Source organism: Miscanthus floridulus, chromosome 6 (assembly GCF_019320115.1).
Source record: "Miscanthus floridulus cultivar M001 chromosome 6, ASM1932011v1, whole genome shotgun sequence".
In the NCBI taxonomy this organism is placed as follows: Eukaryota; Viridiplantae; Streptophyta; class Magnoliopsida; order Poales; family Poaceae; genus Miscanthus; species Miscanthus floridulus.
Genome location: NC_089585.1, coordinates 139095502 through 139238531, shown reverse-complemented (window position 1 = coordinate 139238531; position 143030 = coordinate 139095502). Strand labels below are relative to the sequence as shown.

The 143030-nt window shown below is 45.7% G+C and overlaps 7 protein-coding genes across 15 annotated transcripts in view; 2 read left to right on the top strand and 5 right to left on the bottom strand.

Annotated features, from left to right (window-relative positions):
- LOC136459878 (cytokinin dehydrogenase 4) overlaps positions 1 to 2078 on the bottom strand; it is a 2869-nt gene extending 791 nt beyond the window's left edge. Inside the window, exons 1-5 of the mRNA XM_066459730.1 lie at positions 1092 to 2078; positions 870 to 997; positions 515 to 775; positions 173 to 435; positions 1 to 79 (exon numbers count right to left, since the gene is read on the bottom strand). The exon at positions 1 to 79 is cut by the window's left edge and continues 791 nt beyond it. Of these exons, the coding sequence (XP_066315827.1) occupies positions 1 to 79; positions 173 to 435; positions 515 to 775; positions 870 to 997; positions 1092 to 1683 (1323 nt within the window). The 5' untranslated portion in view covers positions 1684 to 2078. The remainder of the gene's footprint in view (positions 80 to 172; positions 436 to 514; positions 776 to 869; positions 998 to 1091) is intronic.
- Positions 2079 to 41509: 39431 nt separating this feature from the next.
- On the bottom strand, positions 41510 to 53502 carry LOC136459877 (S-formylglutathione hydrolase-like). 3 transcript variants are annotated; one of them, XM_066459727.1, is made up of 7 exons: positions 53245 to 53502; positions 53026 to 53143; positions 51073 to 51120; positions 43306 to 43502; positions 43099 to 43197; positions 42963 to 43028; positions 41510 to 41970 (listed from the first exon to the last, which is right to left on the bottom strand). In XM_066459727.1, the coding sequence occupies exons 1-7, from the start codon at positions 53383 to 53385 to the stop codon at positions 41785 to 41787; spliced, it is 855 nt and encodes a 284-aa protein (XP_066315824.1). In that variant the 5' UTR covers positions 53386 to 53502; the 3' UTR covers positions 41510 to 41784. The 3 variants fall into 3 exon arrangements, with proteins under 3 accessions (XP_066315824.1, XP_066315825.1, XP_066315826.1); XM_066459728.1 differs by having other exon boundaries at positions 41510 to 41940; XM_066459729.1 differs by having other exon boundaries at positions 43417 to 43502.
- A 1948-nt stretch (positions 53503 to 55450) lies between these two features.
- LOC136459876 (probable glycerol-3-phosphate dehydrogenase [NAD(+)] 1, cytosolic) lies at positions 55451 to 59337 on the bottom strand. Of its 2 annotated transcripts, none has more exons than XM_066459725.1 (6): positions 58948 to 59337; positions 57929 to 58820; positions 56946 to 57167; positions 56222 to 56469; positions 55926 to 56065; positions 55451 to 55790 (listed from the first exon to the last, which is right to left on the bottom strand). In XM_066459725.1, the coding sequence occupies exons 2-6, from the start codon at positions 58569 to 58571 to the stop codon at positions 55667 to 55669; spliced, it is 1377 nt and encodes a 458-aa protein (XP_066315822.1). In that variant the 5' UTR covers positions 58572 to 58820; positions 58948 to 59337; the 3' UTR covers positions 55451 to 55666. The 2 variants fall into 2 exon arrangements, with proteins under 2 accessions (XP_066315822.1, XP_066315823.1); XM_066459726.1 differs by having other exon boundaries at positions 58966 to 59337.
- A 16795-nt stretch (positions 59338 to 76132) lies between these two features.
- Positions 76133 to 77525, top strand: LOC136461346 (uncharacterized). Its single transcript, XM_066460681.1, has 5 exons — positions 76133 to 76503; positions 76589 to 76658; positions 76732 to 76809; positions 76883 to 76956; positions 77028 to 77525. The coding sequence occupies exons 4-5, from the start codon at positions 76900 to 76902 to the stop codon at positions 77523 to 77525; spliced, it is 555 nt and encodes a 184-aa protein (XP_066316778.1). The 5' UTR covers positions 76133 to 76503; positions 76589 to 76658; positions 76732 to 76809; positions 76883 to 76899.
- Positions 77526 to 85010: 7485 nt separating this feature from the next.
- On the top strand, positions 85011 to 87152 carry LOC136459875 (acetylserotonin O-methyltransferase 3-like). 3 transcript variants are annotated; one of them, XM_066459723.1, is made up of 4 exons: positions 85011 to 85184; positions 85290 to 85402; positions 85574 to 86375; positions 86456 to 87152. In XM_066459723.1, exons 2-4 carry the CDS (start codon positions 85356 to 85358, stop codon positions 86846 to 86848), a joined length of 1242 nt encoding a protein of 413 aa, XP_066315820.1. In that variant the 5' UTR covers positions 85011 to 85184; positions 85290 to 85355; the 3' UTR covers positions 86849 to 87152. The 3 variants fall into 3 exon arrangements, with proteins under 3 accessions (XP_066315820.1, XP_066315821.1, XP_066315818.1); XM_066459724.1 differs by having other exon boundaries at positions 85285 to 85402; XM_066459721.1 differs by having other exon boundaries at positions 85275 to 85402.
- Positions 87153 to 87810: 658 nt separating this feature from the next.
- Positions 87811 to 92180, bottom strand: LOC136459874 (uncharacterized). 3 transcript variants are annotated; one of them, XM_066459718.1, is made up of 7 exons: positions 92053 to 92180; positions 89636 to 90994; positions 89279 to 89548; positions 89021 to 89101; positions 88685 to 88793; positions 88524 to 88590; positions 87811 to 88413 (listed from the first exon to the last, which is right to left on the bottom strand). In XM_066459718.1, the coding sequence occupies exons 2-7, from the start codon at positions 90950 to 90952 to the stop codon at positions 88395 to 88397; spliced, it is 1863 nt and encodes a 620-aa protein (XP_066315815.1). In that variant the 5' UTR covers positions 90953 to 90994; positions 92053 to 92180; the 3' UTR covers positions 87811 to 88394. The 3 variants fall into 3 exon arrangements, with proteins under 3 accessions (XP_066315815.1, XP_066315816.1, XP_066315817.1); XM_066459719.1 differs by having other exon boundaries at positions 89636 to 91008; positions 92053 to 92172; XM_066459720.1 differs by lacking the exon at positions 92053 to 92180 and adding an exon at positions 91240 to 91258 and having other exon boundaries at positions 89636 to 91008.
- A 388-nt stretch (positions 92181 to 92568) lies between these two features.
- On the bottom strand, positions 92569 to 95131 carry LOC136459872 (uncharacterized). Of its 2 annotated transcripts, none has more exons than XM_066459716.1 (3): positions 94939 to 95131; positions 93284 to 93529; positions 92569 to 93088 (listed from the first exon to the last, which is right to left on the bottom strand). In XM_066459716.1, exons 1-3 carry the CDS (start codon positions 95106 to 95108, stop codon positions 93031 to 93033), a joined length of 474 nt encoding a protein of 157 aa, XP_066315813.1. In that variant the 5' UTR covers positions 95109 to 95131; the 3' UTR covers positions 92569 to 93030. The 2 variants fall into 2 exon arrangements, with proteins under 2 accessions (XP_066315813.1, XP_066315814.1); XM_066459717.1 differs by having other exon boundaries at positions 93284 to 93514.
- Positions 95132 to 143030: the final 47899 nt, after the last annotated feature.

Sequence of the window (143030 nt, the reverse complement as noted above, 5' to 3'; positions counted from 1 at the left end):
AGACGGTGCTGAAGAAAGGAGCCCCACTAGGTAGAAAATTTCCTCATCTGGTATGACTACTGACGTTCTGTTGTCCCACCTGCATCAAAATGAATAGACCAATTGAGCTACCTTAACCGCAACTAGATTTAACTTATTTATGACAGTAAATTTTGCAAGTGAAGCAAGTTACTTTGATTTGTTCACTGGATAAAGCAGTATGGGACCATTGTTGCTCTCTTTCAGGATCTTGCCAAAGACTTCCTCAGCAAATCTGCTGATTGAGCTCCTCGGTATTAGAAGATTCAACCAAGGGTGTGGAACTTCCCAGAGGCCTTGTGCCCTCAGCTTCAACTCAGAGGTGTGCACCCTGTCCAAGAACTCCAGGTACGTGACATCCGTGTGGAATAGAGTAGACTGTATGAATCTAAGTCGAGATAGCAGCACAGTAACTTCCTGTAAACGTAAATTTACAGTTATTATCATTGGAGTCTAATGTCGACGTCTTGTTGCAAACTGAAATACACAGGCTCACCTGTTCCATGATATCAGCGTCGTCACTATTGAAGTTCTTGGTTAGCTCGAGGCAGTATAGTACTCTTCCATCAGACTGAAAATGGCTTGCTTGGACTGGGTCTTGTGGCTTGAAGGACGCCCTCCAGTTGTTGAGGATGCCTGTCCTGTTTATGATGACAAAACCTTCAATGTAGTCAAAGGAGTTCTCTGCCATGATCAACATCTCCTGGTCCTCGGTGAAGCTTTCAAAATCCGAGTAAAGAACTCTTATCCACCTCACCTGTCATTGTATATATCCATTTAGTAAATGACTGCATGTTGTACTGAGATAAATGAGCGATTCATTTTACTGAATCGCTTGTCTGATGACTTACCATCTTTGGAGCAGGCTCAAGTGCAATCCTTGCTCTGGTGATGATCCCAAACTGACCAAGACCTCCAAGAGCACCATAGAAGAGATCAGAGTTATCCTCGGGTGAGCAGGTAACGACATCTCCTCTTCCTGCATTTGGTTGTTACGATTACGATCAGCAACTGTTTTTATCTTTCGTAATGTGCACCTAGCTAGTTCAATGCTTTGTGAGTTCGTTTGAGACCTGTCACAATCTCCAGTTGATTGACATTGCTGACCTGCGGTCCGTGGCGGAACGCCTGCCCGCTGACCCCCGCATTAGACAACGTGCCACCGACCGTGAGATGGAGATAGTCCGTCCACGACTTGGGTGCCAGGCCGTGCTTGAGCGTCTCACGCAGCACGTTGATCCAGAGCTCTCCGCCAGGAGCATCGACAAACGGTGACACACCACCGTGGACCTGGAGCCTAGCACCCTGGAGCGACTCCATCCTGACCACGATCCCCTGGGCCGCCTGGGACTGACCCATGAGGGAGTGCCCATGCCCGCGTGCCGCGACGGTGAGTGGCGATCCCTCGCCCACGGAGAAGACGTGCCTCACGGTGGTGGCGATATCGGAGACCGAGCCGGGGTGGAGCACGGCGGCTGGCAGGAAGCTGCACTGGTTGCCGAAGTCCCGCGCCATGGCGGAGACGTCATGGAAGCTGAAATGGCCGTCGAGGCGCAGTGCGCCAAGGGACGAGAGCACGTCCTCGTCGGGGACGTGCATGGTCAGCCTGGCGAGCGCCAGCAGGACCAGCAGCTTGAAGCAGTGCACCAGTGATGGCGGCTTCATGGTGGCCGGCCGGCTAGCTCCTCAATTTATAATTCGACAAACCAACAAAAAGGATGGGAGTTCGGCAGGTTGGCGCTGGGCAGTTGGGAAGCTTGGAATCAGAAGGCAGAGAGAGAGAAGAGGGTGGTTCCTGGTGCCTGGTGGCGGGCGCGTTTCTTGAGGTGCAACGAGGTAAGAGGAGGAAGACGGAGGGGGGAGGGGGTTGAAGAAGGCGGTGGCTGTCCATGCAGGGAAGGGAGGGGACCTCTCTATATAGGAGCTTGCCTTGCAAGGAGTGTGGTGGTGTGGTGCGGCGGTCAGCTAGTCAGGGTGTGGTGCGGCGGTCAGCTAGTCAGTCCTGGGCGCTAGCTGTTTGGTAAAAACCGTATGGCGACTGTCTGCCTGCCTGCCTGCCGGCTTGCTTGCTTGCCGGTTGCAAATTCAAGCGCAGACATGTGCTAGTGGTGCATTGCGGAAGTTTCTTTTTAGAGCATGCTGTTCTCGCTTTGTAGCTCCTATCTTAAGCAACGGGGGAACATGGGTTGGCTAGTTAACAGGCTAACCCATCTCATATACGAGTAGAAAAGAAAAGAAAGGGGCCGGATCGGATCCTCTGTTCCAGTATCAGTGGGCTCAGCCTATGCTATTGCTATGCCTATCACCGGCTCTCTCCCAGACAGTCACATGGCTTGCATGCGTCTGTCCCTGGCCAAGCCCACAGAGGACATCTCTATGTTTTGGTCGCTGGTCATATGCTGTTGGGTTGGAGCTAATACTAATCTGCCTCTGTTTCTGTGAAGGAGACTTCCTTGCCTCACTGCCCTGCCCTCTTCTTCTTCTTCTTCTTAATAAAACATCACATGCATAAACAAAGATGGGTTCGATCTTTTGGTTAGCCTAATCGTATGGACATGGATTACTTGGGATATTTTTTTCTTTGCTCTCTCATAGTAACACGCGCGCGCGCGCACACACAGAGACACACTTGATTGATAATTGAAGATGACCAGGAGCTTTCAGATGATAAACACTTGCCCAATTTTTTTCCCCATTCCATGGTGACCCGGCCCGCCGGCCGTCGTTGTTGAGCTTGAGCTTGTCCGTCTGGGAATTGATTGACGGGTTGGAGAGCAGCTAGCAGACACCAGGGGTCCTCACAAGTTAGTTTCTGGAAATCTAATAGCATCCGGGTGATGGCAACATGGGCACACACATGCACAACCACTTCTGTGGTAAGACTTGGACCGTCGCATTTGCTGCCGCCTCTCCCCTTCCTCTGCTTATGTTTGTATGTGGAAGACGAGGAGGCGGGCTACGTATATACATGCGTACGCGGCACAGCAAGCCCGTGTCTATTCTGTGTGGACGCCTCCGAGTCCAGAGATCGACGATGCTGACACCGATCGAGGAAGGGAAGGCGTAGCGTACTGGAGGCGAACGCACGCAGCGGCGGATCAGAGCAAGTCGAGCAGCAGCAGATTGCTACGTATTGCTAGCTGGTCAAGTCAGAACACTTGTGACTTGTAGAAACCGACACGATGGACACCGGCAGACGGTAACGCATCGGGATGCGACCAAGTGGTCTGGTCCGGTCCGGCACGGCGGATCACTAGGCTGGAGCACGAAGCAAGCAAAGGGGACGGACGGAGAGGATCCCATGCGTCCTCGTCGGGGTGGAGGGGAGGCCACTTTGACCGTCCATCCTGTGCGCCCGCATGCATGATGCCTCTGCATTTGCCTGGTAGGCAGACTCCACAACGGAGATTCTTCTCCTCTCTCCCTCTTCCTCTTCCTCTTCCGTGCCAAACTAACAACCTAAAGTGCCTTGTATTAACACTAAACACTTGTATAATATTATTAAAAATTTAGAGCGCTCCTGTTTTAAAAATCTAGACGGCCCTTATACATGCTGGAACCGCGTGTTTGGGAAACAAAACCACTTGAGCAGCTTTTGCAATGTATGTGTAGAAGTTGTTTTTTCGAAGGATATTCAAACATGTTAGGAACTATTCTGGTAACGGTTAAATTTATTCTTGTAATAAGTCTAAAAAGTTAAAGGGAAAATTGCAGAGAGAGAGAACATATATACCTGCAAGGTAGGAGATTTTCAAATACCCATCCCAAGAAACTTTGTTATTGCTATTAGACCGTATGTAAAAAGGAAAAGTAGTGGGTATATATATTAAACACACATGTTTAGTGCTCGCCACGGGCTACCTTCCAGAACGCGGCCTGGCCTTCAAGCTGGGGCCAACCACTACACCAACAATGGATGGATGGCGCCACCATTGATTCATTGTGTTGGCAAATGACAACCTTTAAGCGTTTGACCTTGACGGCGCCCGTCCGTTGCAATGCACCGTTGTGTCAATGCGGTCCACACAATTCATCGTCAACAGTCACACATATGTATGCTAGCTGGAAAGCCAAATGCATACTGTCAGCCTGTTCGCTTGTTGGTTTCAGCCAGTGCTTATCAGCCAGCCAACAGTGTTTTCCTCTCATAACAAACCAGCACCAGCCGAGTTTATCAGTCCAGAAACCAACTAGCAAACAGGGTGTGTGTTTTGAGCCTACGTGGAATTAATAGAAAGATATATACATGGATTTGGCTACTGTTCCTTTTATTATTATTTTTCTCATCCTTCCTTTTGTCTTGGTATTACTTTAGTTGATGGCCAATTTCTGATCAGCTTAAGGAAAGACGATAATAATATGGTGCTTGCGAAGATGATGCAGTGGTAGCACAAGGGCCCTCCATTTGCCGCGCCCAACACGGTAGTTATGGAAGAGCCAACCGATTGAGATGGTACCAATGATAGACGGCATTGTGCACAGGTGTCGTTGTACTGACTGCCCAAGCTGATGTGTGAGCAAGACAAACACTGCCAGCGTTGTGAGAGATGCTCATGCATGCATGGCATGGCATGGGAGACCGGACCTGGGGAAGCAGGGAGGCGGCCGGAGAGCGATCGCCGGTGCGGCCCGGCCTTGAGATCGCGCGGAAGTGGACTCCCCACGTGGCCTTCCTGACATTTTCGCCGGTGGCTTTCGGCCCGCGGGACCCAGTGCACAAAACTCACAGCCTGTGGGGGCATGGCCCACCCTGCTGTTTGGTTCTAGGATCTTGTGTGCTTTTATCATCTTCTCTCGGTCTTATCTGCACGAGGATGGCAGTTGGCGGGTAAACAAACTCAGTTGATATTCAGTCAGTTCGCTTGGTCGTAAATAATCATAAATTTTCAGTTAAAACATTATTTTTTTACAATTATATATGATCGTTTGAGTCCTAGCCAAGCTGATAGTGGTAACGTAGCACACGTTCACTCTTGCCCTTGGAATCCAAGTCATGAGTTTGGTAGATCGTTAGCTGTACTAGTGTAGTGAACCAAATCTAGCAAAAAAAACTCACCAAAGGATTTGTCGTCACAGGATTCTACAATAGCGTTGTCAAACTAGTAGGTGTACGTCATCCAATTGCTGATGTGTTTTGGGAAAAAAATGTTGACATGTTTCAAAACTATGTTGCTATGATTTTGGAAACTTTTGAACGAGATTAAAACTCCGTGCTATTTTTGCAGGTATTGTTTAACCGAGCTCGGGAAACCATTCCCAAGTTTTTAGAAATGCTAAGAGGGTGGATTTTCATCAGATACAACCTCGATCATCAGAAGATAGCAATTCTGCAGTGACATGGCTTTCACCTTCACCACAGTTGGGCTTTAGGAAAAAAAAAACAAAATATATGATTACAACCAGTGGCGGATGCACGATGCGGGATAAGGGGAGCTAAAACAATGGAGATGTTGATTTGCATGAAGATTTAATGGTGAAATCAAGCTTTTGCTACAGTGATTAGGCTTGAAATCAAGCCATTAGGGGGGCTGGAGCCCCCCCAGCCCCCCCTTTGGATCCGCCGCTGATTACAACTAGTGAACTTGACTTGTATAGATATTTACAGATAGTATGCTGACCTATGTTGGCATTTTTTTTTCCAGATGCGTGCTGTGTCTGGTCTGGAAAATAGTCGTGCATCACAAGCTCGTCCAAAGCACCATGTACGTGCTTTCTTTCTTTGTCATCTCAATTGTGTGCCAACGTGAACATATGTACATCAGTCGCTACCCATGGGGGCGGCAACCTCCTTTATTTTCCAACTCCTTTTGACCGGTTTTCATTGGATCAATAGTGCCAGATGCATGCGTAGGAGATGGAGTGTGATGGCAGAGAGCGACTGAATTGAACGTTCACTGAACCAACATATGAGAATAATCCATGGATCTAGCTAGTGCGTTGGTCTATATGACCAAACTATGAAAACAGTGACAGGTATGAAAACTATATTGTCTTTTGTATGTGGATGCATTCCCATGTGGAATAGATGTAGCATATATGCATGCTCAAATAATAGTACAGTAAGGACTGTGTTATATATATCTTATATAAGGCTTGTTTACAACAAAGGAATATAAAACAGAGGAATTGAAAAAAACAAAGGAAAGTGATATAGGCATCCTAGCAAAACAGAGGAAAGAAAAAACATAGGAATACGATGTGATAGAGTGTTTGGAACGCAGAAAATCGAAACACAGGAAAAGGCAGATGAGGAGCAATACTTAGCACAAACAAAGAATCAAACTACAAAGTAGTACTAGTCATCTGGCTCTTTTCTGATGGTAATGCACCCCATCCGTGTGTTTAATGGTGTGCTCACCTCGGACTTCGCAAAGGAAGCAGAAACCAGAGATCGGACTAGAGTTTTGTTTTCCTGTGAAATCGTGAAGGAGGCACGGTGTTCCGGAGGAAAGGAAAGATTGTTTTCCTTTGTTCCAAACGCGCTCGTTTCCCTTTCTACAAAAATCCTTTGATCCAAACAGCTCCACAAGGGGATTTTTTTTAATTTTAACCATTTTTTAAATATAATTTTAAATCTAACACTGTCGTTTTTTTAAAACTAACACTTTTGGCCGCACCTATTGCCCTGGCGCGGCCAAATGCCTGTGCCGCGCCATGCATGGTGCAGCGACACAGGGCTGACGTGGCGTGGGCTGGCCTGGGGCGCCGATGATGTGGCGGGTCTTGCCGCGCCACCAACCCTGGCGCGGCAGTGCCGCGCCCTGTTGCGTGGCGCGGCTGGACCAAACATACTGCACGAGCAGCCACACCACCTGGCCGCTGCGCCTGCCGCCAGCCCGGGCTACCTGGATGGTAGAATCGAAATGTGTCGCGCCCGTATTTTGTTGAGTTTTTTTTCACGGCCGAATAGAGAATTTGATAAGCCAATGATTAGTTTTTCGTCTTTCATAATACGGTTATGCACCATTTTAACTAATCAATTACAAAAAATTGCCACCGGTGTCCAGATACGCCGGGACTGTCGGTTCCCGAACGCAGGGTACTTAATCTCGCTGGCAGTGCTGCCGCGACTCAAAGAAACAAATAAGAAGCAAGTTGACAAGCTGCCACATAACATATTCATTGTTTTCACATAAGTTTGACATAACATAACCAAATAACCCCGCAAGTTTCGGATTTCAATATTCGTTTGACCTAACAAACTAAGACCCAGGAGTGTATGGATCCCTCGGACGCCTCTGTCTCTTCGGATTTGTTGGCAACACATTAGGAGTGTAGCCAACATCGGCATGGTTGCGTCGACGGTGCGTACGGCTCGTACCCTGTAGGTATATGATACGCACGATTACTTATAATTCGTTATGATTGTTAGTTTATGGAGCTTACGTATTGAAACAAACTATCTTTGTTAGTACCTGTGAGGCTCCTTGGGTGCCAAACGGGACACCACCTAGCTGAGACATGCTGATCTCGTCCTGCGGCCATTCGTCCCACTGGCCGTGCTGTCCGCGGAAGCCCGGGGGTTCGTCATCGTCGTCATCGTCCTCCTCCTCGTCCTCGGTTGCAGGGTCCTTCCCAGCGCTATGATGTGGTGGTGTACGCACCGCGTAAGTGGCACCCTGCGTCATCGGCTGAGAAGAGCCGGCTGGTGTCCTCAAAGAGGCTGAAGACGTGCCACCCGATCGCGCGGGGAGTGGCGGTTCCTCATAAGAAGTGTCCATGCAGCTCAACTTCTAAACTAACTTCCTGTAGCTCTTCTTCACCTTTTGCATAAATAGACGTTAAAGTTAGTTCATTACCCAAATGCATATACACTAAAGAAATATTTTTGAAACGGACAAGTTTATGTTTACCTCCATAAAAGCCACGAGAATGCCTAGCCCCTGCCCTCTAGACTCGTGAAGCCGGAACGCTGCTTCGTTGGATAGCCTTGACAATTGTGTCGCCTGGGTAAAGAAACGCGGTTGGACAGTTTTAGTACACATACTTAATACCAAAAGGATAACAAATTGTACCATTCAAGTATCTTACCACGTATCTTTGAAGCGGGGCTCTCTGTAGCTGTGTGTCCTCCCTAGTGGTAATGTCGTACACATCTTCGATGACATCTTCCTCCAAATCCTCGTCAATCGCCACGTCAGTGTACGGGGGCTTGATATGTGTCCTCGTAGACTTGTGAAGCCACCGCAGGTACTCGTCGAAGGTGTGCTAGTCGTGTGGATGACCCGCAAGGACCGCATGTGGTACCCTGGTCTGCCACAAATGGATGTACGAGCTGTGTGTCACGCGCCAATCCTTGGTCTTGTACCTCTTCCTGCGGTCAAATCTGCAACAAAATGATATTAGTTGTACCAAACACACCTCTGAATTGTAGCATTGTTATTAATCGATAACGCACCCGTGCAATACTTGATTGGTGGAGTAAAGCGGTGGTGGGCAGCCTGTCATTCTTCCAAACTGTTTGTAGACCCGGATGGGCAAGTGAATCTCGACCACATGGAAGAAAATAAGAGAGACATCGCAGCGATACTCGTGTGACTCGTCCCTAGTGACATGACTTAGATAGTCCTAGAGCTCCGGAGAATTCCAAGGACACCAAAACATCTAAAATTTCGTAATTGTGTTAGGTTGTGATATAGTGTACATCGAAGAAGACACTGCTACAATAGTATAGAGAGTGTAACCTGGTGCTGTGTCAGGACGTCGAGACCATCCGTATACTCCCTGTACTTGCGCCACACATTCCCTCTAACTAACTGTGCTTCCATCCAGATATATAGAGCTGTAGGGAGTGTATCATGCCCGTTCCATTACTGCATTGAACATGATAATGAATTAGCAACAAATAATCTCATCATATCTAATTGCCTGGAAGAATATAATGAACCAAAGTACTTACCGGTAAACCATTATTAAGGGGCCTCTCAACAGGCAATCGTTCCCAACACCAAACCTGGAGTAGGTAGGAGCAACCCCCAAGGTTCGCATGTTCTAAGGTGCGACGGCAGGTAACACATAGCTGTCGATACATCCATGCCAGGACTGCGCTGCCCCAGCTGTACCCCGCTATGTTCTCCCACGGTTGGTGAAGTATGTCAAGGAAGATCTAGCTGATGGTGTTGCCTGAGGTATTTGGGAAGAGGAAAGCACCACAAAAGTGCCAGAGCCACACTCGAGCGAACCTATCGATCTGTGCCTCCTCAGCTTGTGGGTCCAAGTACTCAAAGCGCTCTGTGATCTAGGACGACGAAACACCGGAACTTTTCCTGTAATTGATCAAAGAAAATGAGACCCGATGCCAGCTATAAAGCAATGCAAGTATTAAATAGGCTTGAATTACTCACTTATTTTTCTTGGAAGCATCGTCGTCTGGTGGAAAAAAAACCAGTAAACTGAGCCACCAGCCTCTTCCAGTGATCGTTGTTAACTATCCCTATCACTGGAAGTCCCCCCAACCAAAGGCCTAAAATAGCCTTCACGTCCTGCAACGTCAAGGTCATCTCACCACAAGGTAGGTGGAACGTGTGGGTCTCAGGCCTCCACCTGTTATAAGAATAGAACGACTGTTAGTTGCCTCCAATTTGTTACAAGAAAGTTTACATACAAAGAATACACTCGCACCTGTCTACAACTGTAGTAAGTAGTGCTGGGTCAAGGGGCGGAAGACCGTGGTTGATAACACGGACAAGCTCGAGGAAGCCGGCACGCCATATGTACGGCGTATAACGCTCGTCCCACTGATGCGCCCTGGTGTGAGTGCGGGGCCTCAAAGGAGGCAAGGACACCTCTGCGTCGTTGTCACTCAAGACGTGTGCTCAGTGCTGGTCGTCGTACTCCACCTCCAGAATGTGGTACAACGGGTGCTGCGTGGGAGGGGCCATCCTGTTACAAATTGATAAATAAAGCGTTAGAGTATTCAAATTAACAAAATTCAAGTTAACATTAGTAAGTTCACAAACAAATCACAAACAAATTCACTAACCTAACTAGCCTAAATCTCTAAACCCAAAATCCTAACTATACTAGATAATAAATACATAATCAATCCATATAAAACTTTGGTTCTAAAATTACAAGTAATCTCTCCGTCTCAAAATAAATACACATCTTGCTTCTCGAGTAGTCAAATATGTTTAAGTTTGATCAAAACTAAAAAAACGGTATCAATATTTCTATCTCCTAATAAGTTTATTACGAAAGTATACTCCATGCTTAATGTAATAGTACCTATTATGTATCATAAATATTAGTACGCTATTATATAAATTTGGTCAAAGACATTAATAGTCAATGAAAATAGCCTCGATGCCCCTACATGCTCCTAAAAATGTTAGCACTAGCAGACCATCATCAACTCTTTTGCTTCTGCGCCAGCCGCTCGAGGATTGCGAGGGCACGTGGGGGTACCGTAGGGATACAAAAAATACTAACTATACTAGATAATAATAAAAAAATATGAAATCGAGAGTGAGGTACCTTAGGGGCGGGCGGCCTTGACGCGCCGGCGTTCGTGGCGCGGACGGCTAGGGCGCGACGCGGGTGGGGCGAGGCGAGGCCGGGCCGTGCGGGAGCGGGCGGGGCGAGGCGAGGCCGGGCGGGCGCAGGCGCGGGCGGCCGCAGGCAGGGCGCTGGCGGCGGCGGCGGCGTTCGGGCGGGGCGGACAGGGGTGCGTGCGCGCTCGCACGCGGTATATATCTGGTTCTGCCGCGTCACGGATCAGGGCGCGGCACTGCCGCGCTAGGGTCGGTGGCGCGGCAAGACCCGCCACGTCATCGGCCCCCAAGCCGGCCCATGCCACGTCAGCCCTGTGCCGCGCCACCATGCATGGCGCGGCACAGGCATTTGGCCGCGCCAGGGCAAAAGCGCGGCTAAAAGTGTTAGTTTTAAAAAACCCGACAGTGTTAGATTTAAAATTATATTCAAAAAAGGGTTAAAATTAAAAAAAAAATCCACAAGGGCGGGTATGACTGTGTGTACTATATGTAATCTAAGGATTAGAGACCATGCAGCGCAGTGCCACCACTATAACTTCTTGCGTGCAATTGCAACGCAGTGCAGTGCATGCTGTAGTCAAAAGCTAGATGCCATGAGAACCAACCCTAAAAGGTGGTCTAACCATCTAAGACAGCAACAACTAGCGCTGCACTTGACATGATTTTTTACTACTTTAGCCAGCAGCCAAACCACCAGATAATTGTCCGGTGTTTAGGTAGACAGCAGTTAACACCCACTGTTGTTCACTTTGTTCTGTCATCATATTGCCGGCATCTTTGAACATTGTATTGCTAACTTTTTACGTCAACTGCAAAGTAAACAACTGAGATAAAAGACAATATAGCAAATAAAATCAATATTGGAACTATCGATCAAATCAACTAAAAATGTCGCCATTGTCCACAAGACATACTTATGCGGTAACCAGACAAATAATGAAACAAGGATATGTACTTATGCACCAGCTTATCAGAAAAAAAGAGAGAAGGGCTTTAAAGTGATAAACGCTTACTTGGTACTTACAATAAAAATCCAGTGCTTCTCCTGAATCACGTACGTTCGCTCGTAAATAAGTGATACATTGTGGGAGAGTATTTTGTGTGTTTTTTTTTCTTCCTTCAGTCGGTAAATAGTATTTGAAAATGGACCCTTTAGTGTTTGAAAATAGATAATGATACATCCCGTACGTCCGGATAGATAAACGCTTCGTCCAAATACCGTCCTGTCTCATCCCCGCCGCGCCCGTGTCATCACGTCGTGCCCACGTCACCGCACCGCACACTGTCTCCGCCGCGCCCTCATCTCCCGCATCACCCCTTCCCCCGCTGCGCCCTGTCTTCCGCCACGCTCGGTCTCTGCCGCACCCTGTCCTACGCCGTGCTTCTCTCCCATCCTAATGTCTCATCTCCTCTGCAAAAAACCGTCCTACCCTTACAACAACATATGCAGTATACACTTGAAACATATCTGTATAGTCATTGCAACATATGCAACATTCAGATCTACTTTTGCAACATCCAGATGAAACACTTGTAACAGCGTCTGAAAACAACTGAAACATTTGGAAAATACACTTGCAACATACGTGTATAGCCATTGCAACATATACAACATCCAGATCTGTTTTTACAACATCCAGATAAAATACTTGCAACATATGTTCGAAACATATGAAACACTTCAAACATACGCTTGCAATATGCGCTTTCAGTGCAACATCTACTTGTTGCTTGGACGAATGGAGGCTCATCGACGCGGAGGTCGTCTTGCGGAGCTCATCGGCAACATGGATCTCGCCGTCGCAGAGCTCGCTGGCAAGACAGAGCTCGGTGGCGGTGGCACATGCAGACCTCAGCGGCGGCTCATGGAGGTCACCGGTGTAGAGCTCGCTGGCAACGCAGAGCTAGGCAGCGATGCATAGAGGGCGGGTGTGGGGGCAACGGCGGCGACAACTACAACGCAGAGGGCAGGGTAGGGGCCGCGGTGCCGAGGGAGTGGCACTACAGAAAGACTAGCACACACAGTTCGACCAAAAAATAAGCATGTGACCAAATCTTGTGTGGGTCCCGTCGATCTATGCGGGTCCTATATCTTAGAAATCTCCTTTTATTGGTTCTTCCTTATTTATATAGTATATAGTAACCTAAAGAGACTTGCACGCACGCTCTATTTTGTTAGCAAGCGGATGCTAGCCAGTGCTAGACAACAATATCATTGTGCATGGGAGCGACAAGTTGATGCTTTTACACTACTGATGAATCTACCAAAATTGCCTAACTATGTAGACCTAAAGATGATATATAATAGCGTAATAACTCTAGTCGTAGCAGTTGTGTGCAAGCATAGTGCACATCAAAATACGTGGAAGTAGCTATGAATATGTACTTCATCTAGTCATAGATGAATGACATTTTGAGGTTGTACAAAGTTCATTATTCCAAACTTTGACTGTATATGTTACTTATTATGTATCAACTTTTAATGTTTGAAGTGATATGAGTAGTTTTTTTAAAAAATAGTTTTCTTAAAATTAGTACATTGGATACATTTTATAGATAATATTATAAGGCAAAGTAGGAGTCAAAGTTTTGAGTCATGGACTTTAGACCAGCCTCCTCCCTGGTGGCTCACGCCCATACCACCCTTGCGCGGCGCCCCTTTCCCTAGCCCGCCTTGATGCGCTGTCGTCCAGGCTCGGCCTTGCTCAGCCTTGCCTGCACAGCCCAAAAAATGAGAAGAGAAGACGCGCATGAGAGAGGAAACGAAGCACACACTGAGAAAGAGCCAATGTGTGAAAATGTCCTCATATGGCTAGAGGGGTGAATAGCATATTTAAAACTCTATAAATTGACTAGAGCAATTGATTAGTACAACAAACAGCGTAATGTAATTTTGCTCTAACTATACAAGGGTTGCAAGCCACCTATCCCAATAATTCTAGCTGCTATGATCACTAGGCACACAACAAGACTAAGTTGTTACTCACTGAGAGCTCTCAACAAGCCTACACTAAAGAGCCCCACCAGATGAAAAAAACTACAAAGCAAGCTCTCAATTTTAGCTACACTAAAGAGCTTACTACAACTAATTTGCGGGAAAGCAATGAGTGAGTAGGGTGATTATACCGCCGCGTCGAGGAATGAACCAATCACAATATCAAGATGACCAATCACCGGGAGAAATCCAATCACACAAGAGACACAAGATTTTTCTCCCGAGGTTCACGTGCTTGCCGGCACGCTAGTCCCCGTTGTGTCGACCAACGCTTGGTGGTTCGGCAGCTAATAGGTATCACACACCTAGCCCACCACAAGGGGCACCGCAAGAACCTATCCACAAATGAGGTAACTCAATGACACGAGCAATTTATTAGAGCTACCTTGTGGCTCTTCGCCGGGAAAAGTGCAAGACCCCTTACAATCACCGGAGCCGGCCACAAACAATCACCAACACGTGCCGAAGCTCCTCTGCTGCTCCAAGCCGTCTAGGTGGCGGCAACCACCAAGACAAACAAGAAATTCGCAGCCACAACGATCCCCAAGTACCACTAGATGCAATCACTCATGCAAATGCACTTGGAATCACTCAATCTCACTTTGGATTAGCAATCAAGCAACAGAGATGAGTGGGAGGGAGTATGCTCAGCTCACAAGGATGTCAAAGATGTCAAAAGGCCAAGAGAAAAGCCTTGGAGCCAGCCAAGGTCTATTTATGGACCCCAACAAAAAATCCAACCATTGCTCTCCTCGGGTTGACCGGACTCCGCGACCTGACTCACCCAGTGTCCGGTCAGGTGTGTCCGGTCGCAGCCACTAGCCACTCACAACACGCCACCTCACCCAGCATTTGAATCCAACCGTTGGCGCCTTTGACCCAGCGCGCGCACAGACGATCGGACGTGCTCCTTCACCTGGCCGGACTCACTGCGACTCAGAGTTTGGTCGAGTCCAGAGAGGTTCCACAGCGCCGCAAACTTGACTGGACGTGTCAGGTCCAGAGTGACCTGTTGCGCCCCTACGTCCGGTCCACATGGCGCCTCTTCACTGCTCGCCCTCGAGGCTAACGCCAACATACGTCAGCACGCACCTGACGCGAGCCCTGCGTGTCTGTTCGCGCCAACACGTCGCCTATCAACAAGTGACCGGACGCGCCGATCAAGCCAGGCCCAGCGTCTGGTCGTTCTTCTCCACTCTCGGCCAGTTAGCGCTTACTCGCTATAATTGACCGGACTCGCCAGCCAGTGTCCGGTCAGGACGTGGCCAGCGTCCGGTCACAGTGCAGCTCCTCCTTTTCTTTTTCTAAGTCTACAACCACTTCGCCCTTGCTTTCAACTTGCTAACCACAAAGTGTAGAACTTGTGTGCACATGTGTTAGCATTTTTAAAACATTTTACAAGGGTTAGAAGATAGCACACTAGGTCCCTAAATGCAATGCATGAATCATGCCACCTAGTGGCACTCGATAACCGCTTGACCAAAGATTCCCCTCTTAATAGTACGGCTATCGATCCTAAATACACTTACACCCTCTATGGTGGCTTAAGTGCCAAAACAAAATCATACCTTATACCTTTGCCTTGATCTCCTCGGATTTTATTTTTCTCTTTCTTCTTTTCCAAGTTGAGTATTTGATCATCATCACCTCATGTCCATCTTCAACTCCATGGACCTCTTGCTTGCTCTGTCACTTGGATTACACCAACCTAGCTCATATCACATCTCATGACAAAGGTTAGTGCTATGTTTCATCAATTAGCCAAAGCCAAACTAGGGCTTTCAATGTGGTAACTCAAATTTCTGGGGACAAGAAGATGACGATATGTAAGGGAATATTCCTTTCTGGGACGGTTTCATCAAACACTAGAGGAAGTCCCATCCCTTCTTGAACCATACGCAGATGATCTCTTTGAATGATGATGAGACAACCATTAGCACTACACCACAGCCCCAGAATGGCGATGCACCATTGGTCTCTATAGGTGGATACAACGACGCACTATCGGTCGGTATAGATCTATGCCGACGCTTAACTGCTGCCGCTGAAAGTGGCGTCGGGATAGGGTTATAGCGACCGACATACTTTTAGCGACCGATAGTCTGACGAAATGCTGAAGCAATACCGACCAACAGGCTGATGGCATATAGTAGTTTTACCGTCCAACAGCTCAAGGCTAAAGGGATTTATACCAACCAACAATTCAACACATAGATCGCATGACGCAAAAATACATTATTAATCTCACATTAACCAAATTACAGTATTCTTTTAGACATGAAACATACAAGGTCACATTCAACATGAGACACAAAATCGAGTTACAAGGTCACTATAGTAAAATCAGTTATTGCTTTGAACACACAGGGGCAACTTGAATTGAACCACCAGGGCAACTTCGAATTATAAGTCATTACAACTTTCTTGGAGAGTCAAAGCATCTCAAGTTTGACCAAAATTATAGAGAGAAATACAAAGATTTATGACATCAAATAGATATTACCATGAAAATATCATTAATGAAGAATTTAATGATACTTATTTGGTATCATAAATGTTATAATTTTATTATATAAATTTGGTCAAACCTTGAGATACTTTAACTCTCTAATAAGAAAGTTAGAATGACTTATAATTTGGGATAGAGGGAGTATATCTCATTCCTTAGGTACACAAGGTAACCTAATCTCTTCCATGAAGGCGCAAGTTGCAATTATAACTTGAGTGGCTAGCTAGTTTAATTATTTGACATCACGCCATCATGTGCATGCAACTTGCGCATCCAGGGAAAGTGGTCGCTGTACACCAACCCTTTCCTACGTAACATGCATTTGTTATCATACGAGTTTATACTTGTCTAGAGATGTAGTTTATTTCAATGTTTCATTATTTGAAGCAAACACTTTGTAACAAATAGTACTCGTCAAAATTAGGTTTGGAAAAAAAAAACCATGTCCCAAAACATCACTTATTAGTGTGACTCGTCGAGAGACAGGAGAGAGCAGGACGGTGTTCTCGCACAGTCCAGTCTACCAACTATGTGAAAGCTACAAAGCAGACCCGCCAAAGTAACTGTTGCTTTCATGCACGCATGCATAAGCTATATGGCCGCGCGCATTTCCCATCAAGCAAGTTTAAGCCTTATTTAGTTCCTCTCCTAAAAGTTTACCTCTCGATTCTATCAAATATTTAGACATATGCATAGAGTATTAAATATAGACTAAAAAATAACTAATTACACAGATTACGACTACTTTCCGAGACGAATCTTTTTAGACCTAAGTAGTCCACGATTTGACAACGTGGTGCTACAGTAACACATGTGCTAATGACGGATTCTGTAATTTGTTTTTTTATTAGTATCCGAACATCCCATGCGACACCCCATGTAACACTCAATGTGACACCCAAAACTTTACACCCTGGATTTAAACAAGCCTAAGTACCAAAAAGCTAGACTTTTTAAGCTTCTAGAGATCTTTAGCTTTGACAATTGACATAATCTCTCTCTATATACATTGATGTGTGTGTTTGTGCTGCCAACAATTAATTAATAATTAAGGAGTATATATAGTATCTTTCTTACTTGAGGTCACATCTCATTGGATGTCACTGACACTTCTCTCTAGATTGCTTTCAGATATGCTTATTAGTTAACTGTAGTAAAGTGGCCTCTTAACCTAACCATGTAGCTATAGGTTTACATAAAGTTGCAAGCCTAACTAGATCACATTACGTACTAGCTAGCTTTCGTGTAATCAACCCGGCCCAACTTTTGCTGACTGAGCATGAATCAGTGAATCTTTGACAACAAACACCATATCTCAGCTAGCATATAGTATGCAGCCAAGTTTGGATTACGTACTAGCTTCTATATATTAAGCTATACATAGCTGCATCAAATTATTGGCAACTGAGATATCAAGAGCACTAAACAAAGCCTATATGCTAATGCGACATCCAAAGACAAGTGTGCAACAACATATGAGAGGTCAAGAAAAACGACACTAGCTACATCGATCAATTGCTAGTAGCCAAAACACCTGCAAAGCTAGCAACAGCATACATACAAATAAAATCTACCCGATCATGCATCTCTCTTAAGATCTTTTGACGAATATAAGTCTGTTCGTTTATTGGTTTCAGCCAGGGCTTATCAGTCAGCCAACAGTATTTTTCTTTCACAACAAATCAACATCAGCTGGCCTCATTCACCCAAAAACTAACCAACGAACAGGCCATATATATATATATATATATATATATATATATATATATATATATATATATATATATAATAGACAGCCTTTTTCTGCCCATAGCTACAAGTACTACACAGCAGGTGTCCGGTTTCCCATTTCCAAAGTCAAATTAGTCAGTGCAAAAATGCTGCGCTAGCTGTTGCGACCTTTTGGCTATGCTAGAGATTTGGTTTGGGTGCGTGCTGCTGGTTGCCGGATACAATAGAACCGAATTCTGACCGTGTTTTGCCCGGCAACATGTCGCCTAAAGGCCCAGCTATGAGAGCCCCACCATGGGGTTATATATATCTCATGTTTTTCATTGCCTCGGAATGTGCCCCCGTACTTCGTCAGTCTGTTCGGTTGGTTGGTTCGTATCATTACTGGTTCATGAAGAAGTACCGCTGGCTGGTTTGTGTGAGAGAAAAATACTGTTCCGGCTGAAAATTTATGATCGTTTACGACAAGCCACAGCCAAACAAACAGGCTGCGTGTGTACGGTGGTTGAGCTTAATTTGCTGCGGTACTCCGGTTACCTCATAGGAGGTCAGATTTCAAAAAAGAAATCCCAAAACCTTGATTTTTATTTATTATAAAAATAAACAATGAAATAACTAGGTAAAAATGAAAACTCTAGACAAAAAATAAATAAATCCCAAGTATCACGGGCGTGTCTTAGCTCGCCGGTCATGCTGGTCACACGAGATGTTTAAATCCCGGACCCAGAGTTCTTCCAATAATTAACCTTTTTAATGTGATGGAAATATGTTCCCAAGATGAAACTCATTTACAGGTGCAAAGAAAGTTGCCAGACACAGGTTTATGTTTTCTTTTTGTAACAAGCACATATGTTTGCATTTGTCCACATTAAAAAATCTACATCTACATAAAAAGCAACAAGTGTGACAAAATCGTGATAAACGTGTTTGAGTTTTGCTTGAAATCGATGCCAAGAGATGGATCATTTTTTCCAAGCGTCTTCAGTGGGTCTTGTCTTTCAGGAATGCATAGTTCCTATCATTCATTCTTTACACGTGCTTCCTAATTTTGTAGATGGAGGGAGCCCAACAGATTTCTTATGTGCTACTCCTAATAGAATGTGTGGTCGATCACTCTTCTATTTGCTAGCTGAAGGTTCTTGACATATCGCCAGTCGAATAATGCATGGTCGTCCTAGATGTCTGACAGCAACACATTATTCTCCATTATTTTATTGTTGGGAAATGAAGCAATGTTGTCCAGGTTCAAATTTAGAATTACGTTTTTTTTCTGGACGGAGTGAGTAAACTTTTTTTTTTTTTGGCCACAACATTTCACTTAGTGTGGTAGATCAGGCAGAGGCAACTAGGATATATAACTAGTAGGATGCCTGTCTTTTGATAGACATGCATGTATGTGATGATGATCTCCTGGCCGGGTGCTAATAAGCAAAATGGAATAACAACTACTCTCTATATATTCTACCTACAAGAAGGTCAACATCGCTTGGATTTTGTGTTATCCATGTTTGGACACACTGGATGATGCTGTCTCAAAAACAAACATGCTGTTGGATTATGCTGAATGATGTGTCGATTGTTCGTGGGATAATTAGGGCATAAGTAATGCCTCCACATTGAGTCGATGAAAGAACATACACTATACATAAAAAAGTGAATGCATGATGTACATCTTTCAGGGTGCACGCACCTATCATTTCAGTTCCCTTTGGACGAAACGTGTGCGTTTGGTGTCGTTTTCTAATTATTATATCTGATACTTTTAGTACAGAAGTTATTCCCTGTGATCACAAATATGTTTGGAAAGCAATGTGCAATCTAAATTAACTGCTATTATTTGAGTTGCTTGTCATGAGGGTGTGTACAAGATCCTAATGGCTAGAGGGAGTGAATAACCTAATAAAATTTTCTACAAAATACTAGAGCAATTTGTTAGTCAACTAAATGACGAAGCTTTTTGCTCTAGCTCTACTTCAAAGGCAAGCCACCTAAACCATAATTCTAGTATATTATGATCACTATGGCACACACAAAGCTATGTCACTACTTCTACCAACTAGTGAGCTAACTAGCACAAGTAAATGGCTAAGTACTCTAGTTACTCACTAAGCTACACTACCAAGCTAACACTACCACTACACAAGAGTATATGAAAGTAAGTGCAAGAGAATGGTAGAAGGGTTATACCGACGTGGCAAGTGACAATCAATCAATTATCAATGAAAACCAAGTGAAATCCAAGGAGACAAGTGACACAATTTTTCTCCTGAGATTCACGTGCTTGCCGGCACGCAAGTCCCTGTGTGTCGACCGTTCAATTGGTGGTTCGCGAGCTAATAGGTGTCACGAGCCTAGCCTTACGCAAAGGCGCTGCAAGAATCTACACAAATGAGGGTACTTAACGACACGAGCAATCCAATAGAGTACCTTTTGACACTCTGTCGGGGATGAAAGCATCTAGGCCCCTAGTAGGGTTTCGGTGATTAATGACAATACAAGATTACTATGACTAACGTGTGTTTTGCAGATGCAATTAAGTTAGGTCATGGTAATGGAGATCGATTGAGCAATCAAAGTTGTCATGCCCCTACGATGGAAATCATTTCGGTTTTCAAAGGATGGACGACAAGGTTAAGGATGACTAGTTCTAAGTGTCGTTTGGAGTTAGAGTGACACTTAGAGTAGTTTAGCACTTTGTTTTTTTTTCCTTTGGCCGTACTATTAAGGGGGGTATGGACGGGTAACTTGATCTAATTGAGACTAGTGGGTTAGGTGTGGTGCACACTTGTTAAAACTAGCTCTAGGTAGCTCCTATGAATGCCTAAGATCCTTTGGAGCAAACTTCATTCACATATGATCGAGAGTTGGAAGTGAATGGAGGGTCAAATGCTGACCGGACGTTGGCCCTGGTGCGACCAGACGCTGGCCGCAGGGTCCGGTCAGTTCATTTGATCAGCTGTCTGCGTTCGGTGTGATCGGACGCTGGAGAGGTCATGTGACCGGACGCTGAAAGGCAGCGTCCGGTCGACTCCAGTAAGGTTCTAGAGAAGGAAATCTGTGACCGGACGCGTCCGGTCAGTACTGACCGGACCCTGAGGGTTCAGCGTCCGGTCGAGTCTAGTAAGGTTCCAGTAAGGGTTTTATGCGACTGGACGCGTCTGGTCAGTGTTGACCAGACCCTGCCAGCGTCCGGTCATCTCATTTTTACTGGTTCGCGGGTTGAATTGACCGGAGCGTCCGGTCAACACGACCGGAGCGTCTGGTCACCCCGTAGAAGCTCATAACGGTTCGTTTTTCAGGCTGCCTTATAAATAGAAGCTCCACTCGTGTGTGGAGTTACTTTTGCTCATTCCAACAACTGAGAAATACGTTTGTGAGTGCCAAGAAGAGCAAGGTCCTAGTGAGGTGATTGAGATTTGAGAATCCAAGAGAGCAGCCTCATTAGTGAATCAAGAGTAGCCAAGTGTGCATCCATCTTCTCATTAGGCTTCGCGTGGTCAAGTGAGAGTTCGTGGTTGTTACTCTTGGTGATCGCCATCACCTAGACGACTTGGTGGTGGTTGGGAGCTTGGTGATCACCCGGCGGAGCTTGTGGGTGACCCAACTCAAGTTGTGAGCGGCTTTGGGTGATTCGCCGCGACGGAGTGTCGAAGAATCAACCCGTAGAGAGCACTTGATCCTTGCGCGGATCAAGGGGGAGCTACACCCTTGCGCGGGTGCTCCAACGAGAATTAGTGGGGAGTGGCGACTCTCCGATACCTTGGCAAAACATCGCCGCGTTCCTCTCTCTCTTTACTTTGAGCATTTACCTTGAGTTGGGTCATAGATATCCGCCATCACTTTCTAAGAGATCATGTTGCTAAAAATGATATATTACTAGAAGGTGTAAGAACCGAAGATCAATTAGCGGATATCTTTACTAAACCGCTAGATGAGGCTATATTTTGTAGATCACGGAATGAGCTCAATGTACTTGACTTTAGTAACTTTACTAAAAATTGAGCTTGTGTTGTCCCTTGCATTCATTGTAATATACAACATGTTTAATTTTTGGCAATGCATATAGAGCTTGTCTAACATGGTTAAGATAACCGCCGAAAAGCGTGTGAAGAAGCTTAACCTTGGATCAAACTTGACAAGCAACTAGATTTACTTATAAGTATTGCATATGCATGAATGTTGTTTTGTCGTTTTGTTCCATTTGCCCTTTTTATTGCCTATTTTCTTAAAAAGGATAATAGCCTAAGGCAAAATATTTTGAAAAATATGAGGGTTTGAGAGAGGTCACTCACATCAGTCCCAATTGATGTTTATTTGGATCTTATTCAAGTTGGGACTTGATTAGGAACAGGCAGCGCGAAGGAACTTTGTGCACCGGACGCTGCTGTCCAGCGTTCGGTCAGTTCATAGGAGGTGAACTGCTGGTGAAGGAGTGACCGGACGCTGCGTTTGTGCGTCCGGTCAGGAAGGGATCCAGCGTCCGGTCGATCGAAGGAAGAACAAGCTGTACTGACCGGACCCTGCCTGCATCCGGTCATGGACCACCGGACGTGTCCAGTCTCGATTATAGAGGAATTGGATCTCTCTGGAATCGACCGGACGCTGGGTGGTAGCGTCCGATCGCTACCACCGGAGCGCCCGGTCAGTGGATCTCGCGCGGCTTCAGGACTCTTTTCCGTTTCCTTTCTTGTCACGTTTGGGGGCCCTTATTTAAACCGCAACCGCCGTACTCTTTTTCCCTAGATCCAGTCGTGCCCTAGCTAGCGCCGCCGCTCCTGCGCCCAAGCCAACGCGCTGCCGTTGCTCGCTGCGCTGCCTCAGCTACGTCCCGAGCCCGCGCGCCCAAGCCACCACGCCACAGTAGTTCACCGCACCGCCGCAGCCCCGTGCCAGATTCTCTCGCGCGCCACCGCATCCGCCAGCGACCCCCTCGCGCGCTCACCGCGCATCCTCCGTGCCAGCGCCGCCGTCGGATTCTCTGTCATCGAGAGCAGCTGCTTTGCCCTAGCTCTCCCCCCTCGATTGGTAAGGGCCAATCCGTTTTTCCTCAAATTGCTTCGCACATGATCTAGTTCAAATCTCAATGCATTGACCTAAATCATTTAGGGCTGCTGAAATCTTCGAAGCGGTTCGCGACCCCTAACCCTAGTCGGTTCCAAGGTTCCCCGCGTGACGTCTTTCCTTTTCTCGGATCGCCGGATCATCAGGTAGCTTGCCCGTCGTCTCAATTTCACATCTACATTGCTTGCTTCCTAGGTTTTCGCATCTATTAAATATATTGTATTTATTTGTATATCCATCTATTCCATCGTGCAGCGAGTCGGTGTCGTTGAGGCTTTGTGGCAGTTGGCAGTCAACTCGAAGCCAAGCTCACGAGTAAGGATCGAGGCCAAGCCTCGGGAGTGTCAATTTGACAGTTGATCTTTATCAGTGGCAGTTCATCCTCTTGTCAGATCAGATGGCTCGTACCAAGAACGTTGGTGGTGGTCCGGGTGATGATGACCGGAGGCCCCTGCCTCGCCAGCCTATAGGATCGAAAGGCAAAGCAACAAAGCAGGTGACATCCAAGAAGCGCAAGTACCCCGACGTAGAGACAACGAGAGCAGCAGCTATTGTAGAGGCCGCAGAGCGTGCCGAGAGAGGAGGCGCTCGTAGTGGTGTTGTCATAGTAGATCCACAGCTCACACCAGTACAGAGGGCAGCAGTTGAGGAGGCTGAGCGTCTTCATGGTGGTCCACCTAGGACTATCATGATGGCAGGACGTCGACTGGCTATTGAGGAGGCTCGACCTCAGGGGGAGTCCCAGCAGGAGGTACAACAGCAGCCCCCACCAGCAGAGCCTCAGCTAGCTCAGGAGACTCAGGAGGGTCAGCAGGCCGAGGAGACCATGCCGGCACCCCAGCTTCGCTGCTCTGGTCGGACCAGTGCCACAGCACCACCGAGGCTAGCTACACAGCGCAGGGGCTCACGCCCACCGCTCAGACCACAGGGTCCACCTCCAGTGGTACACCTCGACTTGAGGGCCGCCACAGCCAGACAGGTTCGCCAGTTGAGATTTGTTGAGTTCGATGTGTGGTTTCCTCTGAGGAGGGATGAGAGAGCAGCAGAGGGGTTCTACACGCCGCTCTAGGAGAATTTCTATAATGCCTGTATCAACAGTGGGGCAGTGTTTAGATCACAGAGAGTCTGTAGTTTGGAGTCTATTATGACAGCAGCTGGAGAGCACATCCGCCCTACTTGTCATATTTGCCGGGGCTCGCAGATCTGATTGGCCGAACAGGAGTATATGTACCATCTTGGGTCCAGCAGTTTTATGCTTCACTCTATGTTGATTCGCATCACAACTTCATACACTTTGCATTCAACGGCAGAGATTACAGGGTGATGAGCTTCAGGGCCCGGGAGATACTGAGGTTACAGGATCAGCCTGTCAAGTTGCATGAGGTATGCTATGGACAACAGGAGCCTCCCAGGCGTCCTCATGGAGGGTTGGTGCCTCCTACAGATCTGGTGAGACATTGCTTCAAGGAGCCCTTTGGTGAGGGGTCGAGCAGGAACCCCAGTGACCTGACTCCTACAGCGCGAGTGTTAGAGGCCATTATCAGGAGGACACTACTTCCCAGGTTGGGATACAGAGAGGGTCTAACTCGCCTACAGCTCTGGCTCCTTAATGCCCTGATGCAGCAGATCGTATTCGATATTTGGGACCTCCTTCTATTAGAGATGGAGGATACTATTGCTGAGGGCTTCAAGGGTCGCCGATAGCTTCCTTATGCACATTGGGTCACATTCTTGATGTTACAGTGTGTGCACGTCAGGACCCCTAAGTTGGTTGCAGAGTACAGGGCTGCCACCACAGAGTTTCCCGCATATAACATGGCATAGAGGATCAGGCACAGCACTCCACAGGCTCCAGCTTGTCCCAGTCATCATCCAGATATTCTAGAGTCAGCAGCTCAGCAGGATGAGATCATTAGAGGCATTGCCGCCACTGAGGAGGAGCAGCTTGAGGCACAGCAGGAGATGACTGAGTCCAGTGATAGCTCGGATGATGACTATCTGCCGATTCCTCAGATGCCTCCACGCAGACATGATGCAGATGCCGATAGTTCCAGCTCAGCTCCACCAGCACTGTAGACGGACCCCGCATTAATTGCCATTCTAGAGCGGATGCAGCAGGATCAGGCACGACAGGCACAGGAGACCGCTGCCAACTTCGCACAGTTCCAGGCTTGTCAGGATGAGTTCTAGAGGCAGCAACAGCTTCTCCAGCAGCAGCAGCAGCATATGCATCAACAACAGTTACTCATGCAACAACAGTTTATGAGATTTATGCAGCATGTAGTGACGGCACTTGGGGCCCCACTGCCACAGCCTTTGCCCCAGCTTGCTCAACCTACCTCCACCACGACAACTCCAGCTATACAGCCCAGCGGGCTTCAGAGTTAGGGACAGCCTCCAGCTCAGTTTGCTTCACCCATAGTTCAGGTGTCCCAGTGGTTGTCCTCACCGGTAGTTGCCCCGCAGTTCACTCCATATCACACGGGCTTCTCACCAGAGCAGTCACCCTCACTTTTTGTGCCTGACACATCAGTCTCCAGGAGTCTTGGAGCATCTTTCAGCGAGCTGACTGGCATGCCTACACCGCCTCATATGCATACTGCCGGTCCTTCTACAGCAGCCCCAGTCGCAGTGGCTACTCAGAGGCTCCCCTCGTTTGTCGCCTCTTTAGACCCTACGACAGACATACTAGCAGCTTCACAGGCAGCACCAGCCCCAGCTCAGACCCAGACCGCTTCAGCGACACTTCGTGCTATAGAGGGTCAGTCAGTTCAGAGCTCCGGGTCAGATGATGATGGTGCCCAGTTCTAGCTTGCCCCACGCACTTCAGCGCCCGACTCATCCGCTGCAGCCCCACCGACCGACCCTTAGGTTTTGGTGTTTGACGCCAAAGGGGGAGAGGGTTCGAGTATGTAGACTCAGGGGAAGCGTGATTTAGGGGGAGCTAGTTATCTAGTATTAGCTTATTATATACATTTGGAGTTTGATTTGTGTGATACACTATTACTTATGCATTCGTGTGTTTACTTTCATTTCATGCACATTATTATATCTATGTGATAGTGCTATCTACATGATTGTGATATATGACATGTGTGGTCTCTACTTTACATTATGTATATGTCATATCACTTGTGTTTTGCTCATTTGCATTTGCTTCCACGTTTATACTCCGATGCAAATGAGCTTTGTTACTTGTACTAATGCTTAATTCATATTCTTTGAGTACATTGTGTTGACTTGGGTCATATAAGTGTGACTAACACTTTTGTTCTTATCGACAAAAGCTTATATGAACCAAGCCCGTCAAAAACCTCACTCTTTCACATACTCGAGGTGGTATTGTCATCAATCACCAAAAAGGGGGAGATTGAAAGCATCTAGGCCCCTAGTAGGGTTTCGGTGATTAATGACAATACAAGATTACTATGACTAACGTGTGTTTTGCAGATGCAATTAAGTTAGGTCATGGTAATGGAGATCGATTGGGCAATCAAAGTTGTCATGCCCCTACGATGGAAATTATTTCGGTTTTCAAAAGATGGACGACAAGGTTAAGGATGACTAGTTCTAAGTGTCGTTTGGAGTTGGAGTGACACTTAGAGTAGTTTAGGACTTTGTTTTTTCCTTTGGCCATACTATTAAGGGGGGTATGGACGGGTAGCTTGACCTAGTTGAGACTAGTGAGTTAGGTGTGGTGCACACTTGTTAAAACTAGCTCTAGGTAGCTCCTATGAATGCCTAAGATCCTTTGGAGCAAACTTCATTCACATATGATCGAGAGTTGGAAGTGAATGGAGGGTCAAATGCTAACCGGACGCTGGCCCCGGTGTGATCGGACGCTGGCCGCAGGGTTCGGTCAGTTCATTTGATCAGCTGTCTGCGTTCGGTGCGACCGGACGCTGGAGAGGTCATGTGACCGGACGCTGAAAGGCAGCGTCTAGTCGACTCCAGTAAGATTCTAGAGAAGGGAATCTATGACCGGACGCGTTCGGTCAGTACTGACCGGACCCTGAGGGTTCAGCATCCGATCGAGTCCAGTAAGGTTCCAGCAAGGGTTTTATGCGACCGAACGCGTCCGTCAGTGCTGACCGGACCCTGCCAGCGTCCGGTCATCTCATTTTTACTGGTTCGCGGGTTGAATTGACCGGAGCATCCGGTCAACACGACCGGAGCGTCCGATCACCCCGCAGAAGCTCATAACGGTTCGTTTTTTAGGCTGCCTTATAAATAGAAGCTCCACTCGTGTGTGGAGTTACTTTTGCTCATTCCAACAGCTGAGAAACACGTTTGTGAGTGCTAAGAAGAGCAAGGTCCTAGTGAGGTGATTGAGATTTGAGAATCCAAGAGAGTAGCCTCATTAGTGAATCAAGAGTAGCCAAGTGTGCATCCATCTTCTCATTAGGCTTCGCGTGGTCAAGTGAGAGTTCGTGCTTGTTACTCTTGGTAATCACCATCACCTAGACGGCTTGGTGGTGGTTGGGAGCTTGGTGATCACCCGGCGGAGCTTGTGGGTGACCCAACTCAAGTTGTGAGCGGCTTTGGGTGATTCGCCACGACGGAGTGTCAAAGAATCAACCCGTAGAGAGCACTTGATCCTTGCGCGGATCAAGGGGGAGCTACACCCTTGCGTGGGTGCTCCAACAAGGACTAGTGGGGAGTGGCGACTCTCCGATACCTCGGCAAAACATCGCCGCATTCCTCTCTCTCTTTACTTTGAGCATTTACCTTGAGTATTTACTTTAAGCATTTACTTTGAGTATTTACTTTGAGCAATTCAATACTTGTCTTTACATTCATAGAATTGCAATGCTAGAGTAAGTTTGGAACATAGGTTGCAAGTCCTTTGTGCGTTAGTTTGATAGAAACACTTTTCTAGGCACAAGGGGTTAATTGGGCTATCCGTAGGATTTGATTAGTGAAAGAAAATTTAGAATTAGCCCAATTCACCCCCCCCCTTTTGGGCATCTTGATCCTTTTAGGGGAAAAGGTCAAGAACCCCTCACAATGATCACCGGGAGTGGCCACGAACAATCACCAACTCGTGCTGAGCTCCTCAAGTTGCTCCAAGCCGTCTAGGTGGCAGCAACCACCAAGAGTAACAAGAAAACCACAGCTAGAATGATCCCCAAGTGCCACTAGATACAATCACTCAAGCAAATACACTTTGGATCACTCCCAACTCACTTGGATGATGAATCAATAAAGAGAATGAGTGGGAAGGCTTTGGCTTATTAGCTCACAAGGATGTATGGATGATCAAAATGTCTAAGAGAGTAAGCTAGAGCAGGCCACGATCTATTTATAGAGCCCCAAGGGCTCACTAGCCTTACCATGTCATGGGAGCTCCGGACCATGAACAGTAGGTCCGGATGCTCCCAACTATGAATTTTGTGCCGCCACGTGTCCAAGTGACCGTTGGCCAAGCCAACGGCTACTGTGATCAACCGGATCAGACTTGCCACCCAGCGTCCAGTCCAACGCGCGCGTGCGTCCGTAGCCATCTAGAGACGTTCTAGAGCACATAAATGAGTCCGGACCGAGTCCGGTCCAAACGACTGGACTCGTGAACAATAGAGTCCGGTAGTGCTAATTTTCATGCAGAGAGCTCCTCGAGAGCTCAAAACTGTCCGGACAGAGTCCCGTCCAACTGACCGGACGCAACTACCGAGTCCGGTCACTCCTCAGCTTGCCATGTCGCCATCAACCCCTCAACCGGACGCTGCAAACATGGTCCAGACCCCAGTCCAAGTAGAGTCCGGAGCTAGCGCTGAAGCCCACAGGCTAGGGTTAGGTACTGAACCGGACTCACCCAGGGTTCGAACCGCCTAAGCCTTTAGAGTCTGGTGCATAATTCTTCTCCAAATCAACTCCAATCTCTTGACCCTTGTGCATGTGTGCCAACTCTAAGTATCTCAACATATGTGTATGTGAGCTAGCAACATTTTTAAAGTATTTTCAAGGGTCTTAAGTAGCACACTAGGTCCTAATGCATATGCAAGTATGAATTCACCTAGTGGCACTTGATAACCGTTTTAACCATGATTATCCACTCTTCATAGTACGGCTATCTATCCTAAATCCAATTACACCCTCTGTGGTGTCTTGATTGTTAAAACAAAAAATGGCCATATCAATTACACCTTTGCCTTGAGCCTATTTTTGTTTTTCTCTTTCTTCTTTTCCAAGTTGGAGCACTTGATCTTCAATTTGTCCATCACCATCATCATGGACATCATCTTGCTCCACCACTTGGACTTGGACCACCCTAACTCATCCATCACTTAGACAAAGGGTTAGTCTAAATAGGTTTCATCAATTAGCCAAAACCAAACTAGGGCTTTCATTACTGCCAATCCATTAGGATTTGTTTCAAGCACCTTTATTTCTTCACTTTAAGTTTTCATTTTAGTTTTATTACTCCTCCATCTCAAAATAAATCAATTCCTAAAATCACCCCTGAGTCAAACTATTTTAAGTTTGACCAACTTTATAGAAAAAGGATAGTAACATCTATGACGTCAAATAAGTACATTATGAAAATACATTTCATGATACTAATTTGATGTCATAAATATTGATGCTATTTAGTTTCTAAAAAGTTTGACTTAGAACAAGTTTAAAAGGTGATGTAATTTGAGTATATAAAAAGTTGCATGGAAATTCACACAAACATATTGTTGTAGAATTATTTGTGATGCCTACAAAAAATAATCTCATGTCCACTTTACTTTTCATTTAATTTTAGTTGTACGTAATTAATTGGATGGACTGATGCCTCGTCTTTGATGAGATTGAAGCCGAAACAATTTTTATTATCTAGAAAATATAATTAATTGGATGGATTGGTGCCATGTTTGATCTTGGAGTATGTTTTCCTCATTTGTACGGACATGTATGGTTGTACTTTGCAAAAGACAAGTATTATTATTTTTTTAGCCACGCTGGGTTGCTGGGTATCGTTTTCAACCCTGCAGTTTTCTTTAATTATTTTCCGCAGCTGTGTGATGTAAGCGCAATCTAATTAGTATCTCTTCATGGTCCAATATGACATGGACCCTTTTGCTCAATTAATTATAACTGAAAATCTAAAAAAAGGTTACAAATCTACAATGAAAATGGAAATATTGAGAAAGCGTAATTGTATTTAATATGGTTTTATTGTAATATGAATGGTTTTATTGTAATATGAAACATCGTGGTAATCCTTTTTAGACTAAAGACTAATTTGTTATATTAATCCACAGAAGAGGAGTGAAAGAGAAGCATGACAACAATAACAATAAAAAGAAGTAGCATCATCTGATCTGGTGGCTGTGAGATTACCACTGAAGGAAAGTTATGTATGAATATAAAATTGGGTGCAGACTATAGGTGTAACAAATTATTCGTCACCTAGTAGCGTTTAATATATTTTTCTGTTGGTCTATTAGGTTATTTCATCATTCTTCAGATGTGGGCCATATCCCTATACAGCATCAGCTTCAATGGATGCAAGTAAAGTCCAAGCCCACACAGGTTATACAAAAGCTAGGGGCCAGGAGCTAGCAAGTTGGATAAAAGGGTGACAGGCCATTTCTGAGGGTGGGAAGGGAGCAATGTTCATATAATTGCTGCAGGAGGGGTGGAAAGGAGAACCAAACAATGCCCCTTTTTCTTTGCTCTATGAGACAATAATGTACTCCATTTAAGTCCAAATTGTTGTACTACTTGACACCGAAAGGGGCATGACCTGTACTGCAATTGTGGGAGATCCCTTTTGTGCCATCCTTCATGTTATAACCAAATAATTTTATATAATAGCACATGAAGAAAGCCCCACAACGTGTTGCTTGCTTGCTTGCCAGCGTATTGACAATAACTCTCAAAGATTTATCTTGTTTTACAGAGGCAGACGTTTCAAAGACTGAGCTGACAGATTTTGAAATTGATGATGTTACTTCTCTTTTTTAGTAGACATAGATACTTCGAAAGATTAAGCCGGTAAATCTTGAGATTGACGAAGTCACCATAGACGCATCGTCGTCGAGAGAGACATTGTCTTCTACCATTGAAAGAATACAACACTGTTAAATTCTAAAATAAATCTAGGAAAATACAAATACCCACGTTAAAGTGGAGGACTTGAAACCTAGGTAGACATATTCCACAAGGCACCCGACTAGCTGAAATCCACTTCTCGAAGATTTATCCTAACAATATTACTTGTTGAATTATGAAATAAGAATATAAGAATATAGTCTTCTGTATGCAGAAATTTCACTCCAACACAAAACCATGGCTCGCCAAGAATCTAGACCCATAACACACAGTAATAATGGGTCACCAAGAATCTAGACCCTAAAGACACACTCCTCCTAAATGATACCTGATGAACATGACATGTCACGACTCACGAGTTGTTGATACTCACTACCGGAACCAGCAGATTTGGCGAGTGCAAAAATGTTTGTCGAGAGCATTCAATCGGGCACTCGGCAAACAAGCTCTTTGTCGAGTGCTGCAAAAAACACACTCGACAAAGAAAGCATGTTTACCGAGTGTCAGATACTGAACTCTCGGCAAAGAAGCCAATGTTTATACGTTCTGGGTCAGTCTTTGCCGAGTGTCCAGTATTTGACACTCGGCAAAGAATTCAGGTTTGTCGAGTGCCTGGGATTTGACACTCGGTAAACGATGGCAGATTTGCCGAGTGTCAGGCACCGTGACCGTTTCCGCGTCGTCGCGTTACTTTTTTCGCCGTGCGTTGGTTTCAGCTCTCGGTAAAGTATTTGTCGAGTGCCTGATAGAAAACACTCGGCAAAGAGACGTTTGCCGGCACTATAGATGTCATATGTTGTTTGCCGAGTGTTACGCTCGACAAATTGCCTGTGGCACACGGCAAAGCCACTGTTTTCGGTAGTGACTAATGACACAGTGCCACATCACCAATCTTATCACCCATGAGTTGCCACGAGACAACGGCATGATGGCAATCTGGACAATGATCCTTCTTAATAGTGCCACCAAGCTAACAGTAGGTGAGGACAAGTGCAGGAGCTAGGTAGGGGCAGCCAGATCGCTAAAATGCATGGGCGAGAGAATGAAGCATCAAGCATCCACCATTGGCCCATTGCAGAGACGGAGAGGCGGTGCAAATAAAGAGATGGGATGAAGCAATGTGCAAAGAGATGGGTGCTGAGCACTGAGCAGCCAGCAGCAGGATGAGGCTAGCATCTAGCTAGGGCATAGGGCAGGGCCATGCCTACTACGCCAGTCGACACCCCATGTCTCTCCATCTCGCTACACCCCACCGCCAACCCTGCCCCCCTGTCTCGCCTGTCGTCGTCGTCCATGCTGCCTGAAATTGCCATCCTCTCCTACATTTTACACGCACGCCACAGTGCTTCTACTTGCAGTGCAGCTAGCTTCTCCTCCATGGCTCCAAGACCATACGTCTCCATCTCCGATCCCTTGTGCAGCTAGTTTTTTGCTGCTGTGCTGGGTAAAGGCAAAGGTGAATATAATGGGTCAGCAGCAGTGGATCTCTCTTTTGAGAAGCTATTTGTATTGTTGTCGCTCATCATGTCTGGGCAGGGTATATAATTGGGACTGCATGATGCTTGCATTATATTGGCCGGGACGGGAGGCTTGAGCACCAAGAGATTCGCGTGACCTAAGAAGAGATCGAGATCATGAGAAAGCTAAGCTACGTACTATATGCTGTTTATTTCCGCTACAGAAATCTGGTGATGCAACTACATTTACCATCCATCATCGACAGCAATGTGTAATGCCCCTGGACACAATTGGCGCAGCAAAGAAGGGCAGCAGACACCACACGCCGCCACACAGAGGACACGGGTAAGCTCGTGTCAGTCTCGCTGCCTCGCTGGTAGCATCGATGTCTGCGGCAGACATTGCTTTCATCACTTGGAATTAGACTGAAATTGATTTAATATACTTCCTCCATTTTTTTACATGTCGTATTAGCCTGATTATCAGTCCCAAAAAATATACATAGGTTAATACATAAGATTTATATTTTTAGATTCACTATAAGAAATACTTTTATAATATATAATTCACAGAGTTGCGAAACTACATTTAATGATTTCTTGGAATCGACAGTCAAAGTTAGAAATGTTTGACTATGACAAATTTAATATGATATGTATAAAGAGAATATGATAAGATATACTGCTTGATTCTCATGGACTGTAGTAGCACATGGTTTGGAGGGCAAGAAGCATCTTCTAGAGAGATGCGAAAGTGTGTCACCGGAACGCAATGGACCTTAAACTACCATTATATATATTAGGGATTGTCAAATACATTCTAACATTCGTGAGATTATGGAAGAAGCCAGATGTTGTAAACTAACATCACCTATATATAGTTCCAAATGTTGTAAACAAACATCACCTATAGTAATTAGCTAGTAGCAGTCGATGCATCGTAAATGTTGTGGATCAAGTGGAAGCAAATGAGGCTGCAGAAACAAATGGTGGACATTTGTGCCAATGTCGAGGTAGTTAAGCGCAAAGGCGTGTAGTGGTTTAGGATATCATGCTTAAGATAGTTGTGGTCAATGTAGTTGTAGTAAGGTAGCTGATTGTTGAGGGGAGCCCATATAGTTTACGGGCTGAGTCTCCCCTAGAAGACACCCAACTAGTGCTATTGTAATAGCATGCATGTAAAATTCACCCCAACTGATGGGCCACTTGTAATTAACCATTGCCTATATATAGTGCCCAAGGGCATGACGGCAATAGACTCTCACTCCTATTCATTTCTCAAAACCCTAACGTGATCCCTCTGCACCGCGGGCTCTCTCCCCTCTCGTGTGTTTCGAACCTCTGCCATGGAGCCTTCTTCGCGGAGCCTCTGACATGGAGTCTTCTCCACGGAGCCTTCTCATGGAACATTCATCATACCACCGCATAGAACCTTCTCCGCGGAGCCTCTACAAGGAACCTTCATCGAGGAACCTTTGCAAGGATCCTTCACATGGAACCTTCGTCGGGGGACCTCCGCACGGAACCTTCGTCAGGGGACCTCCACAAGGAACCTTCATCAAGGGACCTCCGCACGGAACCTTTGTTGGGGGACCTCCGTATGGTGCCTTTGCTGAGGGAACTCCTTCAGCTAGCCTTCACCAAGGAGCATTCTCCTCTCTACCTTGTTCGGGACCCTTGTCCCAACACTGATATTGAGGTAACCGCACATAAACCTAGTTTGTCAGGCCTAGAAACACAATTGTTGAAGGCACAAACTAGTCTTTCTAATATTGAACGTGCAAGTGAGAGACAACAACCATATGCCAGTGCCTAAGGGGCTAGTGGATCAGGCCTCGACGAGGAGTATGGTGCAAAACTATATTGAGTAGAAGGTGCCGATGCAGACTGAACATTGTCATGGGAGATATAAGGCGCTAGTTACAAGTGTTAGATGCATGAGAAGGTGGGAGGAGCAAAACCGCACATGATTGTTGTGCTGTGGCAGTGGTGGTGCTCGAGGAAGACGGTGAAGGACACAAACAACGTGGCGGTGGCGGTGGCGGTGGCGGTGCTCGAGGAAGATGGTGAAGGACACAAACAACGTGACCGCGAGTCCCGCCATGCCACACACACAAAGATGATAAGTGGCTGGTGTGGTTGACAATGATACCAGAGTAAATACGCACAAATATGACCACAGGTGAGTCAAACTGATCGTAGATCAAAAAAATCAAAAGAGACGCATGTCAACGATCGGCAAGAGAGAAATTTCTAATTAGCGGATCAATAAAACATTCCCTAGGGTAGACAATCAACGCGATTAATGGCATGAGCTTGCATTGGGCTCTCTAGGGTAGCCAATCAACACGATTAATGGCGTGAGCTTTAGAACGAGGTGGTGTTGCCCCTAAAGGATCCTTATGGGCGATCTCATGGCAGTGTGTAGGTTGGTGGTTTGGGGTCACGTCGTTCCACGTCATGGAAGATGATGGCTGGCGGAAAAGATGTGCAACAACCGACGAAAGATTAAGGGCTTGTTTAGTTGGTGTTACGGAAAACATGCCTGGCGTGCGGGCATCTTACGGACGCTTATCCTCAACCTCGCAACTTCGACTTCGACCTCCCCCTCTCGCTCGTCTTCAACCTCACATCCACCCATCGGCCACGGCACCACTAGTGCCAACCTCTACCGTCTCCCTAATACGCATCAGAGGATTCACGTTTCGCCCCACTAGCCCACAGACCTCCCGTTGAATTGACACCACCACCTATCCGGCGGCCGCCAGGCCCCCTTCTTCTAAGGCCGCAGATGCTCCTCGCCTAACCTAAATCGGAGCATAGGAGACGAGGGGCGTGCGGTGCTAGAGCTGAAGAAGGCATGGACGAGTGTGGAGTTTGCCCCATCTAACAGCGCGTCGACACTCGTCCATGCGTCGGTAGCGTCTGATTAAGGGTCCATTCGGTTGGAGATGAATGTGGCCAGGAATTATTCCAGTTAATAAAAGCTTGTATAAATTAACTATCAATCCTGGCCGGAATTTTTCTTGGTAGCCATTCCGTGTGAAACGAACGGGCCTTAAGTGATTTTGGACAAGGAAGGATATCGCGGAATTACTAGTGTCACACATAAACTAAAGTATTATATCTGGTATTCCTAAATATACTCTAACTCTCACAAGCCCAGTTCCAGTCACATGTGTTCGAGCTCGACACTTGCTTGGCGTTGCTGGCCGACAAGGTTGCTGCAGCTGCTGTCCGTGCAAGGAGCCGTGACGTACTCACGAGAGCCTGAAAGCACGTCGACCGGTTGCCGCTCCTACACGGAATGACAAAATTTCCCATGATGCCCAGGTCCCGGTTCTGGGTAAAGGACCGGTCCATACGCGCCATGGACAGGCCAGCGGCTGAGCCGGGGCAGGCGGAGGGCTTAGCTTGGTCCCGGTGGTTCGATGCAATCTTCCGTACTTGGCTCAAGATGCTGTAGGTACAGTGCCCATGTCGTCTCGTCTCGTCTCGTCGTGGCTGCGTTTCAGGCCCAACAGAACAGATAGACTGTCTGAAGCAGCCAGCCTAAACCCACTGCCATTCGTCGAGGGCAACACAGAGCACCAGAATGACTGGCACTGGCAGGTAGATCGCAGTTTTCCTGGTCAGATCGCAGGACATCTTGAACGCTTCAAGAGTGGACCGGAGGACCATGTCTGAAATTCTGAATCGAGAGATCATCATCACTATCCATATTTATGATGCAGATACGAGTCGGTGCGAAGGCACCAACTTCATTCATTGCTGCATGCCAAATGCTGTCTCCTCCTAGCCCCCCCTAGGCCTTCCCCGCCCTACAACAGTGACCGGACGGAAGGCGACTCTGGCCGGGCGTCGACGCGTCGTCCTCATGGTCCGGCATCCAGCTCGGCCGGCCAGAAAGGCTCACATAAGATGCAGCATCGTTGCATCATGTTGCAAGTATGTCATCCTAGGCAGAGCTGTAACTGAACCCAGCACACAAGAACACCTACTACAGACAGCACCAAGGGGAACCATGGCACAATACGTATTGACAAAGGCCAACAACGAGACCAACTTATAAACAACGCTCTGATCATACCGATTTTTGCTCCCCCTGCAGATTGCGAAGAAGAGTCAACTGTGATAGATTGTTAGGATTAGAGGGATAATCCGGTACTAGTTGATTCAAAACGATCTTAACATGAATCGGGAGAGGAAGAGAGAGAGAGAGAGCCAGGGTTGTCGGAGGAGGTAGAAGAGGAAGAACAGAGTGCAGCCCGGTAGAGTCCAGAGGACGGGGACGCGGCCGGCGGCACTTCACGTCACTTGCAGCGCGCCCGCGATCGGAGGGGCTTCTAGGGTTCTTCGGTGGGTCAGTGGTGGCGGTAAACCTCGTCCACCGTGCCCTGACCCCCACCTCTCTCTTTATATAGCGCCGCGTGACAGGGGCCCGCCGACCAGTGGTCAGTTAAGCGCCTCCGATCAGGACGTGGTCAAGGGGTCCGATTGGCCGTTGGGCCAATTCCTTGATCTCACCTTATGATTAAAACTTAACTTACTTACTTTATCTTGTTTCCATTCCATCACAGATCAGTGCATAGAGCGTGCCTCATCGTCACAGTCAGTTGCCATTAGATTTAACAGCTACAATGCACCTCTTTGTTTTGGAACATGCTCAACTAGGCCCTTAGTGTCCAGAAATCATAGCATTTCCCATAAACCTATATCGACTGTGTGTTCTTTGAATGCACTGGGTGGTTAGCCTTATGTAAGCGGATCCGCAAGTACTTACTCGGTACTTATGTGCTCAATGCTTTCAGAATGATTTTGGATTTTCTCCTTTACAACATATAACTGTTGTCGTAGAAGTTAACTTACTTTAAATGGTTATTGCTATTGACTACCATTGTTAAATCCGGATATATATTCCCTTAACCACTTTTGTATGTTTCTGAGGCCTCATAACAAGCTATACTATGGTATGTATCATTGATGACACCATAATTGTTTCATTGGAGCTTTTCCACAATAACACTCCAACTGCGAGGGTTAACAACTAATGTGGATTTCACTATACGTCTCGTCAAAACTTAACATTTATACCCACAACTATTTGAGAGTACTTGTTCTTTTTTACTCAGTATGAGCCCTATGATACTTTACAAAAATTGCAAGACATTCTTAACTCTATTCTAGTGATCTATATCTGGACTGGACTTCTGCCAAAATATCCCGGATACATAAGCTATGTCAGGGTAAGTTCTTACTTGTATATTCATTAAGCTTCCAATAGCTGAAGCATATGGAACCATGTTCATTTGATCGATCTCATATCGGTTCTTGGAACATTAAAAGCTCCCAAATCTATTACCCTTGACTATAGGAGGAGACGTAGGTTTACTCGCATGCATACTTTATTTCTTTAGAATCTTTTCTAAGTATGCTTTTGCGATAGTCCTAATACCCCTTTTCATCTATCTCGGTGAATTTTGATTCCTATAACCAATGACACTTTAACAAGATCATTTACATTGAAACTTGAGGACAAAACTACTTCTCCAATGACAGATTAACATCACTACTAGTGAGTAGAGTGTCATCTATTCATAGGATGTGAAAAATGAATTTTCTATTCTTGAACTTCGCATAAACGCTATTGTCCTTCTCATTAAAACCCAAACTTTTTTATCGTTTCATCAACTTCAAATACTATTATCTAGAGACTTACTTTTAACCCATAAATGGATTTCTACTGGCAGCATCTCATATGTTCTTTTCTTCTACGACAAAATCTTTTAGGTTGTGCCATGTAATCGTTTTCATGTAAATCTCCGTTAAGGAATGTCGTCTTTACATCCATGTGATGTAACTCTAAATCGTAATGTGTCATTAACACCATTATGATTCTAAAAGAATCCTTACATAAGATTAGAGAGAAAACTCTCATTGTAATCTATTAATTCTCTTTGCGTAAAGCATATTGCCATAAGTCGTGCTTTATATCTTTCTACATTCCCTTTGGAGTCACATATTGTCTTGTAGACCCATTAACAACCTACTGTTTTGGCTCTATTAGGAATTACTTCTAAGTCCCAAACATCATTGGTATTCATCGAATTTATTTTAACTTTCATATATTCTTGCCATTTAAATGAGTAAACGCTTCTCATGGCTTCTTCAAATGAGGTGGGATCACCATTCATTTGAATTTCTTTACTAACATAGACTTCATAGTCATCAGAAAACTAGTTTACTAATTCTTTGAGACCTTCTAGGGCCTCAGCTACTGGCACTTTCATGAGGGATGTTGTTGCTCTTCATTTCTAAGAGGCAATTAATTCTACAGGCTCCTGTATTACAAAATCCTTGTTTATATTATTCATCTTCTTCGAAAAGCCAACAAGTGTTGTATAAGTCATACAACATCAACATGTATTGAGAAATTTATTGTTTTGAATCATTGAAGTGAGCATGCAGTTCCTCTTCTCTTCAAATCTTAGGTCTCTACACACCTCTACATACCATGCTCCCCCAGGCCTTCCCATCTTTTCTAAAGATAGTGTCTTCAAATATCTTATTTTAGGTTTAATCTGTTAAAACCTCATATGGCGCTTTAAGTACCACCTTAACATCTTTGGGGCTGACTACACTATCTTCCTGTCGAAACTTTAAAAGGTCCAGGAATTTAGCTATTTCTCTGTTTAGGGGTATCATTGTTGTGACCGTTGTACACCTCCGATGGTCACATTCATCTTAATTAATCTTTATCACTCTTAATGAAGAGTATGTTTCTTAATTGATCTTTATCTCACTCTTAATGAAGAGTATTTTTCTTAATTAATCTTAATATTCTCCCCCTCAAATATGGCATGAACTTTACTGCCATAATTTCGAGAACTATTCAGAAAACCTGTGAACTAGGAGACACTTATAACTTACTTAATTCACATGATTATGTCATGTAAACAAAGTTATTTCTTGATCCGTTTAGGAGTACACTTTCCTTATTTCACTTCAAGAACTCAACGAGGTCTTTCATTAGCAGTACTTTTGCAAGTCACGATTGCATCTTTTCTTATCTTTAAGTTAGTATTGACTATGACGATGCATTTCTATTGTGCCACGGTCAATACTAGGACAGCATAAGAGCTACCCAAACTTCTATCGCTATGCGGGATACAAAACATGTGAATCATCACAAAACTTCTCCCGCCATGCATGATTGACTAGCATAAGTATTATGCCAAAATTTCTCCCCATGCAGGATAAATCTATACGAAACCTTAGTTATGACGACTAAAACATTCACTTATACTTCATTTTCTAATTAAATCTTCCCATTGGTTCCAATTTAATCAGAAAATTAGTAAACTAACAAAAAAAAACTATCATGAACTCGCTTGACTCAAGCCTTTTCATTCACATACCCCAGCATTGCAGCCCGTTGGCATACAGCCAAGTGATCTCGTCGGTTCATAAATAAAACATACAATATGCTTCTATATCAATTCTACATCTTCGTTGGGCAGAAAATGAAATTAATGCATAAAACTTATAAATTAACTTGAAATCCATATAACTACTCTTCAAAATTAAATTCTCCCATTGATTTGAATTTAATTGAAAGATAATCAACATCATTGCAGCGAAAACTTGATAATGAAATACATTCTTTTAGCTCAGGAGCATTTCTTGGTCCTTATCTACTCTCTAAAAAATTGACCACATTGGTGTAAAATTTATCAGAGATTTAAACTTCAAAGTTAAATTCATTATAATATTGTCATCATCAACGTTGGTCAGAAAGTGACAATACCATAATCTTACTTAAACAAAAAACGGACTACTCCTCTAATTTAAATTTTTTCGTTGGTTCCAATTTAATTAGAGGATAAACATAATCATAGTTTACTAAATATAACTGCTCTTTGAATTAAATTCTCACGTTGGTTCGAATTTAATTAGAAGATTATCAACATTAAACTTTGCAGCGGAAACTTAAACATAATTGGTGAATTTTACTCACAGGAAAATTCACTTTGCTAATTTTCTTTGAGCCATTAATCATTTTCAAAAAAATAACAATTTACTGGAAAAGAAAAAGAAAAACCGACTCAAAAAGGTGTTGTTTCTTCGACCCGACCGAGAAAGCGGCCTGGCCTGCTATTGTGCGCGCGCCCTCCCAAGCCACAACCTGGGCCTGGGCTAGCAAAGCGGCTCGGTGCTCACGCCCGCTTGGGCTCAATCTCGGCCCAGTCGCTCACAGCCGTTGGATGGAGATCGACGGCAGCGCGTTGATCTCATCGGATCAAAACCCGGCGTCGGCGACCGCTCCCCCGAACCCTAGGTCATTTGCTCTCTCCCTTTCTCTCTCTCAGCGGCAACGACCGAGCGCTAGAGCGGCAGCGGCCACCGGAGCTGGCAGAGGGGTGGTGGTGCCCAGCGGGTGAGCGTGCCGCCGTCGAGCGGCTTAGCGACGGTACCCTAACAAGCGTCGCGGTGCACCGGCGCGGAGTCTTTCCCGGAGTGCTCCGGTGAGTGGAGGCCGGCGAGGTAAGCCGTCTCCCTAAAATTTTTCCCCTTATTCTTTCTACTTGATTCTTCTTTCTCTTCTTCTCGGAGCTGGTCCGATCTAGGGTTAGAGTTCAGTTAGGGTTCAGGTTACTGTTCATCTTCCCCGATGGGTTAGGGTTCGGTTGAACCCTATGCATCTCTGTTTCTTTCCCCGATTAGGGTTAGGGTTTCAATCCGAACCGGATCGAACCCTCTGCTTCTCTATCTCTTCGGTTTCTTTCCAATTTTCTACCCCACACTCGTTCTACACACTAGCAGCCATCTCTATGATACCATTGATAGATTCTTAGGATCATCTAGGTGTAGATTAAAGGGATAATCCGGTACTAGTTGATTCAAAACGATCTTGAACATGAATTGAGAGAGAGAGACAAAGAGGCCCATACCTTCGGGGTTGTCGGAGGAGACAGAGGAAGAACGGAGTGCAGCCCGGTAGAGTCCTGAGGACGGGGGCGCGGCTGGCGACGCTTCCCATCACTTGCAGCGCCCGTGATCGGAGGGGCTTCTAGGGTGACGGGAAGCACCGACCAGTGGTCAGTTAAGCGTCCCCGATCAGGACGCGGTGAAGGGTCCGATTGGCCGTTGGGCCGATTAGTGGAGATCAAACTAACAAACTGCACAGTGCACAGTTGGGCAATCATTTCTTGCACCAGAAAAGAAATAGCTGCATCAGGGCCAATAATTGCGCATAGCGAATTACAAGGAAACTACACTCAATGCAACATCAGTCCCATTCGAGCTTCTCAATGGACAGGAACAGCAAATCTTTCATCTTATTTTGCATGTGGGTGTATTGTTCACCTCAAGCTGGCAGACAAGAGAAGACTGTCGGCATGGGTAACATGCTGCAAGCAGACACCTCAGAGCTCTGCCTCCTTGTCTTCCTCACACTACACATTACAGGAGACTTTGCAGTCAGGCACTCTTGAGAAACTGAGCATGGTGCGCAATGTGATCGTCCACGAACGTAGCAATGAAATAGTAGGAATGGTCATATCCAGGCTGCATGCGCAAGATCAGAGGAGCCCCGACAGCCTTGCAAGCCTCCTCGAAGTTGCGAGGTAGTAACTGCTGCTCAGCTAGGAACTTGTCAGCATCCCCCTAAACAAGGTTGTCAATACGAGCATAGCAGATAAGAACTCCCACAGAAATAACCCTTTTTACTTCTACTCTGAGATAAACAAAAAACTACATAGTAGCAGCCTCAGGACTCATCAGACATTTAATTTTCTCCAAACAGTGTCCCACTGTGGGTGATGTATGATAGTTATGAGCTCTAAAATCTATCGGAAACAGTTGATAAGCTTGACCCACTCTACTCTTTAGGAGCCTAGACGACTAGACTTCTAACCAGTTCAATCAAAACATGACATTTTAAATTAAATCAATCCATTCAGGCAGTAGGGATCTATGCTACTGTTAGTAACTGTTAAGTGACCCTGATAGGCTCTGAATAATGCTCATGTGTGGAGTCCTACAAATGCTACGTGAATAAGTAGAGGTCTCGTCGTTTGATGAGCTAATCCAACCCGCAGTGTAGAAGATCATCAAAATCGCTGTACTCAATCACAGTGCAACAGCGTAACAAAGAAAACGTGAACAGCCCAATTGAAAAAAAATGTTCTAAGGTCCCCATTTGCCATCAACTTCCCACCTACCTATTATCCAGAATGGCAACTCAATAATGTTGACACAAACATCTGAGTAAAGCTACTTGAGTCAGATTCAGTGGTACCTCAAAAAAATCCAGCTATAATGCTAAGTAGATTTTCAGATGTCTCCTGGATTTGTTCTGATACGGGCTGGGTGGTCTGGGTGAGATTTCATTTTCAAGAAAGAGAGATCAAATGTAAGCACTAAATGACTAGTCAACCCATTTTTTTTTTTAAAAAAAAACATGTGTGGAGAGGCAAGCAGGTGGTTTGGCCACACGGGCATGTGCCACCACACTTGACTTAAAATCATATTTCCTCATTTTCAAACAGCTAATAGTTCCTTCCATGTTTTCAAAATATAGGACAACAAACGAGCTTGGCTAGCAACGACGTGATAGCAGAGACAGGACATGAATGAATACATGGCCAACACTGTACCTGGTCAATTAGGATAGGAGTGGAAACATTGTTGTTCTTTTTAATCAGGCAGGTTGCGTCATATTCCTACGCAAATCAGACACTTGTAAGTATCCAACATGTCTCAGAGATGAGTGATTTCTAAAGAGGAGAATACCTCCCAATCTGATTTAGTTGAGCCCAGGTAATTTGAGAATGCTTTCTGACCCCACGGGCAGTTTATTGGATTGGCAATTGGAGCAAATGCTGATACTGACTGAAATATAAGATAAAACCCAAAATTCAGGGTGAGATCCAATACAAAATGTCATGAACGAACTTGAAAAGATTATCTAGGCTAAATAAAATGGCATGCTAAGAGTACCTTGTATTTATCAGTATTTTTTAAGTAAATTGTCAGCGCACCATGCCCTCCCATTGAGTGCCCAAAAATTGATGCCTGTGAAGTGTTAAGCTGTTTGAAGTTGCCACTTACAACTTTTGGAAGTTCCTTCACAACATAGTCATACATGCGCCAAATTTTCCACTTTTCATTTGTGGCGTTCAAATAAAACCCAGCACCTAGTAACAAAAAGAAAATGTTAACATATCTGAATGAGTGTGCAGAAATAAAATCATCCAACCTGCTAGTGTATACCAAATTCAAGTAGTGTTTCCGCAATGTTCCAACAGTAATGCTTTGACAGAATGTAATGGACCTCCCCTTACTACTAAAGCACTATTATAACCTACTTGCTATAATAAGGGTGCCAATTTCCATCTCTTCCTCAAAACACGTAAAAGAATCTCATCATGCACAGCTACTGTATCACTATGAGCATACACAGGGCACTACAAACAAGTGACCATGGTACAAGATCACAATAATTGGTAAAAGGCACAAGTGAATTGTGTAATGTATAGCTAGAACTCTAAAATATTAACCATCAGGGCTACAGAAACTAAGCAGTGTTCCTATCCAGACCACTAGATACATCGATATGGAAATTGGCATGATTAGTTCTTACAAATTGAATGTTGCTTCTATTGTTACTTTATCGATAGGTACCAAGTTCGGTCCACTGTAATTGAACCCAAATGATTTTTTTGCATGATTTCTATTCTCCTTTTGTAATTTGACAAGTTTTTGTTACGAATGATTCGACAAAAATGCTGATGTAGATCACTGTAGATAAATAGGTAAAGAAAGATGTACTAATGCACTGTGTTACATGGATATGTGGCTGAGGCCTCGTCTCGCGTATCGGATACGTATCAGATACGAATACGCGGGCAATGCATATCTTCGGAGTATCCGATTTTTGAATATTGAGTATGTGGGCCAATACATATCTGACTATTCAATACGGCCCAGCCCAGCAAGAAGCAATGCTCTCTTTTCTCCCTCTGCCCCCGACGCCTGCCCGCCCGCACCATGCGCCGCCTCCAACGAACACGCTTGGTGACGCCTAGCCCCCGCTCGTCGGCCGCCTATGCCTATATAGCTTTATCCATACTGTCAAGAGAAATTCCTTAACTCCAGAGCATGCTAAAGATTTGGTCTTTGTGCACTCAAATCTGAGGCATCTGTCAAAAACTGATGCATACAAGACAGGAGAGACAAGGATGTGGGATATGGGAGGAGATTCTTTTGATTCACTTGGTGCTATTGGCATTCTCAAAGTGGCTGACCTCTCCCTTGATGAGCCTGAACTGCAAGCTGTGTCTTTTGGTTTGGATGATCATGATCTGCGGCTTGATGTTATGGATGAGAATGAAACAAATGAGACAAATGGGGAAATAGGAACTTGATGCGAGCCTGAGTTGCAAGCCTGATTGCCTTTTATTAATTTCCTAAATTTGAGATTACTATATTTGAGAATTTGAGAACAGACTTGAGACATGCTGTGCTGTAATAATATAACTGTGAGAGAGATAAACTCTGAATAGTATATGTTGATAGATCACAGATTACAAGGGATTACAATATATAGGCAGGAGAACTCAAGGGTTCAAGGTGTGAACACAACCTGGGAACCTAATTAACTTATACTAAATAGCACAAGTGCCTAGCCTGGCGCATGGCTGTATCCAGAGTCCAAGGCGTAGGCACAATAGTCTAGGAGGCAAACATAACTTGCTAACATCCCCCCGCAGTCTGGGCATCGGTGCAGCGGACGTTCAGACTGGTTCTAAACTCTGTGAAGAGCGAAGATGGCAATCCTTTGGTGAAGATGTCGGCATACTGAGAGGTGGTTGGAACATGAAGAACTCGAACAGCACCAAGAGCAACATGTTCCCGAACAAAATGGAGATCAATCTCGATGTGTTTAGTCCGCTGATGCTGGACTGGGTTGGCGGACATGTAGACAAGCGCTGATGTTGTCACAGTAGACCAATGTAGCACGCTGCAAGGGGGACTGTAATTCGCTGAGAAGTTGGCGCAGCCAGGAAGCTTCTGCAACAGTGTTGGCAACGGCGCGATATTCAGCTTCGGCACTGGATCGGGACACGGTGTTTTGGCGTTTGGAGGACCAGGAAATGAGGTTATCACCAAGGAAGACCGCATATCCAGAAGTGGACTTGCGAGTATCCGGGCAGCCGGCCCAGTCAGCATCAGAGTAGGCGACCAACTCATGTTGGGATGAGGGGCGGAGCACCAACCCCAAATGTAGAGTCTCGCGAACATACCGAAGGATCCGCTTGAGGGCAGCCAAGTGAGGTTCCCGTGGATCATGCATGTGGAGACACACTTGCTGAACAGCATAAGCAATGTCCGGACGAGTGAAAGTGAGGTACTGAAGAGCACCAGCTAGGCTGCGAAAATCAGAGGGATCCTGAACTGGGTCACCACTTACTGCAGATAGCTTTGGATTGGTGTCAACTGGAGTAGAGCAGGGTTTGCATTCAGTCATACCAGCCCGGTCAAGAATCTCCATCATGTATTGTTGCTGAGACAAAAGCAGACATCCATCCCGGTGCTGAACTTGCATTCCAAGAAAATGGTGTAACTTGCCAAGGTCCTTCATGTTGAACTCACGCTGTAGGGCAGATATGATGCGACGGAGGACAGCTGTGGAGGAGGCAGTGAGGATGATGTCATCTACGTACAGCAGCAAGTATGCTGTGTCGGCACCATGATGGTAGATAAATAGGGAGGTGTCTGTCTTGGCATTCACAAATCCAAGTGAGAGAATAAATGTAGCAAAGCGACTGTACCATGCCCGAGGAGCTTGCTTGAGACCATAGAGAGACTTGTTGAGTCGACAGACATATCCGGGATGAGTGGCATCCTCAAAACCAGCAGGCTGTGCAGAAAAAACAGTTTCAGACAGGGTCCCGTGTAGAAAGGCGTTCTTTACATCGAGCTGGTGAACTGGCCATTCGCGGGAGAGGGCGAGGGAGAGCACTGTCCGAACTGTGGCGGGCTTGACAACAGGACTGAATGTCTCGTCAAAGTCGATCCCCGGGCGCTGAGTAAAGCCTCGAAGGACCCAACGAGCCTTGTAGCGCTCTAGGGACCCGTCAGCCCTGAATTTGTGCTTGAAAATCCATTTACCAGTGACAATGTTGCCTTGAGACGGTCGAGGAACAAGCTCCCATGTGTTGTTCTGAAGGAGAGCAGAGAACTCTTCTTCCATGGCAGCCCTCCAATTGGGATCAGTAAGGGCACTACGGAAGCTGCGGGGCACCGGTGACAATGTTGTGCTGTTGTAGACACTAGGAAACTGGTGACCAGCTTTGGCGCGTGTTGTCATGCTGTGATTGTTGACGGTGGGCTGCACAGACACGGCGCCCTTTGGTAGAGCCGGCGGGCTGGAGGCAGCCGATTGCGGAGGAGGAGCGGCTGCCTGGCGCCGTGAATACACCAGCAGTGGTCGAGGCCTGACGGGGGCTGCTGCAGGAACGGAGGGACCTGGGGCGCCGGGGGCTGCAGCAGCGCCTGGAGCTGCAGCAGCAGCAGGCGTAGATGGAGCGGCCTGCCGGGCTGTAGCAGCGCCTGGAGCTGCAGCAGCAGCAGGTGTAGAGGGAGTGGCCTGCCGGGCGCCTAATATTGGTGAAAGAACCTTGCCCGGCACCGGAGTGGCAGCTGCTGTCTCGACGGCTGCACCGTCACTGAATGCCACACGAGGATAGTCTGTGCAGGGTGCTGATGGCGTGCCGACAGGGGGTGCTGCACGTGGCCGTGCAGGAACACCAACGGAGGTACCTGTAGAAAATAAAGTTAGTGGTGCACTGGGCATGGGATCAGCATCATCAGTTAGAAAATCGAAGTCCGCTGGATTGGGAGGAGTGGGCTGCTGGGAAAGGGGGAACGAGTTCTCATCAAACACGACATGTCGAGAGATGAGAACACGATTGGTTTGAAGGTCGAGGCAGCGGTATCCTTTATGGTTGGAGGAATAGCCAAGAAAGATGCACAAGGAGGATCGAGGTGCAAGTTTGTGGGTGGCTGTGGCGGAAAGATTAGGATAGCAAGCGCAGCCAAAGACGCGAAGATGGTCGTATTGGGGCTGAACACCAAACAGGACAGAGTGAGGTGTGGAGGAGTGAAGGGTTTTGGTGGGTAGGATGTTGAGAACATGTGTGGCGACGTGTAAGGCTTCAACCCAGTATGAAGGGGGCATGCAAGCTTGAATAAGAAGGGAGCGAACCGCATTATTGATGGTGCGGATCATGCGCTCAGCCCGCCCATTCTGAGATGAAGTATATGGACAGGACATGCGAAGGTGGATGCCGTTGGTGAGGAAGAAGGAGCGGGAGATAGAGTTATCGAACTCCCGGCCATTGTCACACTGGATAGCTTTTACAGCAGTGCCATACTGAGTGCGAACATAGGCGAGAAAGTTAGTTAGAGTGGTAAACGTGTCAGATTTGAGACGAAGAGGAAACGCCCAAACATAGTGGGAATAATCATCGAGTATAATTAAGTAGTATTTGAAGCCAGAAATACTAACAACTAGGGAAGTCCATAAATCACAGTGAATGAGCTCAAATAAATTAGAGGCCCGAGAAGATGATGTTTGAAACGGAAGACGTGTATGACGCCCTAACTGACATGCATGACAAATAGAACCAAGTTCTTTAGTACAGCCAGGAATAACAGAGGTGACTTTGGACAACGTGTCACGACCAGGATGGCCAAGCCGACGATGCCAAAGTGCAGGTGAGGAATCAGCAGCAAGGGCGGTGGCGCCGGGGAGATGTAATGGGTAGAGGGGCCCGGAGCTATTGCACCTGATGATCACCTTGTGAGACTCCTAGATCCTTCACAGAACAACCAGCAGGGTCAAATTCAACAGCACAATTATTGTCAGTGGTAAACTGACGTACTGAAATGAGGTTTTTAATGAGGCGTGGTGAAACAAGAACATTATTGAGGGACAGGGAATCGGTGAGAGTGGTGGTGCCAGTGGCGGTGACAGGAAGTAAGGAGCCATCACCGACAATGATAGAAGAAGGAGAAGGATACTGTGAAGAGTTAGGGTGTGAAAGAGTGCGAGAATCAGAAGTCATGTGGGAGGTGGCACCTGAGTCGAAGTACCAGTCGTTGTTCGGCGGCTGCTGTAGTGTCATGGTGCTGAAGGTGGAAGCAAGGGATTGCTGATCGAAGGCCGCCGGAAGACCGGTTGGAGAGGTGTAGAAGCCGGGAGGAAGCCGAGGTGCCGAAGAAAGGCACAGGAGCACCCTGCTGACCGTAGAAGGCAGCAGGAGAGGCCTGCTGCGGGTACTGCTGCTGAAACGGTGCTGGAGGGTGCTGCTGCGAAGCCAGGAAGGCTCCCTGTTGTGCCAGCAACGCCTGCTGGTGTGGTGGCTGGGTGGGTGCACCGCGAAGCAGAGGACGCGGCCCGGGGACAATGAGCCACGGGTTGTAGAGGGTGGGCCAAGACCCGCTCGCCCCTTGGTTGGGTGGAGCAGCCGTGCCTGAGCCGCCGCCTTTGCCGCCCCTGTGTCCACTGTTGCCGCCTCGGCCCCGAGCGCCGCGACGATTGTTTTTGCCACCAAAGCCGCCCCCTTTGCCACCCCCAGGCTCGGTGTTGGGATGCCCAGAAAACTGCTGGGAGGCGGGACGAGGGGACGAGGAGCCGCTGCCTGTGCTGGCGACGAGAGCCGTGGGAGGAGACGGAGTCGGGGCCCCCATGGTAAGCTCCTCGAGAGTGAGCTCGTCGCAAGCCTCCAAGAAGGAAGGGAAGGGACGGCTGCGTCGAAGATGGCGGCCAACGGAGACAAACCGCTCGTTCAAACCTCGGATGAGATTGAGGACGAGGGAGCGGTCGCTGACGGGTTCACCCAGATCAGCGAGGTTGTCGGCGGTGGTCTTGAGAAGCTTGCAGTAGTCGGTGACAGATAGGTCCCCTTGGACAAGCGTGCGAAGTTTGGCGTCAAGAATGAGAGCGCGCGCCTCCCGATTGCCGAGAAATTGGCTCTCAATGGCTAGTCAGGTGGTACGGGCAGTGTCGCCTTGGTCGCCGCGATGCCGGACAATGTCGTGGAGATTGTCGGAGAGGGTGCCGTAGAGCCAGGAGTGGACGACGCAGTCCATGCGTTCCCAGTCTGGCGAGTTCAGGGGACGATCGTCCTGAAGAACATGGCCCTGAAGGGAGTACTTGCCCAGGGCGAGCAGGAATTGCTCGCGCCACCGAGCGAAGCTGCCGGAGGTGACGTCGAGAACGACGCGGACAAGATGACGAATGTTCTGGACGGCCACAGCTTGGGCGTGCAGGTGAAGAACAGTAGTAGCCTCCTGAAGAGCGATGGCGGCCTGAACTGAGGTACGAGGGCCATCGAAGAGGGAGGACGCGTCCTCGTCGCGGTCCTCTGGCGGATCTTCAAGGTGAGGGTCGGCAGCGGCCCGCTCCTGGGCCGCGCACTCCAGGGCGGCGCGGACGCGCGGCAGCCGCAACGTCGCGCTCAGTGTGCCGCAGCGGCGGCCTCGGCTTCGACCTCTTCGGCGCGAGCGAGAGCGGCGCGACGGGCGGCAGCCTGGGCGGCGCGGGCGTCCTCCTAGCGCTTGCGCTCGGCCTCGTTGTGGGCGGCGCGGGCGTCCTCCTGGCGCTTGCGCTCGGCCTCGTTGTCAGCAGCAGAGGGGTGAAGGGAGCCGGCCATGGCAGAGAAGGGAGGGGCGGCGCAAGGGGCAGCACGCCGGAGGCGGCGGCGCTAGAAGCAGCACGCCAGAGAAGCGGAAGGGAAAAACGGGTGTTACCCGGACTCGTGATACCATGTGAGAGAGATAAACTCTGAATAGTATATGTTGATAGATCACAGATTACAAGGGATTACAATATATAGGCAGGAGAACTCAAGGGTTCAAGGTGTGAACACAACCTGGGAACCTAATTAACTTATACTAAATAGCACAAGTGCCTAGCCTGGCGCATGGCTGTATCCAGAGTCCAAGGCGCAGGCACAATAGTCTAGGAGGCAAACATAACTTGCTAACAATAACTTTAGTTAACTAGATTGCAACGCTTTATTGTTATTCAGTTTTAATATGTTTTTTTTATTTTAAAATAGTAAAACGTATCCGAGTATCGGTTTTTTCAGGAAATTGCCGTATCCGTGTATCCGTATCCTTCCAATACTGATACATGTACCCGTATCCATGCTGCATAGCTAATGCATGACTACAGCATATGCAATAACTGATAAGCACACCAACCAAAGGGCAAATGGCTTTAGGTTATGCACTTAGCAACCATTGTCCTTGGACATTAGAGTAGATTATAGAAATTTATTTAGCATTTGTTTCAACTGTATTTGTGTTCATGAGATTCAATATTACCATACACAAATCATATATCATGCAGCAATCTATCGTGCCATGGTTCGCCGTTAACTTTAGTAGAGATTGGACAAGTGAAAGTGCTGCTCAATGCAACAGACTTATACATGTCACACTAGTCACAACAAATCTCATGCATTGCCTAAAAAAAGTACCATCATATAGTGAGCTAATGCAGACTAGCCTATAAGCTCATGCTGAATTTGTGAAGGAACAATTAAGGGAAGCGGATGATGGCATAATGAAATCATCACGGGGTAACTTATCAAGTTGGACATTTAATGAAGTTTGCCAAGTCAGGAGACCATATTTGTGCAAAATGCAAAACTTATAGCAAGATTATCTTAGTTAGAATCCTTGATTCCTTACCAACACCAAAATCATAGCTGTCTGACTCTCCTTCAATATTTAACCCCCCTGCATAAGCCAAAGAAAAAGAGCAATGAGAAAACAGAACCCATTTACAGTAAGAAAACAATAAGCATATGAAGTGTATTCTCAATGATGAAAGGTGAAGACAATTAATATTTAATAGAAATGAGACCACACTGAGCATACTACAAATCATTTGCAGGAAAAGGAACAGACACTGCAGTAAGTGATCAACAGGACCCTAGTTATATGGTAAATTGGGAAATAATCGTTACTTTGGTTATGTCACTAAACTCAGCTCTAAACTATCAACTATGTTTAGGCTGGGGAGAAGGAAAAAACTACAATCCCTAAGTGCTGTAGGGATGTCTTTGACTCTTCTGCTGATAAGATTGTCTTGCTCATACCAATCCCAGAAAAAGGATCTACAGTGGTGGGATTACTAATAACACAAGCCTGTAAGATATCAACACTTCGGGTAGTAAACCCTTGTTCCTTGAGCTCTATAATATACCAGCAGCATTGTATTTATCACATCAATTTTTGGGAATCCAAGTCAATACAAGTCCTGACAAGTCATAGAAAGGAGAATTCTGGTATTAAAACTAATTGGAAGATAACAAAGGATGAGCTACCTCACATGAATAAATGGCTCTAAATTCTACCATACAATTGCTGGTTAGGCTACATAAATGGACCAATAATAGTGAAAACTCACTAGCAGGTGGTAGTGCAATGAACGAATACCACTATGAATTTTAAAATCTTGCTTGACAAATCCCCAATAGGGGAGCATGTCAGGTTACTCTGCCCTTTTGGAGAGGTGCCATTTTTTAAGTTGAACAGCATTAGGTCCACTGAGTTCAAAAAATGTGCCTACTAATGTAACTCTGGTCCTTGCACTTAGGGTAGGAACCAGTTGCATGCTGAACCTATCAAAAGGAGTGATAACACAATCCATTCTAAATGGGCCTCTCATTACACATTGAAATTTAGCAGGGAAAAAGTCTACTTAACCCCCCCACCTATTAACCATGGTCTACTTCACCCCCCAAACTATAAAACCGTCTATTTTACCCCCTGAACTTTTCAAAACCGTCTATTTTACCCCCCCGGGCGGTTTTCGACGGTGGTTTTGCTACAGTAACGGTGGTTTGCTACGCTACCTGTGGTTTCACCTTTTTCTTTTTTTATTTATTTTCGCTGAATCTTTGAAAAATCATAGTAAATCATAGAAAAATCATAAAATGGAAAATCCAATTTTGTTGGACTCCACATGAGTAGATCGACATAGTTAACATATAATGTGGTATGCTTTAGTACAAAGGTTTTGCTGTACCTTTAGATTAATTGAAAAATCTAATTTTGTCTGTAATTAATTGAAATTTATCTATAACTAAGTTATACATGGTCCAATGAGTACGAAATTTTTACTATAGTTCAAGCATACAATAATTAGCCTACCATAAAAATTTCACCATAATTGAACCACAGAAGCTGCAGCTATGAATTGTTCCAATTAATTACAGACAAAACCACCATCACTATAGCAAAACCACTGTTACTGTAGCAAACCACAGTCGAAAACCACCATGGGATAAAATAGACGGTTTTAAAAAATTCAGGAGGTAAAATAGACGGTTTCATAGTTTGGGGTGTGAAGTAGACCATGGTTAATAGGGGGGTTAAGTAGACTTTTTCCAATTTAGCAGTCAGCCAGACTATGCAGGCAAACAAATAATCCCTGCCACTAGCGAGATTACGATTCTCAAAGCACCAGACTGAGCCTCCACATTTTCTAAAAAAAATAAGGAAGGAAATCGTAACTCGTAAGCATCCTGTTCTACGACCGCGCCACGCTTCTGGACCGGACACATAGATGGGCAGGCATAAACCCTAGAAACATAACTCTGTCAGCCAGAGGGAGCAGGGGATTCAATTTCGACATACGTGGGGAGGTGTCAGGCACGACGAGGGCGATGCCGTGGGCGGCGGCGGCGCGCTGGGCGCCGGACTTCATGATGAAATTCTCGTCGTTGCAGGTGAGGCCCGAGAGCCAGTACAGCACCTGCAAAGCATCAATACGACACCGCGTCACATTCCGCGGCACAGATTAGCCCAGAGAGAGAGAGAGGGAGGACAGGGGAGCGAGGGCGGCGGCGCACTCACGGGTATGTTGGACGCCGGGGACGGGGGCATGTAGATGGAGAAGGTCATGGCGCAGCCGAGGGTGGCGCTCTGGTGGCGGAAGCGGAGGTTGAAGCCGTCGAACATCTTGCTGCTGCTCAGTTGCTCCAGCGCCGCCGACATCGCTCGATCCGCGCCGCGTCTTCGGCTTCGCCTTGCGCTCGATGCGGTGGCGATGTGGAGGATGGGGGGACCGGGGGAGTGCCGGAGTGGTAACTGGTGACTGGCGTTGGGCGGAGAGGCAGGGAATATCCGAGGCTCGCTGGGCCTTATCAAACCTGATATGGGCCGAAAGCACGAAACCGCGTATATTAGGCGGAAATGGAAAATGGTTTTTTTTTTCTGCCTCTGAACTAGCGCCAAAGCACAGGTTTCTTCCTTCTCTATAAAAAATCGAACAACTTTTCCATGAACTCTAAAAACCATTTAAATTACCTCTCTATCATAGTAAAAAATATTTTTCAAGGCTCTTTCACAAATTTTAACTGAAAAACTGCGATAAACAGCTGATAAAGTTTTAAAACCATAAAAAATGCTAAAGTTTCTAAACATTCTAAGAAAACTCTTACGGATAGACTAGAACTCGAGTAACCCAAATAATACTAATATTTATAGATCTCATGAATATATATCTAGAAGCTTTTCATAACTTAGATTTAGCTTTATAAAAAATAGGGAAAATATCTAGAAAAATCTAAAAATTTCCCAACATGATGTCATGGATTTCTAAATGTGTTTTAGAAACCTTCTAATAAAAATTGAGATGCAATCAGTGTGAACACAACATACATTAATGTTGGATGCTTTAATGATGGTTGCATCTCTTGTTTTCTTGTGGAAAGTTTTCAATATGCAAGTAGACACGATCGCGTGATTAGAAAATTTCCAATCTTTCTATGTTTTTCCATTTATCGAGAGCTAAATCCATTTTGAGAAGATTCTAGAGATATTTTCATGAGCTATAGATATTTTATTTAGGTTTCTCGTGTCCCAATCTATCTTTAGGATTTTTTGATTTTTTAGAAATTTAGAGATATTTTTATGGTTCAAAAACCTTATTAGATGTTACTGAATTACTTTTAGTTTTAAAAAGATGAAACCACTTTTAAAATCACTCTAACCAAGGCGGGTAGGTAATTTAAATGGGTTTGAGAGTTGAGAGAGAGAATTTTATCAGTTTCACAGTTCAAGGAGGAAACACCGACTCTAGCCATAGTTTTGGGAGGCAAAAATGAGTTTTTTTCCCACTTGAAAAACTAGTTGCTTTAATGGGCTATTATACCTCCAAGCCAGCATAATAAGGCCAACACAAATATGTTTTACAAGATATATAAACGTACACTTGGCCTTGTCCTCAAGGAAATATAGGATCTGAGACGCTGCAAAATAGTGATTTCCACGAAGACATTTTTCTTTGAACCTTCTAGTCACATAGAAAAGGTCAAAGGGCACCCCTTGTACTGATAATGTTATGGCATATATATAGCATTTTGATATTAACACCTATGTCAGGACTGATTCTCTCCTTGGCAACCATTGGCCTGTTCTAAACATCGTCCTCTTTTAGGACTTAGGGCGTCCCTTAGCAGCTAGCTATTTGGCTAGCTATTTTAACATAGATAGGTAAAAAGTAGGAGAGAGACTAGTTACTAGCGACGAATAAATAATTGATTCGAGAGAGGAACATCTGTGTCTAATAGTACATAGAAAAATAAAAATATATAAAATAGTCTTTGCTTTTGCCGCTCACCTCCACGTAAGCTAGCTACGTAGCTAGCACCATTCAGCCTGTTCGTTTGCTCGTATACAATCGTGGATTATAAGTTGAAATAGTATTTTTCTCTTATACCAAACCAGTCGGCAGTAAATAATCCACGATCGTTTACGACGAAACGAACAGACTGATTGCGGACAACTTAGGAGAGTTACATATCTGTCAGCCAGCACATGAGCGGGCAAGTTTCTCAAGTTGTGAGTTTCTTGTGTCATTACTCATTAGTCATTAGTGCTTCGGCTGCGCACGGGATGTGCTCTGCTTGTCATTACTCATTAGTCATTAGATGCTGCATGTTGCAGAAAACTGAGAAAAGCACCCGCAAAAAACACACAGCTCGATCGTGAAAATCAGACACACCGACACAACACATTGCACGATGCCAATTTCCAGCAAGAAATCTTCCTCGAGGACTTCATATAATATGCACTTATAGCATTTATTGATTCAGTAATCTCTTGTACACCATGGCAATGAGGAAGCACAAAGAATTGTACAACTCGGACACAGGACAGCAATCACAGTGGAGATGCCTGCTCCAAGCTCGATCAAGAATGATCGGGCAGCTTGGTGAGTTCGATTTCATGCACCATTCATTTTATATTCTACTAATTTACAGGACTAACTAGATCATGGTTTTCCAAGGAGAGACGGGCGGTAGAATGCATGGCTTTGTGCCATCTCAATCCTTTCCCGAGGATCATTCATCGTTTCATCCCTCAGGGCTTGGAGAATGTCCCTTGCTGGGAGCTCCCTGCACACAAGTCAGGTATATATCAGAAGGGTAAAATGAAAGCAGTTAAATGCATGATTGTCACTTTTTCACTCCTCAAGCACACTGTAAATTTCTCCAGTTATGTGGAGAGTAATGGTGGTACATAGCACAAACCTTTTAATCAGTATTCTGTAAAGCCTTTTCAGGATTGGGCATAGCTCAGCTGGAGCAACCTGCTTGTTTTCTTCCGGGTGCTGCACACTTAAGCTGGGCTGACTAAGCAGCTCAAAAAATGCACCAACGGCAGAGACACCCTATCCAATGGAATGGCAAAATGATAATCGTGAATCACATTGTGCAAAAAGGAGAAGGGATGGCTGCAAATGTCAGGGTTATCAAATATTCCAACAGCTCAGAGATCTTCTCGTAATAAAACAAGACAAAATGAAAAGAAAAAGTCGTTACATTACCTGAATCATTCCCTTTCCCTTGATACTATCACCCATGTCAGGACTCAACTCTCCCTTGGCAAGCATTTGGCCATACCATGCATTGCGACCTTTTAGAAGAGTTACATAAGTGTCAGCCAGAAGAGGACCAGCGAGTTTCTCGGGTTGCTCTGTCAGCAAATGAGTAATGAATATCATCTCTGACGTGCAATGAGCAAAATATACAGATTTGCTTGTTGCACTCTCGTTTGTTAAAGCTGCCACCATTCCTGAAACATAAAGAGAAATATGATAAAACTGGTACTCACAGAAAATGCAGTAAAACAGAGTATAAGAAACTACACACGTCTATGTGTGTGTTTGACAAAAAAAAAAGTTGAAGAAACTATCCTATTTGTGCCCATTGCCATTTATGACAAAAACAATGTTCATTCAAAGAATGGAGATTATCGAAAGGTAATCAGCAAGTATTTAACCCTACATCCCTATTTAAAGGTTTTCCAATTTGATTGTTTCTTTTCTTAGAATTCTAAGGAGCCCTTCTGATCTTAGTGCACCCCACCCATACTCTATTCAGGCAAAGAGGTCATGGTGATGGCCCGATGGATGACCATTAAGAGATCAACTAAAATTTAAGCAAAGAAAAACATTTCGATGTTTATTATGTTTTCTTCAACATCAAGGAGTAGATGCCAATTGTACAATAATGTTCACAGCCAAAAAAGAACATAGAAGTTAGTTTTACCTGCGCCAATTGCATAGACATTCTTTAGGCCACCCATCACCTCATGAGTGACAAGATCACTGTTGTCCCAGACAATGAAATGTGGTTGCCTCAAAAACTTAGCAAGAGGCTTCCTCCACTTGTTGGATCCACAGATTCGAGCGTTTGCATACTCTTTGTTATAAATTTCTGAGGCGATGTTTGGTCCTCCAAGATAGAGTATATTCTCAGTCGGAACTCCAGCTGCAATGCACTCCTAAAGAATATCAGCCCGTACTGTTGAGCTCAAATATGCAGGCCAAGCATTAAGCAGAGCACCAAAAAAAAATGAGTATACATTTCAACTAGATGCATGTCAAGATCAAGGTCATTCCTTCCATCAGGGCATTGAAGATAAGCACCATGTCATGATCATGCCATAAATTTACAACCTTGGGGTGTTTTGACTTCCAGTATACACAAAACACATCATAATGGTAAATAAAGAATTGGAACAGACACGTAAACCTATCAATCAGAATTCATTGCAGTCTTCGAATGGAGGGGGAAATTTGATACTATTATGGAGCGAATGAATTGTTGGTGAGTGCATATCCACAAACTAACTATGTTAAGCAGCTAATGGCATTAATTATGCAAATTATCTGGTCAGGGTATAGCAGACAAGAAATAAATGGGCTCATGCTGTCCTATATAAATGGATAATATGGCAGGTAACGTAATGAGATTATTAGCATAGACTATAGACATCAGGTTCGTTTGTCAGAGATGTGCAGTACACAAATGAGCTTTCCACATGATAACATTTTGTACACTGATAAAGAATTCTGCTATTTAATCATAGCCAAGTACTACAAACACTTTGATCAAGCAGCTTATCATGCACGTCACAAATCATAATAGCAACCAAGACCATTCAACTTCTTTAAGGAAACTTGGTGATTGAATCTTTCAAGTTTAAAATACGCAGGCAGGGACAAGACAGAGACAAGAGAGATTCTTACTTGCAGAGCTAATCATTTGAGTAGGTGTAATGATACGAGGTATTGGATCCAACGAGGCCTCAATTCCCTTGGCGAGGGAAATTATCACCGGAACACTGATCCTCTCCTTCCAATACTTGCTGATCTCATCAAACACCTCCCTCGTCTCGGTGGACGGCACCCCATTCACGACGATGTCGGCATCCCAGACGGCCTCCTGCAGGTTGGTGACGACCTTGAGAGGGCAGAGCGGCGTCTCGATCATGTTCAGACAGAACCCATCCTTCAGTATCTCGTCAGCATACAGCGTGCGGTCTCCGAGCCGCGCCTCGACGTACTTGAGGTAGGCGCAGCGGCGGATGAGGCGCCTGAGCACGTCCTCCCTGGAGTTGATCACCTCGAACAGGTGCTCCGCGGTGGAGCGGTCCACCGTCCGGCCCGGGCGGCGCCAGATCCTTATCTGCACCTTGTCCCGGAAATGGCCGTAGGCGTCCTGCAGGAGAGCGGCGAAGACGCTGCCCCACGCGCCGGCGCCGACGCTGACGATCTTGAGCAGGTCCCCCTCCGACTTGCCGAGCAACCGGCGCAGCTCGTCCAACCGCTCCTCCGTGGCCGTGCCATTGCCACCGTGGACCGATCCATTGACGTGCACGCTCCCAACCATCTCCCGAGCCCAGTAGTCAGTGCAGCAGGAAGGGCTCGGCTCACAGGCGCGCGCTCCGCCAGGTAATTAATCGAGCACCTTGAGCGCGAGCGCGAGGTATTCCCACCCTCCCAGAGCCCGATTCCTGCATCACCCAACGACCCCGCCGCGCGCGAGACCGCTCCGACCGCCGCTCACCAACCGCGAACCTAACACAACGCCCTCCGATCCTCCCTTACAAAACTCCGAGAGCTGGTCATCCACCACCACCTACAAACCAAAGAAACGGCAAGCACAGCACAGAACATAATCAAGCACGGCACGGCACCTATGTGTAGCAGGGGCGCAGTGATGGATAAGTAAGGAGATGAGCCGCAGTAGTAACGCAAGCGGCTACCTTTACGTCGCCACCCACCTCCAGCTCAAGGATCCCGGGGGCGGAGCTGGCCGGCAGCCGGCATTGGGGTGAGGAGGAGGGGCGCGGGGTGGGTGGCGGATGGATTGGACGCAACGGCCCGGCCGGCGCTGGAATGGAAGTAAGCGCCCGATCGCCTTGGATAAGTAGATAGATGGGGGCGGGGCGGCCCGGAGGTGGGTGGAGGCATTGATGGGCATGGGTGGCGCCAACCATGCAGTGCCCGCCATTAATGAGCAAGCGAGCGAGGGCCGGGAGCGGAGACGTGGAGTGGAGTGGGGGAGGAGCAGCAGAGGGGAGGGACAGGACAAGCCTCTGCTTCAGTGCTTCGCTCGCTGCTTCCCGAGCTGCTAGATAGAGTGATGAAACGAACTGCTGCGACTACGATCGATACCGATGCGCCAGCTACAACGACGGAGATGGGGATATTGATATGGCCAGATGCGATTCTATGGCAGCAGATGGAGTTGATCGCTGTCTGTCTTCGTTGACACTGGCACAGGAGCATGTACATCACATGCGGGAGTGGGCAGCAGCGGCAAGTATCGCTGTCCTCCCCTCCCGGACGGACAGTTGCAGTTGCAGCTTTCTAGCTCAGCTCCGCGGAGGCGAAACATACCGACGTCCCTCTCAGGCACATGTTCGCCCATGAGCTCCTTTCTTGGTTAGTTGGTTGTCATTTGCAACCTCCACCACGCCACCACGGTACTCCCTCCGTCCACACGCTCCTGAGCCCTTTCTTGGTTGTCAGCTGCAACCTCCACTATGGTACTCCCTTCGTCCATAACCGATGATGTTAGCCCTCGAGACAAAAATTAAAAAGAAGTGAAAAATGTAGTGTGTAGGGAAACGAGAAGGAAAGAGATAATGACAGAGATGTATTGAAAAACAAAAGGACACGTCGTAAAGTGAAATGACAACTAATCTGTGACAAGCGTAGAAGCTTAGAAGATCAAGTATTATGGGACGAAGAGAGTAGATTGCTAGGCTAGCACAGCTCAAGGATCAGGACCGTACCTAAGATGAACAAAATACAGTACATGATGAACCCCTGAAAATCGAGAAAACATCATAACCAAAATGCATAGTTCCACTTAATTATAAAGCAAAGGAGACAAGGTAAGGAGCCACAGCATGCTTTTAATGGAAGCTAAGGAGCCAAACATACCGGTGGACATGGTCACTGAACCTTACGTTAGTGAGTTGGTCCAATTAACAACCCAGTAATTGCAGGTCTATTTGGATATGTCGCATTTATTTTTTCTATTCAAAGGAAGCTTTTGTTAATGAAGACTTGAGGTCTTCTTGGTTGGCATCTAATTTTTGCCCAACCAAAATCATGGTAAGTCAAAAATTTTGTTATCAACTGATGGATTGCCAAAGAATTGGCACACCAATGTTTATAGCCAAAGTTTTGGCAAGTTTCTATAAACTTCTTGAATTGCATAAGAGAGAAAATGTGCTTTCTACTATTGTTATAACACTCAACCAATTGCACACCTGCTTTTTTGCCCTAACTTCGGCAAACCTTGATTTTGGCAAGCCTAAGTTTGGGTTTACCATGATCTTGGTTGGGCAAGAATTGAAAGCCAACCAAGCAGGCCCTTGATCTAAAGGCTCTTACATTTCGGGCCCACCCCGCATGTCAATCTACTAGCCTGTCAGCGATGCGATCACATCGTAGGAGCACTCGCCGGAGAACGATGGGCACATGAGCCACTTTAGGTACTTCAAGTGTCTCTTTGTTCAGCTATGAGTTATGGGGAAACAACTGTGAACTATATGCCGTGGAAAAGTTGTAAGTAGTTAGGTTAAAACAATTATAAAACATATCCCCTTTCTCCGCCTCTATTGAAACCGCTATGGAACGTTTCTCTGTTTTTGTTCATTTGGAAAGACAACCAGAAAGTAGGGTCCAAATTGCTGCAAAAATTGTATTACATGAAAGCAGCGGCTAAAAAAGCAACTTCAGTTTCCACTTATCTGGTTGATGTTCTACTTTTTGATAGTAGAAGTAATTTCTAGAAGCTGAACCAAACACCGCCCTAGTCTCCTACACCTAAATGGTTTTTTCTATAAAAAGAAGAGTAAAATATATGAGCATTTATCAAACTTATCCCGTGTTGTCATCCATGCCCCATGCCCATTTAGATCCAAAATTAAACATATCCATAATTATTGGTTTATTTTTTCAAAAAAAAATGGAGGGAAGCTGTGGGGGATACACCCCCGGTACCACAAGATGGTATACGGGCCGCACCATCCGAGGTGGCCTGGCCCGTAAGATCGAGGCGTGCACGGCAAGATTACAAGTTGTACTAGATATTGTAATAGTACCAAATATGATACTTTACTTGTAACCCTCCTCCTCCAGACTATATAAGGAGAGGCATGGGTCCCCCTCAGAGGAGACCTCAATCAATACAGAATAATGAGACACAGGACGTAGGTATTACGCCAACACGGCGGCCGAACCTGTATAAATCTTGTGTCTTGTGCCTCTGTAACCATCTGGTTCCTGATTACACGCACCGTCTACCGACAGTCTACCATCATGGGCATACCCCTAGATGGACTGCCGACCATATTTCATCGACAATGGCGCGCCAGGTAGAGGGTGTGCGCGCTGATCCATGGCGAACCAGATGGCGTACCTCAAGATCAACCAGACTTTCTCTGCAAAATCGTTCTTGGATTTTGCACGGGAACTTCTACATCGTCATCTTCGGCGATTCGGCTTTTTGTGTACCTCGAGCTATAGAGCCCCAGGGCCTGGTGCGATCGCCTCGTCCTGCTCGTGGAGCACTCAGTCAAATCATCGACAGCGTCATCGACATGCACCGTGTCCAAGCTGAGCCCGATTCTGATACGCGGGCAATCTGCCTCGATCAAGTTCGATCCCAGCATCCGGCCTCTGCCGACTTCAGGACCGATCAAACCTGACTGCAACTAGTATGCGAGACCAGACTTTGTCCTAGGTCCTCACGTCGCCGCAGCGTGCGGCCAAGGAGGAGGCCCAGGCTACAGATCGGCAAACGCCTTGACGACTAAGTTTTGGCGTGGATTCTCCGATGACACACACAAGGCTCCAGGCAATCACCAAAGAAGGCAAATAAGCATCGGCCGTGCAAACAAGGATTTGCATGTATACATGCACGGTGCGTCTATCAAGCATGCTAGCTAATCTTCAACGATCAAGAAAACGATTGCATGTATTCATGCATATACATCTACAGAGCCATGACGCACACAACATACGTGTGCATCATGCCCAGTCTCCGCATCTGAGCTGAATACTACAGCAAGTATTGGAGCCGCGTACGTGACGACAAAGCTCTCCGACGTCGACATGATCACCGCGATGATCTTCTGAGGCACGGATGCGGCATCGGTCCTCCATCGAACGAACTGCTAAGCGTGCCATCCGAGCCATCAAGCGGCACCGCAACACGATTCCGTCCCGACGGCGGACTCTGCGGCAGACAAGAATTAGAAGACGAGTTCACCTGGAGGCCAGCAACGAGGCCGCGGAGTCATGCAAGCCAATGACAAACAAGCAAGCTAGATCATCATGCAAGCCGCAGATACTTCCGTGTATACATGCATCTACGCTCGATGTTCTCACGAACAGTTTCGGCAAGCTAGATCATCATCCAATCGCCGAGATCCAATCAAGACGTACGGCCTACAGCCGCATACATGCAACCTCGTCATCGGGCGTCTTCTCCGACTTCACCGACCCGCCGAGGACTCGGCGACGCAACTACGTGGCGTTTGCACTCCGAGCCGCATCCGCATGGGAGTTCTACTCCAATTCGAATCAAACACAACAGAGATCTCCATGGAAGCAAATCTGCATGCATGCAAGCAAATAAGGAAGAAGTATGTGTACATGTACGTGCAAGCCAACTGCAGATCGCTACGGCACTTGCATGTGCACACGTACATATGGCATCAAGCACGCTTTGACCACGTCCCAAATGGCTACGCCGAGCTCCAACCACGTCGACCACGGACCACGTCGACCACATCTCGAGCGGCTCCGCCGAGCTCCGACCACGGACCACGTCGACCACGTCCCGAGCGGCTCTGCCGAGCTTCGACCACCTCGACCACCAGACCAAGTCGCAATGATGATCACCGCGAAGAACGGCGCTACGACAACCGCGACCACCGTCATGACGACAGGTCGGAAAGCTCGAGGACCAAACAACTTCATCACCGCCGACCAGATTTCTATCCAAAGATAAGTACACTTCTAATATTTATATTTAATATAATTTTTCATTACGACGTTTCTCCGCAAACGTCCTCGTTATGATTATTCTTCAAATAATGTTTGTCCATGTATACAATCTTAAATATAACATACAACTATACTTAATACAAATCCTCGACCAGTCATGTTGAAGCTCGATGTCTCCAGAAAAGGCCCTGTCTCCTGCTCCTCCCTACACGTGTACGAGCGTCTGTCCTCTGCGTTATGGGTGGTCGGCAGCGACTCCTTAGCGACGCTTTGTTCTTCCTACACGTGCACGGGCTCCGCGCCCCGCGTTATGGTTAACGGACTAGCTAGAGCTGGAGACTCAGCTACATACTAACTGGTCGGACAGTTTATATTAAGTATAAACACAAACTTCACATTAACACTGATGTTTACAAAGCACCAACTGCTTTATCACATCATGCTCATTTGCAAATGACTGCTGGGCGTCATACGCTATTTCTTCACCGCTGATTTTTTCTCCATAATTTATTATTGTGTACATCATGTACTACCATTCTACATATTTATATTGCAGGAATTTCGAGCTATGCTCGGGGACTTTGTCGCTCGCTTCTCGACCTACGCTCGGGGACTACCTCGATCACTCTCCGACCACAGCTCGGGGACTGCCTCGATCACTCTTCGACCACAGCTCGGGGACTTCGTCGCTCGCTTCTCGACCTACGCTCGGGGACTTCGTCACTTGCTTCTTGACCTACGCTCGGGGACTGCCTCGACCACTCTCCGACCATGGCTCGGGGACTTTGCGTCTCGACTACATGCGACTGGCGACTCGCATACAGTTGGGATATTTTTTCTCACTTAGACCTTGCTACAAGGCTCATACATCACCTTCCAGCAAGCTCGGGGACTACATCGGTACGATGCACCTGCCGGTGCAGCTCGTATCGCCTGTACGACGATTGGATTCTCAACTTAACTGGGAATTCTTTTTAGACCCTGGCACCACGTGCCTACGTCACCTACTACCAGGCTCGGGGACTAAGTGGGCACACTTCACCTTGCGGTGAATGTGCTTGTTTTTCGACCACTACGCCTCTGACGATCAAAGACGCTACGCTTCAAGACACCCTTACGTTTCTTCACAGAAACCCAAGTGGGCACACTTCCCAGGACGGAAATCTTTTTCTTTCTTCTTAAGAGCACCATACATTCTTCGGACAACCTACTTCTCCGACGACAACGGTGGTCGGAGATGTCAAGAACTCAAGCCTCACTGTTCGGAGAAGGTTAAAATGGCGTGTCGCATTAGAATACATGGCGCTCGGGGACTAGCTGTGGGGGATACACCCCCGGGTACCACAAGATGGTACACGGGCCGCACCATCCGAGGTGGCCCGGCCAGTAAGATCGAGGCGTGCACGGCAAGATTATAAGTTATACTAGATATTGTAATAGTACCAAATAGGATACTTTACTTATAACCCTCCTCCTCCAGACTATATAAGGAGAGGCAGGGGTCCCCCTTAGAGGAGGTCTCAATCAATATAGAATAATGAGACACGGGACGTAGGTATTACGCCAACACGGCGGCCGAACCTGTATAAATCTTGTGTCTTGTGCCTCTGTAACCATCTGGTTCCTGATTACACGCACCGTCTACCGACAATCTACCATCATGGGCATACCCCTAGATGGACTGCCGACCATATTTTGTCGAAGCTAGGCCCATACCTTTTTTTTGGGAAGCTAGGCCCATACCTGGGCTGTTGTGCCTGTTGAAGTAAACTGGGCTTTCGCCTACCCAAAAGCCCACAGCTTTGCTAAACAAGCTAAGATAAGACTCCAATTGGGCTCGCGTTTCTTGGCCCCACAACCCACATCCCACGTCTAAATGGAGCTGAAAGGAGACCCGACGTCGCTGGTCGTCGCCTACGACAGTACGACTACGACCCCTCCTTCGACGAGGAAGACGTCGGCGAACCTCCCGTCGCCGCGGCGCCACAGCCTGCCCCCATCGGTCTGCAGCCGATGCCTCCATCTCCTCCGACGACGGTGGGCACTGTTGGAATAAAAAAGAACATGACCTTAGCCATAGATCTAGCGGGTACATCTTACTATAAACATGATGAACACACCCTAGAACTTTGAACTACTATATCTAGAGGGAGAGGAAGGGATGAAAAGGGTTGACCGTCTGTGCCCTTGGAGGAGGATCCGCTTGCGTCCGCCATGGAGTCGGTGAAGGCAGTGGTGCCGTGTAGTGGTCGTAGGTGACATGGTCCGATGGCAGCGGGTCGGCGAAGGCAGTGGAGTCCGATGACGTAGTCCTGTGGCGCAGTTCGGTGGCGGTGAGGCAGTGGAGTTTCCCATCACTGGCTGCGCACCCTCTAGATCGGATTAGGGATTTCGGTGGGGAACTGTAGCTCGGTCAACCTCGTACTCAGAGCTGCCGGCCCCCACCTCTATATATAGCGCAGTGTGACAGGGGCCCTCTAGCCATAGTGGGCTGGGTGCCCCGATCAGGGCACGGATCAAAGGCCCAACTGGGCCGTTGGGCCCAGTATGGGATTAGAGATCAATCTAACAATCTTCCCTTTGATCTCCTACCATCTTTCAATTTCATATCATTTACTTTTGTTTATTCCATTACAGATAAGCGCATAGAGCATGTTTCATCGTCATAATCAATTGCCGATAGATTTAACAACTGCAACACACCACTCTGTTCTGAAATAGATACTTAACTTTGGGCCTTCTTTTTGTCTAGGAATTATAGGCTTTTCCTTAAACCCATGCCGGCTACATGTTCTCTGAACACGTTAGGTGGTTAGCCTTTTGTAAGCGGATCCGCGAGCATCTTTTCGGTACTTATATGCTCAAGACTTATGACATGATCTCGGACTTTATCTTTCACAACATAATACTTTATGTCAATGTATTTGGCAACACCACTTGACTTATTGTTGTGAGCATACTGTACTACCGGATTATTATCGCAGTATAACTTAAGTGGTCTATAGATGTCGTCAACCACCTTCAAAACGGGTATGAACTTCTTTAGCCAGTTCACCTGCCACGTTGCTTCATAACACGCTACAAACTCGACATACATTGTGGACGATATAGTGATAGTTTGCTTTGAGCTTTTCCATGAAATAGCCCCCCCTGCGAGAGTGAATACATATCCAGACATGGATTTTCTATCAACTCCCGCATAATCAGAATCTAAATATCCCACTATATGGAGTGAATCTAATCTTCTATACGTCATCATGAGGCTTTTCGTTCCTTGCAAATAACGCAAGACTTTCTTTACTAATTTCCAGTATTCTGTTCCAGGATTGCTCTAGAATCTGCCAAGTAACCTGATAACAAATGCCAAGTCAGGGCGCGTACATACTTGAGCATATTGCAAGCTTCCGACAGCTGAAACATATAGAACCATTTTCATTTGATCGATCTCATACTGATTCCTAGGGCATTGAAAACCCCCATATCTGTCGCCCTTAACTATAGGAGCAGGTGAGGGACTATATTTGTGCATATTGAATTTCTTTAAGATCTTTTCTATGTATGCCTTTTGTGACAATCATAATACCCCTTTACTTCTATCTCGGTGAATCTCGATCCCTAGAACGAATGAAGCTTCACCAAGATATTTCATATTAAATTTTGAGGACAAAAACTTTTTTGTCTCTAGTAGTAGACTGACATCACTACTAGCAAGTAAGATATCATCCACATACAGGACAAGAAAGATAAACTTTCCATTCTTAAACTTTGCATAGACACAATTGTCCTCTACATTCTCTTTAAACCTAAAATTCCTTATTGTCTGATCAAACTTTAAGTACCACTGTCTTGAAGCTTGTTTTAATCCATAAATAGATTTCTTTAGGCGGCATTCCATTCGTTCTTTTCCTTTCATGACAAAACCTTTCGGTTGTGCCATATAAACATTTTCCTCCAAGTCCCCGTTGAGAAATGCCGTCTTTACATCCATCTGATGTAATTCTAAATCGTAATGTGCCACTAATGCCATTATGATTCTGTAGGAATCCTTACATGAGACTGGAGAAAAGGTCTCATTGTAATCAATGCCTTCTCTTTGCGTAAAGTCTTTTGCCACAAGTCGCGCTTTATATCTCTCTATATTCCCTTGAGAGTCAAGTTTTGTTTTGTAGACCCATTTACAGCCTACTATTTTGGCTCCTTTAGGAATTATTTCTAAGTCCCAAACTTTATTGGTATTCATAGATTTCATTTCATCTTCCATGGCCTCAAGCCACTTTGATGAATGATCACTTCTCATGGCTTCTTCAAATGAGGTGGGATCATCCTCCATTTAAAATTCCTCAGTATTATATACTTCATAGTTAGCAGGAATATCTGATTTTCTAACTCTTTAAGACCTTCTAGGGGCCTCCATATTTGGCACATCTTCTATTTGATGCTGTTGTTGCTCCTGTAAGGTCGAGATGGTGAACTAGAGGGGGGTGAATAGTCCTTTCTAAAATTAATCACATCGGCTAACCGAAACAAGTGCGGAATTAAAATTATCGGTCTAGCCAAGACTACACCCCTCTATTTATATTCTCTAGTACCTTCCAAAGATACTAATTAAGCAACAAAGGTGCCGGGCTAACTAGAGCTCACCTAACCAATTCTAGGAGCAAGGTCACACAAACATATGCCACTAGTATTTCAAGCAATGAGGGAGCTCCTACACATACTAGTAAGCAAAAGCACAAAGCCAACTAAGCTCACTAGCAATGCTCAATAACAAGGCAACCAATGCCAAATTAGAGAGCGTAAATACTTAGCTACACAAACTAAGCAAAGTGACTAACAAGGTTACATAAACCAAATTAGCCACGCAAGGGAGCTACTTCTATGCTACACAAGCAAGAAGGTAACTAGTGAGCTACACAAGCTAACTAATTACAAGAGCAACTACACAAGCACAATGTATATAAAAGTAATCACAAGCTTGTGTAAGGAGATTGCAAACCAACGAGAAGAACAAGGTTGACACGGTGATTTTCTCCCGAGGTTCACGTGCTTGCCAACACGCTACGTCCCCGTTGTATCGACCACTCACTTGATGGTTCAGCGGCTAATTGGCATCACCCGCCAAGCCCGCACGTCGGGCACCGCAAGAACCTACCCCGAAAATGAGGGTAGCTCAATGACACGCTCAACTAGAGTTGCTCTTCGTGGCTCCCGCGGGGCGAGCATAATGCCCCTCACAAAGCTCTTCTCCGGAGCACCGCACAAGCTTCTTGTGGGCTTCGACGGAGACCACCACCAAGCCGTCTAGGAGGTGGCAACCTCTAAGAGTAACAAGCACCACCGGCTTGCAACTCAATCACCTAGTGCCACTCGATGCAATCTCACAATGCAATGCACTAGAATCACACTCACTCGCAATCGATTCACAGTCTTGCAAGCACAAGTGAGCTAGAGGGCATCCAAGCACTCCTACACAAGCCACATAGGTGTGAGGGTGCTCAGCAAGCAGCCCAAGGCCGGCCACCACTTCTATTTATAGCCCCATGGGCTAAACTAGCCGTTACCCCTTCACTGGGCAAGATTTAGGACGACCGGATGCGCAGGTCATAACGACCGGACGCTGAAACCCAGCGTCCGATCACTTACAGAGAGGTTCCAGCGATGTTTTTCAGCGACCGGACGCGTCCGGTCATCACTTACCGGACTCTCCCAGCGTCCGGTCGCTTCTGGACACGCTAAAAGCACTGACCCGACTGTCCCAGCGTCCGGTCGCTTCTGTACACGCTAAAAGCACTGACCGGATGCTAGGACCGGACGCGCAGGTCCTGACCGGACGCTGGAACCCAGCGTTCGGTCGTTTTTCGTGCAGCGTCCGGTCACAGACCTTTCAGCGCTAAAACGGCTATAACTCTTAGCTTTGAACTCCGATTTCGATGATCTTGGACATTTTGGAAAGCTTACTCAGAGGGCTACACATCCCATATGCATACTTGATCCAAATCATAATGGATCAAAGCAATATTCCAATCCAAAGACCATCCTATAGTTCGGAGTACACCGAAAAACCTTTTTCTCTTCTCTAAGTTGATTCACAACAACTCTAACTTCTTCTCCTTTGCAAATGTGCCAACACCACCAAGTGTACACTACAATGTGTATGTGTGTTAGCTTTTCACAAACATTTTCTAAAGGATTAGTCACTCAACTTGCCACGCCACTCGAACCTAGCAATGATGCAAAGTTAGATCACTCAAGTGGCACTAGATGACCGATATGCAAATAAGTTTGCCCCTCTTGATAGTACGGCCATCTATCCTAAATCCGGTCATCAACTTCTCTACACACCTATGACCGGTGAAATGAAATACCCTAGGTTATACCTTTTCCTTGCACATTTCATTCCATCTCCTCCAATGTCGATACAACACATGCACCAACATGATCAACAATGATATGATCCACTTCATATCATCATGTGATCATATTGGTTCATCAATCTTGACTTCACTTGCTTTTCACCGTTGCCTTCATCCATCGGCGCCAAGTCTTGCTTAAGCTTCACCGCCATGTGGTCCATCGCTCCAAATCCTCTGACTTGCCCTTCACGCTTGCAACCGGTCCATTAAGCCAAGTCTTGTCTTGATCTTCTCCACCTTGATCATGTGACTCAATGTCATGTCTCATGTGCAATAAGCTCATTCATCATCACATGTGTGAGCTTTGCAACATCTCCAAACTATTTTCACCTTCACAGTATATGTTGCTCACACACATGTACTTATGGACTAATCACATGTGTATCTCATATAAACACAATTAGTCCACCTAGGGTTGTCACTCAATTACCAAAACCACACAAGGACCTTTCAGCTCCCCTCATGTGTGACAATAGGTTCTATAGGATCCTGAAGAACAGGTTCCTCATCATCATTCATTGTTGCCACAGGCGGAATAACAACAGGTGCTGGCACCACAGTATCTTGCACTATCGGTGCAGCGATAGCAGGTAGTGAGAAAAATGGCTCATGAATCATCAGAGTGGGCGCATACACCCACTTCTTTTCAAGGTCAATTTCTCGAGCTACCATGCTCCCCCTCATCATTTCATCCTCTAGGAAGACAGTGTGTCTTGTTTCCACAAACTTTGTATGTCTGTCTGGATAGTAGAAACGAAAACCTTTTGACTTTTCTGGGTAGCCAATGAAATGGCAACTTACTGTTTTGGGATCTAGCTTCCCAATGTTTGGGTTAAATACTTTAGCCTCAGCAGGACCCCCCCCACATGAAGTGGTTTAGTGAGGGTACTCTTCCAGTCCACAACTCATACGGTGTTTTAGGCATCGACTTACTTGGTACTCTATTGAGAATATGAATGGCGGTTTTTAACGCCTCCATCCATAGGCTCAACGGTAAGGTGGAGTAACTTATTATATTGCGCACCATATCCATCAGGGTACGATTGCGTCTTTCAGCTACTCTATTCTATTGAGGTTCGCTCGGTGTAGAATACTGGGCTACTATACCATTCTCCTGTAAGAACCTTGCAAAAGGTCCAGGAACTTAGCCATATGGGGTATGCCGACCGTAGTACTCCCCCCCATGGTCGGACCTGACTTTCTTAATCTTTAAATTGTGTTGGTTTTCAACTTCTGCCTCAACTATCTTAAATTTATCCAATGCTTCTGTTCTTTCTTTGATTGGATAAATGTAGCCATAACGGGAGTAATCATCTGTGAATGTTATGAACGAATCATAACCATCCACACTCTTTATAGGAAACGGACCACAGATGTCTGTGTGAATAATCTGTAAAATTCCTACGCTTCATTTGGCATCTTTCTTAATTTTCTTTACATACTTTCCTTTTATGCATTCTCTGCAATGTTCTAAATCTGAGAATTCTAATGGAGGAAGAATATCATTCTTAACTAGTTTTTCTATTCTCCCCCTCAAAATATGGCCTAAATGACAGTGCTATAATTTCGACGACACATCGTGAGCTCTCTTTCGTTTTCTGTTTACATCCGTAGATGAGGATACATTCTCATTGTTGCACGCAATGTTCCCATCATCACATACAACATTCACATCATCACATAGTGATAACAAATAAAGCTCAATTTGTAAGATAGCAAGACCAACACATGTATTATTAAATGTTATCTTACATTTGCCATTTCTAAAATGGCAATCATATCCATCATTGTCCAAGCATGAAACACTAATCAAGTTTCTCTGTAAAGAGGGAACATAAAGTACATCTCAAAGTAAAAGTGTAAAGCCATCAGCAAGCTCTAGAGAAAGATCGCCAACGGCTTCAATATCTACTCGAACTTTATTTGTAACTTTAACGTGTCTTTCTCTTCTTTGCGTAGTCCTCGTCGAACGGGATCCCTATAAGGAATTAGCAACATGAACAGTTGTACCTGAGTCAATCCACCTAGTAGATTTCGAATACTGTACATACAGGGATTCATTTATGAACGTAATAATATTCTCACCTTTCTTTGCCATGATTATCTTTAAGTAATCGGGACAATCTTTCTTATAATGTCCCGTCTTCTTACAATAGAGACACTGGTCTTTCTCTACTATGAACTTGTTCTACTGAGGCTGATGCAGCATGAGACCCTTTTCCTTTGACTTTGAGGAGGAGTTAGCATTATTATTATTTTTCTTGTTGTCTTTCACATAATTGATAGTGCCACCATTGACAGCTTTTATTCTCTCCTCCTCTTACACACACATAGCCATGAGCCTCTCTAAGTCCCACTTCTCGGGCTGTATATTGTAGTTGATAATAAAATTATCAAATTTCTTTGACAAGGAAGCAAAAATCAGATGGATAAGAAACTCTTCCTTGAGAGCCAGATCCATTGGTTTCAGCTTGGATGCCAAATTGCTCATCCTTAGTATGTGCTCTCTTATGCCACTATTTTTAGAGTACCTCTCTATCACCAGCTGCTTTATCAGCTGGGTAGCATATGTCTTTGAAGAGCCAGTGAACTGACTCTTTATTCTATCGAGGTACTCGGTGACCGTGTCACACTCTGGGATTGAGTTCACAATTGCAGGCTCAATCGTGTTCTTTATCACAACCAAATATTTTTTATTGGCAGTGACCCACTTCCTATGCTTAAGGTCATATGACATCTTTTGGGATTCAAAATCTCTCTCTCTAGTTGCCCAAGCGGCATCAGCCTCGTTTGTCTCTCTCATCGGTGCCACAGGCTCAGTGGGACACGGTGAGGTGACTACCCAGTCCACCTCAGCCAAGATGAAGGCTAGGTCAATCTTTTTCTTCCACTCCGTGTAGTTGTCGCCTTTGAGAGTGAGGATCTCTTTGATACAACCCATCAAGTTGTATCCACCTGAAAACATAATTCATATAGAGTGAGAACATAAATAATAACAACGATTGCATGCTTTGATTCCAACGTTGGTCAAAATTAAAACATACAACTGTTTATACATTAATTCTACATCACCGTTGGGCAGAAATAAAAATAATGTATAAAATCATTAAAATTACGATATTGTTATTAACAACGTTGGTCAGAAAATAACAACATTATAATTATGTCAAAATCTCTTTTTCTCCAATTAAATATCACGTTGGTAACTGGAGAATAAACTATTTCTTTAGCAGCGGGAAAACTAATTCAATTTAATGAATTTTGCCCATAGAAAAAATCTCTTTTCTATTTTCTTTGAGCCATTAATCTATTTCCAGGAAATAAACATTCACTGGAAAAAGAAAAACAAAAAAACCGATTCAATTCTTCACTGTACGCTCGGCCCAGCAGCAAAAGCCGGCCTAGCCTGCTCTGCTTGCGCGCGCGCTGTGCCTCCCAGACCACAACCTGGGCCTGGGCCGCCAAAGCCGCGCGTGCCCGCCTGGGCCGATCGTTGGCCCGATTGATCTGCATCGTCCGTTCTAATCCGACGGCTGAGCGTGCTTCTCGCGGGAACAAAACCGGCGCGCGGCTACCTCCCCCAGAACCCTAGCATCATTTCTCTTCTCCCCTTCTCTCTCTCAACCTCGTGAGCGACAAAGCACAACCGAGCTCAAGGCGGACGCGACGCAAGGGATGGCGGCTCCACCGTGGCACCCCTCGCCGGCGCACGCGTGCGGCCAGAGCCACGCGCGGCACCGTCGAGCGGCACCACAGTGGTGCCCTTTTGGCCCGAGCCCGAGGCGGAGATCACGCTGCGGCGCACTTCTCCCGCCCCGACGACTGGGGTTGACCTCTCGTGCGGCGTCCATGCGACGGCCGGCGGTGGAGACAGAGCGGGCGGACCCTTGGTAGGAGCTTCTTTCCCTTGTCCGATTAGCTCTCTTCCCCTTCCCTGTCGCCAGTTAAGGTTAGGGTTTTGTTAGGGTTAGGATTAACCCGATTCAGTTTTTCTTTCGGTTTTGATTCGAGATCGGTGAGGTAAGCCCCTTCCCCTCTTCCCCTTTCCCTCTTCTGTCTTTGGATCTTGCTGTGTTCTTCTCGGTTCTTTGCCGATTGGGGATTAGGGTTATGGTTAGGGTTTCGTTAGGGTTAGGATTAACCCGATTCATTTTTCGTTCACCTGATCTAGATCTAAAAGCCATAGAAGACCTGGCTCTGGTACCATTGTTGGAATCGAAAAGAACATGACCTTAGCCGTAGATTTAGCAGGTACATCTTACTATAAACATGATGAACACACCCTAAAACTTTGAACTACTAGATCTAGAGGGAGAGGAAGGGATGGAAATGGCTGACCGTCTGTGCCCTTGGAGGAGGATCTGCTCGCGTCCGCCATGGAGTCGGTGAAGGCAGTGGTGCCATGTAGTGGTCGTAGGTGACACGGTCCGGTGGCAGCAGGTCGGCGAAGGCAGTGGAGTCCGATGACGCAGTCCAGTGGCGTAGTTCGGTGGCAGCGAGGCAGTGGAGCTTCCTATCACTAGCTACGCACCCTCTAGATCGGTGTCGACAAAATATCGTCGGCAGTCCTCCGAGGGGTATCCCACGAAGGTAGATTGATCGGTAGAGGAGCGCGTGATCAAGAACAAGAAGGCAACAGAGACACACGAGTTATATAGGTTCAGGCCGTCAGTATGATGTAATACCTTACTCCTGTGGTCTGTTGGTTTGTATTAGCTATCGTATGATATGCCGTGATTTTGGAGGGGGGGCATGCCCGCCTTATATAGTCCGGGGGACAGGGTTACAAGTCGGTTAGATCAGAGAGATAACCGGAAAGTAATAACAGATTACAAGAATCATGGGATCATACGTATCGTAACAGATCTCGTAGTATCTTCAGGAGATCCTTCCTATATCTTGCGGGAGGCGCCGAGCAGAATCGTGTCCCACAAGGCTTCATCTTGTGGGCTGGGCCGCCCCTGGGGGCGCAGCCCATGTGGTCCGCCGTGGGTATCCGGGGTCGTACCCCCCACAATCGGATTAGGGATTTCGGTGGGGAACTATAGCTCGGTCAACCTCGTACTCAGAGCCGCCGGCCCCCACCTTTATATATAGCGCAGTGTGGCAAGGGTCCTCCAGCTATAGTGGGCTGGGCGCCGCCGATCAGGGCGCGGATCAAAGGCCCAACTGGGCCGTTGGGCCCAGTTTAGGATTAGAGATCAATCTAACAGGCATCGCTCCTCGGCCTACGCTGCCACGGGTGCCGGCGTCGGCAGCCAGCCAGTAAGCCTCCCCCTCGCTGTCCTGTCTCTCTAGGGTTTCGCTTGTAGCGATCAGTGTTGCTTGGTAGGTGACCAGCTGACGGGGCTGCCTGATTGAGCGTGCTGTACTGAAAGCTGAAGCTACTGTCTGTCGAATAACTGTACTAGCAAACCCTGCATCAATACGAGGCTGCAATTCATTGTTCGCTTTCTCATATACTCCGTAGCTCACAGTAGCACGGCATATCTCGTAAGGAAGGTTCAATTGAGAATAATTATTGGCATGCATGCGTTTTGCAATGTGCACCTTTAGGGATGCGATTATTTATGCAGTTTGCACCTTCAAAAGTCAAAGCCATGGTTTCTACACTTCTATACATATCTGGTCATCAAGATGGGTTGTACATTTCTATACACCTCTAATCAATGCATTCCATTCATAAACTTAGCAGCACTCAAGGAACCAGATTTAGTCCAACTAAACAGCATAACTAAAATGATAAGGTTGGTTCAGGGACATCTCATTGACCACGATGGTATTCCCTACTTTGCAATGTTTGGAATGCTTGATTATGGCTTATGAATGCAACCGGCCTCATGTAGAGTGCATTTCGTTAACTATATGTGAACAAGTCAGTTGAATGTAACTTCTGGAATACTGCATTTGTTCAACACTGCTACTGCATTGGGTTCTACAGTCCTTCCTCTTAATGCTCACCATCTACCACAATTAGATGATGATTATGTTTATGTTCTCTACTTTAGCATGCCAGTATAAATCAATCTGGAAATACTATATATGACCCAACCAATTTGGCAGTGTTTTCTGTGTAGCGCTAGATTTCTCTTATCATGGTTTATACAGGTTGCTTGTCATCAGAATGAGGCACTAAGCCACTAATTAATAGATTATATGCCTGTTCTGCTCCCTTTGCCTGGGCATATAATTTGTCTACATTCCAACAAGTGAGTAAGAAAGACTGAAAGAGCATATTTGCCTTGTCCCTGAGCTTCTTCCTTTGTTTTGGAAAAAGGAAATAAATGATACTCCTAACAGGATAAGTTGGATTGTTGGATGCCCTTTGATGCTTTGGCTTATTGTGCAAAAAGATTGCAATTGGTATTGGTTATTTAAAGCAGACACTTCCCTTCTGCATCTAATCTCTTATTGTATTGGGTATGAATGTACTTCCTTTTGTTATATTATATTTCATTGCTCCCTCTTTATTTTGGTTCCTGGGCTTGTTTTTGTTTCTTTTGTTTTTATTTACAGTTCTAGCTGTATGCTGAAGTGTTATTCAGAATGTATCTACTTGATTACTTGTCAGTTTCCTAAATGCACAGTACATTACTACCATTACTCCCGCCATTGCTATCTAGGTTTGATATGGTATTGGTGAATCCTTAACTTCTTGTTTTTGTTGTTTTGGTCCAGGAGTGTAGCGCCGATTAATTCGAGCAATGTCTCTCTGCCCACACCATCATTAGACCTTCCAGATGTGCAGATCTCTTTGCTCGCCCTGCAGACAATGCATCAAAGAAGAGAGAATCAAACGAGTCTGCTCTTCATGATTCACGCAGTAAAATTCCACGGATGCAATCACTACCCCGAGGCATGAGAAGTGCTGCAGGGAAGGTTAGTTTTTTCTCCTTTTCGACCACAGCTTCATGGAAGGTTACTTTTTTCTCCTTTTCTGAAAGCTTTGGAGGCTTTGCCGAAGGTTTCGGTGACTCAGGAGGCTCCGGCGGGGGTGCAAAGGGCTCCGGAGGTTGCAGGGGATGCTCTGTGAGGTATGATTTCTCTTGTGCGAAGTTGTTTGGTTTTGTGGCGGTTGTATGCGTGATTTGCTCTTCCCTTGCTCAGGTGGCAGTGCAGGCGATGGTGCTTCTCGCAAACGCGATGATGAAGAAGTCGCGGCACTTTTGTTTAAGACAAAGAAGGGTTAGTGTTCTGAAGCGATTTTTATCGGTGGTTAAGGTTTTTTACTCTATCCGATGTTCGCGCTTCCTTGTAGCAGCTGCCGAGGAACTCATGGATGGTTTAGACCTGAATGAGCTTCTAAAGCTCATGCGTCAGAGAGCCTACCAGGTAAGCCTTCGTTGTAGCTTAATTGGTTTTGTTTAACTCAGGTGGTTCGTGACGATATTTTGCACTTGTAGAGCTGTATTACTGCAAATTCTATGAAAGAGAAGGTGCAGAGCACCTTGACTCTTCAGGAGGGGACTCTCTCCAACCTTCACGAGCAAGTTTCAACGCTTTGCTCTGAGAAGGCTGCACTTGAGAAGCGGAACCAAGAGTTGTTGTCTGATCGTGAGGCTGCGCTTTCCGAGAGAGGTGCTCTGGCCGCCAAGATCAAGGAGATTGAGGAGGCGAGGTCAGCTGATGCCAAGAAGCTAGCTGATACGGAGCAGAGGTTAAACGCTTCTGTATCCGCGAAAGAGGTTCTTGAAATTAAGCTGGAAAAGCAAAATAATGTGGTGGACGGCCACTGGGAGCGGGTAGCGAAGGAATGGTCATTAGCTATGGACCTGAAAAGGAATGTTGATGACTTGAATGAGAAGATGAAAGCTATTAAGAATTTAGGCCAGGAGGCAGCTGGTTTATACATCAAGATGATAGAATCGTTTGGTGGTGTTATAGAGGGCATTGTTAGTTGATCTCCATCAATAGGCCTACCTTTGCCTCTGCTCCCTGATCGGGGGAGCCCAACCCTAACTGGTTGGTGGGCCCCTGTCGTACAGCACATATATATAGAGGAGTGGGGAACTGGGCTCGGGTCACGAGGTTGAACGGAGCCGCTACCCACCTACAGAGAAAACCCTAAACCGATCCCAAAGACGTGCTGCCGGCGACGGGATGTGCCCCACCAACCTCCACCGTCGCCCCTGCAGCGTCACTACCGCCACAACTGTACCTCGCCACCGAGCCGAAGCTGCCTCACCACCGGTGTCCGTGAGGTCACGACGCTACTGTCCCAGGGCGACTAGAGGACTCTAGTGGAAGAGGTCGTCCCCGGATCTACGGTCACACACAGAGGTACACATTTGATCCTAACAATGGTACCAGAGCAAGGTTGCCTCTGTGTGACTCTAACCCTAATCGGGTAAAAGAAACGAAAAAGGGACCGGGGTGGCGGAGGTCACTGGAACCCCGGTCACCACCGCCACCGCGCGGGAAAAGTGCCTCACTGACACGGCAAGAAAGAATAGATCCGTGTTCGGGTCAGAGAAGAAGTAAAGAAAGGGGAAAAAGATCTCAAGAACCCTAACCCTAACCAGCGCAGAAAGCTCGGAGAAGAAGAAGAGTGGGTTCGGATTTGGCTGAACCCTAAGACCTAACCCCAATTTCATCCCCATCCCAATCGGAATCAAATCCGAAAAGAAAAGAAATCAAAGAAAAGAAAAATCCAAAGAAGAGAAAAGAACAGGGGTCGACACACGAACCCTAACCCTAGATCCCCATTCGAATGAAAGAAAAGAAAAGAAATCAAAATGAAAACCGAACCCTAACCCTAGATCCCCATTCGGATGAACTCCGAAAAGAAAAGAAAGAAGATTAAAATCGGTTCAATCCGAGCACCAAAAGAGAACCAGAGAAGAAAAGAAACAAAAACCAAAGAAAGAAGAAGAACAGTCCAAACCCTAATCCCCATCACCGGTTCAGATAAGAGAAACGAGATCCAAATCGGAGAAGAAAGGGGAGAAAAGGGGACGGACCTACCTCGCCGTGCGTTGGGATGGCTCTTCGCCGACGCGGGAGAAGAAGGGCCGATCCGGGGGGCAGCTGCTCGCCGAGCTTGGCCAAGGGGGCGCAGCGGTCAGGCCGCTCGATGGCGGCGTGCTCACCCGTTGAGGAGCACGCGCGCCGGCGAGGGGGCCAGCGACGGCGCCATGGTCGCTCCACCGCCTTGCTCGCTCTCGCTCGGTTTCATCGCTGCGGCTGAGAGTTGAATGGAGAGCGGCGAAGAGATGGCAAAGAGAGAGAGAGAGCGACGAAAGGAATGAGCTAGGGTTCCGGGGCTCCGGCCGCGGCGACGGTTTTGACCGGCCGAAACGAACGCTCGGCCGTCCGATTCGATCCGACGGCGGAGCGCGACTGGACCGCCAGTTGGCCTAGGCGGGCGCGCGCGGCAGCGCAACTTTGCCGGCCCAGGCCCAGGTTGCGCCCTGGGTGCGGCCTAGGCGCGCGCGGAGAGGCGGGCCGAGCCGGCTTTTGCCGGTTTTGGGTCGAGAAAGAAAGAAATGAGCCCGTATTTTCCTTTTTTCTTTTTCTGGAAAATTGAAAATGCAAATTGGCTCAAAAGAAAAATAGAAAAGTAATTTTTCCTTGTGGGTAAAATTCAAGAAATTGAGTATACATTTTCGGCTGCTAAAGAAAAAGTATATTCTCCAGTGATTTTGAACCGACGTGATGTTTAGCTGGAGAAAAAGAAAGGTTTTCCACTAAAGGTTTATTTCCTAGAAATTGATTAATGGATTAAAGGAAATAGAAAAAGCAATTTTCCATGTGGGTAAAATTCAAGAAAAAAAGGAGTTTTTCCACAGCCAAAGAAAAGTTATTTATACTCCAGTTATTTTGAACCAATGTGGTATTTAATTGGAGAAAAGGAGATTTGACATGATTATGATGTTGTTATTTTCTGACCAACATTGTTAATAACAATATCATAATTTTAATGATTTGTGCATTAATTCTACTTCTGTCCAACGGTGATGTAGAATTAGTGTATGAGAACAGTTGTAAAAGTTAATGATTTATGCATTAATTCTATTTCTGTCCAACGGTGATGTAGAATTAGTGTGTAAGAACAATTGTGAAAGTTAATGATTTATGCATTAATTCTATTTCTACCCAACGGTGATGTAGAATTAGTGTATAAGAATAGTTGTATGTTTTGATTTTGACCAATGTTGGAATCAAGGCATGAAAATGATGTTATTTTTATGTTAAGAAAAGTTTTAACCTGGTTTTTATCTTGTCTAAGGTGGACTGGATAGTCGCCTAACCGTGTTCCACTGAGTTTGTGGCACCGGTGAGGAAGACAAAAGAGAATGATGCCGATTAGACAACTAAAGAGAGAGATTTTGAATCCCAAAAGATGTCTTATGCCCTTGAGCATAGAAAGTGTGTCACTGCCAACAAGAAATGTTTGGCTGTGATAAAGAACACGATTGACCTTGCAATTGTGGGCTCAATCCCAGAGTGTGACACGGTCACCGAGTACCTCGATAGAATAAAGAGTCAGTTCACTAGCTCTTCAAAGACATATGTTACCTAGCTGATAAAGCAGCTGGTAACAGAGTGTTACTCTGGAAATGGTGGCATAAGAGAGCTCACGATGCGTTGTTAAAATTATGGCACTGTCGTTTAGGCCATATTTCGAGGGGAGAATAGAAAGACAAGTTAAGAATGATATTCTTCCTCCATTAGAGCTCTCAGATTAAAAACAATGCAGGAAATGCATAAAAGGAAAGTATGTAAAGAAGATTAAGAAAGATGCCAAACGAAGCGCAGAAATTTTATAGATTATTCACACAGACATCTGTGGTCAGTTTCCTGTAAAGAGTGTGGATGGTAATGATTCGTTCATAACATCCACAGATGATTACTCCTATTATGGCTATATTTATCCAATTAAAGAAAGAACAGAAGCATTGGATAAATTTAAGATATTAAATATAAAGATAGTCAGGTCTGACCGTGGGGAAGTACTACGGTCGGCATATCCCATATGGCCAAAGTTCCTGGACCTTATGTAAGGTTCTTACAGGAGAATGATAAAGTAGCCCAGTATTCTATACCGTGCGAACCTCGGTAGAATAGAGTAGCTAAAAGAATCAATCATACCCTGATGGATATGGTGAGCAATATGATAAGTTACTCCACCTTACAGATGAGCAGCCGTGGATGGAGGCGCTAAAACCACTATTCATATTCTCAATAGAGTACCAAGTAAGTCGGTGCCCAAAACACCGTATGAGTTGTGGATAGGAAGAGTACCCTCACTAAACACTTGCGTGTGTGTGGAGGAGCACTGCTGAGGCTAAAGTATTTAACCCAAACATTGGGATGCCATTTGTTTGGCTAACCAGAAAAGTCAAAATGTTTTCGTTTTCTACTGTCCAGAGAGACATACAAAGTTTGTGGAAACAAAACACACTGTTTTCCTAGAGGACGAATTGATGAGGGGGAGCATGGTAGCTTGAGAAATTGACCTTGAAGTGAAGCGGGTGTAAGCGCCCACTCCAATGATTCATGAGCCATTTTTCTCACTACCTGCTGTAGCTGCACCGACAGTGCTAGATACTGTGGTGCCAGCACATGTTGTTATCCCACCTATGGCAACAATGAATGACGATGAGGAACCTGTTCTTCAGGATTCTATAGAACTTATTGCCACATATGAGGGGGAGCAACAACAGCCTCAAACAGTAGATGTGCCAAATGTGGAGGCCCTCAGAAGGTCTCAAAGAGTTAGAAAATCAGCTATTTCTGTTGATTATAAAGTGTATAACACTAAGGAATTTCAAATGGAGGATGATCCCACCTCATTTGAAGAAGCCATGAGAAGTGATCATTCATCAAAGTGGCTTGAGGCCATGGAAGATGAAATGAAATCGATGAATGCCAATAAAGTTTAGGATTTGAAAATAATTCCTAAAGGAGCCAAAACAGTAGGCTATAAATGGGTCTACAGAACAAAACTTGACTCTCAAGGGAATATAGAGAGATATAAAGCCCGACTTGTGGCAAAAGGCTTTGTGCAAAGAGAAGTGATTGATTACAATGAGACATTTTCTTCAGTCTCATGTACAATTTCCTTCAGAATCATAATGGCATTAGTGGTACATTACGATTAAGAATTACATCATATATATGTAAAGACGGTATTTCTCAACAAAGACTTGGAGGAAAATGTTTACATGGCACAACCGAAAGGTTTTGTCATGGAAGAAAAAAAACGAATGGGATGCCACCTAAATAAATCCATTTATGGATTAAAGTAAGCTTCAAGACAGTGGTACTTGAAGTTTGATCAGTCAATAAAGAATTTTGAGTTTTAAAGAGAATGTAGAGGACAATTGTGTCTATATAAAGTTTAAGAATGGGAAGTTTATCTTCCTTGTCCTGTATGTGGATGATATCTTACTTGCTGATAGTGATGTCAGTCTACTACAGGAGACAAAGAAGTTTTGTTCTCAAAACTTGATATGAAAGATTTTGGTGAAGCTCGTTCATTCTAGGGATCGAGATTCGCCGAGATAGAAGAAAAGGGGTATTAGGACTGTCACAAAAGGCATACATAAAAAAGATCTTAAAGAAATTCAGTATGTATAAATATAGTCCCTCACCTGCTCCTATAGTCAAGGACGATAGATATGGGGATTTTCAATGCCCCAAGAACCAATATGAGCTTAATCAAATGGAAGTGGTTCCATATGCTTCAGCTGTCGGAAGCTTGCAACATGCTCAAGTATGTACGTGCCCTGACTTGGCATTTGTTACTGGATTTTTTACTTGGCAGATTCTAGAGCAATTCTGGAACAGAATACTGAAATTGATAAAGAAAGTCTTGCGTTATTTGCAAGGAATAAAAGGCCTCATGATGACGTATAGAAGATCTGATTGACTCCACATAGTGGAATATTCAGATTCTGGTTATGCGAGAGTGAATACATATCCAGACGTGGATTTTCTATCATCTCGTAAAGGGGAGCTATTTCATAGAAAAGCTCAAAGCAAACTGTCACTACATCGTCCACAATGTATGACAGTTTGTAGCGTGTTATGAGGCAACGGGCAGGTGAACTAACTAAAGAAGTTCATATCCGGTTTGAAGGTGGTTGACGACATCTATAGACCATTTAAGTTATACTACGATTATAATCTGGCAGTACAATATGTTCACAACATAAGTCAAGTGGTGCTGCCAAACACATTGACATAGAGTATTATGTTGTGAAAGATAAAGTCCGGGATCAAGTCATAAATCTTGAGCATATAAGTACAGAAAGGATGCTCGCGGATCCGCTTACAAAAGACTTACCACCCAACATGTTCAGAGAATATGGTGTTCAGAGAACATGTAGCTAGCATGGGTTTAAGGGAAAGCCTAAAATTCCTGGACAAAAGAAGGTTCAAAGATAAGTATCTATTTCAGAACAGAGTAGTGTGTTGTAGCTGTTAAATCTATCGGCAATGGACCAGGACGATGAGACATGCTCTATGCGCTAATCTGTAATGGAATGAACAAAAGTAAATGATATGAAATTGAAAGATGGAGTGAGATCAAGGGGGAGAATGTTAGTTGATCTCCACCAATAGGCCTGGGCCCTTGCCTCTGCTCTCTGATCGGGGAAGCCCAACCCTAACTGGTTGGTGGGTCCCTGTCGCACAACACATATATAGAGGAGTAGGGAACTAGGCTCAGGTCACAAGGTTGAACGGAGCCGCTACCCACCTACAGAGAAAACCCTAAACCGATTCTAAAGACATGCTGCCAGCGACGGGATGTGCCCCACCAACCTCCACCGTCGCCCCTGCAGCGTCACTGCCGCCACCACTGTACCTCGCCACCGAGCCAGAGCTGCCTCGCCACCGGTGTCCGCGAGGTCACGACGCTACTGTCCCAGAGCGACTATTGGAACTCTAGTGGAAGAGGTCGTCTCCGGATCTACGGTCACACACAGAGGTACACATTTGATCCTAACAGGCATTCCTGCTGAGGCTTCGGCTAGTGACATATTTTCCTGGATGTCAGACAAGTTTGCCACACTCTCGGATTTTGTTTCGAAGGTTGGTGATTTTGCTGCTTTATCTGGAGTTAGAAACTTGCTGTCTATGGAGGAGGCTCTGGGCTGTAACCACCTGGAAGAGTTTGGAAGAAAGAGTTACAAGTTTTCTTCGCCGGGCGAGCTTGGCGAGCCTTCGAAGTTGATGAGATTGGTTAGTTGAAAATATATGTCTGAATTTTGGGCCCAGTTTGGACGGGATCATGCGCTTACACTGGTCGAGGCTCGTTGGGCTGAGGTGAGTCTGTTACTATTTTATCCGCTTTGTTTGCTGATTGTATCTTATTGGCCTAAAGGTTTTGGCTTTGCCTACTTTTATTGGAAGGAAAATGTTGCTGGGAGTTCTGAAGCGGCCCGGGTGCAGTAGTTGCTTGTGGCGACGTGACCCAGGAGGCCGTACCTTTGAAGGGTTTAGGCGAAGCGGCCATGGATGTGGGCGTGGCGAAGGCCGTGACTCCGGAGGCGAGGAAGCAGTGACTCTTGAGGGGGGCGACGTTGTCGAAGGTGTAACTTCGTAGGGATAGCTCGTACGTAGCCCGTTCGCTGGTCTGAAACTTGGCTGAAAACACTGTTCCGGCTGAATTGTTGTGAGAGAAAAATACTGTTCCGACTAAAAAAAGAAGCCGAACAAGTCATTTTTAAGCGAACGGTACCACTGATGTAACCTGTCTTTTGCGATTGACTGAACGGAAACATTGACCGTCCTGTGCAGGTTCCTATTTTGGAGCCTGCGCTGGATGTTGTTCCGCTGACAACGATGTGTGATCTTTGGTAGCTCTGCGACGCGCGTACTTCATTCATCTGCTGATTTTTGGAGATTTGTTGAAAGCACTTACAACGAGGGTTCTGTTTCTACTCGGTCATACGCTTTTCGTGCCTTATTAGACGGATGGACTGCGAGGTTGCGTAGGATTCGTTCTTGATCTTTGTATTTCGTACGTAAGCACTTGCTACGAGGATTGGGATGCTATCACGAAACAGGCAACAGATCGAGTTGATCGCTGTCTCCGTTGACACTGGCACGTACATGCACATGCGGGGGTGGAGCAGCTGCGGGCAGCTTTCTAGAGCAGCAGGTGCATGTTTTCTGCCAAGTGATGAGGCCTGCCAGCAGCTGCAGCAACCCTGTCAGTTTCTGTTCCGCTCACGCAGATGTTGCTGCTTGCGGCAAGTTGGGCACGGCGTTCACTTCACACATCTCTCATGCGCAGCACATGCACGTTCCCCCCAGGCAACGCCAACACGTACGATCTCGGCTCCTCCAGTCCTCCTCCTTGCGTCGCGTCGCGTGTATGTATACATGATCATCGATGCCAATATCCGGCTCAACCCAACGCAACGCAGCTAGCATCGATCTCTCGATACATCTGCGCACCTTCGTCTTCACTCTTCAGAGCAGAGGTCGATCGACAGCTCCGAAGAAGGTACGTACGTGCATCGATCATGAAGGCTGTCGCGGCGATGCTTCTGCTGCTGCTGGCGCTCATGCATCTTGCCAGGAGGCAGGAGGTCACCACCAAAACAGTATGTCACACACTGTTATGTGTGCTAGTATACAATTGTTTTGTTCCTTTGTTGTTTTATATAATTGCAGCTTATATATATATAAAAAAGGTGTACCTAGTGCAGAGAGCTCCCGCTCTGTGCGGGGTCTGAGGAAGGGTGTCAGTGGCAAGCCTTATATTCGTCTGTGCAATGCGAGGAGACCGCGACTCGAACCCGAGACCTTCCGGTCATAGACAGTAAGACACTACCGCTTGCACCAAGCCCGTCCTTCAATTGCAGCTTATATATGATTGATTATATACATACTTAGTCTCTAATGTCAATTCTTTTTTTTCAAAAAAAAGGAATATAATTGAATTGACATAGTCTCTAATGCCAATTCCTTTGTTCCTGCCTTTTGCATGCAGCGACACCATGTCGAGTGGAGAGCAGAAGAGCGAGATGCTGCGAGGGTACGGTCACCTGTTCAGCCTTAGCCTCGCCCATTTCAAGTCGGCGGCGATCAAGTGCGCCGTGGAGTTGGGCATTCCCACTGCTATCAAACGCTGCGGCGGGGCGGCCACCGTCTCCGACCTCATCAAGGAGATCGGCCTCGTCCCGGCAAAGGCGCCATACCTCAGCCGCCTCCTGCGCTTCCTTGCCTTCTTCGGGCTGTTCGAGGAGGACGACGAGGAGTCTGCGTCAGCTGAAAGCCAGACGGTGTACAAGCTGACTCCGACGTCGCGGCTCCTCGTCCAGGAGGCCGACAACGATTCGACGTGCGACTTGTCCCACATGCTGCTGCTGTTCACGCGCCCCAGCACCACTGTGTCAACCTTCTTCGACCTTGAGCGTTGGTTCAGAGATCCAATTAGTACCAAGACTGTTTTCGAGGCGGCTCATGGTACGTCCACTTGGAGTCTCACCCAGAGCGACGCGTCGTTTAACGATGCCATGAACAGAGCTAGTGTGGCGGATAGCCGATTCACCATGGAGGTTGTGATCAAAGAGGCCGGTGGGTATTTCAAGGGCCTGAAGACTCTGACGGATGTCGGCGGCGGCCACGGCGCAGCCACGGCTGCTATCGTTGCAGCCTTTCCGGACATGCAGTGCACCGTGATGGACCTCCAGCAAGTGATCAGCAGCGCACCTGAGTGCGGCGGGACGGTCAAGTTCGTGGTAGGCGATATGTTTGAGTCAATTCCGCCAGCAGATGCTGTTCTACTCAAGGTAGCCCCTTGTACTTTTCAATACAGAATGTATACTCTCTGTCTTCACATTGGTAACATACTGTTAAGTGTTCATCTCAGCTCGTCTTGCACTCCTGGGACGATGCCTCATGCATCAAGATACTCAAACGCTGCAAGGAAGCGATACCACCAACGGGAGGAAAGGTGTTCATCATCAACACCGTTCTTGGGCATAGGGGGGAGACAAGCAAGCAGGTAACTGAGGCGCAACTCTTATTTGATCTTTACATGATGAGAGGCCACGGTTTCGAGAGGGATGAGCGTCAGTGGAAGACGATATTCTTGGAGGCTGGATTCGCCAACTACACGGTGATCCCATTACAAGATCCCTTAGCTATGATTGTGCTTCATCCAAGTCCATTGGTGGTGGAGACGACGGTGAAGGTGACCGGCGCCGGCGGGGCCAAGGAGGACTCGTTCCTGTCCACTGACGAGGCTGAGGCAGCGCCATGACCCAGGCCGGAGGCGAGTCAAGCCCCAAGCCTGCACCAACCTGAGCCCTGACGTGTGTGTGGCCTGTCCGGCTGTCCGGTTGCGGCTGGACTAATAAATAAACAAACTCAGATCCTCCATCGTCTAAGGTTGTGCTGTCTTTGGGCTGTGGCGTTATTATTGTTGTTATGTATGCACGTGTACGTGCTTGATTCACGTTTGCTATCTGCTCTGTAGTCGTGTTAAAACTTGCGCTGATGAGAACTTATTAGAGTCCCTACTATTTGATTTGTCGGTTAACCTTATCTATGGTTCTCGCTGGGTTAAGTTAGTTCTTATTGGCTTTGGTTCATGCTCATCTATTCGCTGGGATGCTATATATCTTGTTATTTGTATCTATCCTCTAGAACACTGCACTGCTGCTCCTGCTCCTGCTCCTGCTCCTGCTCCTGATATCCTCTAGAATGAGATGACGCAGTGAATCAGTGAGAGTAGTAGATGAACACTGCTCTAAAACACACTGAATCCTCACATGCTGCTGCTTCATGAAAACCAAACCATCCTAGTTGATTTTACCACAACTTTGAGTAGACAAGTTTCCCTTTTTTAGAGTAGAATGTTACAATTTTTTGTCATACCTCTCAGACTCCTGCATGATAGGTTCTGAAATAAAGAGCTGGTTGGGGGACACACCAGTTTTAACATGATGGGCAGAAATGCCAGACATCCACAACAACAGCATAGAAACAAGAAGCGATACAAAGAACTACAAACCAGAATCTGGCTCCTGATCTGCTGTTTTAACAAGACTACTTGTTTCCGGTATCCCCCTAGTCCCAACATACTGCATCACGCTTTCAGCAATAAACAGGAGTTCTTGATGCCATTGCTCTCTTCCTCACAACTCACATTACCATTAGTATGTGTTGTTATGGATAAAAAAAAAATACCAGCTACATACTGCATCTGGACAAAATATTATAAAGAAAATGCTACAAGAGGCGAGGCTCTATATAAGTGCCACTTCAAAAAGGAACTGCACTTAGCTGTATATAAGCCAACACATTATCGCGTTCTGTAGGAACTCAGTTACACACCTAGAATTGTCAAATGCATCTTCCATTGGAGCTGGTTCGAGTAGGTGAACAGATAAATTCTTTAGTGCTTGATTATACTGCTCACTCTGTCATACAATAAACACAGGCCCTGCAACCATTGGGTCCAAATCCTTACACGTTGCTCCCTCATGAAAACACCAACCGAATGTATTGGTTCTACCACTATGAATAGGCTCATTGGCAGAATGATATATCCAATCCATGTAGGCACTTAGTTTTAACATAGGCTAACATGGTCACAACCATACAACAAAAGAATACCAAAACTCCCACATGGCCTGTGTTCCAAGAGCCAATAGAAAGCAAATAGTAGTGGCAAGGGCCAGAGATTCGAAAGATAAATACAGGCAAGACTGCGGGGGCCATAGGATGCATATGTACAGAAGTGCTTTGTCTGCCTTGCATGGTACCAGAACCGAACCTATCCAGATCGCGCTTATATGGTTTATTCATGGAAAGAGGCGATACCTGAAACACAAAAGATGGCATTTTCAGAGTTAGAAAGCAGGGTAGATTTCATCAATATCAAAATGTTCAAGACAGCATGATTCTAGCTTGTTAAGATAGCAAGCATGTACCTGGCGAACTCTAGCCTCTGAGTGACAATACCATTCAGAAGAAGCTCCGAGTCAAAAACTTCCAGACCTGCAACAATTGTACAGAACTTTTTGATGAATTGCGAGAAATGGAGGAAGCAATAGAAAAAGGGTTTTGGGAGGAAAAAAATCATAACATGTACCACTCTCAATTAATGGCATACAGACACTGTGATCTTGTTCACAAGAGATTACAAAGGCCCCCTCAAAATTTTTGTTCTTCATTGAAGAGACTGTGATTCTCCCCAGCGGCTGACAAAATTTATTTAGCACTAGAGCAAATTAGCCAATGAAAATTATGGAACCAAGAATGGAATTCTAGCAGGTATAGAGATCATACAAATTATATGAAGTGCAGTAAAACATAAAGCATATTATAGGATATTTTCTATTTATATGCCCTATGGCTACATGGTTCATACTACCAAGGACAGTGTGATGGTAGACTGATACGGATATGTAGATTACAGATTGCATACCTGACCATGAGCTGCAACTACTAAACTTTTCAGAAGCTCCTTGCTAGGCTTGGTGTTTGGTGTGATTAATACTCTTCTACCCTGAAACAGATTTTCGAAACCTCAGGAAACATTATGATAATATTACAAAAGGAATGCTGTAAGCGTACTGTAAATGTTGAGTTTTCTCTTGACATAAAAAAGAATAAAACTGCCCTCTGTTACTATTCGCTTTCCCCATTTCAATTGGACTCTTCACATAAGAAATTAGAGGAAAACCTGAAGCAATGGTTTTTTGCAGGCTCTGCTAAGTGAGACATGCATGCTAAAGCCTAGCTCCTTTTCCTTCTTCATATCTCTCATAATGTATTTCTTCTCATCAATGAAGCACCTTGCTTCACTACAGCATTCAAGCCATGATGGCGTGACTACAGGTATTCCCATAGCTATTGCTTCAAGCATGTTCCTTGTACGGGCAAACTTTTCAGCAACAAAGTGTGTAGCTTCTGAAATAGTTGTCGCCACTGGTAGTCCAAAGTATATCAATATCTGCCAACATCCAAAAAAAGATGGGATTCATCAACAGACCATTAAATACTGTTTTTAATATGTATAACTAATGTATTGGACCACTACCTTTGTTTGCATTTTGATGGTTTCCTTATCCATGCTTTGGCTCAACAGAACATGGACTTTGGACATGTTTCTTCTTTGCCTGCTTGTCTGCAAAACTGGAGATGCTTCATTTCTTAACAGACTGGCAAGTTCTCTGGAACCTGATGATTTCACAAGTCCTCTCTTCAGTGGCTTCTTTGATATTTGTGTCCTAAATTGGGAGCGTTTGCTATTTAGCTCCCTCAGTGGTACTCTGTTTATCAAACTAGGGTTATGATCTTCTTGTGCAGATGTGGATTGTTTTTCTAATAATCTGGCAAGCTGATTTAAATCAGGGCCAGATAGGCTAACTTGATTTGTTGTTGATGAGTCAGCTACTCCTGTACTTTTGGAACTAAGTGTAGTTGAGTTCCCAGCTTTATTGAATTGAACTTTCGAGCTTCTTGAGATAAACGTGTAGGTCCTCTTCCTTTTAGGGTGGATTACAGCATCAGAGCCGACAATATTTGAATCACTTGGACCAGATCCCTTGATTCCTTCTAACACCTCACGATTTGTATCTCCCGCTATAGTGATACTGCCCATGCTTCCTTTTGCTTTCCCTGCCATCTGTTTTGGACCTTTCTTGTCTTTTGACTTGCTGGGATTCTTTTTCACAGACCTTGAACTTCCACCAATTCGCTTTTGAATTGGCGGTTCAGAACATATCTTATTGGCTTTGCTTTCTTTTCCCAAGTTTGTTCTAAGAACTGAGCTTTCAGGATGTGCATTCTCCCTGACTACATGATTGACAGTTGATGCATTGGACAATGCTTCCATGGCTTCAGCTGCCATCTGAGTACATGGCCCAATATCATATGCATCATATAAATCATCAGTAGAACCAAGAGGCTCTGGCTTCTTAAAAGAACTCAAGCCTGAGTCACCACCATTACATTCTAGTATGGAACCAATAATGGTAGTTGATCCACTGCCACCATATCTCTGGGAGGTCAAATTCTTCGCTTGAGTATTAGCATGGATCCTTTGTTTTTTCCTGGAAATCATAATGGCTGTGCATTCATCATTACTGGAAGCATCAGCCCAGTCAAAAATATCTGTCTTTTGGAGTGGGCTACCGCAATCACCCCTTTTGGCCAGGCACTGGGCTACTTTTGTGCCTAATATAGAAGCTGACTTTGTTCCACTCATTGGCTCAGCACTCATTTTCTGAGAAGTTCCTATGTCATCTTCTACCAGCAGCCTTTCCACAATATCAATAGCAGTAGACTGTGATTCATCACCAGGCTCCTGTGAATTAAGGTAATCTAATCTTCCCTGAACTCTTGCGGTGCTCATTGTACCCAAGCTGTGGTTGCTGGCAGATGTAGGCAAGCAGACCTATAAAATTGAAACTGTGAATGGTGTTACCAACATCAGACGAATCATGGTGCGATTATTGAATTGATAAGAAAAACCAAAACTTGATACTAATGCTGAAATCTTTTCCAAATTCAAATGGTCGGATGATGCATATATAAACACCAAAACTGCAAATGTGAAAGGAACATTTGGAAACAGCTAAAGTATTCAAATGCAGATATACAGAAACGCATGTCCACAGAGAAAAAAAAATGTACGATTACAAGAAAGATAAATGACACATGTTGCTCTGTCCTAGTGTCCTGGGGTATGCTGATTTACGGCAACACAACCAACTGCAAGCAGAGTTTCAAGATAAGTCGCGCAGGATGGAAAACTAAATGTGGTAGCCAGTAGCAAGGGGTAAATGTTGAGATTGAGGGCAGACTGTGTTCACAGAAATTATGTGCATCCATATTAAAGGCATTGCCTAGACTAGTAGACCATGGAATGGCAATACAGCAGTCAGTTGTTGCCAGAAACCAAGATTAGACAGCCAACCAAAGAGATTAGACTACAAAATAGCATCTAGTGGTAAATTGGAAATGGCATTGAAGAACATGACACCTTATCTTCCTAGGATTCAGTAATAACGCAAAGAGTGTCAATGACAATTATTAAGGCAGCCAATCTTATGCCTGAAGATTGAAGCACCAGCTGTGATTAGCAAGCTATGATATATTTGTTGAAATATAATCACAACTACTAGTTTCAAAGACGCGTCGGCTTGACAATCTCACGCTCATTGCGCTCATCACGAAGCAATTGCCAAAATCCCCACCGTGTAAACATGGAAGGGGTTTGGCTTGAGGTTTAGGAGTACAATAGGGGATAGGAGAGAAGCCCCCGCACTCCGCAGGCGATGTTAATGGAGGCCGCGTAGAACAATCGGCGATCAGAGGTTCGAGCAAAATCCCCCTCGTCCGCGGCGAGAAACGAACGATTCAGCGGTGCGGAGAACTTGATCGTCCAAATTCACGAACAAGCAAAAAAAAAAAAAAACCGCGAAAATATTGGGGGAAACGGAGGGATTATACCTCCGTTTGCGGGGAATAAGTCCAGAAATCTCGCAGAGTCTCGCGTCTTCGCTTCGGCGCTAGTTCACCATTGATCGAAGCGAGCAAGATCGATTTGGGGTTCGGTGGGGTGCAAATGCGACGGCCAACGGCGGATGGGGGGAGTGGGGGGCAGCGGAGGAGAGATGATGAGTGCGCTGAAAGAGGGAGCGCCGGTTCCTTCCGAAGCAAAACACCGCGGGAGAAGCGTACTCGGGAAGCCAAAACCGCGCTTCCTTCTGGAGGAAAGAAGCAAATTTGGTGGCTGAGAGTGCGAACATTTTTTTTTTTTTTTTTTGCGGGGAAGCGCCGAGCGGAAATAAATAAATTTGGTCAAAGTCTTTGACCAAATTTACCTGTCCCGGACATGATAATCTTGGTCCAACTGCAATGGTGCAGGAGAAGGATGATTGTGGTAGGTTACAATTTACAACAGGCGTAGAATTAGCTTATGTGAAAACTTTGTTAAAAGAAACAATCTCATTCGCTAGCAGAATCTTAAGAGACAATTACGTAGTTCACAGCATTCCTTGAGTATTAAAATATAGTAGCGTAAATGCTGCCTGCACGTAGTTAAACCAGTGGCGGAATACATATTGTCACCGAATAAAAGATAAATGGAGTTTTACATCTAGTCCTAGTAACTCCTAACAGAACAGCAGAGTCTAGCTGCCATAACATAACGGAGTTACAGAGTTTACATGCATCCAACATCAGGCATGTAGCATCGTTGAACATGGAAACGCAAGTGAGCACCAAATAAATATTCTAAGAGAACATTTTGATATCAGACGACGACCCACTGTGGGTTCCAGGTTGCGGTACCATTAACATCCTTCCTTCAGTTCTTTAGGAGTCAGCAACATCGTTGGATCATGCCGCCACATCCAGGGAACTATGGGAGCCAGTGGATGTGTCTATAAAGTCCAAATAGGTTCTTGTTCAGAAAGTGTTAAGATGCTACTCTTTTTGTTTTGCCACAAAGAGTTTGCTCATGTCTTCAGTAACAACATTGCTCCTGTGAAGCAGTAACCAAAGATAGACATTACTCAGGGATACAAAATACATAATGTGAACAGTTGGCAAATACATTCTGGGAGTGAGCCCACAAACAGCATTTGATTGGTTAGCTGAGGGGGCGAGGGAATACATATAATAAGGGGATCCCACATGACACCGAAAGAGACATGAAGAGAAGAAGAAAAAAACTAACCTTCCACGAAGCTGTGGTGGAATTAGAGTGTTCCCTGCAGCATTTCTTATGCCTCGGGGTTGTGATTGCATCCTTGGAATTTTACTGCGTGAGTCATGAAGAGCAGACCCGTTTGATTCTCTCTTCCTTGATGCATTGTCTGCAGGGGGAGCAAAAAGGTCTGCAACATCTGGTAGGTCTAATGATGGTGTGGGCAGAGAGATGTTACTCGAATTAATCGGTGCTACACTCCTGGACGCTACACTCCTGGACCAAAACGACCAAAACAATTAGTTCAGAACTAAACAATACCATATCAGACCTATAAAGTAATGGTGGGGGTACTGGTAATAATGTGCTGTGCATTTAGGAAACTGACAAGTAGTCAAGTATACATCCAGAATAACACTTCAGCATGCAGCTAAAACTGAAAAAAAATCAGAAGAAACAAAAACAATGCCAGTAACCAAAATAAAGAAGGAGCAGTGAATTACATTCGTACCCAATACAATAAGGAGATTAAATGCAGAAGGGAAGTGTCTGCTTTAAATAACCAATATCAATTGCAACATTTTTGCCCAATAAACCAAAGCATCACAGGGCATTCAATAATCCAACTTATCCTATTAGGAGAACCCTTTATTTCCTTTCCCAAAAGAGAGGAAGAATATCAGGGACAAGGCAAATATGCTCTTTCTTACTTGTTCGAGTTTAGAGAAACTATGAGGCCCATGCAAAGGGAGCAGAACAGTCTTAGTGCCTCGTTCTGACGACAAGCAGCCTGTATAAACCATGGTAAGAGAAATCTAGCACGACCCAGAAACCGCCACCAAATCGATTGGGTCTTATATAAGTAAAAAAATTCCAGATTGATTTATACTGGCATGCTAAAGTAGAACATAATCATCATCTAATTGTGGTACATGGTGAGCATTAAGAGGAAGGACTGTGAAGAACCCAACGCAGTAGCAGTAGTGAACAAATGCATTATCATTCCAGAATTTATACGTGACTGACTTGTTCACATATAGTTACTTTGGCCATAAACTAAAATGTACTCTACAAGAGGTCGGTTGCATTCATAAGCCACCATTAAGCATTCCAAACATTTCAAAATAGGGAATACCATTGTGGTCAATGGGATGTCCCTGGACCAACCTTATCATTTTAGATACAGTGTTTAGTTGGATTAAATTTGGTTCCCTTGAGTGCTGCTGCTAAGCTTGTGAACTGAATATATTGATATGTTTATAAAGGGGGGAAAAGGTAGATGTAGAGGTGTCTTGCCTGTTCCGTGGTTTCTAAAGAGAAGGGATGAAGCTGTGCTATTATAAAGGGAAAGGGCAAGCACATCCTGATGAACAGATATGTATAGAAGTGTAGAAATAAATCGCATCCCTAAAGGAGCACATTGCAAAACGCATGCATGCCAATAATCATTCCGAATTGAACCTTCGTTACCAGAGATGTCGTGCTACTGTGAGCTAAGTATATGGGAAGGCGAAACAATCGTATTGATGCAGGGTTTGCTAGTACAGCGATTCGATAGCCAGTAGCTTCAGCTTTCAGTACAGCACACTCAATCAGGCAGCCCCTTCAGCTGGTCACCTACCAAGCAACACCCATCTCTACAAGCGAAACCCTAGAGAGAGAAGACAGCGAGGGGAGAAGCTTACTGGCTGGCTGCCGGCGGCGGCGGCGTAGGCCGATGAGCTGCGCCCACCGCCGTCGAAGGAGACGGAGGCCTTGGCTGCGGAACGATAGGGGCAGGCTGTGGCGCCTCTGCGGCGGGAGGCTCGCCGGCGTCTTCCTCGTCGGAGGAGGCGTCGTAGGCGACCAGCGACATCGGGGCCGGTTCGGCTGTGCCGGATGATTGCTTTAGGTTGGGTTCCTTTCGGCTCCATTTAGACGTGGGCTGTTGGGCCAACGAAAGCAAGCCCATCTTCCTGTCTTAGCTTGTTTAGCAGGGTCGTGGACTTTTGGGCCTCCATATGTTTTTGGAAAAAGTCCACGTTAACTCATTCAACTTTTGCAAAAGTTCTTTTTTTTTTTTCTCCCTGAACTCTAAAACCGAGTAAAACACCTCTCTCTCTCTCAACTTTTAAAACCGTTCATCTTACCTCTTGGCCCGTTTATAAGCGGGTTTGAAGTTGATTTTGTCTTCTTTTTTATTTATTTCTGCTAAATATTTGAAAAATTATAGTAAATCACAGAAAAATCATAAAATGGAAAATTTAATTTTGTTGGACTCCATCTGAGTAGATCTACACAGTAAATATATAATATAGTATACTTTAGCACAAAGTTTTTATTGTAGCTTTAGATCTATACTTTTCTGTAATTAAATAGAATAATTCATAGTTGTAGTTTCTATGGTCCAATTGTGATGAAAACTTTATGGTGGGCTAATTATTGTATACTTAAACTATAATAAAAATTTCATACTCATTGGATCATGTATAGCTTAGTTATAGATTTATTTATATTTAACATGATCCAATGAGTATGAAATTTTTACTATAGTTCAATCATACAATAATTAGTCCATCATAAAAATTTTATCACAATTGGACCATAGAAACTACAGCTATGAATTATTCCAATTAATTACAGAAAATCATATATCTAAAGCCACAATAAAAACTTTATACTAAAGCATACCATATTATATGTTCATGTGTAGATCTACTCATGTGGAGTCTAAAAAATTAGATTTTCCATTTTATGATTTTTCTATGATTTCAGCCGAAATAAATAAAAAAGAAAAAGACAAAACCGTCTTCAAAACTGCTTATAACAGGGCCAAGGAGGTAGGATAAAACGATTTTAACAGTTAAGGGAGGTGTTTTGCTCGGTTTTGAAGTTGAGGGAGGAAAAGCGGACTTTTGTGAAAGTTAAGGAGGTGGCGTTGACTTTTTCCTATGTTTTTTAGAAGGAAAAAAAAAGACTCCATGAGTAGGTAGGCCAAGCCCAAGCCCCAGTTTTCTTGAACAGGCACAGCAGCCCAAGCATAGGGCCTAACTTCCCTCCATCTTTTTATATAAAACATATATGAACAAATAATTGTTCATATATCGGACAATTGTGTTACATAAACTATACGGTTTAGTAAGAATTAGGGATGTGCCGGTAATGGACCTAGATAACATAGGTTAGCAAGACCAGGGATGCGCATGTGTAATTTATAAATTCGTGGGTCTAAGCTTTAGGATAAATGTTAAGGATAAGATCCATGGTTTTGGTGAGGTTTCAAACACCATTGAGAGACTTGAGTGTATTATCTGAGGAACTTAGACAAGTTTTTTTTTCAAATCTATTGAAAGCCTCCAAGAAGTTTGAGCTAAACTAAAGTAGGGGAAATTATCTATGTAGCTACTTAATCCTACAATTGCTTATGTCAAGGTGAAAGCTATAAGCCCTGATGATGGATTTTCAAATGCCAACATGTTCAGTTTAAGAGATAGTATTTGTTTGTATATAAGTTTTAATAGGGTGTTACATAGTATCGACTCCTAATCCAACATGCTACACTTATAATACCATGCTAATTAAGCCCCACGTCTTTGCACGGGACGAGCAAAGGGATAGCTGGGGGAGCTTGTTGACGGTCACTAACACCCGTTTTGATCATAAATATTTCACTCAAAAGTAAGATAAAGCGAGGAAAATCATCATCACATGTGTTAAATTTGCTTTATATTTAGGGAGTGTTTGGATCCAGTGACTAAAATTTAGGAGGTGTCACATGAGGGTGTCGCATGGGGAATTCGGATACTAATAAAAAAAATTACAAAATCCGTCAGTACTCCATGAGACGAATTTATTAAGCTTAATTAATCCATCATTAACACATGTTTACTGTAGCACCACATTATCAAATCATGGACTAATTAGGCTTAAAAGATTCGTCTCGCAAATGAGTCGCAAACTGTGCAATTAGTTTCGTAATTAGTCTATATTTAATACTCCATGTATGTGTCAAACATCCAATAAGACAACGATTAAAGTTTAGGAGGAGGAACCAAACCGAGCTCTTGGTTTTGTCGCTTGCCGGTGGTGGGGTTTGAGCTGGGACGGCTTCTTCGACGGATTGGCGTGCACTACGTCAAATATCATTTCCAGGGGCGGCTACAGTGCATTTATAGGGGCGGTTCGGCCAGCCGCCCCTACGCAAGGGTCTCTGCAAATCATGCATTCGTAGAGGCGGTTCTCAGACCGCCCCTACAAATCGATTTATAGGGGCGGTTGGTACTATAGCCGCCCCTATAAATTGATTTGTAGGGACAGTTACAGTACCAACCGCCCCTACAAATCATTTTTTCGCCAAAAAAAATTAAATTTACAATTCAAATTGGACCAAAACATATATTTTTCAATTAGCATTAAAGATAAACAAGATCACTAAATTCATATAGTAATATTTCAGAGCAAATCAATTGAGACCTGTAACACCTCGGTGTTAAGCAAGCATTAGCATTCTGCAAATCATGAGCATAATCGTTATTATGCATTCATAAGCATGACATGAAATATAGATATGAAACATGCTCGTGAAACATGTATGTTGCATTACTGTTTAAATGAACCTGAGTCGTGTTTGTACTTGTAATGATGTTTAACATGATTGTTTGGGAGTACAAATGACTTAGAAATGTTTCACATGCATTTTGGAGCAAGGTTGGTATTCAAATTTTCCCAATTTTTGCTTTTAAAAATAATCTTCTAAAATAGGGTTTTTGATTTAAATTAACTTTAAATCTATAGTTCAAAATCTAATTGAATTTTGGCCTTACTCTTTTTGGCAAAGTTGTAGAGTACATTTTTCTGAGCAACTTCTATTTTGGGTCCAACTTTTGAAACTGCTTTGAAAAAGTTCAAAAATTCATTTGAATGAATTTGGGAGAGAAATAAAATTGAAAAAAAAATCATTTTCACCTTGAATGGGCCGCCGCCTCCCTTTCGGCCTAGCCGCACAGGCCCGCCCGGCCTGCCTCTGCGCCGTGCCTCCCGTTCGCTCGCGCCCACGCTCTGACCGCGCCAGAGCGCGCACGCCGCGTGGCGGCCATGCGCCGGCGAGCTCGCTGCGCGGCACCATCGGCCTGCCCCGTTCCGACCGGCCGCGCTGCCTTCAAAGCCCGACCAGCCGCACTCTAACCCCCCTGCCTCTCGCTCGGACAGCAGCAATAGCGCACATACCCGCCACCGCCCACACTAGCTCCCTTGCTGAAGTTGGCTCGCCCAGCCACCACCGCTCACCGTCGACCGCTCCGTCTCGCCAGCAGCTCCGCCTTCACCTCGCGCACCCCGTGCTCGCGTCGGTTCACCATGGTAAGCTTCCCTTCCTCAGGAATCGCTCGCCGAAGATGGGTCAAGTTCGCCGGAGTGCTCCGCTCCGTGGACTCCCCCTCCCCGCTCCACCTCGCTCCCTCTTTTCTCGCGCACGAGCACCGCACGAACGCTGTGTATCTCCCAAGCCACTCCCCGCGCCACCTCTCGGCCGGAGCTGGCTGGCCGACATTGAGCCACGCCACCACGCCACCATGGACACTGATGAGCTTGCTCTCGAGCTCCACTGGCCATGGTAGAGGTACCGTTAGGTCCGCCTTGTCACGGGGAAGCCTCCGGTGGTGACCTCACCGCTGGCAAGTTCACCGGCGGCGAGAACCGCCACGGCCGAGCGCCTCCCCTTCCTTAGTGACTGACCGGTGGGGCTAGGGGGCCCACTGTCAGCCGCTGGGGTGCAAGCCTGGGTAGAGATCCGGGTGGATCTAGCATTTTTGAACCGGGATTTTTAGAAAGAATAAAAGAAATGATTTACAGATTTTGTTTAAATGCTTTGGAAATTCATAACTTGCTCAAAATAGCTCCAAATTTGTTGAAACAAATTTTGCTAGGTTTCTTGTGACTAGATCTATCTGTTAAAAATATTGCATGTTAAATTTGTGGTACTTTTCTGTGTAGCTTTATTTAAATTGAATAAATACTGATTTCTTAGAAAATGTCTAATAAATAGAATATACATCAGAAAATATGGTTCTAGTTTTGTTAATCTCGTTTAGTGATGTACTTTGTAGGAAAAATATATGTCATGCATGTTCTATAGAGAAATATGGATGTGTAGTTCAAGTGCCTTTAATTGATGATTTTTGTTATTTTAATGGAGAGCAAAAATTGTATAAAACATGTGCATGATAATTTTTGTGCAGTGATTGTTTACTATGTAGAACATAGGAAAAATACCAAATATGTTGTTTGGCACTTTTCATAGTACAAAGTATTTTCATGCTCATATTTATGCCATAGCTTGTCGTTTTTGTGTAGGCTATTTTACTTATCCAAATGCCATGAAACTTTTATGGTAGTCTACTTAGAGTAGTACTATACTACTATAATTTTCTCAGATTTTTATGAGAACCAGAAATATATGTTGCTGTTGTAGCCCTAGTTTAAAATGAAATAAAATAATCTTCTTTAATGCATGTTTAGTTAATAATGTTTGCTTTGGTGTATCTTTGTAGCATCTTAGCTTGCTATGGTGACTTGGCATGTTAGTACAGTGGTTGTAGTAGTATAGTAGTACATGTTCTTGGATGATGTTGGCTACCTTGTAGAAGAGCTTTACTTCTACTATGTCCAATAAAGTTAAACATGTTCATCTACATTCCATGCATCATGATCATTATATGTCATCTCTCCGATGCACCTATGCATGAGCACTTATACATCGGCATCATACAGGATCGTAGGAGGAGTTGCTAGTAGCAGTTTAGGAAGAGCAGACTAGGACAGATCCACAAGAAGTCTAGGCACAGGAGGTGCCAGAGGAAGAGGAGTAAGGAGAGGACTTGCCCGAGTGCGTGGATCATCAACCTAGTTTGTTCGAGCGAGGCAAGCCCCGGAGCATTCTAAGCCTCCTACTTTCTAAAAGCAATTCTTTCTATATATGAGTTTATATATTGTTGCATTAAGTTGTAGGAGTTGATTGAAACCGTTGATGCATTTATTACTATCCTTGCCTACCTTATTACCTTTTACCCAGTTAGGTCGGGATCGAATAACTGCTTAGCCTTGCTTAGACCGGTAGCGATCGGTGATATCCGGTCACCTACATTCATAGGTGGTTACTGGAAGAATTTAGCTATGGAAAGAATGATATCCTAGAATTAACCATGTGTGATGGATAATTTGAGACCGGACAGAAAAGTTGGAGGCAACCAGACAGGGTTCTGGGGTGCTGTTAGTTTCCGTCTGTGTCGATTAAGGACCAATCATTGCTCATCCCTCTTGTCATGTTGAACGCATGCTTCACATTTAGCTGGTCGAATAAAGTACCTTTCGACCGCGAAGCTAGTGACACTATTCGAGCCAGGATAAACTCGGATTGGCAGACTGGTGATGAAGGGGGTATGACGGGGACGCGAAGAGTGAGCCCAAGGTGCGTCCTAGCTGTCGAGCGATCCCTGGGTAGTGCGATCCCTGACTGTTATCCCACGGCTACTTGGAAAGTGTCATTGGTGATTTATAGCTCACTTGATCGGTGAGTGTGGTTTATGTGAGGAATAAATCATCAGCTGGTTAGGAATCGATTCGAATCGCCATCGCTCCTGGATATTGAGCACTTGACTCGAGCTACCGCATCGTAGTAATTATGATGGAACATTGATGGTTATCTGGATGGTATAAGATATGCTAAATCTAAGTTGGTAACTGGATGTTATTGGTTAATCAAGTGATTGCTATAGTACAGGTGCTTACCTAGATGGATAGGTCATAATAAAGATGATGCAAAGTACTTAAAATGGTTTCTTCGTGATAACTTATGCTTTTCGCAAACGAGTCAGCTAGCCCACTAAAAAAAGCCTTGCATAATCCTTGGTGTTGCTTTATTTTAGTTTTAGACGGATAAGTCTAGCTGAGTATCTTCTCGTACTCAGGGCGTTGTTCCCATTATTGTTGCAGATGGTCAAATGTACTACGGCTATTGCATTAACTACCTGTACCCGGCGATGGGCGACAACTAGGACCAAGGGCAAATAGTCACTCCGTATCTCTCATCTGATGCTTTTGTTGGGGATGACTACCTACTAGCATTGTATCTGAACCAAAAGTGTGTGTGTGGCTTTAAAACTATTTGCTTCCGCTATTTCAGTTTGAACTTGGTTTGTAATAACTTCATGTTCTAAACTCTAATGTATCCAACTGTCATTGCGAACTTTATGTAACATGTGACGGTAATTGCTAAACTTGTACGATCTTAGTTTGTATGTCGATTGGTTTGAAATCCTTTGTGGTTTCATGGACTACCGGGTTATATGGACTTAAGTTTGCTAAATTATCTGCTTCGATGGAAGATTTTCTTACTTAATCTCGTATAATTGGTCGGTTCTGTTACAGCTGGCATCAGAGCAAGGTTTAGCAGGTTACTGTTCATGCGTGTATTTAAAACAAAAGAGTTTTGTGTTACAAAACTAATTATGAACTTATAGTATATGGGTGTTTCAACCTCTAATTTAAAACTTAAGAGTGTGCCAGTGGTCATATCCTTTATGTCCAGTTAAGGACTCTAGGTGGCTTATTTAAGTACTGACTTGGGGGTCTTTGCATCATATTTCTATTTTGTTGCTCATACGGCATGCTATTGTATGAGTGCCATTCACTTGAGTTATAATGTATGGATCCATTGCCTCTACGCCTCGGTAAGTGAGAGTTGTGAGAGCATGATCGGATACACTGCTGATCTAGGGAAGTGCTTATATGATGCCGGATTATTTACATGCCATACGCGTGTTTGTATGAAGGTATCCAATGCGTGGGGAAATTCCGTCCTGTGGTGACGATGCCATCGATAGGACGATGGTTCGGGTAGTTGCTACCGTTGTACACATATCTGGGGATGCGTGTAGAGCGAGTAGATTACTTTACTGCCTTCATGCATATTTTTCATACTGTCAGGGTTTGGGCTGAAGTGGATCTTTTGCAGGTACATAACAGCGCTATCGTGTAGTACGTATTAGCTACGTTTATGAGAGACCGTTGTATGCCACCGTCTATGCCGCTAGCAATTGTTATATTTCCTAAGTTTGTGAGAACATACAGAATGTGCATGCATCATGTTGTTACATATCATTCATGGCATTGTTCCTCCCCTTATAAGTTGATTATCTCATTTTGATAAAAATGACAACTTAACCTTGTTCTCACGTGAGTAATAAAACAAAATTTGCTACAAATGGCACGCACCAAGTAGACCGCTCGCAGGTCCACCGGAGGCAGAGCTCCCCGCCATTAGCTTGCTCCACGTACCCATCAGCACCACACGTTTCTTAGAGAGTTTGGGATGCCTACACTCTTGTAGAGAGTGCTCAGCTATGTAGGCTATCCTGATGGAATGGAGCCCCGCTATTTCTAGACAAATGCGCAGTTGGGGGAAGGTCTCTTGGTTACTGTGGAGGCCGTTGTTTGTCCTCGAGGTGACAGTTCTGAGTGGATTGGTTGGTGTTATGAGTCAACTGGTAGGACTACTGAAGAAGCAGCTGACAGGGCAGCCTTTGGGATACTGAGAGATATCATGGATTGTTTTCCTCAGGAGTTGGTAGCCACTTTAGTTGGAGTCTTTCTGAGGGGCAACCCCTCCACTGACTCGTGGCAACAAGCAAGAGGAAGATCTCTAGAGATTGGTGCAGCAGAAGGACAGAACAGTGATAACCCTGCTATGAGCGCCATGTTTGCAGTGATGAAGGCTTTCAATGGAGTAGAAGGTAGCCTAAGACGTGTGTCTGGTGCTTTTGGTCAGGCCCACGATGACCGACATTAGCTTTAGAGGTATCATGACACCGAGATTGAGAGGCTCAGTGCAGAGATGGCTTAGTTGACTCGTTAGAGGGATCAGGCGACCCAGAGGACTAGAGCCTATGAGGGAGACGTACGTGCACTGAGAGAGCAGGTTGAGCGTCTGACCACCACCAACAGGAACGCTAAGCGCATGTTGATCCATGTGCTCCACCAGAGGAATGAAGCCTAGTCCGCAGAAGATGTTCTAAGAGCTCGACAGGTTGAGCTGGAGCAGCAGCTGGCCAATGCAGAAGAGTACAACGACAACCTGCATGAGGAGGTTCATCAGCTGAATAACCAGCTCCACCCGTACATTCCTCCTAGAGCAGTAGAGATGGATCTAGATGAGGACGAGGATCCCGAAGAGCCTGAGGCACCAGCTGATGATGACGACGATGATGTGGATAGTGACAATGTTGACATCTCCGACTTAGACAGTGACCACTATGAGTAGGCTAGTAGTTGTTGCGCTAGCTACTAGGGTTTCGTTTGTGATGACCTTTTGCATGGTTGGCATGTCTTGCATGTAATAATGAGTAGAAAGACTAAGCCGTTGATGTAATGTTGGAAAACTTGGATGTGTTTGTGGCGATATCTGAATGTCAAAAGTCCAGTGTATGTATGCTGACAATTTGGTTGTAATGGACGCGATGCGTGCGCTTAAGTAATTTAATTAGTGATGTTGTGTTAATTGGAATGACTTATTGTGCCTCTGTTTTATTGTATGAATTTATTCTCTCCAGTGAATTCAGTACAGCATAATTTTTCATTCACCTGCAATTTCTACAACATCGCCTAATAATTACTGTTGCTAAAATATGCAGATGTCGAATACTCGCCGTACCGTGTATGACGCTACTGAGGTAGGTGGCAGTGCCACCGGGAATGAGAACCGTGATCCACCTCCTCCTCCACCGTACACCGCGGAGCAGTTCTTCGCACAGTTCCTTGGAAGTCAACGTAACATGGAGGGCATGCAGCAGAACATGGAAGCTGCATTGCGCCATATTGCTGACAACACCCGCCGTGGGTTAAACCCAGGTGGACATGAAGCGAATCAGCATAGCAGTTTCAAGGACTTTATGGACACCAAACCACCAATTTTCAAAGAAGCAGCAGAGCCATTGGATGCAGAAGAGTGGATAAACACCATGGAAGATAAGTTTCATGTTCTAAGAATGACCGAAGTGTTGAAGACTGAGTATGCAGCTCATCAACTATAAGGCCCTACAAGAATGTGGTGGAAGCACCACCGCACCACTTTTCCCCCCAATGCCCACATTACTTGGAGGGAATTCACTGAGGCTTTTTGTGGAGTTTACATTCCACCTGGTTTGACAGAAATGAAGTTTGGAGAATTTCTAGCACTGAATCAAGGCACCAAGACTGTGACACAGTATCTACATGCATTCAACAATCTAAGTCGCTATGCCTCTGACATGGTGAATACCGATGCCAAAAAGATCGCTAGTTTCAAGAGAGGTCCGAATCCCAAAATGATGAAGCACGTGGGTACCAATACAAGAATTGGTTTCAATGACTTTGTTAGTGACTGCTTAAAGCAAGAAAAGAACAACAATGTATATGCTACTTCCAAGACTCGCAAGAGGGCTTTTGAGTTAGGTCTGTCCCAGTCAAGGGCCTCAATGGCAAATCGTTCTGCTTATCATCCGCCTGCCCCTGGTGCAAGGTTCAGGCCACCCCAACGGAGGAATCAGAATGCCCAGCAACCTTAGAGGAATCAGAAGCCATTCAAGATGGCGGTGCCATAAGCCAAGACCGGACAAGGTAGTTCATCTGGAGCTGCTACTCAAGTAAGAGGACCGTGTTTCAACTGCAATCAACCTGGGCACTTTGCAAAGTTTTGCCCATATCCCAAGAAGCAGTAGAATCAGTACCAAGCTCATGTGCACCACACCACCATTGATGACATCCTAGAAGGAGAGCCCATGACAGCCGGTATGTTTTCTATCAACAATCATCCTGCAGTCATTTTGTTTGATTCTGGATCATCTCATTCATTCATAAGTCAAGCATTTGCAAGAAAGTATGAGCAAAAGATAGTTGAATTGGAATGTGCGTATCGAATAAGTTCAGCTAGGGCTGATCTGTTAACTAATCAGATAGTCCGAGGGGTAACCCTGAGTATAGCAAACCAGTAGTATAAGCTTAACTTGATAGTTATGCCAGGGCTAGTTCTGGATGTGATTATGGGAATGAACTGGATGAATAAGATGGGAGTAGTAATTGATGTTGGAGGAAGAAGCATTTCTCTCAAGGAACCTGTTGGAGAAGGTACATTTCAAGTAACCTTACCTCAGAGAATAGATCTGACCAGTACAACTTGTGCAGTCCAAACTACTCTTCTAGCCAAGATTCCAGTAGTGTGCGAGTTTCTGGACGTGCTTTTAGATGAGTTACCCGGTCTCCCACCGGACAGAGATGTTGAGTTTGCGATTGAGTTAATCCCTGGAACACCACCGATCTCAAGAAGGCCTTATCGGATGCCTCCAAATAAATTAGCCAAGTTGAAGGAACAACTCCAAGATTTGTTGACTACGGGTTTGATTCGTCCAAGTTCATCGGAATGGGGATGTCCCGCACTATTCGTGAAGAAGAAGAAGGATAACTCCTTACGGATGTGCGTGGACTATCGGCCACTAAATGCGGTGACAATTAAAAACAAGTATCCTCTACCTCGGATTGGTATCTTGTTTGATCAATTGTCAAAAGCCAAGGTGTTCTCCAACATAGATTTGAGATCAGGGTACCATCAGATCAAGATTAGACCACAAGATATACCCAAAACCGCGTTCTCCACCAGATATGGTTTGTACGAGTATCTTGTCATGTCCTTTGGTTTGACAAATGCTCCTGCATACTTTATGTATCTGATGAATTCGGTCTTTATGCCAGAGTTGGATAAGTTCGTGATTGTGTTCATTGATGACATTCTAGTATACTTAGAGAACGAACAGGATCATGCAGAGCATCTAAGAATTGTCTTGACTAGACTCAGAGACCACCGGCTGTATGCTAAGTTTAGTAAATGTAAGTTCTGGCTGAAGACAGTTCCTTTTCTCGTCATGTGTTATCTGAGAAAGGAATCTCAGTGGATCCTAGTAAGGTACAAGAGGTTATGGACTGTAAGACACCAAGCACAGTTCATGAGGTTCGGAGTTTTCTTGGATTAGCCGGTTACTATCGTCGTTTTATACTAGACTTCTCGAAGATTGCCAAACCAATGACAAGTTTGCTACAGAAGGATCATAAGTTCGTTTGGACAGAGGAGTGTGAGGCAGCTTTCTACACCTTGTGGAATTTGCTAACCACTGCTCCTGTTCTGGCGCAACCGGATATAGAGAAGCCGTTTGATGTGTTTTGCGATGCATCAAAGAATGGATTAGGATGTGTTCTAATGCAAGATGGAAGAGTCATTGCTTATGCCTCACATCAGTTGAGGAAGCATGAGGTTAACTATCCCACGCACGATTTAGAGCTTGCGACCGTTGTGCATGCTCTAAAGATTTGGAGACACTACTTGCTTGGGAATGTGTGCAATATCTTTATAGATCATAAGAGTCTCAAGTACATATTTACTCAGTCTAAGTTGAATATGCGACAAAGAAGATGGTTAGAACTGATAAAGGATTATAATCTGAATGTGCACTATCATCCGGGAAAGGCAAATGTAGTAGCAGATGCCTTAAGTAGGAAGTCACATTCTCTTGCTGTGCAACCATTGTTTGAAGATGGGTTCAATTTGTTGCATCCTGCTGTGTTGCATAATATCCAGGTTAGTTGTACCTTGGAGAGCAAAATCATTGAGGGTCAAAAAATAGATAAGGGAATATTCCATATCAAGAAGAAAATAAAGAAAGAACCGTCCAAGCACTTTAGAGTGGATGAACAAGGAGTGTTATGGTTTAAGGACCGTCTGGTTGTACCTAAAGATCAAGAGCTCAAGAACAAATTGATGGATGAAGCTCATCACTCTAAGTTGTCTATCCATCCTGGAAGTAACAAAATGTACCAAGAATTGAGACCTCATTATTGGTGGACGAAGATAAAGAAGGAGATTGCAGCGTATGTTGCTTGTTGCGACATGTGTTGTAGAGTGAAAGCTCTTCACATGAGACCCGCATGAATGTTGCAACCTTTGTTAGTACCAGATTGGAAATGGGATGATATAAGTATGGATTTTATCACCGGTCTTCCCACCACACCAAAGGGGAATGATTCGATTTGGGTGATTGTAGATCGCCTTACCAAATCAGCTCACTTTTTACCAGTCAAGATCGCTTTTCGACCTCCTCAGTATGCTGAAAAGTACATTGCAGAGATTGTTCGATTACATGGTATACCAAAGACTATTGTGTCTGACCGTGGGTCACAGTTTACCGCTCATTTTTTAGAGCATCTTCATAAAGGTTTGGGTACTAGCTTGATTCGTAGTACAGCTTACCACCCACAGACAGATAGGCAGACATAGCGAGTTAATGCTATTCTTGAAGATATGCTTAGAGCTTGTGTGTTATCATCTAAGGGTTCATGGGAATCATGGTTACCTTTGACAGAGTTCGCTTACAACAACAGTTACCAAGAGAGTATCAAGATGGTTCCATTTGAAGCATTGTATGGCAGGAAATGTAGGACATCGTTGAATTGGGTTGAGCCTAGAGAGAGAAGGTTTTACGGAATTGATTTTGTTGACAAGGCTGAGAAAAAGGTCCGTATTATCCAACAAAACATGAAAGCGGCACAGTCACGCCAGAAGAGTTATGTAGACAAGAGAAGGAGATCGCTAGAATTTCAAGTTGGTGACTATGTCTATTTGAAGGCTACCCCAATGAAGAAGAAACGGTTTGGAATCAAGAAGAAACTTGCTCCTAGGTTTGTAGGACCGTACAAGATCATAGAGAAGAAGGGTCCCGTGGCTTATAAGTTACAGAAGCGATGGGTTTGATCTTTCCAGTCTTCCATGTATCACAGTTGAAGAAGTGCTTACGTGTTCTGAAAGAGAGAATAGAACCTCAGAGCATTCGGCTCAAATCAGACTTGAAATACTGTGAGCAACCGGTTCGAGTTTTGGACACTAAGGACCAAGTCACTCGGAACAAAGTGGTGAGAACATATAAGATACAGTGGAGTCATCACGATGATGGTGATGCGATGTGGGAAATAGGAGAATATCTACAAAACACTTATAAGGATTTTTATAACAAATGGTTCGTAACTCCAAATCTCGGGACGAGATGCTTATAAGGGGAGAGGGCTGTAACACCTCGGTGTTAAGCATGCATTAGCATTCTGCAAATCATGAGCATAATCATTATTATGCATTCATAAGCATGACATGAAATATAGATATGAAACATGCTCGTGAAACATGTATGTTGCATTACTGTTTAAATGAACCTGAGTCGTGTTTGTACTTGTAATGATGTTTAACATGATTGTTTGGGAGTACAAATGACTTAGAAATGTTTCACATGCATTTTGGAGCAAGGTTGGTATTCAAATTTTCCCAATTTTTGCTTTTAAAAATAATATTCTAAAATAGGGTTTTTGATTTAAATTAACTTTAAATCTATAGTTCAAAATCTAATTGGATTTTGGCCTTACTCTTTTTGGTAAAGTTGTAGAGTACATTTTTCTGAGCAACTTCTATTTTGGGTCCAACTTTTGAAACTGCTTTGAAAAAGTTCAAAAATTCATTTGAATGAATTTGGGAGAGAAAAGAAATTGAAAAAAAATCATTTTCACCTCGAATGGGCCGCCGCCTCCCTTTCGGCCTAGCCGCATAGGCCGGCCCGGCTTGCCTCCGTGCCACGCCTCCTATTCGCCCGCGCCCATGCTCCGACCGCACCAGAGCGCGCACACCGCGTGGCGGCCATGCGTCGACGAGCTCGCCGTGCGGCACCACCGGCCTGCCCCGTTCCGACCGGCCGCGCTGCCTTCAAAGCCCGACCAGCCGCACTCCAACCCCCTACCTCTCTCTTAGACAGCAATAGCAGCGCACACGCTTGCCACCGCCTGCACCAGCTCCCTCGCCGGAGTTGGCTCGCCCGGCCACCACCGCTCGCCGTCGACCGCTCCGTCTCGCCAGCAGCTCCGCCTTCACCTCGCGCACCCCGTGCTCGCGTCGGTTCACCGTGGTAAGCTTCGCTTCCTCGGGAATCGCTCACTGGAGATGGGTTGAGTTCACTGGAGTGCTCCGCTCTATGGACTCCCCCTCTCCGCTCCACCTCGCTCCCTCTTTTCTCGCGCACGAGCACCGCACGAACGCTGTGTATCTCCCAAGCCACTCCCCGCGCCACCTCTCGGCCGGAGCTGGCCGACCGACGTTGAGCCACGCCACTGCGCCGCCATGGATGCTAGTGAGCTCGCTCCTGAGCTCCACTGGCCACAGTAGAGGTACTGTTAGGTCTGCCTTGTCACGGGGAAGCCTCCGGTGGTGACCTCACCGCCGGCAAGTTCACCGACGACGAGAACTGCCGCGGTCGAGCGCCTCCCCTGCCTTAGTGACTGACCGATGGGGCCAGGGGGCCCACTGTCAGCCACTGGGGTGCAAGCCTGGGTAGAGATCCGGGTGGATCTAGCATTTTTGAACCAGGATTTTCAGAAAGAATAAAAGAAATGATTTACAGATTTTGTTTAAATGCTTTGGAAATTCATAACTTGCTCAAACTAGCTCTAAATTTGTTGAAACAAATTTTGCTAGGTTTCTTGTGACTAGATCTATCTGTTAAAAATATTGCATGTCAAATTTGTGGTACTTTTCTGTGTAGCTTTATTTAAATTGAATAAATGCTGATTTCTTAGAAAATGTCTAATAAATAGAATATACATCAGAAAAATATGGTTCTAGTTTTGTTAATCTCCTTTAGTGATGTACTTTGTAGGAAAAATATATGTCATGCATATTCTATAGAGAAATATGGATGTGTAGTTCAAGTGCCTTTAATTGATGATTTTTGTTATTTTAATGGAGAGTAAAAATTGTATAAAACATGTGTATGATAATTTTTGTGCAGTGATTGTTTACTATGTAGAACATAGGAAAAATACCAAATCTATTGTTTGGCACTTTTCATAGTACAAAGTATTTTTCATGCTCATATTTATGCCATAGCTTGTCATTTTTTGTGTAGGCTATTTTACTTATCCAAATGCCATGAAAATTTTATGGTAGTCTACTTAGAGTAGTACTACACTACTATAATTTTCTTAGATTTTTATGAGCACCAAAAATATATGTTGCTGTTGTAGCCCTAGTTTAAAATGAAATAAAATAATCTTCTTTAATACATGTTTAGTTAATAATGTTTGCTTTGGTGTATCTTTGAGGCATATTAGCTTGCTATGGTGACTTGGCATATTAGTACAGTGGTTGTAGTAGTAGTATAGTTGTACATGTTCTTGGATGATGTTGTCTACCTTGTAGAAGAGCTTTACTTCTACTATGTCCAATAAAGTTAAACATGTTCATCTACATTCCATGCATCATGATCATTACATGTCATCTCTCCGATGCACCTATGCATGAGCACTTATACATCTGCATCATACAGGATCGTAGGAGGAGTTGCTAGTAGCAGTTTAGGAAGAGCAGACCAGGACAGATCCACAAGATGTCTAGGCACAGGAGGTGCCAGAGGAAGAGGAGCAAGGAGAGGACTTGCCCGAGTGCGTGGATCATCAACCTAGTTCGTTCGAGCGAGGCAAGCCCTAGAGCATTCTAAGCCTCCTACTTTCTAAAAGCAATTCTTTCTATATATGAGTTTATATATTGTTGCATTAAGTTGTAGGAGTTGATTAAAACCGTTGATGCATTTATTACTATCCTTGCCTACCTTATTACCTTTTACCCTGTTAGGTCAGGATCGAATAACTACTTAGCCTTACTTAGACTGGTAGCGATCGGTGATATCCGGTCACCTACATTCATAGGTGGTTACTGGAAGAATTTAGCTATGGAAAGAATGATATCCTGGAATTAACCATGTGTGATGGATAATTGGAGACCAGACGGAAAAGGTGGAGGCAACCAGATAGGGTTCTGGGATGCTGTTAGTTTCTGTCTGTGTCGATTAAGGACCGATCGTTGCTCGTCCCTCTTGTCATGTTGAATGCATGCCTCATATTTAGCTGGCCGAATAAAGTACCTTTCGACCGCGAAGCTAGTGACACTATTCGAGCCGAGATAAACTCGGATTGGTAGACTGGTGATGAAGGGGGTATGACGGGGACACGAAGAGTGAGCCCAAGGCGCGTCTTGGCTGTCGGGCGATCCCTGGGTAGTACGGTCCCTGACTGTTATCCTGTGGCTACTTGGAAAGTGTCATTGGTGATCTGTAGCTCACTTGATCGGTGAGTGTGGTTTGTGTGAGGAATAAATCACCAGCTGGTTAGGAATCGATTCGAATCGCCATCGCTCCTGGATAGTGAGCACTTGACTCGAGCTACAGCATCATAGTAATTATGATGGAACATTGATGGTTATCTGGATGGTATGAGATATGCTAAATCTAAGTTGGTAACTGGATGTTATTGGTTAATCAAGTGATTGCTATAGTACAGGTGCTTACCTAGATGGATAGGTCATAATAAAGATGATGCAAAGTACTTAAAATGGTTTCTTCGTGATAACTTATGCTTTTCGCAAATGAGTCAGCTAGCCCACTAAAGAAAGCCTTGCATAATCCTTGGTGTCGCTTTATTTTGGTTTTAGACGGATAAGTCTAGCTGAGTACCTTCTCGTACTCAGGGCGTTGGTCCCATTGTTGTTGCAGATAGTCAAATGTACTACGGCTATTGCATTAACTGCATGTACCCGGCGATGGGCGACAACTAGGACCAAGGGTAAATGGTCACTCCGTATCTCTCATCTGATGCTTTTGTTGGAGATGACTACCTACTAGCATTGTATCTGAACCAAAAGTGTGTGTGTGGCTTTAAAACTATTTGCTTCTGCTATTTCAGTTTGAACTTGGTTTGTAATAACTTTATGTTCTAAACTCTGATGTATCCAACTATCATTGTGAACTTTGTGTAACATGTGACGGTAATTGCTAAACTTGTACGATCTTGGTTTGTATGTCGATTGGTTTGAAATCCTTCATGGTTTCACGGACTACCGGGTTATACGGGCTTAAGTTTGCTAAATTATCTACTTCGGTGGAAGATTTTCTTACTTAATCTCGTATAATTGGTCGGTTCTGTTACAAGACCTATGGACTACAGGAAGTAGTAAAAGATTCACTGTATAGTTCTGTAGAAGTTTACATAAGCACTCTAGTCAGATGCGATATTATGCATCAAAATGACAGCATATGGCCAGGTAATCAAGGTCCTATTCTCTTCAGAACTAGCACGCATTTCCAACATATGGGTTTTCCAAGAAAACTATAAACTCAAGATACAAATCAAGAAGGAACTGATCTTATCCAAACTATAAACATGGCATAGTTTTAGTCTTGCAAGTCATATTACCTGCATAAATATTGATACTGTGAGGAGTGGCTTGTCTCCCACCTTTAGACGTCTAGCCTGCAAAAGAAAAAAACCAACTCAGTAAGCAAAGCAAAGACTGGAAGAGAAGAGAATTTGATCGGGCGGAGCAATGCAAACAATGGTAGGTTCTTATCTTACTGGAAGAGAAGAGAATTTGATGGCCCAGAAATCGGCCACCGGCCGGAGCAATGCAAACAAAGCTAGTGGCTAGTGCCTAGCTTTTTACCGTGAAGAAGTCGGTGCTGCGCATGGCCCAGAAGAAGATGACGGTCATGACGGCGAGGTAGGTGCCGTAGAAGACACCCATGACAAAGATCTCGTTCAGCTTCCAGCTATCTAGATGCGGAGACGGCCTCACCCTGTCCTTGGAGATGGTCATGATCGTGCCTGCATTTTTTCATCAAAAGCAAGCAACAAGTGCCATGCTTCAGCTTGCCAATGGAGTGTTTAGATGGTTCCGAGTCTGTTGGAGTTTTTCAAACCCACCATCGTTGAGGATGGCAATGACCAGGACCATGAACGACGAGAAATCAAACTTCTAGATCAGCGCGATCAGCATGAACCCGAGCTGCATATATATTCCCATCACCAGAGCTTGTGGTTTTCACAGACAAACCCAACAGGGGAGCAAAGTCCATATAAAAAATGGTTGACAAAGTGAACTTACCACAATACGAATTGTTATCGACACTGCGTAAATCTGACAAAAGAAGAAAGTTTCAGTCCAAAAGAAACTGCTGAACTACTGCTGCTGGTTGTCAGATCAGATGGATGTGGCACGTGCTTACGGTATAGTTTTTCATCCTCTGGAAAATGGAACGGCTGGTGAGCACGGCACTGATGATGACGCTGAGCAAGATGTAGAAACAATCATATTCCAAGGAAACAAAAAATTTCCATCTAGTAAGTTTAACTACTTAACTAATAATAATTATTAAATTGAAAACATATTCTAACCGTTAGATTGACTTTAAAAAAGATGATACTATACTGTAAATTTGGGTTCAACATGCAAAAATCAACATCATAAGAGACAAACATTCTAAAGAATAATATTTGCATTTACCTTTGCACTTAATTCAACAAAAGGATTGACTCTTCTAATGTAGGACACTAAATGGATCTATGCCCCTTCTTCTAGAATTGAAAGGAACACAGTGTCCACTCCTAAATACGAAAAGAAAATGCATCTTATACACTATTACCACCATCCTTTGGTGAAAGGCTTTCCTGGAAGAAAGTTGAAGATGAGTTGTAAGGAACATATCTCTCATCTTTTCGCTGGACCATGGATGTTTATGCTCGCTGGTAGAGATCACCCCACCGCTTGCAGCTACAGCTCCACCCGGAATGTGGCTCCGCCCGCCTTAGCTTTGCCCGGCATCTGACACAGACAAACACAGACAAACAGACGACTATTCCTATAAAGAAATACATGTAAACAAAAGGCTAAATTGCATGCAAGGAATCATCATATAGGTGTCAAAAATATAGATTTGAATGAGCTACATCCATATTTGCAACAAAAGGCTAAATTGCCTAATTAGGAGCACATTGTTGCCTAACAAATGACAATTAAATTGCCTAACAAATGACACTTAATTTGTCTAAGAAAATGGTTATGTTTCTCTTTTATGTGTGTGTGATCATACCTCATTGCCGCCATTGGATGCTGGCGCACACACTCCATGAAACCTCTGCCCTCTAGGCATTGTATGAAGAACTATCCCTGTAAGTGCATGCACAAAAAAGAGCTGATGTCATTACATTTGTATATAGCAGGAAGCAAAAACATTACAGTTAAAATGCCTACAATATGAGAACACAACAAAGGGCAACTAGCTCAATCATGTACGACATCCAGTGTTTTCATGTATGCTTAGAAATCAGAAACTCACATGAAGAAAATATGGGTAATCAGCCAGCTCGGCTACAATTATTTGGTTGTGGCTGCAGCTTATTGCAGTTATACCTACAGTATAGTCTAGTTTACTTTTGCAGCCAAAATAGCAGTAGCCGACCGCAAGAAGCTGCATTTTCTTAGGCAATTTAAGTGTCATTCATTAGGCAATAATGTCTTCTTAAAGCAAGTATAGCGCCTGTGTCATTTGCAACCCACAGCCCCCAGATGACTCACTCATTGATCAAGTATTGTATAACTAAATTCGCAAGTAAATTCATCCATCAATCAGAAAAGAATGTGTAGATACATACATAGGGTCGATGCATAGGGCCTCTAACTAATAACTAGTACTATATCATTACTGCTTATGCTAGTGATGTACAGAGCCTAAAGAGATAAACTAGTAGCTGCACTTTTCACCTAAGACTTCAAGCCACGCAATTTAATACCTTGCTGTTGCTACACTTGTCGCTGAATAGCTGCTAGCTACTGTTGTCGTCCACAATAGAAAAAGCCAGGCTCGAGCTGTTGCTGCTGAAAAAGACAGTAGGGAAACCCATAAAAAAAGAACATAGTGTTGCTGAAACTACAAAGTTGCACTAAAATGCCTTTCCTGTCGAACCGATATTGCTGAACAGAGATAAGCCACTCGCATTACTACCCTGTAGTTGCAGTGCTTTGGTGCTGCACTTGCCAACGGGATTCACCAGCCCCGCACTTGCTGTTGTGATGCCGCACTTGCAGTCTCCCTAGAAGTGCTAACGTAACTTAATTATTATGTGACGTAAACCAAAACTGATAGCAAGTAGAATGCCATGCTAATTAACTGAAAAGCAAGGAAAAAATAAAAACAAAGAATGCGAGGCAACTAATTACTCAAATCATGCATGAGCTAGCATGGACACCTTGTAACTAGCTTCATCTAATTCATTAACTACGTACTGCACTACTAAGTTGCAACTTGCGAGTACTTGGTTCTGTAGCCGATTGCACTTGTCATTCAACAAACTAGACTAGATAAGTATGGAACAATTCAACAACCGATAAACTTCAGGCTGTGCTAAAATAGTATATGATACAGTTGTGTATACAACAAAAACAGTATCATTTGTTCATCTGAAACTTGGTTCAAAAACACATTATGTGATCCACCAAATTAATCAAGCTATAAGGCACAACAGACAATCCACAAAATGCTCTGCCTACTACATTCAATCGACATCTAGTAGACTATCTAAGTATTTTTGGTGCTTTTCAATTAGCCTGATAAGCTGAATCCCTAGTAAAATTTTACGAAACCCTAGTCAAATTTTACACATTACAATTCTAGATCTGTGCTGATCCAAAGCATTCCCATCAAATCAATCATTCATTCTACTATGTACGCATGGAGTTATCAAATTTTTAGCAAAAGAAAAAGGAGAGGGAGGGCGTACCATACCTGCTCATGCTGAGCTATGCTCGTGTGGAGGCAAGGCGTCTGATTAAGTTCAGGCATCAGATTACCTAACAAAAGTGACAGCTTGGATATGATGCAATTTGCTAAACCTATAGAGCACAGTATGGATCAAGGCAGGACTAGCAGCAGGCATCTAAGTTCTAGATCTGTGAGCAGCTGCCGCACGATCCCATCCATAGGTTCGGCGTAGGCTCACCGCCGCTCCTCGAAACCCCACCCCTTCAGCACCTAGAAAGCACACGTGGTGAGGCACGTGGAGAGAGCAAATCAGGAAGCCGTGATGCACGGGCAGAGGAAGGAAGAAGAAGCAAAGATGGGGATAGCTCGAGCGACTCACCTCGCACGACCGGTAGGACGGAAGGGACTGGCTACTGCTATGTGCGGCCTGGCACTGGCCAGCCGAGCTAGCAATCGCCGAGGGGAGGACGGCGCTCGTAGTATTGCGCCTCACCGCTGAAGCGACCTGATTTCCACGAAGGGAAATCCACAGAGTCGAAGTGTAATAAGACCATTGTAGATCATATTACCCAAATCCTAGTCGAATATCACATCCATACAACATAATTTCAGAGTACAAATAGTGCGGAATTACATAAATTATTACATCGCCGCATTGGCGAAATCAAAAGTAGCATTCATTCAGAACAGCTCGAAGATAAGATCGCCAAACTCGAGCATAGGAACGAACCCCTCAACCGTCAAACTCCTCGAAGCTATACTCCTCAGCAGAACCTGTGTGCCAAAATTTATCAGTACGATTTGTACTGGCCACTCCCACCTTATGAGCATTGCTTTGTGGAAATTGGATGCAAGTTGGATATATTCAAAAGGAACCTATAAGGCTGGGGTTTCCTATGTTTTAGTATATCAAGTATATAATAATAGTTGGTTAAGTTTTAACACCATTCCCACACACATTCCACCCCATTCCCTTTCTAGAGCCAGGTTTCGATCCTGGGATCGATATACCACCATCACCATACCATCGTTCAGTCGATAGGCCAACTCCCTCTCGGCACTGTCTCAAGGCCCGTAGCCCCTGGCTACGACCGACACTCTCTCACAGGGGAAGAAGAGAAGGACTCATCTCACTATCTAGTTTAAGCGAAACCCAGGAAAGGTCCATAGCCGACAAGTCGGCACATGTATCGATCGATCAACCATACACTCTGCAGAGGTTTCACATAACCACAAGATCTGCCTTCTTCGGTGACCATCGTCAACTGGGCTGATTCCGGCCACCTGCTAGCCTAGGATAATGCCACTCTACCATTCAGCCCTGGTACACCCCAAGTTTAGTCTAGGGTGGCTAAAACTATGAGTCATGAGCCGGGTCCACAAGGTCTCCATGAAGTCTCGGAAGAGTGTGGGGAAATCCTCCACGCCCCGTACCTCCTTACACTGTCCGCTATCAACCTAGCAGTAGTGGCAATATCCTACCAAGTAGTCCGGCCGTCCCGCACCATATAGGGCAAGTGGTACGTGAGGCTTCCCGATGAATCTGAGTACTATTAAGTCCTTAGGGATGACCAAGCCAGAATGTCTTCATCAGGGTTTCCATTTACCGTGCCACCATAGCACCTCCACCCCGGGCTCCTTCCATCACAGGTTCACACACAAGGCCACCTCATATACCATTTACCCACCACAGGTATCCAGTCCAGGGGTGCCTAGGTAGCACCCCATGGCAAGACTTGCCCCAGGCTCATCGTATACTCCAACTTGGTCGACACAACCCTTACCCTCCACGCACCCAAGTCACACACGCAGCACTCTCCCCATGGTCCCGATAACTCTAGTTTTCACCACGCATCAATATTGTATATATAAGCGTAGTAGAAGTATGAGCAGTGGAATATAGTAGTAAGCGTGTGTCTAGCCTAATAGCAGGGTATGCAGGGGTAAGGTTGTGTCAACGTAAAGGCCAACAAGTAAGCATACTACCATGCAAGTCCTATCATAGTATGATTATAACAGTAAAGTAAAGCAATAGCAGTTCTATATTAGCCATGCATAATAGGTGCTACGAGATTGGGTGGAATGTGGCACCTTTAGTGTAGTCGTCTTCGTACTCCTCACGGTACTCACGATCCTTGTCCGTCTGATTCTCCTCCGAGTCTACATACGATCGAATTATAGTCGCGTTAGCGACGTCTATAGAATAGCACAAAGAAGCAATGAAAATTCAAAAGAGCCAAATGCACTCAAACATGGGTTCATTGCGTAAAGCTCGATTTTAGATGAATTTTGGTCCTAGTTTCGTATTTTTCTAAGGTCGTATGATTTAGTTATGAATTTTCGAAGTTTAAATCATCTCTAAAAATGGAAAAGGCTGAATTAATCCAGGGCTGACACGTGTCACGCTGTGACTGGTCCATGTGGGATGCTGACGTCAGCATGACGTCAGCATGACATCATCAGCTCGGCTCTGAGCTGACAAGTGGGGTCCTGCTGATGTCATCAACGTCATCGTTTCCGACTGGTGGGGCCAGGGTCTCTTGGGTCACTGACTTGTGGGTCCGGTCAAAGTCAACGTCAGGTCAACGGGCGAGTCAACGGTCAACGGGTCATAGTCACTGACGTGTGGGGCCAGGGCTGCTGACGTCACTGTGACATCATCATGACATCACCTCAGCTGTGTTTTTTACTGACAGGTGGGACCCACGTGATGTCGTCATGACATCAGCATGATGTCACCTACTGACAAGTGGGTCCAGAGTCTCTGTGTCGCTGACATGTGGGGCCAGTCTATCGGTCATCGTTGACCGGTCAATGGTCAACACGGACCGGGTCAAACTAGGCCGGTTGGGCCTGGATATGGGCTGGGCTTTGGCCCACCACGTGGCATGCTGTGGCGCTGCCACGTCGTAGCCAAGGGCCTCCACTGGGCTTCGTCCACAACTTAGCCCACATTGTGTGGTTCACGGTGGACTCGTGTTCACGGTCCATGGACCGTAGGCTGGGTCTTTGGTGGACCGAGTCCACCCTTCTTCCCTCTGGCCTGGTTCATGTGCACCAGGTGCAGGCGTGCACAGCCGATGAGGGGAATCCTCTGCTTCCATGCTCGGCGTGCTCCCGCCGGTGGTGAGCTCTTCGGCGAGCTCCCACAGCGGTGCTGGCGTCCAATTGAGGTGGGGAAAAGCATCGTCAGGTCTCGGCGAATACGGTGGTGGGGTCAAGGTGGCAGCCAGGGCTTCCCAGGGCGTTGGCCACGGTGGTTGGTGGCTTGGTCATGGCGGTGCTCGCCGGCGGGGCATCTCGGGGCTGTTCTAGGGGTCCTAGTGCCCCGTTTCCTTTCAGACGGCTAGTGGGTGATAGGGTATAGCGTCGACGACGACCATAGGGTGTGGCAGAGTCCGTGCGCGGTGGTGGTGCATGGTGGAGCTCCGGCCAGTGGTCTGGTGCTCGTGGCCAAGGCGTTGCGGCCGGCTAACAGGGTCTCGGTCTATGTGGCTATCCTCCAGGCATCACGTTGGTGCTACGGCTACTTCCTAGTCTGGTGAGGCGGCCGGGTGCGCAAGTGGTGGCCGTGCCATGACGGTGGCGTCGTGAGCGCGGCGTGCGCGTGCTCTGCTACGACGTCCAAGGGCTAGGAGGAGGTCTCAGCAAAAGGTCTCACCGAGTGGTGCTAGTGGCGTTCGGTGGTGGTGCGGTGGCGAGGTGCGTTGTTGGGGTAGGTGCTTAGGGCGACGCTTCGGCTTCGGTGATCGGCGTCCCCAAGCTCTCTCCTCGCCTCCCTCTTCCGAACTCCTTCTCAACCCTCTTCTCTCGGTGCGGTGCGGGTTGTTAGGCCACCGAGCGGTGGCGTCGTGGGCTGAGGAATCCCTAGGGCGCTCTGGCATCGCTTTATAGCCCCGGTGCCCGAGCTTCATCCATGGCGGACGGGGCGGACGGCTGGCGATGCGTCGAGGGCATCGAACGGTATCGTGGGCGCGGGCGGTTGGTGTGGAGGTTGCGTGGGCATGGCGCTAAGGGAGCAGGGCCAGGTGATTCGCGTGACCCCAGGCCTGCGCCTATCACTTTGGTTGGGACTCGGTCAGAGGTGGTGCCGGCGTGGGGAGGAAGAAGATACTGTGGCGGGGGTGGCTGACACGTGGGGTCAGGTTGGCAGCGACAGTAGGCGAAGCAGGAAGGCGCGCGGGCGTGAGCAGCGCACTAGGCTGGCTAGCGGGGCCGGGTGCTGCCGTGCGCAAGCTGGGCTGGCTTGCTGGGCCGGGTGCTGCTGCGCGCTAGCGGGCCGAGCAGGCCGAGCCTGCTGCGGGTCTTCTCCCTTTCTTTCCTTTTTCTGTTTTTTTATTTTTCTTCTCCTTTGTTTAAATTCAAATTTGATTTTGGAATTTGAATTCAAAATTGGTGTACCTTATTCATTGGAGTTTTAGGTATGAGGCCCACAACACTCTTTTATATATATTAGGAACTTTATTTAGCTATTTTGTATAACAAAAATAGGTGTAGTTTTGTTATACAAAAATAGAAATAGTTTTCTCTTTAAGCATTTATTCTTTGGTTTGATTAATAATTACTTTATGGTTTATTTCTTTTAAAGGAGTTGTTAGGCATTACATAAAGCAAATGGAAATCCAAATCACCATTTGAATTAACAATGTATGCTATATTTTATTTGTCAGTATCTAAATAAACATAATTAACAAATGACATGCCATGCTCATGAAATTGTTTAGTTGGGTTACAACTAATGCAACACCTAGGGTTGGATCCTACAGATGTCACTCAACATTGCATGGGGTTACAACAAAAAATTTTGTAGTTGTGATTTTTGGTGTGTGGATTTTTGGGTTGTTACAGTCCTACCCCTTAACAGAATTTTGTCCCCGAGATTAAAGCGTAACGTACTCTTCGAAGAGGTAAGGGTATCATAGCCGGAGGTTAGACTCTTTCTCCCATGTTGCTTCTCTCTCAGTGTGGTTGCTCCATTGGATCTTGCACATAGGAATAGTTTTGCTTCGGGTCTCTTTGGTATCTCTACCCAGAATTCTGATAGGATGTTCTTTATACTCAAGTGTATCAGTTGGAACTACTTCGTCGGGCACTCTCAAACACTTGCGTAGCTTGGAGACATGGAATACGGGATGTACACCCGCCAATTCCTCAGGTAGCTCAAGTTTGTAGGCGAGTTTTCCAATTCTCTTATGAATCTTGTATGGCCCAACAAATCTAGGGGCTAGCTTTCCTTTCACATGGAATTTGACAGTTCCACGGGGAGATTGAAAGGTCCTTGTTTGGTTTTGGTAATTGAGTGACAACTTAGGTGGACTAATTGTGTTTATGTGAGATACACAGGTGATTAGTCCATAGGTACATGTGTGTGAGCAACATATGCCATGAAGGTGAAAATGGCTTGGAGATGTTGCAAAGCTCACACATGTGATGATGAAGGAGCTTAAATGCACATGAGACATGACATTGAGTCATGTGATCAAGGTGGAGAAGATCAAGACAAGACTTGGCTTGATGGACCGGTTGCAAGCGTGAAGGGCAAGTCGGAGGCTTTGGAGTGATGGACCGTGTGGCGGTGAAGCTTGAGCAAGACTTGGCGCCGATGGACGATGGCAACGGTGAAGAGCAAGTAGAGTCAAGATCGATGAACCAATATGATCATGTGATGATATGAAGTGGATCATATCATTGTTGATCGTGTTGGTGCATGTGTTGCATCGACATTGAAGGAGATGGAATGGAATGCGCAAGGCAAAGGTATAACCTAGGGCATTTCATTTCACCGGTCATAGGTGTGTAGAGAAGTTTATGATCGGGTTTAGGATAGATGGCCGTACTATCAAGAGGGCAAACTCGTTTGCATATCGGTCATCTAGTACCACTCGAGTGATCTAACTTTGCATTGTCGCTAGGATCGAGTGGCGTGGCAAGTTGAGTGGCTAACATCCTTTGGGAAATGATTGTGAAAATGCTAACACACATACACATGATTCGGCGCTTTCGAGAAAATGGAATGCCTATTTTCTATTGCGCCGGATGCAAATTCTTGTGGTTAGCACACTTGAGCAAGGGTGAAGAGAATGGAGAAGATGCTAGCGTCAGTCAACTGACCGGACGCTAGATCTGAATGCACCGGACGCTGGCAGGCTACGTCCGGTCACGCTGACGTACGGTGACGCAGTAGCTGGAGTGTGACCGGACGCTGGCAGCGTCCGATCGCGTTCGACCGGACGCGTCCGGTCATGCTCGGGAGCTTACTGGAAACGACCAGACGCTGGGGGTTCAGCGTCCGGTCAGTTGAAGTTGCTGCGTCCGGTCAGGTCAAGTGACCGTTGGAATCGGGACACGTGGTTGTCTGCGAGCGACCGGACGCTGAGGTCCAGCGTCCGGTCAACACGACCGGAGCGTCCGGTCGGCCCGACCGTTGCCCAGTGAAGGGGTAACGGCTAGTTTATCCCTTCGGGCTATAAATAGAAGTGGCCCTCGACCATGGCTGGTGCTGAGCACCTCAAGGGACTTAGTGTCCATGCTTGTGAGTGCTTGGGAGCCCTCCATCACACATATACTTGATAGTGATCATTCGATTGTGTGAGTGAGTGATTCTAGTGCGATTGCATCGTGAGGTTGCATCGAGTGGCACTAGGTGATCGAGTTGCAAGCCGATGGTGCTTGTTACTCTTGGAGGTTGCCACCTCCTAGATGGCTTGGTGGTGGTCTCCGTCGAAGCCCGCAAGAAGTTTGTGCGGTGCTCCGGAGAAGAGCTTTGTGAGGGGCATTGTGCTCGTCCCGCGGGAGCCGCAAAGAGCAACTCTAGTAAAGCGAGACGCGAAGGGCGACAAGTGGTCCGGCCGGGTCAAGTGCTAGAGCTTGTGGTAAGCACTCCATGTGGGAGAGTGTGACTTGCGAGTCACCACTAGCAAGAGGACCGGCGGCAACCTTGAAGCTTGTCTCAACGGGGACTAGCGTGTTGGCAAACACGTGAACCTCGGGAGAAAAATCATCGTATCAACTTTGTTCTTCTCGTTGGTTTGCAACCCCCTTACACAAGCTTGTAATTACTTTCACATACATTGTGCTTGTGTAGTTGCTCTTGTAATTAGTTAGCTTGTGTAGCTTACTAGTTACCTTCTAGCTTGTGTAGCATAGAAGTAGCTCCCTTGAGTGGCTAATTTGGTTTTAGTAACCTTGTTAGTCACATTGCTTAGTTTGTGTAGCTAAGTATTTGCGCTCTCTAATTAGGCATTGGTTGCCTTGTTATTGAGCTTTGCTAGTGAGCTTAGTTGGCTTTGTGCTTTTGCTTACTAGCATGTGTAGGAGCTCCCTTGTTGCTTAAAGTACTAGTGGCATAGGTTTGTGTGACCTTGCTCCTAGAATTGTTTAGGAGAGCTCTAGCTAGCCCGGCACCTTAGTTGCATAATTAGTATCTTTGCAAGGTGCTAGTAAACATATATAGAGGGGTGTAGTCTTGGCTAGACCGATTATTTTTATTCCGCATTTATATCGGTTAGCCGACGCGATTAATTTTAGAAAAGACTATTCACCCCCCCTCTAGTCCGCCATCTCGACCCTTCAGCGGGGATACCTTGAGATAGACAAAGTCTCCCACATTGAACTCAAGGTCCCTTCTTCTTTTGTCAGCATAGCTCTTGTATCAACTTTGAGCAATCCTCAAATTCTCCTTCACTTGAGCAACTCCTTCTGCATCTTGGATCTTAGCGGAATCAAAGAATGATCTTTCACCCGATTGAGACCACATCAAAGGTGTCTTACAAGGTCTGCCATACAGAGCTTCAAATGGTGACATCTTGATACTGGCTTGGTAGCTGTTGTTGTAAGAGAACTCTGCATAGGGTAGACATTTCTCCCAATCAGAGCCATAATTCAGCACACTAGCGCGAAGCATGCCTTCTAAGATCTGATTTACTCATTATGTCTGTCCATCCGTCTGTGGGTGATAAGCGGTACTGAAATCAAGTTTGGTTCCAATGGACTTGTGTAGAGCTTCCCAGAATCGAGACACAAACTGAGGACCACAATTAGATACAATACTAGAGGGAGCTCCATGCAGTCTGAGAATATGCTCAACATATAGATCTGCTAATTTTTCAGCATTGGTCTTGGTCTTAACTGGTACAAAGTGGGCAACCTTGGTCAAATGATCAACAATCACCCAAATGGAATCATTGCCTTTCTGTGATCGGGGCAATCCAACTATGAAATCCATAGATATGCTCTCCCATTTCCACTCGGGAACGTCAAGAGGCTTCAGCAATCCTGTAGGCCTTTGATGTTCAGCCTTGACTCTATTATAGGTGTCACATCATGCCACATGTCCCGCAATGTCTGTCTTCATGCCTTTCCACCAAAAGTGTTTCTTCAAGTCTTGATACATCTTTGAACCTCCAGGGTGAATACAGTACTTGGAATCATGAGCTTCTGACAGAATTTCCTCTCGTAGCACTGGGTCAGATGGAACACAGATTCTGTTCTTGAACCAGGTGGTTCCTTGTTTATCTTCCTAGTGGTTGGTCTTGTAGCCTAGTTTCATTAGACCACAGAGATATTCAATCTCTTCGCAACTTTTCTGAGCTTGACGGATGCGATCTGTGAGATCATACTGTATGCGGAGCTCATTCAACAAGTCATGCGGTAATATCTCAAGTTGGAAATCTTCAATCTCTTCCTTGAGCTCAGGTGGTATGGACTCAGTGATCAAAGTGTGATAGTAACTCTTGCGACTAAGAGCATCTGCGACTACATTAGCTTTTCCTAGATGATAGTGAATTTCCAGGTCGTAGTCCTTGATCAACTCTAGCCATCGGCGTTGCCTCATATTTAGATCTTCCTAAGTGAAAAAGTACTTCAAGCTCTTGTGATCGGTATATCACACTTGTTGCCTATCAAGTAGTGTCTCCAGATCTTTAAGGCATGCACATCTACTGCTAACTCAAGATCATGAGTAGGGTAACGGTTCTCGTGTTCTTTCAACTATCGAGACGCATATGCTATCACTCTTCCATCTTGCATCAATACACAACCAAGTCCTTGATGGGATGCATCATAATAGACCACAAAATCCTTGCTGATATCAGGCAATGCTAGCACAGGAGTTGTGGTAAGCTCCTGTTTCAATTTCTAGAAGCTTTATTCACACTCGGGTGTCCATTCAAACTCCTTAGTCTTCTTTAGGAGGTTGGTCATTAGATGGGCTATCTTGGAGAAGTTTTCGATGAATCGGCGATAATATCCGGCCAATCCTAAGAAACTTCTGACTTCAGTCATGTTATGAGGTTGATCCCATTCTTTCACAGCTTCAATCTTAGTTGGGTCAACTACAACACCTTCAGCTGATAGTACATGGCCTAAGAAGGCAACTTCCTGTAGCCAAAATTCGCATTTGCTGAACTTTGCGTAGAGCTGATGTTGGGCTAGTTTCTCAAGCACAGTTCTCAGATGATGTTCGTGTTCTTCAACGGTGGGTGAATAGACAAGGATGTCATCAATGAATACTACCATGAACTTATCCAGTTCATTCATGAAAACCTTATTCATCATGTTCATGAAGTATACAGGAGCATTCGTGAGTCCAAAGGACACCACAGTGAACTCAAACTACCCATACCTAGTCACAAAAGCTGTCTTTGGGATGTCACTCTCTCAAATCTTCATCTGATGATAGCCAGATCAGAGATCAATCTGGGAGAAATACTTGGCACCTTGAAGCTGATCAAGCAGATCATCGATTCTTGGCAGAGGGTACTTGTTCTTGATGGTGACTGCATTTAAGTTCCGGTAATCAATGCACATTCTCATTTAGCCATCCTTCTTCTTAACAAACAGAATAGGGGATCCCCAGGGTGAAGCACTAGGTCTGATATATCCCTTTGAGATGAGCTCATCAAGCTATTTCTTGAGCTCGGCTAGTTCATCAACTGACATGCGATAGGGTCTCTTGGCAATGGGTCCTATTCCTGGCAAGAGATCAATGATGAACTCCACATCACGGTCTAGTGGCATACCCAGTAATTCTTCAATAAATATATCGGGATAGTCTCTAACCATAGGCACATCATGAACTGTCTTCTCCTCTTTCTATGATTCTGAACTGGCTTTAAGGGCACACAGGATAGAAATGGACTTTCTGGACTGGGGTTCACATCTAATGACTTGGCCCGATGGGTGGGTCACTTGGACGTATCTAGGTGAGCAAGATATGACACCTCGGTGAATGGTTACCCAATCCATACCTAGGATGACCTCTAGGCTTGTGGAAGGTAACAGGGTTAGGTCGGCTTCAAAGACAAGACCTTCAATGGTAAGACTCACTCCCTTACAGATGTGTGTGCACTTCAGGTCTCCTAAAGGTGAACTGGTGATGATAGGCTTTTCACGTGGGGTTATAGGCAGGTCATGCTCTCGTGCAAACTTGGATGATATGTAAGAACAAGTTGCTCCAGAGTCAAATAGAATTGATGCAGTATTGCCATTAACTAAAAACATACCATACACAACGTCTAGGGCAGCCTGTGCTTCCTCGGTGTCTAGATGGTTGAGACGCCCACGGGTAGCAGATCTTTTGAACTGAGACTTCTGAGCAGCTGAGTTCTATGGGCACTCAGTAGCTTTGTGACCCGATTGGCCACAAGCGAAGTAGGTGAAAGGCGTACCGCCTGTAGGGGTTGGCACGGGTGCCTTTCAGTTTCCAGTGCTTGGTGCAGAGCGGTTCTGTACTGGGCGTTCATTCACAGAGCGGAAACGATTGAAACGGTCCTGAGTGTTGTGGTCCTAAGCATAACAGTCTCGGGTGTAACGATCCTAAGCAGGGCAGGAGTATTTGGTGGTGTAGCCTCCACTACCCCTACTCGATCCAGGGTTGTCATCCCTGTTATGGCGAGAGCGTTCTCTAGATCATCTCTGCGGAACCTCTTGCGATCACGACCTCAAAAGGACTCCTCAGGCTTATGCTTCCTCTCCCTATACTCCTCTCCAGCTTCAGCATGGTCCTTCTCAATCTAGATGTAGTGATCCACCAGAGCACACAGTGTGCTACTCTCAATACCGCCAAACTTCAGCTTGATGTGTGGGTTAAGTCCCTTGCGATAATAGTACAGCTTCTCCTTCTCAGAGTTCACAACATAGGAAGGTGCATAGCGTAGAAGGTTGGTGAAACGAGTAGTGTACTCAGTCACCCTGTCCTTCCCCATCTTGATGTTGCGGAACTCCTCAGCTTTGGCCTCCATGATACCCTTGGGAATGTGATACTCAGTGAATGCTTCGGTGAACTCATCCCATGAGATGTTGATAGGGTCCTCATGGGAATCACTGAAACTGTCCCACCAGGCGTGTGCTACACCTGTGAGCTAGTGTGCGGTAGCTCCAACACACTCATCGTCGATGAAAGTAGTGAGGTCAAGCTTCTTCTCCATCTCCTTGAGCCAGTCATCGGCTACAAGCGGGTCAGGGTTGGTGCCATCATAGGTAGGTGGCCTTAGCTTCAGAAATCCTTCTAGCTTCCTTTGGAAGTCATTCTGCTGGCCTCCCTGGTGACGGTTTGCTCCATTAACAAGAGCTGCAAGAAGTTAGGTCTGTTGTGCCATCACCTCTGCCAGGTTCGGTGGTGGTGGTGGCGGAATGTTCTCCTCAGGTGGCGGGGTATTCTCCAGGTTGAAGGGTATCCCTCCATGTCCACGGCCATGGCCACGGCCATGGTTGTTGCCACCACGCCCCCCATTTGGTTCGACTGGTTTGGGGGTGGGCGCACGTCCACGGTTCATTAGGCGATTAGATCGGCGGATCGGCATCTGCAACACGAATCATAGGAATTTTAGTGTTTGTGCCATAAGTGCTTATAATTTAGTATGGTTACATGATTTTGATAATTTAAAGAAAAACATTTATTCTATCCAACACTCATTACAAAGAAGCAATAAGGTCCATAAAATGCAATAAGATCCAAAACATTCATTACATGGGTTTTATTACATAGCATCATCTTCAGTAGCTACACTTGAAGACTTGCGAGAATCATACTACGCATAGTGTCTCAGATTACATCTCATAAGGGGTACATCATGGGGTACAACCTATGGAAGCCACTGACACGACTTATGACCACACAGGGTCATCTACTCTAGCTCATACACCACAGCTGGGATACGACTGTTCTCGATCTCGATCTCCTCGTCAGACTTGTGAAGTCAGGACACATACTTCAAGGCCTCGGCGAGCTCCTCATTAGGCTTAGCTCCAGGTAGGGTAGGACAGGCGTCTAGGTTGAGGCGAGTCGGGGCTAACTCAAACTCCTCTATCCTAGGCTTCGTCTTGTTGCAAATCTCCTTGGGTAGCTGATCTCACATACCCTTCATCTCCCTGAGGTGCTTCTTGTCAGACTTTTGCCAAGCCTGCCATGTCCTCTCACACTTGTCCTGTAGGTACTCGTTCTGCCTAAGTGCCTCGATCAGGTGACCCTGGTTGCGAACGACCTTCTTCCTGAACTCCTCTAGATCCTGAGTCATGGTCTTGTTCCGAGATTAGATTTTTAGCATATCAATCCCCTTGGACCTCTCTCTATCTCCTCTACGGTTGAACTCGGCCTTCCTATCATCCAACTCTCTCTGCAACTCCAAGACCTTGCTGTCGAGGTAGCAGTTCCTATTGCCTAGGTCAGCGGCTTTGTCCTGTAAGTCTGCGACCTCGATTCTGTGGACTTCTTCATGACAGTTGAGCTCATCCTATAGCTTGGCAACTGTCTCAAGTAGACTAGCTCACTCTTGTGCTCCCTACGAGTCTTGCTCCTGGTACTCCCACAGAAGGGCCTGGTCCTAACGTCTCCTCTACTCAAGCTGGGTCATGTACCTATCCTGCTCTAGTAGGTGGATTGCCGAGACGCAAAGGCATCTATCCTCCTCGGCAAAGATAACTCTATCGGCTGCGAAACTCTGCTCACTAGGGGTAAGGCTGAGGTCGAGGGCCTAGGGAACTAGACGGAACTCTATCGTCTTTAGGTGCTCGTAGTGGTCCCTCATCACTCTGCGAAGTGCCTTGTGTGAGATAGCTTGCAGTCCCTCCTCGACTGTGTCCTCTATAGTCAACTCGGTGAAAGCTGGGACAGAAGGTAAGGTAGTGCTAGCTGGGAACTCGACTGAGGTGACAATCGGTCCTTCGATTCCTCCTTCCTATGCTGGCTTCCCGGTGCAGGTGACCTTGACAAGCTCGTCGGGGACTCCTAACATAACGAGAACTTGGCAGAGGGTCTGTGCAAAACCCCTGAGCTCACGTAGATCAAAGGTAAGCTTGGCATGGTCCAGAGGTAGCGGTCCTAGGGGCGGCCAGTCGACGTTCATTGCCATCTGCATGTTTTAAGGAATAGGTGTTAGCAGGTCAATAATAGATAAGCCTTGCATAAAAGTAAATGCAGGGTCGGTATATAACCAAAAGAAGGGCTATTTATGTCCTATTCTATCGTCCATTTCTGAGGGTTTCATCCTATGGTCAAGTATGACTCTGATACCAACTGAAGCGGCCTGATTTCTGCGAAGGGAAATCCACAGAGTCGAAGTGTAATAAGACCGTTGTAGATCATATTACCCAAATCCCAGTCGAATATCACATCCATACAATGTAATTTCAGAGTACAAATAGTGCGGAATTACATAAATTATTACATCGCTGCATTGGTGAAATCAAAAGTAGCATTCATTCATAACAGCTTGAAGATAAGATCACCAAACTCAAGCGTAGGAACGAACCCCTCAACCGTCAAACTCCTCGGAGCTATACTCCTCAGCAGAACCGGTGTGCCAAAATTTATCAGTACGATTTGTACTGGCCACTCCCACCCTATGAGCATTGCTTTGTGGAAATTGGATGCAAGTTGGATATATTCAAAAGGAACCTATAGGGCTGGGGTTTCCTATGTTTTAGCATATCAAGTATATAATAATAGTTGGTCAAGTTTTAACACCATTCCCACACACATTCCACCCCATTCCCTTTTCAGAGCCAGGTTTCGATCCTGGGATCGATATACCACCATCCACACCATCACCATACCATCGCTCAGTCGACAGGCCAACTCCCTCTTGGCACTGTCTCAAGGCCCGTAGCCCCTGGCTACGACCGACACTCTCTCACGAGGGAAGAAGAGAAGGACTCATCTCACTATCTAGTTTAAGCGAAACCCAGGAAAGGTCCATAGCCGACAAGTCGGCACTTGTATCGATCGATCAACCATACACTCTGCAGAGGTTTCACATAACCACAAGATCTGCCTTCTTCGCTGACCGTCGTCAACTAGGCTGATTCCGGCCGCTTGCTAGCCTAGGATAATGCCACTCTACCATTCAGCCCTGGTACACCCTAAGTTTAGTCTGGGGTGGCTAAAACTATGAGTCATGAGCCGGGTCCACAAGGTCTCCATGAAGTCTTGGAAGGGTGTGGGGAAATCCTCCACGCCTCGTACCTCCTTACACTGTCCGCTATCAACCTAGCAGTAGTGGCAATATCCTACCAAGTAGTCCGGCCGTCCCGCACCATATAGGGCAAGTGGTACGTGAGGCTTCCCGATGAATCTGAGTACTATTAAGTCCTTAGGGATGACCAAGCTAGAATGTCTTCATCAGGGTTTCCATTTACCGTGCCACCATAGCACCTCCACCCCGGGCTCCTCCCATCACAGGTTCACACCCAAGGCCACCTCATATACCATTTACCCACCACAGGTATCCAATCCAGGGGTGCCTAGGTAGCATCCCATGGCAAGACTTGCCCCAGGCTCGTCATATACTCCAACTTGGTTGACACAACCCTTACCCTCCACGCACCCAAGTCACACACGCAGCACTCTCCCCATGGTCCTGATAACTCCAGTATCTACCACGCATCAATATTGTATATATAAGCGTAGTAGAAGTATGAGCAGTGGAATATAGCAGTAAGCGTGTGTCTAGCCTAATAGCAGGTTATGCAGGGGTAAGGTTGCGTCAAGGTAAAGGCCAACAAGTAAGCATACTACCATACAAGTCCTATCATAATATGATTATAACAGTAAAGTAAAGCAATAGCAGTTCTATATTAGCCATGCATAATAGGTGCTACGAGATTGGGTGGAATGTGGCACCTTTAGTGTAGTCATCTCCATACTCCTCACAGTACTCACGATCCTCGTTCGTCTAATTCTCCTCCGAGTCTGCATACGATCGAATTATAGTCGCGTTAGCGACGTCTATAGAATAGCACAAAGAAGCAATGAAAATTCAAAAGAGCCAAATGCACTCAAACATGGGTTCATTGAGTAAAGCTCGATTTTAGATGAATTTTGGTCCTAGTTTCATATTTTTCTGAGGTCGTGTGATTTAGTTATGAATTTCCAAAGTTTAAATCATCTCTAAAAATAGAAAAGACTGAATTAATCCTGGGTTGACACGTGTCACGCTGTGACTGGTCCACATGGCATGCTAATGTCAGCATGACATCATCGGCTTGGCTCTGAGCTGACAAGTGGGGGTCCTGCTGATGTCATCTTGACGTCAGCATGACATCATCAACGTCATCGTTTCCAACAGGTGGCGCTAGGGTCTCTTGGGTCGCTGACTTGTGGGTCCGGTCAAAGTCTACGTCAGGTCAACGGGTGAGTCAACGGGTCATAGTCACTGACGTGTGGGGCCAGGGCTGTTGACGTCAGCAGCTGATGTCACCGTGACGTCATCAGCTGACGTCACCGTGACGTCATCATGACGTCACCTCAGCTATGTTTGTTACTGACAGGTGGGACTTGCGTGATGTCGTCATGACATCAGCATGACGTCACCTACTGACAAGTGCTGACGTCACCGTGACGTCATCAGCTGACGTCACCGTGACGTCATCATGACGTCACCTCAGCTGTGTTTGTTACTGACAGGTGGGACCCGCGTGATGTCGTCATGACATCAGCATGACGTCACCTACTGACAAGTGGGTCCAGAGTCTCTGTGTCGCTGACATGTGGGGCCAGTCTATCGGTCATCGTTGACCGGTCAATGGTCAACATGGACTGGGTCAAACTGGGTCGGTTGGGCCTGGATATGGGCTAGGCTTTGGCCCACCACGTGGCATGCTGTGGCGCTGCCACGTCGTAGCCAAGGGCCTCCACTAGGCTTCGTCCACAGCTCAGCCCACACTGTGTGGTTCACGGTGGACTCGTGTTCATGGTCCATGGACCGTAGGCTGGGTCTTCGGTGGACCAAGTCCGCCCTTCTTCCCTCTGGCCTAGTTCATGTGCATCGGGTGCAGGCATGTGCGGCCGGTGAGGGGAATCCTCTACTTCCTCCCCGGCGTGCTCCCGCCGGTGGTGAGCTCTCTGGTGAGCTCCCACAGCGGCGCTGGCGTCCAATTGAGGTGGGGAAAAGCATCGTCAGGTCTTGGCGAATATGGTGGTGGGGTCAGGGTGACGGCCAGGGCTTCCTAGGGCATTGGCCAAGGTGGTTGGCGGCTCAGTCGTGGCGGTGCTCACCGACGGGGCATCTCGGGGCTGTTCCAGGGGTCCTGGTGCCCCGTTTCCTTTTAGACGGCTAGCGGGTGACAGGGTATAGCGTCGACGATGACCATAGGGTGTGGCGGAGTCCACGCGCGGTGGTGGTGCACGGCGGAGCTCCGGCTGGTGGTTTGGTGCTCGTGGCCAAGGCGCTACGGCCGGCTAACGGGGTCTCGGTCTACGTGGCTATCCTCCGGGCGTCACGGTGGTGCTACGGCTACTTCCTAGTCCGGTGAGGCGGCCGGGTGCGCAAGTGGTGGCCGCGCCATGACGGCGGCGTCGTGAGCGCGGCATGCGTGTGCTCTGCTACGGCGTCCAAGGGCTAGGAGGAGGTCTCAGCAAAAGGTCTCACCGAGTGGTGCTGGCGGCGTTCGGTGGTGGTGCGGTGGCGAGGCGCGTTGTCGGGGTAGGCGCTTAGGGCGGCGCTCCGGCTCTGGTGATCGGCGTCTCCGAGCTCTCTGCTCGCCTCCCTCTTCTGAACTCCTTCTCGGCCCTCTTCTCTCGGTGCGGTGCGAGCTATTGGGCCACCGAGCGGTGGCGTCGTGGGCTGAGGAATCCCTAGGGCGCTCTGGCATCGCTTTATAGCCCCGGTGCCCGAGCTTCATCCATGGCGGACGGGGCGGACGGCTAGCGATGCGTCGAGGGCATCGAACGGTATCGCGGGCGCGGGTGGTTGGCACGGAGGTTGTGTGGGCGCGGCGCCAAGGGAGCAGGGCCAGGTGATTCGCGTGACCCCGGGCCCACGCCTGTCACTTTGGTCGGGACTCGGTCGGAGGCGGTGCCGGCGTGGGGAGGAAGAAGATACTATGGCGGGGGTGGCTGACACGTGGGGTCAGGTTGGTAGCGACAGCAGGCGAAGCAGGAAGGCACGCGGGCGTGAGCAGCGCACTGGGCTGGCTAGCGCGGCCGGGTGCTGCCGCGCGCAAGCTGGGCTGGCTTGCTGGGCCGGGTGCTGCTGCGCGCTAGCGGGCCGAGCAGGCCGAGCCTGCTGCGGGTCTTCTCCCTTTCTTTCCTTTTTGTGTTTTTTTATTTTTCTTCTCCTTTGTTTAAATTCAAATTTGATTTTGGAATTTGAATTCAAAATTGGTGTACCTTATTCATTGGAGTTTTAGGTATGAGGCCCACAACACTCTTTTATATATATATTAGGAACTTTATTTAGCTATTTTGTATAACAAAAATAGGTGTAGTTTTGTTATACAAAAATAGAAATAGTTTTCTCTTTAAGCATTTATTCTTTGGTTTGATTAATAATTACTTTATGGTTTATTTCTTTTAAAGGAGTTGTTAGGCATTACATAAAGCAAATGGAAATCCAAATCACCATTTGAATTAACAATGTATGCTATATTTTATTTGTCAGTATCTAAATAAACATAATTAACAAATGATATGCCATGCTCATGAAATTGTTTAGTTGGGTTACAACTAATGCAACACCTAGGGTTGGATCCTACAGATGTCACTCAACATTGCATGGGGTTACAACAAAAAATTTTGTAGTTGTGATTTTTGGTGTGTGGATTTTTGGGTTGTTACACCCGCGACCCGCATCGATCTCATCCTCGCCGTCGCACACGTTTGCCAGATCCAGGCCCGCCCTCGCCGGATCAGGCTTCTCCTCGCCGGATTTGGTGGGGGAGAGGAAGGGGCGGCGTGGGGGAGAGACGGATCGGAGGGGCTCAGAGGAGAGGGAGAGCGAGGGAGAGGGAGATGGAGTCGAGACGGAGAGAGAGAGAGGAGGACAGCAGATATTTTGGACGGTTCACTTAGTTAGTGTATGGGGGTATTTGTAGGAACGGCTCAATCACCAGCCGTCCCGACAAATAGCAACTCCAGGGGCGGCTGGTGATTGAGCCGCCCCTATAAATCAGACCCCATTTGTAGGGGCGGCTCGTATCACCAGCCGCCCCTGTTGTTCTATTTGTAGGAGCGGCTGGTGTCTGGGCACCCGAGCACGCCACTGCAGGGGCGGCTCCATCACCAGCCACCCCTACAAAAAATTCGAACCGTTATTAAAAATCGTTTTTTACGCGGTGGTGGCCAGCGGTAAAGATGGGAGGGGAAGGCGAGCCAGGCCTTGGCGGCTTGGTGACGAGACGAGGGACGGGTGCGTGCAGGTGTGAGGGCTTCGAGGAATGGCAGCCTGTTCGGAACTGTTGGCTTGTTCGTTGCTGGTTCGTGGAGAAATACTGCTGGCTGATTTGTGTGAAAGAAAAATATTATTTCTGGCCGAAAATACTGTTTATGTGAACAGTGCGCATATGAGAGGGCTGGCGAGCACCACCCAGCCAGCCGCTCCAGCCGAACAGGCGGTGGGTTTGGCGCAGGTGCAGCTGACCTGAACGGAGCTGGCGATCAGTGGTAGTGATATTTTACTGGCGCCCAGCGGAGCGTGGCGGACTGGTGGCCTGGGAGCAATAGTCATGACTCATGGCAGTCAACAGGGTGTCAGGGTCTGATGCGAATGCGATGCGCCGCCGTAGGTGTAGGCCACATGCACCTGCCCACCTGGTTTCCAGGTCGCCCCGTGCGGCACCAACGGCCCAGCTGGCCCACCTCCAGTCTCCGGCCACGGTAACAGCTACAATATGTACACGATGCTTGCACCGCTTCATTTAAAGCAAGTCTTTGGACTGAGACTGTAACAAAGTGCACCGTCGCGGGTGTGGGACTGTACAGCATAAAACACTTGGAAACTTGCAACATGTGTTGAAGCACACGAAACATTCAGATTTGTAACATGAAACCACGTGCAACAACATAAGACTAAAGCAGCTGAAATATTTAAAACATACTATTACAACATATGTGTGAAACATATGTAAAAAAAAAAGAAAGGATTGCAACTGACGTCTGTAAACAGATGAAACATTTTGAACAAACAATTGCAACATGTGCGACATCTCCTAATCTACTTTTGCAACATCAAGATGAAATAATTGCAACATACATCTAAAATATTCGAAACACTTAAAACATACATATGCACACATAGGAGACAAAAACACTTAAAATTCCCATTCTTTAATATTTTGTTATAGGTATATATAGATATATAGTTATAGATTAGATTGGATGACAAATTGCTTAAACTTCCGGTCACAATTTGATTAGTTGGATCATCGGCTGACCAGGTTCTAATAGTATTAAGTTTGACTCTAATCAAATATATTATAACGTAGAGATGGAAATATTTTGTTTAGTAGAGAGAAGGATAAAGAGTTCAAAACTCATAATACTATATTATTTTTTATTCTACTTATATGAAAAACTGGAGACAAAGAAAGAAATAATCACGGAACGGAACCAAAGAAAGGGGAAACTAAAATTCTAAAAACGGGACTGCTAGTGCGCGGACGTCTGGACGTAGCTTCGCGTCCGTGCCCGACGCACGCGGCTCTCTCTCGCCCCGCGCCCATCCCGCTCAAGAGGCCACGTCCATTCGAACGGAGCTCCCGTGTCCGCGGCCTCCATCTTCACCACGCCAGAGAGCTGCAGTAGCTGGACCACCGAGGGCTTGAGCGTTCTTCACACCTACGTCCAGATCTACTTTTGCCTTCCCTAGCATTATTAGAGTGACATGTATATATAGGAGCAGACACGGACACTCGATACCCCTTGGCCCCTTGCATTATTATATTATATTATGTGTAAACGTAAATAATAGATATAATTTTATTTCTATTTGGATTAGGACTCCTATCACGTTAGTCAGGATGGTAGGAATTAGATTAGTATGTCCTTGCGGGGTAACGAATTTATATTCACGTGTACAACAATGCAAATATCTTATGATTTAAACGAACATATTAATAAATTTTTTCCATGTCTATGACGATGCACATGACTTGTGGTTTCGACGAACATATTAAAAAATATACAAATTTGATTACATAAAGCATGTTTTATGATTTTATGATCTATATCGTGTAGATTTGGTTTATGGAAACCTAATAAAATTGGTTTTGTTTTTAAATTATTATTTGTGTTATTTATTATTTTACATTTTCAAAAATTAATAAAAATCTAAATAACACTTTTGCATTTGGACCCTAAACTATTTTTAAATTCTCTAGGTTTTCCTTCTTCTATCTGGACGTGGTAGACTAATGTGCCACGTTGTTACCTGTGGGCATCAAGCGAATCACCACGCAATGGACTCGTCTGTTACGTGTGATCAGGAGATCCGTCCGTTCTTCCCACAACACGTTGTTCCTTCGTTCCTGCTCTCGCAGGAGGACATGCGGGGTGTAGATGTGCGGCCACACACGCATGAGGCGAGTGGGGCGCAGAAGCGCGGGCGCACGGGCATGCGCTGACGGGCGAGTGGGGCAAGCGTTTGCAGGTGCCCGCCGCTGTCAGCACAGACTGGAGCTAGGGCGCGCACGTTCAGGCGAAGTGGAGCACACGACGAGCACGTTGCAGAGCGCGGCGAGTGCCGTGGCCGCCGCCAGCACATAGGGGCTTCGCGTCGCCCGCGTCCATGGCGAGACGCGTGCTCTGGCGTACGCCGGGACTACGCACGGCAACAGGTCGCAATTGCCCGCCACCACCAGCGCAGGTTGGAGCTAAGGTGCGCGTGGGGGCATGATTTGTTTGTGGGGAGGTGGGGCTCAATGCGGACCAACACGGGCGGTGTGACGCGGGAGCGTGCGGGGTTCATGTACCGGACTCGTCATTAAACTCGGGCGGAGCAAATACCTGGCGACACAGACTCTGGGACAGAGACCCACGCGGGCGGGTGACGCGGGAGCCACAGATTAAGCTGGATGAAGCGAATTATCTTGGCGTCCGACAATAACATTAGGATTTTTTAGGTTGTTTTTTTTGCCGTATAAGAGCATCTATAAGAGTACCTAATATTTTCTTCCTAAAAATATTTTTTACCATATAAGAGCATCTCTAAGAGTACCTAGTATTTTCTTCTAAAAACAGAGTTTTACAACGACTAAAAAGTATTAAAAGGAATAAAGAAGGCCATCTCCAATAGTTTCTAATAATCCACTCCTAAAATATGTAAGGCAATTTTACATAAGGAATTCTATACTATTTCTAAATTATCCTGACCACTTTTATATATTTCTTTCTCTCTTATATATTTGCATCACGAACTCTTTCCTACTCTTTATTCTTTCCACGCCCTTCTACCTTTAGATGGCTGACAAATATGGTTGGAGGGACGCAGACGACATTTTTTTCTCATATATACTACTATAGATTGACTTATCATTATCACCACTTTCACTGTCGTAGCAACAGAAGCGACTGTGTTTTACTTCCACCACCGATTGGACCGATAGCGAGGCCTCTTGATGAAGGAAACCGGGAGTTGAGACTTCTACCATCGACGGGTTAACAATAGATACGGCAGTGGTATTTTCTCCATCGCATGAAAAGCCGAGCTGACTGGATAGACGTTCTGGCCATCGGCCCTACATGACCGTTTGATCTACTGGCAGTACCAAATTCAGCGTGAGTTTTTTCTCCATTTCCCAACTACCCACAATACAGTTGCATCACTATTCCACTTCATCTTAATGGTTGGCTCATTGTTCCTCTCTCCATTGCACGCCTCGCGCCGCGTCGCCGCCACCTCCTGCACGTCCGACGCATTGGTCCTCCCGCAATTTGTGTGAACCATTGCACGCCTCGTGCCACGCCGTCGCTAGATCCAAAGGCAAGGGTAATGCTTTCGCAGTACACTGATGGATCTTTGTCGGATTATTTTCCTCTTTATTTAGTGATCTCATTACTAAGGAAGCTCTCATCCTACAACAGGAACGCACAACAACAATGATGATTGTAGGCTCTTCGAAATAGAGGTGCCCTCAACAACAGGAACGCACAGGCCAGCCTCACAGAGGATCTTGTTCTAGAGATCCTCCGACGCCTCTCCGCCCGCTCCTTGTTTTCCTGCAAAATGTGTCTGTCGCTCCTGAAACCGCCTCATCTCCGACAACCATAAGGTGTTGCCCCAGACTATGGCCGGCTTCTTCTACGACAATGAGAATGGCAATCAAAACTTCACCAGCGTCTCTAGTGTACGCCCCCCTCCTTCAAATTCTTGTCCTTCAACCCTGATAATATAGTTGTCTCAGATTACTGCAATGGCCTCATCCTATGCTGGTGCCTTAGGGCTGATGGATACCGCTATATCATCTGTAATCCAATGACCTAGTAGTTTAATATATTGTCGCCTGGCACCCATGATGTTGGTCATTTTGTTGGTGAGGCTCGCTTGGGGTCAATGTTTGCCTAAACGGATTAAACTACCGTTTAAACGACTAGTAAACGGTAAACAGTGGTAAACTATTTTGTTTAGGGGGTAAACAAAAATTAAATGGTTGATCGTTTAAACGGTCAAAAAACAGAAAAAAACGATCTAAACAGCCTAAACGGAACGAAGATAAACAATATTAAATGGGCTAAACAGCTGCATTTGATGTATCTCTCTGTCATGCATTTTAAATGGACCTTGCTTGTCTATGGACATGTTAACTTTCTCAATAATGGATGTTGTCATTATTTCAGCTAAACTAGTGTGCCATCTTTGTTTTGTTTACAAATTGAATTATTTATTTAGTGCATACATGCATTACGGTGGTGTTACAATAACATTTCAACACCAATGGCTCCTCTGCTTGGCTTTTAATAGAGGGACGTGGTCATGTGTATTGTCTTCTGCTTGGCTTTTAATTTAATTCCTCACAAAAAATGTGACGCGAGACTTGATCTGATGAACTCTATTATGTGATGAATATAGAATTATACATCAATTCTCGATGGTGTGACAGCTCCCATAACCGTTTCAAACGCTGATTCAGCGTTAGTAGCGCGAAGAGTACTGTAGTAGAACACTTATATTAATTTATGTAGTAGTTTCCTAACTAGTCGTAGTAGAACACTTATATATTGAATTACGGAGTACTGTAGTGGAACACTTATATTGAAGAGTACTGTAGTACAACACTTATACAGAAAATTAATACCTAACTAATAATTCACTCTCGCATGTAAAAAGTGAATTAGTTTCCTATTCCAATTACCTTTTCGAACAAAATAATTTCGCGACGAAGCCTACAGTCCTTGCTACAAAACAGAGTCCTTTCTTCCCATCCTTTTGAACGCTGCAGTTGCCCCCTACGCATAGAAGACTGCCGTGTACCTATGCCGGCGACGGAGGCAACCACTTGTTGCGCCACCACGTCGTTTGATGGATCACTTTCATGTCCGCCTCGCGGCATAGCCGACACCCCTTGTTGCTTAGCCACCTACTCATTGGTCCGCCGCCGCCGCCTGCGATTCTTCCTCGCCCTCGACCCGTCTTATGTATCGCCTCATAGTGTTGTCGTCGCCGGCATCGCCATTGTCCCTATAGAGGAATATGGCGACTAGATAGGCCACCACATTGTGCTCGCCATCGGCGGTGTGGGTGAGATAGTCGAAGCATGGCCAGGACTATGGTTTTTGGTGAATACGGTTTGTATCCTGGTGAGCAAGCAAGCCTCTAGGTTATCGACTTGTGTCAGTCTAGCAAGGAGGGCGAAGTAGTTGACGAGGTCGTTCGATGACCTCGCCCCATGTCTACACCGACCCACTGCCACACGCCGACCGACGGTGGGGTCATCGCAGATGGCGTGCATGGACGAGCATGTTGCCCGTAGGCTACGAAGGTCATCCATGGGCCGCTCCGAGGTTGCAGCGAGGTGGCCGGCGATCTCAATTTGCACCTCGACAGGGAGCGCCGTCAGGGACGTGGGGTGCCGCCTTGCTGCCATGATTGCCGATGTGGATGGAGGTACAATGAGTCAGAGGGTAGGAGAGGCGCAGCGACGTGACATACGTTGATTGAGGAGTTTTTTTTGTGAAATTTAATTTGATTGATTGTGGAGGAGTTATTGTGACGAACTTGTTTTTTGGTTATTTAAAGTGTATCATCTGGCCACGCAGTGCACTGTGCCACTTGATCTTGGACGTTGGACACGATCTCGACGACGTAGCCCACAACATCGCAGTTGGGTATGGCGTGTTCTTACATGTGAATCGCACTCCTAATTGATGACCATTATGGCGGTTGCATTTCTAATGTTTTTGAATGCTTTGGGTACGCTGACAGGCCAAGCGACGTGAAATACGCGCCTTGGGAACTTAACGCTGCCAAGCGAATGGTCGCCATTGAATAGACGCATTGGGTACATAGCTGTCACGGAACCGACCAATTTATAAGAGCACAAGTACAAAAACAATCACCGAAACGATCAAATTCTCGAACTTGAGCCCATATAAACCTGGTAGTCAACTGAAATCTTGAAGGATTTCAAACCAACTTGCATACAACCAAGATCACAGTAATTCAACATAACATATCATATGTTACAACATTTCGCAGACATTTGCAAATAGGTTACATCATCACAGAGTCATCGTTATTACAAAACAAGGCTTGTAAAGTACGTGGAAGCAAATAGTTTAACTTACACACCCGAGTTCAAATACAAATACTGGTTTGCCGATCACAACCCGCAAAAGCATTTAGATAAGAGAAACAGAGATCTTGCCCATGATCTAGTCTTTGTCACCCGCCGGGTGGAGACAATACTTACAGAATCCCTGATATAGAAGGTCATCTGCAATAAGAGGGAATAAACCCTGAGTACAAGAATGTACTCAGCTAGACTTACCCGTCGAAAACCAAAACAAATGACACCAAGGATTATGCATAGCTTAATTTAGTGGATCTGGCTGACACTTTCTTTTTTGCAGAAAAGCATAAGTAACAATGATCAACTCTTAACCTGAACTAGCAGTGACTTTTAGCCATTAACTTGTCATCTATATTAGCACCTGTACTAAGCAATCATTTTATTAGGGTGCAAACATTAATAACCATATCAGGTATACATTATGGCAACCTTATCATCATCATCCATTTAACCATATCATTAAATTAATTGAATCTACGTTGCTGCTGCTCAGTCAAGATCTCACTATCCGGGAGAGATGGCGATTCGAATCGATTCCTATCCAGCTGGAGGGTTATTCCTAACACAAACCATGCTTCCCCCGTCAGGGTCGCAAACAAGTCACCTTTGGTACAACTCAGAAGAAAAATAAAAGAAAAGACGTGGGTCCAGGCCGCCCTGCATTCTCAGAGAACCACTCTGCCAGGAAGTGTAGGATTTTAAGCACCTGACTCCCCTTGGACTTATGCCAATGGTTCTCCGCACATCCTTACTACCTCCAAAATGCATCTAACCCCCACGGATCCCGGCCTGAGTTGAGCTACTCGACTTCACGGTCGGAACGACTTATCCGGCCAGCTAAGTGTTAGGCTACGTTCAACATGACATGAGGACGTACAACGCATCGGTCCTTAAACGACGCAGATGGAGTCACTATGTTCAAACCTACACAAGACTCCGCTCGGTCTTAATTCATTATTCACATGGTTCTTTTCCACGATAGCAAATATAGCCAACCATGATCCACCTCATCCTAAAGCTCACAGGTGACAGGAAATCACCTGACTTCTACCGCACTAAGCATGGCTAAGCATTTAACCCATTCCTAAACTTAAATAGGATTCCAGTGCGATATCTGGACAAGGGGGGATATATAATGCAGCAATTGGTTCCAACCAATTCCTATACTTAATGCATCATCAACGAATAAAAGATACTCAATGTATTTGTAAAAACATGGGAGGCTTAATATGCTTCGGGGCTTGCCTTTCAGGAAAGAGGAAGGCTGGTGGTCGGGGCACTCGGGCAACTCCTCCGCGGTGGCTGCTTCGTCGGTTCCCTGCACCTCGGGCTCCTCCTCCTGGTTGGCTCCCTCGAACTCCAGCAACGTCACTCCCTCCGGCACACCTATTGCAGGAATGCGCAAGATAAATATCATGGATGCACATGAACGAAGTTAGGGATGCTCGGGGAATGCACATGTTCGATGTAGTCTGCATATTCCACTTAAGCTCTATTCAAATCACTTTACTTACCAAGTTTATACAACCTAATGTATAATTGCTCATTTTAGTTAATGACCTAGCACCTGCACCTAAGCATGTTCTCAAGTTAGGCTAGCCCTGAAACAATCAACGAGGGTGGGGCAACGAAGCATACACTCAAGCATTTGTATTTCAGCAAAATGGAGACTATATAGTGGTATAGTAAACTAGCCATAACTGGAGATTTATAAATCCAAATGACATGCAACAAGATAATTTGGAAAGCTTATGAAATTGTCTATAATTCATTTTCAGACCTCTAAGCATGATTCCAACCTTTACCAGGTCAAATCCCTCAATCAACAGAACTCTGTCCTTACAAGATAGAGAGTAGGCAAAACTAGAACCTAACTTTAAACAGCTGTAGTTCCTAAACTACTGGGCCAAATGCCATCAAATTTTGACAGGAGCTAGATACATAAATTATCTACAACTTTTGTGTTCATCATATTCACAGCAAACTAAATTATCATGGGGAACTTTATAAAGTCCCCAGATATATCCAGAAGGACATAATGCAAACAGATAATTATTAACTTATGATGATGTAAACACATAATTGGACAAAGCTAACTCTAC

Bases quoted from the DNA above. Each gene is read 5' to 3' on its own strand.
- LOC136461346 (XM_066460681.1), top strand. From the start codon at position 76,900: ATGGATGGTTTAGACCTGAATGAGCTTCTAAAGCTCATGCGTCAGAGA. The intron at 76,957-77,027 runs GTAAGCCTTCGT...TTGCACTTGTAG, and splicing joins TGCGTCAGAGAGCCTACCAG to AGCTGTATTACTGCAAATTC.
- LOC136459872 (XM_066459716.1), bottom strand. From the start codon at position 95,108: ATGTCGCTGGTCGCCTACGACGCCTCCTCCGACGAGGAAGACGCCGGC. The intron at 93,530-94,938 runs GTAAGCTTCTCC...GTTTTGGTCCAG, and splicing joins CCGCCGCCGGCAGCCAGCCA to GAGTGTAGCGTCCAGGAGTG. The intron at 93,089-93,283 runs GTTAGTTTTTTT...ACTGCTTCACAG, and splicing joins CCACCACAGCTTCGTGGAAG to GAGCAATGTTGTTACTGAAG.
- LOC136459875 (XM_066459723.1), top strand. From the start codon at position 85,356: ATGCGAGGAGACCGCGACTCGAACCCGAGACCTTCCGGTCATAGACA. The intron at 85,403-85,573 runs GTAAGACACTAC...TTTTGCATGCAG, and splicing joins AGACCTTCCGGTCATAGACA to CGACACCATGTCGAGTGGAG. The intron at 86,376-86,455 runs GTAGCCCCTTGT...TGTTCATCTCAG, and splicing joins CAGATGCTGTTCTACTCAAG to CTCGTCTTGCACTCCTGGGA.
- LOC136459877 (XM_066459727.1), bottom strand. From the start codon at position 53,385: ATGTCGGCGGCGCTGGAGCAACTGAGCAGCAGCAAGATGTTCGACGGC. The intron at 43,503-51,072 runs GTAAGGAATCAA...TTTTGTTACTAG, and splicing joins CAGCTATGATTTTGGTGTTG to GTGCTGGGTTTTATTTGAAC. The intron at 43,029-43,098 runs GTATTCTCCTCT...TGATTTGCGTAG, and splicing joins CAACTAAATCAGATTGGGAG to GAATATGACGCAACCTGCCT.
- LOC136459876 (XM_066459725.1), bottom strand. From the start codon at position 58,571: ATGGTTGGGAGCGTGCACGTCAATGGATCGGTCCACGGTGGCAATGGC. The intron at 56,470-56,945 runs GTAAAACTAACT...TTTATGTTTCAG, and splicing joins TGTCTATGCAATTGGCGCAG to GAATGGTGGCAGCTTTAACA. The intron at 55,791-55,925 runs GTTTGTGCTATG...ACTTGTGTGCAG, and splicing joins TACAGAATACTGATTAAAAG to GGAGCTCCCAGCAAGGGACA.
- LOC136459874 (XM_066459718.1), bottom strand. From the start codon at position 90,952: ATGAGCACCGCAAGAGTTCAGGGAAGATTAGATTACCTTAATTCACAG. The intron at 89,102-89,278 runs GTTTTCCTCTAA...AATCTGTTTCAG, and splicing joins GCAAAAAACCATTGCTTCAG to GGTAGAAGAGTATTAATCAC. The intron at 88,794-89,020 runs GTATGCAATCTG...AAATTTTGTCAG, and splicing joins TAGTTGCAGCTCATGGTCAG to CCGCTGGGGAGAATCACAGT.